Consider the following 144,179-nt stretch of genomic DNA (forward strand, 5'->3'; position numbering starts at 1 on the left):
GAAGGCCCAATATTGCTGTCACTGTCTTGACCCTGGGGTCATAGGATATACGAGGAGTCACTCCTGGGCATTAATGGGGGCTTCATGGTTGCAGTGATGGACTACATGTGGGTTAAGACCCTGTTGCCCCGAAGTGGCACGATGTACCCGGCCTGATATCATGAAAGTGTACCTGAGTGCTTGTGGGTGACACACTTACGGATCCTGTGACTCAAAGGTGTTCAAACATTGATCCAAGGAGGCATAAACATGCTGAGGGCCAGTAAAGGCCAGGATGTAAAATATGGTAGAGTGTGATTTTGACTGTTCACCTGATGCAAGGGGGACTCAACCACATGGTGGATTTGTCCCATGGCACAGGCTCACAGTCAAAACACACACAGGGATATGCATGGACTTGTTTTGCAAGGGGCGGCATGGCAGGCGTCCGACCTTGCAGGGTGGCACCCCAAAACTGGAACAGACCACGAAAGGTCGAGGGAATGGAATTTTTGAACCATTTCTTTTTGTTTCATACTTACTTTTATTTAAAGTAATTTATTTTCTATTCAGAAAATTTTATGAGAGGTTAATAGTATGAGAAAGTGCGTCACTTAGGTGCCAGAGTAAAATACTTTCTCTGGGGTGGGAGCTTAACCACGCCCCTCCAGCCAGTGAAGCGGCTCGCTCTGCGAAGAGCTCACTGTGCTGGAGACAACCGAACAGACCGCATCGCTGCAAAAGCTCTTTGTTCACTCAAGCCTCATTGAAGACCCACTAAGTCACATTTTTTGATCACAGTCAACTTGATAACACCTGATGAGATCCTTGATGATCGAAACGCGTCGTGTTACAGATTAAGTTGACGATTTTCTATGACCTAAGTTCCTTATTGGACGCGTTCAAGAAAGACACGCGGACCAAGATAAAGAGCATATTTTTCCTCTGGATTAGCAGAGGAAAAGCCCTTGTCAGGGCTAAGAAGACACACTGCGGCAACAAATAGCATTCAATGTTAGCGCTCCATGATGAACAGCTGGTTAACGCCAGCGTGCCATGTAGAACAGCTACTTTGGAAAAAACCAACTTGGGAAACATCTGATTCAATATTGGCGTGCCATGTTGAACAGCTGGTGTACGCCAGCGTTCCATGTAGAACAGCTATTTTGAAAAAACCAACTTGGCAAACATCTGCTTTATTAGAAGAGGGCAAGACGTCTTTATGAAGAGACGCCTGACTGTCTTAATAAAATAGCAGTCATTGGAACAGCATCAAACTGCCTGGGCAGGCATGTCTAAAATCAGAGACAGATCTATTAAACACCTGGGATCTGGGGTAGCTTCACACCCGCCCAGGGTATATACTAGAAGCCCAGATATATGCCCAGTGCCACATCCACTGCAGAAGGCCTCCCATGATAGCCAGGCACCCATTAGTGAGCCTTGGCAAGAATAACACTAGAAGCAACCACAGTACTAATGTGGATCTTAATGTGTGTAAATTTGGAATAAAATTGGAAGGTCCTGCGGGACCAATGAAGGGGTAACATGATGAATGAGGTGCCATTCTCCTATGATATAACTCCTGAAAGTCATCCATAAGAAATCATTTGTGAGAATTCTGGTTTTTTCCACATTAAGTAGCGTTGAATAAATAAGTCTACTGATCAATCTATGGAATTAACATATAGGGTAACAACTGCGGACAACATGGCACCCCACACATACATAGAACCAGCTGACCAAAAAGGATAGATAGTACAATAGCCACAGTGTCATTTGTCAGAGATGTAAGCCCTCTGGACATCTACATCGACCATGACACGCCCCTAGGAGATCAATAAACTGAGTCAACTGATCAGTTTGAATACAACAGCTCTGTAGCACATAGCCAGAGACTGGAAATATGTGGGAGAAACCAGACTCCCACAGACAGCAAGGCCCGGTAAAAGCCTGCTGCTCAATTAGTGTCTGTCAGTGATGAAACCCTCCTGGACATCCATACTGACCATGACACACCCTAGGAGGCCAACAAACTAGACCAGTCTGTCTAGTCAAAAGATTTACTCAGATGTGGCGTACTCATAGCCTAACTTAAATTAGAACAACATACACAATAAGGGTGTATTAGAGGCCTTAATTAAGAAACAGCCAAACAATTAGGCTATAAGAACCAAAATTTGTTTCTTAGAGGGCATGACTTATTTGGTGTACACCACAGTCACGAGCCGCAATATGCGCAGTCTTTCAAATGGTATTAAGGGAAGCCATTTTTCACTTCATCTCAGTAACAAGAGAGCCGTCCATGGGAGTTGCATAGCGAGCAGGGACCTGGTGATGGGACACTCAGGGCAGTGTTATCGAGAGCGTGCCATAGACCGAGGCCTTTGACACTCGGTCACAACTTTTCCCCCAAACCTAACCCTAACCCTACTAACCCTAACCCTAACCCTAACCCTAACCCTAACCCTAACCCTAACCCTAACCCTAACCCTAACCCTACATTGATCCAAGAAGGCATTACATGCTGAGGGCCAGTAAATGCCAGGATGTAGAATGTGGTTAAGTGTGATTTTGATTGTTCACCTGATGCAAGGGGGACTCAACCACATGGTGGATTTGTCCCATGGCACAGGCTCACAATCAAAACACACACAGGGATATGCATGGACTTGTATTGCGAGGGGCGGCATGGCAGGCGTCCGACCTTGCAGGGTGGCACCCCAAAACTGGAACAGACCACGAAAGGTCGAGGGAATGGAATTTTTTAACCATTTCTTTTTGTTTCATACTTACTTTTATTCAAAGTAATTTATTTTCTATTCAGAAAATTTTATGAGAGGTTAATAGTATGAGAAAGTGCGTCACTTAGGTGCCAGAGTAAAATACTTTCTCTGGGGTGGGAGCTTAACCACGCCCCTCCAGCCAGTGAAGCGGCTCGCTCTGCGATGAGCTCACTGTGCTGGAGACAACCGAACAGACCGCATCGCTGCAAAAGCTCTTTTTTCACTCAAGCCTCATTGAAGACCCACTAAGTCACATTTTTTGATCACAGTCAACTTGAAAACACCTGATGAGATCCTTGATGATCGAAACGCGTCGTGTTACAGATTGAGTTGACGATTTTCTACGACCTAAGTTCCTTATTGGACGCGTTCAAGAAAGACACGCGGACCAAAATCAAGAGCAAGCAGCAAAAAGGTCCTTATCAGGACCAGAAGAAATAGCCCTTCTAAGGGCTAAAAAAGCTCTTATCAGAGCTAAGAAGAAGCGGCAATTTAGCAGAGAAAGCTGGGTAGAGTAGCTGCAATTGTGCGACCACCTGTGACCCAGAGCTAGAACAAGCAGGGGCAGGGGAGACGCCATTTTGTGCTTCAAAAAAGAAGCAACTAGCAGCCAGGTAGGCCCGTGTCGGCAAACAAATCTGCACAGCGTCCACATTGAGACGCCTGACTGTCTGAATAAATAGCAGTCATTAAACAGCATCAAACAAAAAAAGCCTGGGCAGTTATGTCTAAAAAGAGGGGCAGATCACTCACACGCCTGGGGTCTAGGGTAGTTACACATCCGCCCAGGGTGTCTCATAGAAGCCCTAACATACGCCCAGAGCAAAATCCACTGCAACAGAGGCCTCCCAACAGCCAGGCGTCCAACATAGAGCCTAGGCAACAGCAACCCAGCCCATACAGGGCTTTAGAGTTTAGGGATGAGTCCGTATCAGGACCAGAATCCGAACAGAACCTGACAGTGAGAGGTAGAGCACCAGCGGCACCTAGGCTAGTGGCTGCATGTGATGGCACTGGTTGCTATTCAGATATATGCACCAAATGTAGGCCACCATATACGGGTGACATAGTTAAGGACGACCCCCAGTCACAAAATCCAGACTGGGGGGATGAGACATACTACCCATGGCAGCCCTCACAGCAAGATACTGTGGCCCTAGCCGACGATACTCAAAGACACCTTAGTGTGGAGGAGGGCCAATACACAGGCCCTTGGGACTGGCATACTACAGAGCCCTGTCGTCTCCCCACAGACCAGCACCAGGCGCCCGAGGGGCACGATAGGCCTGAGTGTGTAGGCAATAGTGGGAATTACATGGAGGAGGGGTCAGACCCTCAACATAGGGACAAAGCTAAGGTCATGCTAGCTATTATTAGGGCCTCTCACCATTTAGCATTTGTGACCCAGGACGCTCCTCCACCAGGGATCAGCAAAATTACTGGAACACTCATTGCCGCAGTCCGACCATTTGGTCCCACCCCAGAGTTAGACCAAATCTTAGAGGGACATGCGAGACAATGGGAAATGGCTACTTTAAGGAGCCTGCGGAGCCACTATATGGCCAGGATGCAGGCTGAGATTAACACCATGCCACATATGACAGATTCAGAGTGGCATGGGCCTTTTGAAACAGCAACAAGATGGGCACACAAAGCCATGGCCTCACTGCAGTCACATACTGTAAAAACAGCTGAGGCCATGATAGAGGCCAAGGTTAAAGGTGAAACAGCGGCGGTGTCATCTGTGGGTTACGCTACGCCCCCACAACAAGCAGCAGTTATACATAAGCCTGCAGCAGTATTAATGCTTAATGTCAGGGATGCTACTCGGAGAGACATCCATACTGACCGTGACACACCCTCGTCCGAATGTGACAGCTCTGCAACACAGAGTCAGAGACTGGAAGTAGGGCCTGGGTCTGTGACCTCACTCGTACATAGTGCAGAGGTCAAACACACCTGCTCAGTCAGGTGGCGCACCGCCCCACCTAAGAACCAGAAACCCACTAGGCATGCCTCCACACCAAACAAATATAGGGATTGGGTTCTAACCACTAACACACAGTGGTTGCTCCTAGGGGATTCGAACCTGAAAAACATACACAGGTTCAGATGCCCCCAACTGCAGATTGACAGTTACCCTGGTGCCCATTTTGGCCATGTTCCTGCTCTTATGACCCATACAACTGTCTGTGCAGAGGTCACAAAGGTCATCCTGGCAGTGGGGATTAATTGCCATGCTTGGATAGACAGATCTACCCTGCACAGACAGATGATTCAAGCGGTCACAGCCTTACAAGAGCGCTTCCCCCTGGCAAGAATATGGGTCCCGCTGGTGAATTATTCACAGCATCTGCCCTATCAATCGGCTGAGATGCTTGAATACTTGAACCACATCATAGGAGAGAGACTGAGAACAATACCCCTGTTGCCATCCCAGCAGTTTATGACACAGGGGGACAATATTCACTGGACAGCAGACACAGCTCAGCGAATGTTAGAACATTGGTTGAGACACACTCAATAAGAAGGACATACATCCTCTTACTAAAAGGATATACATCCACTAAAAAGCCAATGTTCTCTCATTCTATCTCTACCTCTCAGGCACAACACACACAGTCACGGTGGTGACAGGTAAAGTGTGTTGGAGTCACTCACAGGCCTCTATGAGAAACAGACCAACACTAGGCACAAGTCTAATTGTTTCTCAGAGGGCATACTTATTTGGTATACACCACAGTTACAAGCCGCGGTATGCGTAGTCTTTCAAATGGTATTTAGGGGAGCCATTTCTCACTTCATCTCAGTAACAAGAGAGCCGTCCATGGGAGTTACATAGGGAGCAGGGACCTGGTGATGGGACGCTCAGGGCAGTGTTATCGAGAGCGTGCCATAGACCGAGGCCTTTAGCCTCGGTCACAACTTTTCCCCCAAACCTAACCCGGCCAGATCCTGACATTGTGCCGAGTGGCCAGGCCCCTGTTTTCTATCACCCAGGACCCAATCTTGAATGCTATATGATGAAGATGCAGTGGATACAATTATAACACCAACCTGGTGTACAAAAAGTTGTTAAACTACTTAAAAGCAACAAAGACCCTCACTTAAAGGTCATAACAAGGCCTTTGATGCTGACTAACTGCATAGTACAGTCATGTCTGGCAAAGGTCATGGTATGACCTTGCTGTGGAGGCCAGAACCAGGTCTCCACAATTTGATGCTGATTTTTAAACTGCATAACATTGGACATGTCTGACATGCAGAAAAGCCCTGCCTGGCTCCCACTTACACACTTAAAAGCCATGTTAGGCCTTGTCTCAACCACTAGATGGAACTATAAACCTCTCCTACGATTTAAGTTGGTTTTGCCCCCTTATTTAATATCCCTGTTACAAGGCTTAACACCTAGTTTGAAAGGCCAGGAATGTAATCAGGAGTCTCAGTTTGAAGGCCCAGTATTGGTGTCACTGTCTTGACCCTGGGGTCGCGGGGTGCACGAGGAGTCCCTCCTGAGCATTGGAGGGGACTTCATGGTTTGGATACCATGAGAGTGTGCTTGAGTGCTTGGAGGTGGCACACTGGTGTATCCTGTGACTCAAAAGTGTCCAGGCATGGACCCAAGCAGGCATCTCATGAGAAACACTGTTCTTGTTGCTGAGCTTGTTTTAAAGCACATAATGTAAACAGAACAGCCACAGCAGTGCTTAAGCCTGGTAGAGCACTTTGAAGGCCATACTTTAGCCCAATATAACACTGCTTATATATGTCATAACAGATGCCTAGCCTAGTGTTTTGTGTGACAGTCATAGCAGTGACAAGCCAAATCGAGCAATTTGAAGGCCGTACTTTAGCCTAAATATAACACTGCTTATGCATGTAAACACATATGCCTAAACCTAACCTAGGCATTTTGTATAGACATAACCATCACCTATCCCTTAACCCATAACCTAACCACGCCCTTTAGTGCCTGAACTTAACCAATCACCTTATTGTGCAGTTAACTAACCCCATCCTATTATAAATACACACCTTAACCCCTCCAATTCACGTTTAATTAGATCTAGGCCCTAAACCGAACCAAGTTTACCCCTAAAGAAAATTGTCACCCTGGCCTAACCCTAAATTTAATTGGGACATTGAACATACAACATAGATCAATTAGAGTGGAGGAAATCAAATTGTAATAGCATGCCTTAATTTGAAGGCCCAATATTGCTGTCACTGTCTTGACCCTGGGGTCATGGGGTGTGTGAGAGGTCTCCCCTGAGCATTGATGGGGACTTCATGGTTTGGACACCATGAGGGTGTACCGGGGTGCTTGTGGGTGACATACTTACGCATCCTGTGATCCAGAGGTGTTCAAACATTGATCCAAGAAGGCATTACATGCTGAGGGCCAGTAAATGCCAGGATGTAGAATGTGGTTAAGTGTGATTTTGATTGTTCACCTGATGCAAGGGGGACTCAACCACATGGTGGATTTGTCCCATGGCACAGGCTCACAATCAAAACACACACAGGGATATGCATGGACTTGTATTGCGAGGGGCGGCATGGCAGGCGTCCGACCTTGCAGGGTGGCACCCCAAAACTGGAACAGACCACGAAAGGTCGAGGGAATGGAATTTTTTAACCATTTCTTTTTGTTTCATACTTACTTTTATTCAAAGTAATTTATTTTCTATTCAGAAAATTTTATGAGAGGTTAATAGTATGAGAAAGTGCGTCACTTAGGTGCCAGAGTAAAATACTTTCTCTGGGGTGGGAGCTTAACCACGCCCCTCCAGCCAGTGAAGCGGCTCGCTCTGCGATGAGCTCACTGTGCTGGAGACAACCGAACAGACCGCATCGCTGCAAAAGCTCTTTTTTCACTCAAGCCTCATTGAAGACCCACTAAGTCACATTTTTTGATCACAGTCAACTTGAAAACACCTGATGAGATCCTTGATGATCGAAACGCGTCGTGTTACAGATTGAGTTGACGATTTTCTACGACCTAAGTTCCTTATTGGACGCGTTCAAGAAAGACACGCGGACCAAAATCAAGAGCAAGCAGCAAAAAGGTCCTTATCAGGACCAGAAGAAATAGCCCTTCTAAGGGCTAAAAAAGCTCTTATCAGAGCTAAGAAGAAGCGGCAATTTAGCAGAGAAAGCTGGGTAGAGTAGCTGCAATTGTGCGACCACCTGTGACCCAGAGCTAGAACAAGCAGGGGCAGGGGAGACGCCATTTTGTGCTTCAAAAAAGAAGCAACTAGCAGCCAGGTAGGCCCGTGTCGGCAAACAAATCTGCACAGCGTCCACATTGAGACGCCTGACTGTCTGAATAAATAGCAGTCATTAAACAGCATCAAACAAAAAAAGCCTGGGCAGTTATGTCTAAAAAGAGGGGCAGATCACTCACACGCCTGGGGTCTAGGGTAGTTACACATCCGCCCAGGGTGTCTCATAGAAGCCCTAACATACGCCCAGAGCAAAATCCACTGCAACAGAGGCCTCCCAACAGCCAGGCGTCCAACATAGAGCCTAGGCAACAGCAACCCAGCCCATACAGGGCTTTAGAGTTTAGGGATGAGTCCGTATCAGGACCAGAATCCGAACAGAACCTGACAGTGAGAGGTAGAGCACCAGCGGCACCTAGGCTAGTGGCTGCATGTGATGGCACTGGTTGCTATTCAGATATATGCACCAAATGTAGGCCACCATATACGGGTGACATAGTTAAGGACGACCCCCAGTCACAAAATCCAGACTGGGGGGATGAGACATACTACCCATGGCAGCCCTCACAGCAAGATACTGTGGCCCTAGCCGACGATACTCAAAGACACCTTAGTGTGGAGGAGGGCCAATACACAGGCCCTTGGGACTGGCATACTACAGAGCCCTGTCGTCTCCCCACAGACCAGCACCAGGCGCCCGAGGGGCACGATAGGCCTGAGTGTGTAGGCAATAGTGGGAATTACATGGAGGAGGGGTCAGACCCTCAACATAGGGACAAAGCTAAGGTCATGCTAGCTATTATTAGGGCCTCTCACCATTTAGCATTTGTGACCCAGGACGCTCCTCCACCAGGGATCAGCAAAATTACTGGAACACTCATTGCCGCAGTCCGACCATTTGGTCCCACCCCAGAGTTAGACCAAATCTTAGAGGGACATGCGAGACAATGGGAAATGGCTACTTTAAGGAGCCTGCGGAGCCACTATATGGCCAGGATGCAGGCTGAGATTAACACCATGCCACATATGACAGATTCAGAGTGGCATGGGCCTTTTGAAACAGCAACAAGATGGGCACACAAAGCCATGGCCTCACTGCAGTCACATACTGTAAAAACAGCTGAGGCCATGATAGAGGCCAAGGTTAAAGGTGAAACAGCGGCGGTGTCATCTGTGGGTTACGCTACGCCCCCACAACAAGCAGCAGTTATACATAAGCCTGCAGCAGTATTAATGCTTAATGTCAGGGATGCTACTCGGAGAGACATCCATACTGACCGTGACACACCCTCGTCCGAATGTGACAGCTCTGCAACACAGAGTCAGAGACTGGAAGTAGGGCCTGGGTCTGTGACCTCACTCGTACATAGTGCAGAGGTCAAACACACCTGCTCAGTCAGGTGGCGCACCGCCCCACCTAAGAACCAGAAACCCACTAGGCATGCCTCCACACCAAACAAATATAGGGATTGGGTTCTAACCACTAACACACAGTGGTTGCTCCTAGGGGATTCGAACCTGAAAAACATACACAGGTTCAGATGCCCCCAACTGCAGATTGACAGTTACCCTGGTGCCCATTTTGGCCATGTTCCTGCTCTTATGACCCATACAACTGTCTGTGCAGAGGTCACAAAGGTCATCCTGGCAGTGGGGATTAATTGCCATGCTTGGATAGACAGATCTACCCTGCACAGACAGATGATTCAAGCGGTCACAGCCTTACAAGAGCGCTTCCCCCTGGCAAGAATATGGGTCCCGCTGGTGAATTATTCACAGCATCTGCCCTATCAATCGGCTGAGATGCTTGAATACTTGAACCACATCATAGGAGAGAGACTGAGAACAATACCCCTGTTGCCATCCCAGCAGTTTATGACACAGGGGGACAATATTCACTGGACAGCAGACACAGCTCAGCGAATGTTAGAACATTGGTTGAGACACACTCAATAAGAAGGACATACATCCTCTTACTAAAAGGATATACATCCACTAAAAAGCCAATGTTCTCTCATTCTATCTCTACCTCTCAGGCACAACACACACAGTCACGGTGGTGACAGGTAAAGTGTGTTGGAGTCACTCACAGGCCTCTATGAGAAACAGACCAACACTAGGCACAAGTCTAATTGTTTCTCAGAGGGCACACTTATTTGGTATACACCACAGTTACAAGCCGCGGTATGCGTAGTCTTTCAAATGGTATTTAGGGGAGCCATTTCTCACTTCATCTCAGTAACAAGAGAGCCGTCCATGGGAGTTACATAGGGAGCAGGGACCTGGTGATGGGACGCTCAGGGCAGTGTTATCGAGAGCGTGCCATAGACCGAGGCCTTTAGCCTCGGTCACAACTTTTCCCCCAAACCTAACCCGGCCAGATCCTGACATTGTGCCGAGTGGCCAGGCCCCTGTTTTCTATCACCCAGGACCCAATCTTGAATGCTATATGATGAAGATGCAGTGGATACAATTATAACACCAACCTGGTGTACAAAAAGTTGTTAAACTACTTAAAAGCAACAAAGACCCTCACTTAAAGGTCATAACAAGGCCTTTGATGCTGACTAACTGCATAGTACAGTCATGTCTGGCAAAGGTCATGGTATGACCTTGCTGTGGAGGCCAGAACCAGGTCTCCACAATTTGATGCTGATTTTTAAACTGCATAACATTGGACATGTCTGACATGCAGAAAAGCCCTGCCTGGCTCCCACTTACACACTTAAAAGCCATGTTAGGCCTTGTCTCAACCACTAGATGGAACTATAAACCTCTCCTACGATTTAAGTTGGTTTTGCCCCCTTATTTAATATCCCTGTTACAAGGCTTAACACCTAGTTTGAAAGGCCAGGAATGTAATCAGGAGTCTCAGTTTGAAGGCCCAGTATTGGTGTCACTGTCTTGACCCTGGGGTCGCGGGGTGCACGAGGAGTCCCTCCTGAGCATTGGAGGGGACTTCATGGTTTGGATACCATGAGAGTGTGCTTGAGTGCTTGGAGGTGGCACACTGGTGTATCCTGTGACTCAAAAGTGTCCAGGCATGGACCCAAGCAGGCATCTCATGAGAAACACTGTTCTTGTTGCTGAGCTTGTTTTAAAGCACATAATGTAAACAGAACAGCCACAGCAGTGCTTAAGCCTGGTAGAGCACTTTGAAGGCCATACTTTAGCCCAATATAACACTGCTTATATATGTCATAACAGATGCCTAGCCTAGTGTTTTGTGTGACAGTCATAGCAGTGACAAGCCAAATCGAGCAATTTGAAGGCCGTACTTTAGCCTAAATATAACACTGCTTATGCATGTAAACACATATGCCTAAACCTAACCTAGGCATTTTGTATAGACATAACCATCACCTATCCCTTAACCCATAACCTAACCACGCCCTTTAGTGCCTGAACTTAACCAATCACCTTATTGTGCAGTTAACTAACCCCATCCTATTATAAATACACACCTTAACCCCTCCAATTCACGTTTAATTAGATCTAGGCCCTAAACCGAACCAAGTTTACCCCTAAAGAAAATTGTCACCCTGGCCTAACCCTAAATTTAATTGGGACATTGAACATACAACATAGATCAATTAGAGTGGAGGAAATCAAATTGTAATAGCATGCCTTAATTTGAAGGCCCAATATTGCTGTCACTGTCTTGACCCTGGGGTCATGGGGTGTGTGAGAGGTCTCCCCTGAGCATTGATGGGGACTTCATGGTTTGGACACCATGAGGGTGTACCGGGGTGCTTGTGGGTGACATACTTACGCATCCTGTGATCCAGAGGTGTTCAAACATTGATCCAAGAAGGCATTACATGCTGAGGGCCAGTAAATGCCAGGATGTAGAATGTGGTTAAGTGTGATTTTGATTGTTCACCTGATGCAAGGGGGACTCAACCACATGGTGGATTTGTCCCATGGCACAGGCTCACAATCAAAACACACACAGGGATATGCATGGACTTGTATTGCGAGGGGCGGCATGGCAGGCGTCCGACCTTGCAGGGTGGCACCCCAAAACTGGAACAGACCACGAAAGGTCGAGGGAATGGAATTTTTTAACCATTTCTTTTTGTTTCATACTTACTTTTATTCAAAGTAATTTATTTTCTATTCAGAAAATTTTATGAGAGGTTAATAGTATGAGAAAGTGCGTCACTTAGGTGCCAGAGTAAAATACTTTCTCTGGGGTGGGAGCTTAACCACGCCCCTCCAGCCAGTGAAGCGGCTCGCTCTGCGATGAGCTCACTGTGCTGGAGACAACCGAACAGACCGCATCGCTGCAAAAGCTCTTTTTTCACTCAAGCCTCATTGAAGACCCACTAAGTCACATTTTTTGATCACAGTCAACTTGAAAACACCTGATGAGATCCTTGATGATCGAAACGCGTCGTGTTACAGATTGAGTTGACGATTTTCTACGACCTAAGTTCCTTATTGGACGCGTTCAAGAAAGACACGCGGACCAAAATCAAGAGCAAGCAGCAAAAAGGTCCTTATCAGGACCAGAAGAAATAGCCCTTCTAAGGGCTAAAAAAGCTCTTATCAGAGCTAAGAAGAAGCGGCAATTTAGCAGAGAAAGCTGGGTAGAGTAGCTGCAATTGTGCGACCACCTGTGACCCAGAGCTAGAACAAGCAGGGGCAGGGGAGACGCCATTTTGTGCTTCAAAAAAGAAGCAACTAGCAGCCAGGTAGGCCCGTGTCGGCAAACAAATCTGCACAGCGTCCACATTGAGACGCCTGACTGTCTGAATAAATAGCAGTCATTAAACAGCATCAAACAAAAAAAGCCTGGGCAGTTATGTCTAAAAAGAGGGGCAGATCACTCACACGCCTGGGGTCTAGGGTAGTTACACATCCGCCCAGGGTGTCTCATAGAAGCCCTAACATACGCCCAGAGCAAAATCCACTGCAACAGAGGCCTCCCAACAGCCAGGCGTCCAACATAGAGCCTAGGCAACAGCAACCCAGCCCATACAGGGCTTTAGAGTTTAGGGATGAGTCCGTATCAGGACCAGAATCCGAACAGAACCTGACAGTGAGAGGTAGAGCACCAGCGGCACCTAGGCTAGTGGCTGCATGTGATGGCACTGGTTGCTATTCAGATATATGCACCAAATGTAGGCCACCATATACGGGTGACATAGTTAAGGACGACCCCCAGTCACAAAATCCAGACTGGGGGGATGAGACATACTACCCATGGCAGCCCTCACAGCAAGATACTGTGGCCCTAGCCGACGATACTCAAAGACACCTTAGTGTGGAGGAGGGCCAATACACAGGCCCTTGGGACTGGCATACTACAGAGCCCTGTCGTCTCCCCACAGACCAGCACCAGGCGCCCGAGGGGCACGATAGGCCTGAGTGTGTAGGCAATAGTGGGAATTACATGGAGGAGGGGTCAGACCCTCAACATAGGGACAAAGCTAAGGTCATGCTAGCTATTATTAGGGCCTCTCACCATTTAGCATTTGTGACCCAGGACGCTCCTCCACCAGGGATCAGCAAAATTACTGGAACACTCATTGCCGCAGTCCGACCATTTGGTCCCACCCCAGAGTTAGACCAAATCTTAGAGGGACATGCGAGACAATGGGAAATGGCTACTTTAAGGAGCCTGCGGAGCCACTATATGGCCAGGATGCAGGCTGAGATTAACACCATGCCACATATGACAGATTCAGAGTGGCATGGGCCTTTTGAAACAGCAACAAGATGGGCACACAAAGCCATGGCCTCACTGCAGTCACATACTGTAAAAACAGCTGAGGCCATGATAGAGGCCAAGGTTAAAGGTGAAACAGCGGCGGTGTCATCTGTGGGTTACGCTACGCCCCCACAACAAGCAGCAGTTATACATAAGCCTGCAGCAGTATTAATGCTTAATGTCAGGGATGCTACTCGGAGAGACATCCATACTGACCGTGACACACCCTCGTCCGAATGTGACAGCTCTGCAACACAGAGTCAGAGACTGGAAGTAGGGCCTGGGTCTGTGACCTCACTCGTACATAGTGCAGAGGTCAAACACACCTGCTCAGTCAGGTGGCGCACCGCCCCACCTAAGAACCAGAAACCCACTAGGCATGCCTCCACACCAAACAAATATAGGGATTGGGTTCTAACCACTAACACACAGTGGTTGCTCCTAGGGGATTCGAACCTGAAAAACATACACAGGTTCAGATGCCCCCAACTGCAGATTGACAGTTACCCTGGTGCCCATTTTGGCCATGTTCCTGCTCTTATGACCCATACAACTGTCTGTGCAGAGGTCACAAAGGTCATCCTGGCAGTGGGGATTAATTGCCATGCTTGGATAGACAGATCTACCCTGCACAGACAGATGATTCAAGCGGTCACAGCCTTACAAGAGCGCTTCCCCCTGGCAAGAATATGGGTCCCGCTGGTGAATTATTCACAGCATCTGCCCTATCAATCGGCTGAGATGCTTGAATACTTGAACCACATCATAGGAGAGAGACTGAGAACAATACCCCTGTTGCCATCCCAGCAGTTTATGACACAGGGGGACAATATTCACTGGACAGCAGACACAGCTCAGCGAATGTTAGAACATTGGTTGAGACACACTCAATAAGAAGGACATACATCCTCTTACTAAAAGGATATACATCCACTAAAAAGCCAATGTTCTCTCATTCTATCTCTACCTCTCAGGCACAACACACACAGTCACGGTGGTGACAGGTAAAGTGTGTTGGAGTCACTCACAGGCCTCTATGAGAAACAGACCAACACTAGGCACAAGTCTAATTGTTTCTCAGAGGGCATACTTATTTGGTATACACCACAGTTACAAGCCGCGGTATGCGTAGTCTTTCAAATGGTATTTAGGGGAGCCATTTCTCACTTCATCTCAGTAACAAGAGAGCCGTCCATGGGAGTTACATAGGGAGCAGGGACCTGGTGATGGGACGCTCAGGGCAGTGTTATCGAGAGCGTGCCATAGACCGAGGCCTTTAGCCTCGGTCACAACTTTTCCCCCAAACCTAACCCGGCCAGATCCTGACATTGTGCCGAGTGGCCAGGCCCCTGTTTTCTATCACCCAGGACCCAATCTTGAATGCTATATGATGAAGATGCAGTGGATACAATTATAACACCAACCTGGTGTACAAAAAGTTGTTAAACTACTTAAAAGCAACAAAGACCCTCACTTAAAGGTCATAACAAGGCCTTTGATGCTGACTAACTGCATAGTACAGTCATGTCTGGCAAAGGTCATGGTATGACCTTGCTGTGGAGGCCAGAACCAGGTCTCCACAATTTGATGCTGATTTTTAAACTGCATAACATTGGACATGTCTGACATGCAGAAAAGCCCTGCCTGGCTCCCACTTACACACTTAAAAGCCATGTTAGGCCTTGTCTCAACCACTAGATGGAACTATAAACCTCTCCTACGATTTAAGTTGGTTTTGCCCCCTTATTTAATATCCCTGTTACAAGGCTTAACACCTAGTTTGAAAGGCCAGGAATGTAATCAGGAGTCTCAGTTTGAAGGCCCAGTATTGGTGTCACTGTCTTGACCCTGGGGTCGCGGGGTGCACGAGGAGTCCCTCCTGAGCATTGGAGGGGACTTCATGGTTTGGATACCATGAGAGTGTGCTTGAGTGCTTGGAGGTGGCACACTGGTGTATCCTGTGACTCAAAAGTGTCCAGGCATGGACCCAAGCAGGCATCTCATGAGAAACACTGTTCTTGTTGCTGAGCTTGTTTTAAAGCACATAATGTAAACAGAACAGCCACAGCAGTGCTTAAGCCTGGTAGAGCACTTTGAAGGCCATACTTTAGCCCAATATAACACTGCTTATATATGTCATAACAGATGCCTAGCCTAGTGTTTTGTGTGACAGTCATAGCAGTGACAAGCCAAATCGAGCAATTTGAAGGCCGTACTTTAGCCTAAATATAACACTGCTTATGCATGTAAACACATATGCCTAAACCTAACCTAGGCATTTTGTATAGACATAACCATCACCTATCCCTTAACCCATAACCTAACCACGCCCTTTAGTGCCTGAACTTAACCAATCACCTTATTGTGCAGTTAACTAACCCCATCCTATTATAAATACACACCTTAACCCCTCCAATTCACGTTTAATTAGATCTAGGCCCTAAACCGAACCAAGTTTACCCCTAAAGAAAATTGTCACCCTGGCCTAACCCTAAATTTAATTGGGACATTGAACATACAACATAGATCAATTAGAGTGGAGGAAATCAAATTGTAATAGCATGCCTTAATTTGAAGGCCCAATATTGCTGTCACTGTCTTGACCCTGGGGTCATGGGGTGTGTGAGAGGTCTCCCCTGAGCATTGATGGGGACTTCATGGTTTGGACACCATGAGGGTGTACCGGGGTGCTTGTGGGTGACATACTTACGCATCCTGTGATCCAGAGGTGTTCAAACATTGATCCAAGAAGGCATTACATGCTGAGGGCCAGTAAATGCCAGGATGTAGAATGTGGTTAAGTGTGATTTTGATTGTTCACCTGATGCAAGGGGGACTCAACCACATGGTGGATTTGTCCCATGGCACAGGCTCACAATCAAAACACACACAGGGATATGCATGGACTTGTATTGCGAGGGGCGGCATGGCAGGCGTCCGACCTTGCAGGGTGGCACCCCAAAACTGGAACAGACCACGAAAGGTCGAGGGAATGGAATTTTTTAACCATTTCTTTTTGTTTCATACTTACTTTTATTCAAAGTAATTTATTTTCTATTCAGAAAATTTTATGAGAGGTTAATAGTATGAGAAAGTGCGTCACTTAGGTGCCAGAGTAAAATACTTTCTCTGGGGTGGGAGCTTAACCACGCCCCTCCAGCCAGTGAAGCGGCTCGCTCTGCGATGAGCTCACTGTGCTGGAGACAACCGAACAGACCGCATCGCTGCAAAAGCTCTTTTTTCACTCAAGCCTCATTGAAGACCCACTAAGTCACATTTTTTGATCACAGTCAACTTGAAAACACCTGATGAGATCCTTGATGATCGAAACGCGTCGTGTTACAGATTGAGTTGACGATTTTCTACGACCTAAGTTCCTTATTGGACGCGTTCAAGAAAGACACGCGGACCAAAATCAAGAGCAAGCAGCAAAAAGGTCCTTATCAGGACCAGAAGAAATAGCCCTTCTAAGGGCTAAAAAAGCTCTTATCAGAGCTAAGAAGAAGCGGCAATTTAGCAGAGAAAGCTGGGTAGAGTAGCTGCAATTGTGCGACCACCTGTGACCCAGAGCTAGAACAAGCAGGGGCAGGGGAGACGCCATTTTGTGCTTCAAAAAAGAAGCAACTAGCAGCCAGGTAGGCCCGTGTCGGCAAACAAATCTGCACAGCGTCCACATTGAGACGCCTGACTGTCTGAATAAATAGCAGTCATTAAACAGCATCAAACAAAAAAAGCCTGGGCAGTTATGTCTAAAAAGAGGGGCAGATCACTCACACGCCTGGGGTCTAGGGTAGTTACACATCCGCCCAGGGTGTCTCATAGAAGCCCTAACATACGCCCAGAGCAAAATCCACTGCAACAGAGGCCTCCCAACAGCCAGGCGTCCAACATAGAGCCTAGGCAACAGCAACCCAGCCCATACAGGGCTTTAGAGTTTAGGGATGAGTCCGTATCAGGACCAGAATCCGAACAGAACCTGACAGTGAGAGGTAGAGCACCAGCGGCACCTAGGCTAGTGGCTGCATGTGATGGCACTGGTTGCTATTCAGATATATGCACCAAATGTAGGCCACCATATACGGGTGACATAGTTAAGGACGACCCCCAGTCACAAAATCCAGACTGGGGGGATGAGACATACTACCCATGGCAGCCCTCACAGCAAGATACTGTGGCCCTAGCCGACGATACTCAAAGACACCTTAGTGTGGAGGAGGGCCAATACACAGGCCCTTGGGACTGGCATACTACAGAGCCCTGTCGTCTCCCCACAGACCAGCACCAGGCGCCCGAGGGGCACGATAGGCCTGAGTGTGTAGGCAATAGTGGGAATTACATGGAGGAGGGGTCAGACCCTCAACATAGGGACAAAGCTAAGGTCATGCTAGCTATTATTAGGGCCTCTCACCATTTAGCATTTGTGACCCAGGACGCTCCTCCACCAGGGATCAGCAAAATTACTGGAACACTCATTGCCGCAGTCCGACCATTTGGTCCCACCCCAGAGTTAGACCAAATCTTAGAGGGACATGCGAGACAATGGGAAATGGCTACTTTAAGGAGCCTGCGGAGCCACTATATGGCCAGGATGCAGGCTGAGATTAACACCATGCCACATATGACAGATTCAGAGTGGCATGGGCCTTTTGAAACAGCAACAAGATGGGCACACAAAGCCATGGCCTCACTGCAGTCACATACTGTAAAAACAGCTGAGGCCATGATAGAGGCCAAGGTTAAAGGTGAAACAGCGGCGGTGTCATCTGTGGGTTACGCTACGCCCCCACAACAAGCAGCAGTTATACATAAGCCTGCAGCAGTATTAATGCTTAATGTCAGGGATGCTACTCGGAGAGACATCCATACTGACCGTGACACACCCTCGTCCGAATGTGACAGCTCTGCAACACAGAGTCAGAGACTGGAAGTAGGGCCTGGGTCTGTGACCTCACTCGTACATAGTGCAGAGGTCAAACACACCTGCTCAGTCAGGTGGCGCACCGCCCCACCTAAGAACCAGAAACCCACTAGGCATGCCTCCACACCAAACAAATATAGGGATTGGGTTCTAACCACTAACACACAGTGGTTGCTCCTAGGGGATTCGAACCTGAAAAACATACACAGGTTCAGATGCCCCCAACTGCAGATTGACAGTTACCCTGGTGCCCATTTTGGCCATGTTCCTGCTCTTATGACCCATACAACTGTCTGTGCAGAGGTCACAAAGGTCATCCTGGCAGTGGGGATTAATTGCCATGCTTGGATAGACAGATCTACCCTGCACAGACAGATGATTCAAGCGGTCACAGCCTTACAAGAGCGCTTCCCCCTGGCAAGAATATGGGTCCCGCTGGTGAATTATTCACAGCATCTGCCCTATCAATCGGCTGAGATGCTTGAATACTTGAACCACATCATAGGAGAGAGACTGAGAACAATACCCCTGTTGCCATCCCAGCAGTTTATGACACAGGGGGACAATATTCACTGGACAGCAGACACAGCTCAGCGAATGTTAGAACATTGGTTGAGACACACTCAATAAGAAGGACATACATCCTCTTACTAAAAGGATATACATCCACTAAAAAGCCAATGTTCTCTCATTCTATCTCTACCTCTCAGGCACAACACACACAGTCACGGTGGTGACAGGTAAAGTGTGTTGGAGTCACTCACAGGCCTCTATGAGAAACAGACCAACACTAGGCACAAGTCTAATTGTTTCTCAGAGGGCATACTTATTTGGTATACACCACAGTTACAAGCCGCGGTATGCGTAGTCTTTCAAATGGTATTTAGGGGAGCCATTTCTCACTTCATCTCAGTAACAAGAGAGCCGTCCATGGGAGTTACATAGGGAGCAGGGACCTGGTGATGGGACGCTCAGGGCAGTGTTATCGAGAGCGTGCCATAGACCGAGGCCTTTAGCCTCGGTCACAACTTTTCCCCCAAACCTAACCCGGCCAGATCCTGACATTGTGCCGAGTGGCCAGGCCCCTGTTTTCTATCACCCAGGACCCAATCTTGAATGCTATATGATGAAGATGCAGTGGATACAATTATAACACCAACCTGGTGTACAAAAAGTTGTTAAACTACTTAAAAGCAACAAAGACCCTCACTTAAAGGTCATAACAAGGCCTTTGATGCTGACTAACTGCATAGTACAGTCATGTCTGGCAAAGGTCATGGTATGACCTTGCTGTGGAGGCCAGAACCAGGTCTCCACAATTTGATGCTGATTTTTAAACTGCATAACATTGGACATGTCTGACATGCAGAAAAGCCCTGCCTGGCTCCCACTTACACACTTAAAAGCCATGTTAGGCCTTGTCTCAACCACTAGATGGAACTATAAACCTCTCCTACGATTTAAGTTGGTTTTGCCCCCTTATTTAATATCCCTGTTACAAGGCTTAACACCTAGTTTGAAAGGCCAGGAATGTAATCAGGAGTCTCAGTTTGAAGGCCCAGTATTGGTGTCACTGTCTTGACCCTGGGGTCGCGGGGTGCACGAGGAGTCCCTCCTGAGCATTGGAGGGGACTTCATGGTTTGGATACCATGAGAGTGTGCTTGAGTGCTTGGAGGTGGCACACTGGTGTATCCTGTGACTCAAAAGTGTCCAGGCATGGACCCAAGCAGGCATCTCATGAGAAACACTGTTCTTGTTGCTGAGCTTGTTTTAAAGCACATAATGTAAACAGAACAGCCACAGCAGTGCTTAAGCCTGGTAGAGCACTTTGAAGGCCATACTTTAGCCCAATATAACACTGCTTATATATGTCATAACAGATGCCTAGCCTAGTGTTTTGTGTGACAGTCATAGCAGTGACAAGCCAAATCGAGCAATTTGAAGGCCGTACTTTAGCCTAAATATAACACTGCTTATGCATGTAAACACATATGCCTAAACCTAACCTAGGCATTTTGTATAGACATAACCATCACCTATCCCTTAACCCATAACCTAACCACGCCCTTTAGTGCCTGAACTTAACCAATCACCTTATTGTGCAGTTAACTAACCCCATCCTATTATAAATACACACCTTAACCCCTCCAATTCACGTTTAATTAGATCTAGGCCCTAAACCGAACCAAGTTTACCCCTAAAGAAAATTGTCACCCTGGCCTAACCCTAAATTTAATTGGGACATTGAACATACAACATAGATCAATTAGAGTGGAGGAAATCAAATTGTAATAGCATGCCTTAATTTGAAGGCCCAATATTGCTGTCACTGTCTTGACCCTGGGGTCATGGGGTGTGTGAGAGGTCTCCCCTGAGCATTGATGGGGACTTCATGGTTTGGACACCATGAGGGTGTACCGGGGTGCTTGTGGGTGACATACTTACGCATCCTGTGATCCAGAGGTGTTCAAACATTGATCCAAGAAGGCATTACATGCTGAGGGCCAGTAAATGCCAGGATGTAGAATGTGGTTAAGTGTGATTTTGATTGTTCACCTGATGCAAGGGGGACTCAACCACATGGTGGATTTGTCCCATGGCACAGGCTCACAATCAAAACACACACAGGGATATGCATGGACTTGTATTGCGAGGGGCGGCATGGCAGGCGTCCGACCTTGCAGGGTGGCACCCCAAAACTGGAACAGACCACGAAAGGTCGAGGGAATGGAATTTTTTAACCATTTCTTTTTGTTTCATACTTACTTTTATTCAAAGTAATTTATTTTCTATTCAGAAAATTTTATGAGAGGTTAATAGTATGAGAAAGTGCGTCACTTAGGTGCCAGAGTAAAATACTTTCTCTGGGGTGGGAGCTTAACCACGCCCCTCCAGCCAGTGAAGCGGCTCGCTCTGCGATGAGCTCACTGTGCTGGAGACAACCGAACAGACCGCATCGCTGCAAAAGCTCTTTTTTCACTCAAGCCTCATTGAAGACCCACTAAGTCACATTTTTTGATCACAGTCAACTTGAAAACACCTGATGAGATCCTTGATGATCGAAACGCGTCGTGTTACAGATTGAGTTGACGATTTTCTACGACCTAAGTTCCTTATTGGACGCGTTCAAGAAAGACACGCGGACCAAAATCAAGAGCAAGCAGCAAAAAGGTCCTTATCAGGACCAGAAGAAATAGCCCTTCTAAGGGCTAAAAAAGCTCTTATCAGAGCTAAGAAGAAGCGGCAATTTAGCAGAGAAAGCTGGGTAGAGTAGCTGCAATTGTGCGACCACCTGTGACCCAGAGCTAGAACAAGCAGGGGCAGGGGAGACGCCATTTTGTGCTTCAAAAAAGAAGCAACTAGCAGCCAGGTAGGCCCGTGTCGGCAAACAAATCTGCACAGCGTCCACATTGAGACGCCTGACTGTCTGAATAAATAGCAGTCATTAAACAGCATCAAACAAAAAAAGCCTGGGCAGTTATGTCTAAAAAGAGGGGCAGATCACTCACACGCCTGGGGTCTAGGGTAGTTACACATCCGCCCAGGGTGTCTCATAGAAGCCCTAACATACGCCCAGAGCAAAATCCACTGCAACAGAGGCCTCCCAACAGCCAGGCGTCCAACATAGAGCCTAGGCAACAGCAACCCAGCCCATACAGGGCTTTAGAGTTTAGGGATGAGTCCGTATCAGGACCAGAATCCGAACAGAACCTGACAGTGAGAGGTAGAGCACCAGCGGCACCTAGGCTAGTGGCTGCATGTGATGGCACTGGTTGCTATTCAGATATATGCACCAAATGTAGGCCACCATATACGGGTGACATAGTTAAGGACGACCCCCAGTCACAAAATCCAGACTGGGGGGATGAGACATACTACCCATGGCAGCCCTCACAGCAAGATACTGTGGCCCTAGCCGACGATACTCAAAGACACCTTAGTGTGGAGGAGGGCCAATACACAGGCCCTTGGGACTGGCATACTACAGAGCCCTGTCGTCTCCCCACAGACCAGCACCAGGCGCCCGAGGGGCACGATAGGCCTGAGTGTGTAGGCAATAGTGGGAATTACATGGAGGAGGGGTCAGACCCTCAACATAGGGACAAAGCTAAGGTCATGCTAGCTATTATTAGGGCCTCTCACCATTTAGCATTTGTGACCCAGGACGCTCCTCCACCAGGGATCAGCAAAATTACTGGAACACTCATTGCCGCAGTCCGACCATTTGGTCCCACCCCAGAGTTAGACCAAATCTTAGAGGGACATGCGAGACAATGGGAAATGGCTACTTTAAGGAGCCTGCGGAGCCACTATATGGCCAGGATGCAGGCTGAGATTAACACCATGCCACATATGACAGATTCAGAGTGGCATGGGCCTTTTGAAACAGCAACAAGATGGGCACACAAAGCCATGGCCTCACTGCAGTCACATACTGTAAAAACAGCTGAGGCCATGATAGAGGCCAAGGTTAAAGGTGAAACAGCGGCGGTGTCATCTGTGGGTTACGCTACGCCCCCACAACAAGCAGCAGTTATACATAAGCCTGCAGCAGTATTAATGCTTAATGTCAGGGATGCTACTCGGAGAGACATCCATACTGACCGTGACACACCCTCGTCCGAATGTGACAGCTCTGCAACACAGAGTCAGAGACTGGAAGTAGGGCCTGGGTCTGTGACCTCACTCGTACATAGTGCAGAGGTCAAACACACCTGCTCAGTCAGGTGGCGCACCGCCCCACCTAAGAACCAGAAACCCACTAGGCATGCCTCCACACCAAACAAATATAGGGATTGGGTTCTAACCACTAACACACAGTGGTTGCTCCTAGGGGATTCGAACCTGAAAAACATACACAGGTTCAGATGCCCCCAACTGCAGATTGACAGTTACCCTGGTGCCCATTTTGGCCATGTTCCTGCTCTTATGACCCATACAACTGTCTGTGCAGAGGTCACAAAGGTCATCCTGGCAGTGGGGATTAATTGCCATGCTTGGATAGACAGATCTACCCTGCACAGACAGATGATTCAAGCGGTCACAGCCTTACAAGAGCGCTTCCCCCTGGCAAGAATATGGGTCCCGCTGGTGAATTATTCACAGCATCTGCCCTATCAATCGGCTGAGATGCTTGAATACTTGAACCACATCATAGGAGAGAGACTGAGAACAATACCCCTGTTGCCATCCCAGCAGTTTATGACACAGGGGGACAATATTCACTGGACAGCAGACACAGCTCAGCGAATGTTAGAACATTGGTTGAGACACACTCAATAAGAAGGACATACATCCTCTTACTAAAAGGATATACATCCACTAAAAAGCCAATGTTCTCTCATTCTATCTCTACCTCTCAGGCACAACACACACAGTCACGGTGGTGACAGGTAAAGTGTGTTGGAGTCACTCACAGGCCTCTATGAGAAACAGACCAACACTAGGCACAAGTCTAATTGTTTCTCAGAGGGCATACTTATTTGGTATACACCACAGTTACAAGCCGCGGTATGCGTAGTCTTTCAAATGGTATTTAGGGGAGCCATTTCTCACTTCATCTCAGTAACAAGAGAGCCGTCCATGGGAGTTACATAGGGAGCAGGGACCTGGTGATGGGACGCTCAGGGCAGTGTTATCGAGAGCGTGCCATAGACCGAGGCCTTTAGCCTCGGTCACAACTTTTCCCCCAAACCTAACCCGGCCAGATCCTGACATTGTGCCGAGTGGCCAGGCCCCTGTTTTCTATCACCCAGGACCCAATCTTGAATGCTATATGATGAAGATGCAGTGGATACAATTATAACACCAACCTGGTGTACAAAAAGTTGTTAAACTACTTAAAAGCAACAAAGACCCTCACTTAAAGGTCATAACAAGGCCTTTGATGCTGACTAACTGCATAGTACAGTCATGTCTGGCAAAGGTCATGGTATGACCTTGCTGTGGAGGCCAGAACCAGGTCTCCACAATTTGATGCTGATTTTTAAACTGCATAACATTGGACATGTCTGACATGCAGAAAAGCCCTGCCTGGCTCCCACTTACACACTTAAAAGCCATGTTAGGCCTTGTCTCAACCACTAGATGGAACTATAAACCTCTCCTACGATTTAAGTTGGTTTTGCCCCCTTATTTAATATCCCTGTTACAAGGCTTAACACCTAGTTTGAAAGGCCAGGAATGTAATCAGGAGTCTCAGTTTGAAGGCCCAGTATTGGTGTCACTGTCTTGACCCTGGGGTCGCGGGGTGCACGAGGAGTCCCTCCTGAGCATTGGAGGGGACTTCATGGTTTGGATACCATGAGAGTGTGCTTGAGTGCTTGGAGGTGGCACACTGGTGTATCCTGTGACTCAAAAGTGTCCAGGCATGGACCCAAGCAGGCATCTCATGAGAAACACTGTTCTTGTTGCTGAGCTTGTTTTAAAGCACATAATGTAAACAGAACAGCCACAGCAGTGCTTAAGCCTGGTAGAGCACTTTGAAGGCCATACTTTAGCCCAATATAACACTGCTTATATATGTCATAACAGATGCCTAGCCTAGTGTTTTGTGTGACAGTCATAGCAGTGACAAGCCAAATCGAGCAATTTGAAGGCCGTACTTTAGCCTAAATATAACACTGCTTATGCATGTAAACACATATGCCTAAACCTAACCTAGGCATTTTGTATAGACATAACCATCACCTATCCCTTAACCCATAACCTAACCACGCCCTTTAGTGCCTGAACTTAACCAATCACCTTATTGTGCAGTTAACTAACCCCATCCTATTATAAATACACACCTTAACCCCTCCAATTCACGTTTAATTAGATCTAGGCCCTAAACCGAACCAAGTTTACCCCTAAAGAAAATTGTCACCCTGGCCTAACCCTAAATTTAATTGGGACATTGAACATACAACATAGATCAATTAGAGTGGAGGAAATCAAATTGTAATAGCATGCCTTAATTTGAAGGCCCAATATTGCTGTCACTGTCTTGACCCTGGGGTCATGGGGTGTGTGAGAGGTCTCCCCTGAGCATTGATGGGGACTTCATGGTTTGGACACCATGAGGGTGTACCGGGGTGCTTGTGGGTGACATACTTACGCATCCTGTGATCCAGAGGTGTTCAAACATTGATCCAAGAAGGCATTACATGCTGAGGGCCAGTAAATGCCAGGATGTAGAATGTGGTTAAGTGTGATTTTGATTGTTCACCTGATGCAAGGGGGACTCAACCACATGGTGGATTTGTCCCATGGCACAGGCTCACAATCAAAACACACACAGGGATATGCATGGACTTGTATTGCGAGGGGCGGCATGGCAGGCGTCCGACCTTGCAGGGTGGCACCCCAAAACTGGAACAGACCACGAAAGGTCGAGGGAATGGAATTTTTTAACCATTTCTTTTTGTTTCATACTTACTTTTATTCAAAGTAATTTATTTTCTATTCAGAAAATTTTATGAGAGGTTAATAGTATGAGAAAGTGCGTCACTTAGGTGCCAGAGTAAAATACTTTCTCTGGGGTGGGAGCTTAACCACGCCCCTCCAGCCAGTGAAGCGGCTCGCTCTGCGATGAGCTCACTGTGCTGGAGACAACCGAACAGACCGCATCGCTGCAAAAGCTCTTTTTTCACTCAAGCCTCATTGAAGACCCACTAAGTCACATTTTTTGATCACAGTCAACTTGAAAACACCTGATGAGATCCTTGATGATCGAAACGCGTCGTGTTACAGATTGAGTTGACGATTTTCTACGACCTAAGTTCCTTATTGGACGCGTTCAAGAAAGACACGCGGACCAAAATCAAGAGCAAGCAGCAAAAAGGTCCTTATCAGGACCAGAAGAAATAGCCCTTCTAAGGGCTAAAAAAGCTCTTATCAGAGCTAAGAAGAAGCGGCAATTTAGCAGAGAAAGCTGGGTAGAGTAGCTGCAATTGTGCGACCACCTGTGACCCAGAGCTAGAACAAGCAGGGGCAGGGGAGACGCCATTTTGTGCTTCAAAAAAGAAGCAACTAGCAGCCAGGTAGGCCCGTGTCGGCAAACAAATCTGCACAGCGTCCACATTGAGACGCCTGACTGTCTGAATAAATAGCAGTCATTAAACAGCATCAAACAAAAAAAGCCTGGGCAGTTATGTCTAAAAAGAGGGGCAGATCACTCACACGCCTGGGGTCTAGGGTAGTTACACATCCGCCCAGGGTGTCTCATAGAAGCCCTAACATACGCCCAGAGCAAAATCCACTGCAACAGAGGCCTCCCAACAGCCAGGCGTCCAACATAGAGCCTAGGCAACAGCAACCCAGCCCATACAGGGCTTTAGAGTTTAGGGATGAGTCCGTATCAGGACCAGAATCCGAACAGAACCTGACAGTGAGAGGTAGAGCACCAGCGGCACCTAGGCTAGTGGCTGCATGTGATGGCACTGGTTGCTATTCAGATATATGCACCAAATGTAGGCCACCATATACGGGTGACATAGTTAAGGACGACCCCCAGTCACAAAATCCAGACTGGGGGGATGAGACATACTACCCATGGCAGCCCTCACAGCAAGATACTGTGGCCCTAGCCGACGATACTCAAAGACACCTTAGTGTGGAGGAGGGCCAATACACAGGCCCTTGGGACTGGCATACTACAGAGCCCTGTCGTCTCCCCACAGACCAGCACCAGGCGCCCGAGGGGCACGATAGGCCTGAGTGTGTAGGCAATAGTGGGAATTACATGGAGGAGGGGTCAGACCCTCAACATAGGGACAAAGCTAAGGTCATGCTAGCTATTATTAGGGCCTCTCACCATTTAGCATTTGTGACCCAGGACGCTCCTCCACCAGGGATCAGCAAAATTACTGGAACACTCATTGCCGCAGTCCGACCATTTGGTCCCACCCCAGAGTTAGACCAAATCTTAGAGGGACATGCGAGACAATGGGAAATGGCTACTTTAAGGAGCCTGCGGAGCCACTATATGGCCAGGATGCAGGCTGAGATTAACACCATGCCACATATGACAGATTCAGAGTGGCATGGGCCTTTTGAAACAGCAACAAGATGGGCACACAAAGCCATGGCCTCACTGCAGTCACATACTGTAAAAACAGCTGAGGCCATGATAGAGGCCAAGGTTAAAGGTGAAACAGCGGCGGTGTCATCTGTGGGTTACGCTACGCCCCCACAACAAGCAGCAGTTATACATAAGCCTGCAGCAGTATTAATGCTTAATGTCAGGGATGCTACTCGGAGAGACATCCATACTGACCGTGACACACCCTCGTCCGAATGTGACAGCTCTGCAACACAGAGTCAGAGACTGGAAGTAGGGCCTGGGTCTGTGACCTCACTCGTACATAGTGCAGAGGTCAAACACACCTGCTCAGTCAGGTGGCGCACCGCCCCACCTAAGAACCAGAAACCCACTAGGCATGCCTCCACACCAAACAAATATAGGGATTGGGTTCTAACCACTAACACACAGTGGTTGCTCCTAGGGGATTCGAACCTGAAAAACATACACAGGTTCAGATGCCCCCAACTGCAGATTGACAGTTACCCTGGTGCCCATTTTGGCCATGTTCCTGCTCTTATGACCCATACAACTGTCTGTGCAGAGGTCACAAAGGTCATCCTGGCAGTGGGGATTAATTGCCATGCTTGGATAGACAGATCTACCCTGCACAGACAGATGATTCAAGCGGTCACAGCCTTACAAGAGCGCTTCCCCCTGGCAAGAATATGGGTCCCGCTGGTGAATTATTCACAGCATCTGCCCTATCAATCGGCTGAGATGCTTGAATACTTGAACCACATCATAGGAGAGAGACTGAGAACAATACCCCTGTTGCCATCCCAGCAGTTTATGACACAGGGGGACAATATTCACTGGACAGCAGACACAGCTCAGCGAATGTTAGAACATTGGTTGAGACACACTCAATAAGAAGGACATACATCCTCTTACTAAAAGGATATACATCCACTAAAAAGCCAATGTTCTCTCATTCTATCTCTACCTCTCAGGCACAACACACACAGTCACGGTGGTGACAGGTAAAGTGTGTTGGAGTCACTCACAGGCCTCTATGAGAAACAGACCAACACTAGGCACAAGTCTAATTGTTTCTCAGAGGGCATACTTATTTGGTATACACCACAGTTACAAGCCGCGGTATGCGTAGTCTTTCAAATGGTATTTAGGGGAGCCATTTCTCACTTCATCTCAGTAACAAGAGAGCCGTCCATGGGAGTTACATAGGGAGCAGGGACCTGGTGATGGGACGCTCAGGGCAGTGTTATCGAGAGCGTGCCATAGACCGAGGCCTTTAGCCTCGGTCACAACTTTTCCCCCAAACCTAACCCGGCCAGATCCTGACATTGTGCCGAGTGGCCAGGCCCCTGTTTTCTATCACCCAGGACCCAATCTTGAATGCTATATGATGAAGATGCAGTGGATACAATTATAACACCAACCTGGTGTACAAAAAGTTGTTAAACTACTTAAAAGCAACAAAGACCCTCACTTAAAGGTCATAACAAGGCCTTTGATGCTGACTAACTGCATAGTACAGTCATGTCTGGCAAAGGTCATGGTATGACCTTGCTGTGGAGGCCAGAACCAGGTCTCCACAATTTGATGCTGATTTTTAAACTGCATAACATTGGACATGTCTGACATGCAGAAAAGCCCTGCCTGGCTCCCACTTACACACTTAAAAGCCATGTTAGGCCTTGTCTCAACCACTAGATGGAACTATAAACCTCTCCTACGATTTAAGTTGGTTTTGCCCCCTTATTTAATATCCCTGTTACAAGGCTTAACACCTAGTTTGAAAGGCCAGGAATGTAATCAGGAGTCTCAGTTTGAAGGCCCAGTATTGGTGTCACTGTCTTGACCCTGGGGTCGCGGGGTGCACGAGGAGTCCCTCCTGAGCATTGGAGGGGACTTCATGGTTTGGATACCATGAGAGTGTGCTTGAGTGCTTGGAGGTGGCACACTGGTGTATCCTGTGACTCAAAAGTGTCCAGGCATGGACCCAAGCAGGCATCTCATGAGAAACACTGTTCTTGTTGCTGAGCTTGTTTTAAAGCACATAATGTAAACAGAACAGCCACAGCAGTGCTTAAGCCTGGTAGAGCACTTTGAAGGCCATACTTTAGCCCAATATAACACTGCTTATATATGTCATAACAGATGCCTAGCCTAGTGTTTTGTGTGACAGTCATAGCAGTGACAAGCCAAATCGAGCAATTTGAAGGCCGTACTTTAGCCTAAATATAACACTGCTTATGCATGTAAACACATATGCCTAAACCTAACCTAGGCATTTTGTATAGACATAACCATCACCTATCCCTTAACCCATAACCTAACCACGCCCTTTAGTGCCTGAACTTAACCAATCACCTTATTGTGCAGTTAACTAACCCCATCCTATTATAAATACACACCTTAACCCCTCCAATTCACGTTTAATTAGATCTAGGCCCTAAACCGAACCAAGTTTACCCCTAAAGAAAATTGTCACCCTGGCCTAACCCTAAATTTAATTGGGACATTGAACATACAACATAGATCAATTAGAGTGGAGGAAATCAAATTGTAATAGCATGCCTTAATTTGAAGGCCCAATATTGCTGTCACTGTCTTGACCCTGGGGTCATGGGGTGTGTGAGAGGTCTCCCCTGAGCATTGATGGGGACTTCATGGTTTGGACACCATGAGGGTGTACCGGGGTGCTTGTGGGTGACATACTTACGCATCCTGTGATCCAGAGGTGTTCAAACATTGATCCAAGAAGGCATTACATGCTGAGGGCCAGTAAATGCCAGGATGTAGAATGTGGTTAAGTGTGATTTTGATTGTTCACCTGATGCAAGGGGGACTCAACCACATGGTGGATTTGTCCCATGGCACAGGCTCACAATCAAAACACACACAGGGATATGCATGGACTTGTATTGCGAGGGGCGGCATGGCAGGCGTCCGACCTTGCAGGGTGGCACCCCAAAACTGGAACAGACCACGAAAGGTCGAGGGAATGGAATTTTTTAACCATTTCTTTTTGTTTCATACTTACTTTTATTCAAAGTAATTTATTTTCTATTCAGAAAATTTTATGAGAGGTTAATAGTATGAGAAAGTGCGTCACTTAGGTGCCAGAGTAAAATACTTTCTCTGGGGTGGGAGCTTAACCACGCCCCTCCAGCCAGTGAAGCGGCTCGCTCTGCGATGAGCTCACTGTGCTGGAGACAACCGAACAGACCGCATCGCTGCAAAAGCTCTTTTTTCACTCAAGCCTCATTGAAGACCCACTAAGTCACATTTTTTGATCACAGTCAACTTGAAAACACCTGATGAGATCCTTGATGATCGAAACGCGTCGTGTTACAGATTGAGTTGACGATTTTCTACGACCTAAGTTCCTTATTGGACGCGTTCAAGAAAGACACGCGGACCAAAATCAAGAGCAAGCAGCAAAAAGGTCCTTATCAGGACCAGAAGAAATAGCCCTTCTAAGGGCTAAAAAAGCTCTTATCAGAGCTAAGAAGAAGCGGCAATTTAGCAGAGAAAGCTGGGTAGAGTAGCTGCAATTGTGCGACCACCTGTGACCCAGAGCTAGAACAAGCAGGGGCAGGGGAGACGCCATTTTGTGCTTCAAAAAAGAAGCAACTAGCAGCCAGGTAGGCCCGTGTCGGCAAACAAATCTGCACAGCGTCCACATTGAGACGCCTGACTGTCTGAATAAATAGCAGTCATTAAACAGCATCAAACAAAAAAAGCCTGGGCAGTTATGTCTAAAAAGAGGGGCAGATCACTCACACGCCTGGGGTCTAGGGTAGTTACACATCCGCCCAGGGTGTCTCATAGAAGCCCTAACATACGCCCAGAGCAAAATCCACTGCAACAGAGGCCTCCCAACAGCCAGGCGTCCAACATAGAGCCTAGGCAACAGCAACCCAGCCCATACAGGGCTTTAGAGTTTAGGGATGAGTCCGTATCAGGACCAGAATCCGAACAGAACCTGACAGTGAGAGGTAGAGCACCAGCGGCACCTAGGCTAGTGGCTGCATGTGATGGCACTGGTTGCTATTCAGATATATGCACCAAATGTAGGCCACCATATACGGGTGACATAGTTAAGGACGACCCCCAGTCACAAAATCCAGACTGGGGGGATGAGACATACTACCCATGGCAGCCCTCACAGCAAGATACTGTGGCCCTAGCCGACGATACTCAAAGACACCTTAGTGTGGAGGAGGGCCAATACACAGGCCCTTGGGACTGGCATACTACAGAGCCCTGTCGTCTCCCCACAGACCAGCACCAGGCGCCCGAGGGGCACGATAGGCCTGAGTGTGTAGGCAATAGTGGGAATTACATGGAGGAGGGGTCAGACCCTCAACATAGGGACAAAGCTAAGGTCATGCTAGCTATTATTAGGGCCTCTCACCATTTAGCATTTGTGACCCAGGACGCTCCTCCACCAGGGATCAGCAAAATTACTGGAACACTCATTGCCGCAGTCCGACCATTTGGTCCCACCCCAGAGTTAGACCAAATCTTAGAGGGACATGCGAGACAATGGGAAATGGCTACTTTAAGGAGCCTGCGGAGCCACTATATGGCCAGGATGCAGGCTGAGATTAACACCATGCCACATATGACAGATTCAGAGTGGCATGGGCCTTTTGAAACAGCAACAAGATGGGCACACAAAGCCATGGCCTCACTGCAGTCACATACTGTAAAAACAGCTGAGGCCATGATAGAGGCCAAGGTTAAAGGTGAAACAGCGGCGGTGTCATCTGTGGGTTACGCTACGCCCCCACAACAAGCAGCAGTTATACATAAGCCTGCAGCAGTATTAATGCTTAATGTCAGGGATGCTACTCGGAGAGACATCCATACTGACCGTGACACACCCTCGTCCGAATGTGACAGCTCTGCAACACAGAGTCAGAGACTGGAAGTAGGGCCTGGGTCTGTGACCTCACTCGTACATAGTGCAGAGGTCAAACACACCTGCTCAGTCAGGTGGCGCACCGCCCCACCTAAGAACCAGAAACCCACTAGGCATGCCTCCACACCAAACAAATATAGGGATTGGGTTCTAACCACTAACACACAGTGGTTGCTCCTAGGGGATTCGAACCTGAAAAACATACACAGGTTCAGATGCCCCCAACTGCAGATTGACAGTTACCCTGGTGCCCATTTTGGCCATGTTCCTGCTCTTATGACCCATACAACTGTCTGTGCAGAGGTCACAAAGGTCATCCTGGCAGTGGGGATTAATTGCCATGCTTGGATAGACAGATCTACCCTGCACAGACAGATGATTCAAGCGGTCACAGCCTTACAAGAGCGCTTCCCCCTGGCAAGAATATGGGTCCCGCTGGTGAATTATTCACAGCATCTGCCCTATCAATCGGCTGAGATGCTTGAATACTTGAACCACATCATAGGAGAGAGACTGAGAACAATACCCCTGTTGCCATCCCAGCAGTTTATGACACAGGGGGACAATATTCACTGGACAGCAGACACAGCTCAGCGAATGTTAGAACATTGGTTGAGACACACTCAATAAGAAGGACATACATCCTCTTACTAAAAGGATATACATCCACTAAAAAGCCAATGTTCTCTCATTCTATCTCTACCTCTCAGGCACAACACACACAGTCACGGTGGTGACAGGTAAAGTGTGTTGGAGTCACTCACAGGCCTCTATGAGAAACAGACCAACACTAGGCACAAGTCTAATTGTTTCTCAGAGGGCATACTTATTTGGTATACACCACAGTTACAAGCCGCGGTATGCGTAGTCTTTCAAATGGTATTTAGGGGAGCCATTTCTCACTTCATCTCAGTAACAAGAGAGCCGTCCATGGGAGTTACATAGGGAGCAGGGACCTGGTGATGGGACGCTCAGGGCAGTGTTATCGAGAGCGTGCCATAGACCGAGGCCTTTAGCCTCGGTCACAACTTTTCCCCCAAACCTAACCCGGCCAGATCCTGACATTGTGCCGAGTGGCCAGGCCCCTGTTTTCTATCACCCAGGACCCAATCTTGAATGCTATATGATGAAGATGCAGTGGATACAATTATAACACCAACCTGGTGTACAAAAAGTTGTTAAACTACTTAAAAGCAACAAAGACCCTCACTTAAAGGTCATAACAAGGCCTTTGATGCTGACTAACTGCATAGTACAGTCATGTCTGGCAAAGGTCATGGTATGACCTTGCTGTGGAGGCCAGAACCAGGTCTCCACAATTTGATGCTGATTTTTAAACTGCATAACATTGGACATGTCTGACATGCAGAAAAGCCCTGCCTGGCTCCCACTTACACACTTAAAAGCCATGTTAGGCCTTGTCTCAACCACTAGATGGAACTATAAACCTCTCCTACGATTTAAGTTGGTTTTGCCCCCTTATTTAATATCCCTGTTACAAGGCTTAACACCTAGTTTGAAAGGCCAGGAATGTAATCAGGAGTCTCAGTTTGAAGGCCCAGTATTGGTGTCACTGTCTTGACCCTGGGGTCGCGGGGTGCACGAGGAGTCCCTCCTGAGCATTGGAGGGGACTTCATGGTTTGGATACCATGAGAGTGTGCTTGAGTGCTTGGAGGTGGCACACTGGTGTATCCTGTGACTCAAAAGTGTCCAGGCATGGACCCAAGCAGGCATCTCATGAGAAACACTGTTCTTGTTGCTGAGCTTGTTTTAAAGCACATAATGTAAACAGAACAGCCACAGCAGTGCTTAAGCCTGGTAGAGCACTTTGAAGGCCATACTTTAGCCCAATATAACACTGCTTATATATGTCATAACAGATGCCTAGCCTAGTGTTTTGTGTGACAGTCATAGCAGTGACAAGCCAAATCGAGCAATTTGAAGGCCGTACTTTAGCCTAAATATAACACTGCTTATGCATGTAAACACATATGCCTAAACCTAACCTAGGCATTTTGTATAGACATAACCATCACCTATCCCTTAACCCATAACCTAACCACGCCCTTTAGTGCCTGAACTTAACCAATCACCTTATTGTGCAGTTAACTAACCCCATCCTATTATAAATACACACCTTAACCCCTCCAATTCACGTTTAATTAGATCTAGGCCCTAAACCGAACCAAGTTTACCCCTAAAGAAAATTGTCACCCTGGCCTAACCCTAAATTTAATTGGGACATTGAACATACAACATAGATCAATTAGAGTGGAGGAAATCAAATTGTAATAGCATGCCTTAATTTGAAGGCCCAATATTGCTGTCACTGTCTTGACCCTGGGGTCATGGGGTGTGTGAGAGGTCTCCCCTGAGCATTGATGGGGACTTCATGGTTTGGACACCATGAGGGTGTACCGGGGTGCTTGTGGGTGACATACTTACGCATCCTGTGATCCAGAGGTGTTCAAACATTGATCCAAGAAGGCATTACATGCTGAGGGCCAGTAAATGCCAGGATGTAGAATGTGGTTAAGTGTGATTTTGATTGTTCACCTGATGCAAGGGGGACTCAACCACATGGTGGATTTGTCCCATGGCACAGGCTCACAATCAAAACACACACAGGGATATGCATGGACTTGTATTGCGAGGGGCGGCATGGCAGGCGTCCGACCTTGCAGGGTGGCACCCCAAAACTGGAACAGACCACGAAAGGTCGAGGGAATGGAATTTTTTAACCATTTCTTTTTGTTTCATACTTACTTTTATTCAAAGTAATTTATTTTCTATTCAGAAAATTTTATGAGAGGTTAATAGTATGAGAAAGTGCGTCACTTAGGTGCCAGAGTAAAATACTTTCTCTGGGGTGGGAGCTTAACCACGCCCCTCCAGCCAGTGAAGCGGCTCGCTCTGCGATGAGCTCACTGTGCTGGAGACAACCGAACAGACCGCATCGCTGCAAAAGCTCTTTTTTCACTCAAGCCTCATTGAAGACCCACTAAGTCACATTTTTTGATCACAGTCAACTTGAAAACACCTGATGAGATCCTTGATGATCGAAACGCGTCGTGTTACAGATTGAGTTGACGATTTTCTACGACCTAAGTTCCTTATTGGACGCGTTCAAGAAAGACACGCGGACCAAAATCAAGAGCAAGCAGCAAAAAGGTCCTTATCAGGACCAGAAGAAATAGCCCTTCTAAGGGCTAAAAAAGCTCTTATCAGAGCTAAGAAGAAGCGGCAATTTAGCAGAGAAAGCTGGGTAGAGTAGCTGCAATTGTGCGACCACCTGTGACCCAGAGCTAGAACAAGCAGGGGCAGGGGAGACGCCATTTTGTGCTTCAAAAAAGAAGCAACTAGCAGCCAGGTAGGCCCGTGTCGGCAAACAAATCTGCACAGCGTCCACATTGAGACGCCTGACTGTCTGAATAAATAGCAGTCATTAAACAGCATCAAACAAAAAAAGCCTGGGCAGTTATGTCTAAAAAGAGGGGCAGATCACTCACACGCCTGGGGTCTAGGGTAGTTACACATCCGCCCAGGGTGTCTCATAGAAGCCCTAACATACGCCCAGAGCAAAATCCACTGCAACAGAGGCCTCCCAACAGCCAGGCGTCCAACATAGAGCCTAGGCAACAGCAACCCAGCCCATACAGGGCTTTAGAGTTTAGGGATGAGTCCGTATCAGGACCAGAATCCGAACAGAACCTGACAGTGAGAGGTAGAGCACCAGCGGCACCTAGGCTAGTGGCTGCATGTGATGGCACTGGTTGCTATTCAGATATATGCACCAAATGTAGGCCACCATATACGGGTGACATAGTTAAGGACGACCCCCAGTCACAAAATCCAGACTGGGGGGATGAGACATACTACCCATGGCAGCCCTCACAGCAAGATACTGTGGCCCTAGCCGACGATACTCAAAGACACCTTAGTGTGGAGGAGGGCCAATACACAGGCCCTTGGGACTGGCATACTACAGAGCCCTGTCGTCTCCCCACAGACCAGCACCAGGCGCCCGAGGGGCACGATAGGCCTGAGTGTGTAGGCAATAGTGGGAATTACATGGAGGAGGGGTCAGACCCTCAACATAGGGACAAAGCTAAGGTCATGCTAGCTATTATTAGGGCCTCTCACCATTTAGCATTTGTGACCCAGGACGCTCCTCCACCAGGGATCAGCAAAATTACTGGAACACTCATTGCCGCAGTCCGACCATTTGGTCCCACCCCAGAGTTAGACCAAATCTTAGAGGGACATGCGAGACAATGGGAAATGGCTACTTTAAGGAGCCTGCGGAGCCACTATATGGCCAGGATGCAGGCTGAGATTAACACCATGCCACATATGACAGATTCAGAGTGGCATGGGCCTTTTGAAACAGCAACAAGATGGGCACACAAAGCCATGGCCTCACTGCAGTCACATACTGTAAAAACAGCTGAGGCCATGATAGAGGCCAAGGTTAAAGGTGAAACAGCGGCGGTGTCATCTGTGGGTTACGCTACGCCCCCACAACAAGCAGCAGTTATACATAAGCCTGCAGCAGTATTAATGCTTAATGTCAGGGATGCTACTCGGAGAGACATCCATACTGACCGTGACACACCCTCGTCCGAATGTGACAGCTCTGCAACACAGAGTCAGAGACTGGAAGTAGGGCCTGGGTCTGTGACCTCACTCGTACATAGTGCAGAGGTCAAACACACCTGCTCAGTCAGGTGGCGCACCGCCCCACCTAAGAACCAGAAACCCACTAGGCATGCCTCCACACCAAACAAATATAGGGATTGGGTTCTAACCACTAACACGCAGTGGTTGCTCCTAGGGGATTCGAACCTGAAAAACATACACAGGTTCAGATGCCCCCAACTGCAGATTGACAGTTACCCTGGTGCCCATTTTGGCCATGTTCCTGCTCTTATGACCCATACAACTGTCTGTGCAGAGGTCACAAAGGTCATCCTGGCAGTGGGGATTAATTGCCATGCTTGGATAGACAGATCTACCCTGCACAGACAGATGATTCAAGCGGTCACAGCCTTACAAGAGCGCTTCCCCCTGGCAAGAATATGGGTCCCGCTGGTGAATTATTCACAGCATCTGCCCTATCAATCGGCTGAGATGCTTGAATACTTGAACCACATCATAGGAGAGAGACTGAGAACAATACCCCTGTTGCCATCCCAGCAGTTTATGACACAGGGGGACAATATTCACTGGACAGCAGACACAGCTCAGCGAATGTTAGAACATTGGTTGAGACACACTCAATAAGAAGGACATACATCCTCTTACTAAAAGGATATACATCCACTAAAAAGCCAATGTTCTCTCATTCTATCTCTACCTCTCAGGCACAACACACACAGTCACGGTGGTGACAGGTAAAGTGTGTTGGAGTCACTCACAGGCCTCTATGAGAAACAGACCAACACTAGGCACAAGTCTAATTGTTTCTCAGAGGGCACACTTATTTGGTATACACCACAGTTACAAGCCGCGGTATGCGTAGTCTTTCAAATGGTATTTAGGGGAGCCATTTCTCACTTCATCTCAGTAACAAGAGAGCCGTCCATGGGAGTTACATAGGGAGCAGGGACCTGGTGATGGGACGCTCAGGGCAGTGTTATCGAGAGCGTGCCATAGACCGAGGCCTTTAGCCTCGGTCACAACTTTTCCCCCAAACCTAACCCTAACCCTAACCCTAACCCTAACCCTAACCCTAACCCTAACCCTAACCCTAACCCTAACCCTAACCCTACCCTAACCCTAACCCTAACCCTAAACCCTTTTTTTCCCCCAAACCTAACCCGGCCAGATCCTGACATTGTGCCGAGTGGCCAGGCCCCTGTTTTCTATCACCCAGGACCCAATCTTGAATGCTATATGATGAAGATGCAGTGGATACAATTATAACACCAACCTGGTGTACAAAAAGTTGTTAAACTACTTAAAAGCAACAAAGACCCTCACTTAAAGGTCATAACAAGGCCTTTGATGCTGACTAACTGCATAGTACAGTCATGTCTGGCAAAGGTCATGGTATGACCTTGCTGTGGAGGCCAGAACCAGGTCTCCACAATTTGATGCTGATTTTTAAACTGCATAACATTGGACATGTCTGACATGCAGAAAAGCCCTGCCTGGCTCCCACTTACACACTTAAAAGCCATGTTAGGCCTTGTCTCAACCACTAGATGGAACTATAAACCTCTCCTACGATTTAAGTTGGTTTTGCCCCCTTATTTAATATCCCTGTTACAAGGCTTAACACCTAGTTTGAAAGGCCAGGAATGTAATCAGGAGTCTCAGTTTGAAGGCCCAGTATTGGTGTCACTGTCTTGACCCTGGGGTCGCGGGGTGCACGAGGAGTCCCTCCTGAGCATTGGAGGGGACTTCATGGTTTGGATACCATGAGAGTGTGCTTGAGTGCTTGGAGGTGGCACACTGGTGTATCCTGTGACTCAAAAGTGTCCAGGCATGGACCCAAGCAGGCATCTCATGAGAAACACTGTTCTTGTTGCTGAGCTTGTTTTAAAGCACATAATGTAAACAGAACAGCCACAGCAGTGCTTAAGCCTGGTAGAGCACTTTGAAGGCCATACTTTAGCCCAATATAACACTGCTTATATATGTCATAACAGATGCCTAGCCTAGTGTTTTGTGTGACAGTCATAGCAGTGACAAGCCAAATCGAGCAATTTGAAGGCCGTACTTTAGCCTAAATATAACACTGCTTATGCATGTAAACACATATGCCTAAACCTAACCTAGGCATTTTGTATAGACATAACCATCACCTATCCCTTAACCCATAACCTAACCACGCCCTTTAGTGCCTGAACTTAACCAATCACCTTATTGTGCAGTTAACTAACCCCATCCTATTATAAATACACACCTTAACCCCTCCAATTCACGTTTAATTAGATCTAGGCCCTAAACCGAACCAAGTTTACCCCTAAAGAAAATTGTCACCCTGGCCTAACCCTAAATTTAATTGGGACATTGAACATACAACATAGATCAATTAGAGTGGAGGAAATCAAATTGTAATAGCATGCCTTAATTTGAAGGCCCAATATTGCTGTCACTGTCTTGACCCTGGGGTCATGGGGTGTGTGAGAGGTCTCCCCTGAGCATTGATGGGGACTTCATGGTTTGGACACCATGAGGGTGTACCGGGGTGCTTGTGGGTGACATACTTACGCATCCTGTGATCCAGAGGTGTTCAAACATTGATCCAAGAAGGCATTACATGCTGAGGGCCAGTAAATGCCAGGATGTAGAATGTGGTTAAGTGTGATTTTGATTGTTCACCTGATGCAAGGGGGACTCAACCACATGGTGGATTTGTCCCATGGCACAGGCTCACAATCAAAACACACACAGGGATATGCATGGACTTGTATTGCGAGGGGCGGCATGGCAGGCGTCCGACCTTGCAGGGTGGCACCCCAAAACTGGAACAGACCACGAAAGGTCGAGGGAATGGAATTTTTTAACCATTTCTTTTTGTTTCATACTTACTTTTATTCAAAGTAATTTATTTTCTATTCAGAAAATTTTATGAGAGGTTAATAGTATGAGAAAGTGCGTCACTTAGGTGCCAGAGTAAAATACTTTCTCTGGGGTGGGAGCTTAACCACGCCCCTCCAGCCAGTGAAGCGGCTCGCTCTGCGATGAGCTCACTGTGCTGGAGACAACCGAACAGACCGCATCGCTGCAAAAGCTCTTTTTTCACTCAAGCCTCATTGAAGACCCACTAAGTCACATTTTTTGATCACAGTCAACTTGAAAACACCTGATGAGATCCTTGATGATCGAAACGCGTCGTGTTACAGATTGAGTTGACGATTTTCTACGACCTAAGTTCCTTATTGGACGCGTTCAAGAAAGACACGCGGACCAAAATCAAGAGCAAGCAGCAAAAAGGTCCTTATCAGGACCAGAAGAAATAGCCCTTCTAAGGGCTAAAAAAGCTCTTATCAGAGCTAAGAAGAAGCGGCAATTTAGCAGAGAAAGCTGGGTAGAGTAGCTGCAATTGTGCGACCACCTGTGACCCAGAGCTAGAACAAGCAGGGGCAGGGGAGACGCCATTTTGTGCTTCAAAAAAGAAGCAACTAGCAGCCAGGTAGGCCCGTGTCGGCAAACAAATCTGCACAGCGTCCACATTGAGACGCCTGACTGTCTGAATAAATAGCAGTCATTAAACAGCATCAAACAAAAAAAGCCTGGGCAGTTATGTCTAAAAAGAGGGGCAGATCACTCACACGCCTGGGGTCTAGGGTAGTTACACATCCGCCCAGGGTGTCTCATAGAAGCCCTAACATACGCCCAGAGCAAAATCCACTGCAACAGAGGCCTCCCAACAGCCAGGCGTCCAACATAGAGCCTAGGCAACAGCAACCCAGCCCATACAGGGCTTTAGAGTTTAGGGATGAGTCCGTATCAGGACCAGAATCCGAACAGAACCTGACAGTGAGAGGTAGAGCACCAGCGGCACCTAGGCTAGTGGCTGCATGTGATGGCACTGGTTGCTATTCAGATATATGCACCAAATGTAGGCCACCATATACGGGTGACATAGTTAAGGACGACCCCCAGTCACAAAATCCAGACTGGGGGGATGAGACATACTACCCATGGCAGCCCTCACAGCAAGATACTGTGGCCCTAGCCGACGATACTCAAAGACACCTTAGTGTGGAGGAGGGCCAATACACAGGCCCTTGGGACTGGCATACTACAGAGCCCTGTCGTCTCCCCACAGACCAGCACCAGGCGCCCGAGGGGCACGATAGGCCTGAGTGTGTAGGCAATAGTGGGAATTACATGGAGGAGGGGTCAGACCCTCAACATAGGGACAAAGCTAAGGTCATGCTAGCTATTATTAGGGCCTCTCACCATTTAGCATTTGTGACCCAGGACGCTCCTCCACCAGGGATCAGCAAAATTACTGGAACACTCATTGCCGCAGTCCGACCATTTGGTCCCACCCCAGAGTTAGACCAAATCTTAGAGGGACATGCGAGACAATGGGAAATGGCTACTTTAAGGAGCCTGCGGAGCCACTATATGGCCAGGATGCAGGCTGAGATTAACACCATGCCACATATGACAGATTCAGAGTGGCATGGGCCTTTTGAAACAGCAACAAGATGGGCACACAAAGCCATGGCCTCACTGCAGTCACATACTGTAAAAACAGCTGAGGCCATGATAGAGGCCAAGGTTAAAGGTGAAACAGCGGCGGTGTCATCTGTGGGTTACGCTACGCCCCCACAACAAGCAGCAGTTATACATAAGCCTGCAGCAGTATTAATGCTTAATGTCAGGGATGCTACTCGGAGAGACATCCATACTGACCGTGACACACCCTCGTCCGAATGTGACAGCTCTGCAACACAGAGTCAGAGACTGGAAGTAGGGCCTGGGTCTGTGACCTCACTCGTACATAGTGCAGAGGTCAAACACACCTGCTCAGTCAGGTGGCGCACCGCCCCACCTAAGAACCAGAAACCCACTAGGCATGCCTCCACACCAAACAAATATAGGGATTGGGTTCTAACCACTAACACACAGTGGTTGCTCCTAGGGGATTCGAACCTGAAAAACATACACAGGTTCAGATGCCCCCAACTGCAGATTGACAGTTACCCTGGTGCCCATTTTGGCCATGTTCCTGCTCTTATGACCCATACAACTGTCTGTGCAGAGGTCACAAAGGTCATCCTGGCAGTGGGGATTAATTGCCATGCTTGGATAGACAGATCTACCCTGCACAGACAGATGATTCAAGCGGTCACAGCCTTACAAGAGCGCTTCCCCCTGGCAAGAATATGGGTCCCGCTGGTGAATTATTCACAGCATCTGCCCTATCAATCGGCTGAGATGCTTGAATACTTGAACCACATCATAGGAGAGAGACTGAGAACAATACCCCTGTTGCCATCCCAGCAGTTTATGACACAGGGGGACAATATTCACTGGACAGCAGACACAGCTCAGCGAATGTTAGAACATTGGTTGAGACACACTCAATAAGAAGGACATACATCCTCTTACTAAAAGGATATACATCCACTAAAAAGCCAATGTTCTCTCATTCTATCTCTACCTCTCAGGCACAACACACACAGTCACGGTGGTGACAGGTAAAGTGTGTTGGAGTCACTCACAGGCCTCTATGAGAAACAGACCAACACTAGGCACAAGTCTAATTGTTTCTCAGAGGGCACACTTATTTGGTATACACCACAGTTACAAGCCGCGGTATGCGTAGTCTTTCAAATGGTATTTAGGGGAGCCATTTCTCACTTCATCTCAGTAACAAGAGAGCCGTCCATGGGAGTTACATAGGGAGCAGGGACCTGGTGATGGGACGCTCAGGGCAGTGTTATCGAGAGCGTGCCATAGACCGAGGCCTTTAGCCTCGGTCACAACTTTTCCCCCAAACCTAACCCGGCCAGATCCTGACATTGTGCCGAGTGGCCAGGCCCCTGTTTTCTATCACCCAGGACCCAATCTTGAATGCTATATGATGAAGATGCAGTGGATACAATTATAACACCAACCTGGTGTACAAAAAGTTGTTAAACTACTTAAAAGCAACAAAGACCCTCACTTAAAGGTCATAACAAGGCCTTTGATGCTGACTAACTGCATAGTACAGTCATGTCTGGCAAAGGTCATGGTATGACCTTGCTGTGGAGGCCAGAACCAGGTCTCCACAATTTGATGCTGATTTTTAAACTGCATAACATTGGACATGTCTGACATGCAGAAAAGCCCTGCCTGGCTCCCACTTACACACTTAAAAGCCATGTTAGGCCTTGTCTCAACCACTAGATGGAACTATAAACCTCTCCTACGATTTAAGTTGGTTTTGCCCCCTTATTTAATATCCCTGTTACAAGGCTTAACACCTAGTTTGAAAGGCCAGGAATGTAATCAGGAGTCTCAGTTTGAAGGCCCAGTATTGGTGTCACTGTCTTGACCCTGGGGTCGCGGGGTGCACGAGGAGTCCCTCCTGAGCATTGGAGGGGACTTCATGGTTTGGATACCATGAGAGTGTGCTTGAGTGCTTGGAGGTGGCACACTGGTGTATCCTGTGACTCAAAAGTGTCCAGGCATGGACCCAAGCAGGCATCTCATGAGAAACACTGTTCTTGTTGCTGAGCTTGTTTTAAAGCACATAATGTAAACAGAACAGCCACAGCAGTGCTTAAGCCTGGTAGAGCACTTTGAAGGCCATACTTTAGCCCAATATAACACTGCTTATATATGTCATAACAGATGCCTAGCCTAGTGTTTTGTGTGACAGTCATAGCAGTGACAAGCCAAATCGAGCAATTTGAAGGCCGTACTTTAGCCTAAATATAACACTGCTTATGCATGTAAACACATATGCCTAAACCTAACCTAGGCATTTTGTATAGACATAACCATCACCTATCCCTTAACCCATAACCTAACCACGCCCTTTAGTGCCTGAACTTAACCAATCACCTTATTGTGCAGTTAACTAACCCCATCCTATTATAAATACACACCTTAACCCCTCCAATTCACGTTTAATTAGATCTAGGCCCTAAACCGAACCAAGTTTACCCCTAAAGAAAATTGTCACCCTGGCCTAACCCTAAATTTAATTGGGACATTGAACATACAACATAGATCAATTAGAGTGGAGGAAATCAAATTGTAATAGCATGCCTTAATTTGAAGGCCCAATATTGCTGTCACTGTCTTGACCCTGGGGTCATGGGGTGTGTGAGAGGTCTCCCCTGAGCATTGATGGGGACTTCATGGTTTGGACACCATGAGGGTGTACCGGGGTGCTTGTGGGTGACATACTTACGCATCCTGTGATCCAGAGGTGTTCAAACATTGATCCAAGAAGGCATTACATGCTGAGGGCCAGTAAATGCCAGGATGTAGAATGTGGTTAAGTGTGATTTTGATTGTTCACCTGATGCAAGGGGGACTCAACCACATGGTGGATTTGTCCCATGGCACAGGCTCACAATCAAAACACACACAGGGATATGCATGGACTTGTATTGCGAGGGGCGGCATGGCAGGCGTCCGACCTTGCAGGGTGGCACCCCAAAACTGGAACAGACCACGAAAGGTCGAGGGAATGGAATTTTTTAACCATTTCTTTTTGTTTCATACTTACTTTTATTCAAAGTAATTTATTTTCTATTCAGAAAATTTTATGAGAGGTTAATAGTATGAGAAAGTGCGTCACTTAGGTGCCAGAGTAAAATACTTTCTCTGGGGTGGGAGCTTAACCACGCCCCTCCAGCCAGTGAAGCGGCTCGCTCTGCGATGAGCTCACTGTGCTGGAGACAACCGAACAGACCGCATCGCTGCAAAAGCTCTTTTTTCACTCAAGCCTCATTGAAGACCCACTAAGTCACATTTTTTGATCACAGTCAACTTGAAAACACCTGATGAGATCCTTGATGATCGAAACGCGTCGTGTTACAGATTGAGTTGACGATTTTCTACGACCTAAGTTCCTTATTGGACGCGTTCAAGAAAGACACGCGGACCAAAATCAAGAGCAAGCAGCAAAAAGGTCCTTATCAGGACCAGAAGAAATAGCCCTTCTAAGGGCTAAAAAAGCTCTTATCAGAGCTAAGAAGAAGCGGCAATTTAGCAGAGAAAGCTGGGTAGAGTAGCTGCAATTGTGCGACCACCTGTGACCCAGAGCTAGAACAAGCAGGGGCAGGGGAGACGCCATTTTGTGCTTCAAAAAAGAAGCAACTAGCAGCCAGGTAGGCCCGTGTCGGCAAACAAATCTGCACAGCGTCCACATTGAGACGCCTGACTGTCTGAATAAATAGCAGTCATTAAACAGCATCAAACAAAAAAAGCCTGGGCAGTTATGTCTAAAAAGAGGGGCAGATCACTCACACGCCTGGGGTCTAGGGTAGTTACACATCCGCCCAGGGTGTCTCATAGAAGCCCTAACATACGCCCAGAGCAAAATCCACTGCAACAGAGGCCTCCCAACAGCCAGGCGTCCAACATAGAGCCTAGGCAACAGCAACCCAGCCCATACAGGGCTTTAGAGTTTAGGGATGAGTCCGTATCAGGACCAGAATCCGAACAGAACCTGACAGTGAGAGGTAGAGCACCAGCGGCACCTAGGCTAGTGGCTGCATGTGATGGCACTGGTTGCTATTCAGATATATGCACCAAATGTAGGCCACCATATACGGGTGACATAGTTAAGGACGACCCCCAGTCACAAAATCCAGACTGGGGGGATGAGACATACTACCCATGGCAGCCCTCACAGCAAGATACTGTGGCCCTAGCCGACGATACTCAAAGACACCTTAGTGTGGAGGAGGGCCAATACACAGGCCCTTGGGACTGGCATACTACAGAGCCCTGTCGTCTCCCCACAGACCAGCACCAGGCGCCCGAGGGGCACGATAGGCCTGAGTGTGTAGGCAATAGTGGGAATTACATGGAGGAGGGGTCAGACCCTCAACATAGGGACAAAGCTAAGGTCATGCTAGCTATTATTAGGGCCTCTCACCATTTAGCATTTGTGACCCAGGACGCTCCTCCACCAGGGATCAGCAAAATTACTGGAACACTCATTGCCGCAGTCCGACCATTTGGTCCCACCCCAGAGTTAGACCAAATCTTAGAGGGACATGCGAGACAATGGGAAATGGCTACTTTAAGGAGCCTGCGGAGCCACTATATGGCCAGGATGCAGGCTGAGATTAACACCATGCCACATATGACAGATTCAGAGTGGCATGGGCCTTTTGAAACAGCAACAAGATGGGCACACAAAGCCATGGCCTCACTGCAGTCACATACTGTAAAAACAGCTGAGGCCATGATAGAGGCCAAGGTTAAAGGTGAAACAGCGGCGGTGTCATCTGTGGGTTACGCTACGCCCCCACAACAAGCAGCAGTTATACATAAGCCTGCAGCAGTATTAATGCTTAATGTCAGGGATGCTACTCGGAGAGACATCCATACTGACCGTGACACACCCTCGTCCGAATGTGACAGCTCTGCAACACAGAGTCAGAGACTGGAAGTAGGGCCTGGGTCTGTGACCTCACTCGTACATAGTGCAGAGGTCAAACACACCTGCTCAGTCAGGTGGCGCACCGCCCCACCTAAGAACCAGAAACCCACTAGGCATGCCTCCACACCAAACAAATATAGGGATTGGGTTCTAACCACTAACACACAGTGGTTGCTCCTAGGGGATTCGAACCTGAAAAACATACACAGGTTCAGATGCCCCCAACTGCAGATTGACAGTTACCCTGGTGCCCATTTTGGCCATGTTCCTGCTCTTATGACCCATACAACTGTCTGTGCAGAGGTCACAAAGGTCATCCTGGCAGTGGGGATTAATTGCCATGCTTGGATAGACAGATCTACCCTGCACAGACAGATGATTCAAGCGGTCACAGCCTTACAAGAGCGCTTCCCCCTGGCAAGAATATGGGTCCCGCTGGTGAATTATTCACAGCATCTGCCCTATCAATCGGCTGAGATGCTTGAATACTTGAACCACATCATAGGAGAGAGACTGAGAACAATACCCCTGTTGCCATCCCAGCAGTTTATGACACAGGGGGACAATATTCACTGGACAGCAGACACAGCTCAGCGAATGTTAGAACATTGGTTGAGACACACTCAATAAGAAGGACATACATCCTCTTACTAAAAGGATATACATCCACTAAAAAGCCAATGTTCTCTCATTCTATCTCTACCTCTCAGGCACAACACACACAGTCACGGTGGTGACAGGTAAAGTGTGTTGGAGTCACTCACAGGCCTCTATGAGAAACAGACCAACACTAGGCACAAGTCTAATTGTTTCTCAGAGGGCATACTTATTTGGTATACACCACAGTTACAAGCCGCGGTATGCGTAGTCTTTCAAATGGTATTTAGGGGAGCCATTTCTCACTTCATCTCAGTAACAAGAGAGCCGTCCATGGGAGTTACATAGGGAGCAGGGACCTGGTGATGGGACGCTCAGGGCAGTGTTATCGAGAGCGTGCCATAGACCGAGGCCTTTAGCCTCGGTCACAACTTTTCCCCCAAACCTAACCCGGCCAGATCCTGACATTGTGCCGAGTGGCCAGGCCCCTGTTTTCTATCACCCAGGACCCAATCTTGAATGCTATATGATGAAGATGCAGTGGATACAATTATAACACCAACCTGGTGTACAAAAAGTTGTTAAACTACTTAAAAGCAACAAAGACCCTCACTTAAAGGTCATAACAAGGCCTTTGATGCTGACTAACTGCATAGTACAGTCATGTCTGGCAAAGGTCATGGTATGACCTTGCTGTGGAGGCCAGAACCAGGTCTCCACAATTTGATGCTGATTTTTAAACTGCATAACATTGGACATGTCTGACATGCAGAAAAGCCCTGCCTGGCTCCCACTTACACACTTAAAAGCCATGTTAGGCCTTGTCTCAACCACTAGATGGAACTATAAACCTCTCCTACGATTTAAGTTGGTTTTGCCCCCTTATTTAATATCCCTGTTACAAGGCTTAACACCTAGTTTGAAAGGCCAGGAATGTAATCAGGAGTCTCAGTTTGAAGGCCCAGTATTGGTGTCACTGTCTTGACCCTGGGGTCGCGGGGTGCACGAGGAGTCCCTCCTGAGCATTGGAGGGGACTTCATGGTTTGGATACCATGAGAGTGTGCTTGAGTGCTTGGAGGTGGCACACTGGTGTATCCTGTGACTCAAAAGTGTCCAGGCATGGACCCAAGCAGGCATCTCATGAGAAACACTGTTCTTGTTGCTGAGCTTGTTTTAAAGCACATAATGTAAACAGAACAGCCACAGCAGTGCTTAAGCCTGGTAGAGCACTTTGAAGGCCATACTTTAGCCCAATATAACACTGCTTATATATGTCATAACAGATGCCTAGCCTAGTGTTTTGTGTGACAGTCATAGCAGTGACAAGCCAAATCGAGCAATTTGAAGGCCGTACTTTAGCCTAAATATAACACTGCTTATGCATGTAAACACATATGCCTAAACCTAACCTAGGCATTTTGTATAGACATAACCATCACCTATCCCTTAACCCATAACCTAACCACGCCCTTTAGTGCCTGAACTTAACCAATCACCTTATTGTGCAGTTAACTAACCCCATCCTATTATAAATACACACCTTAACCCCTCCAATTCACGTTTAATTAGATCTAGGCCCTAAACCGAACCAAGTTTACCCCTAAAGAAAATTGTCACCCTGGCCTAACCCTAAATTTAATTGGGACATTGAACATACAACATAGATCAATTAGAGTGGAGGAAATCAAATTGTAATAGCATGCCTTAATTTGAAGGCCCAATATTGCTGTCACTGTCTTGACCCTGGGGTCATGGGGTGTGTGAGAGGTCTCCCCTGAGCATTGATGGGGACTTCATGGTTTGGACACCATGAGGGTGTACCGGGGTGCTTGTGGGTGACATACTTACGCATCCTGTGATCCAGAGGTGTTCAAACATTGATCCAAGAAGGCATTACATGCTGAGGGCCAGTAAATGCCAGGATGTAGAATGTGGTTAAGTGTGATTTTGATTGTTCACCTGATGCAAGGGGGACTCAACCACATGGTGGATTTGTCCCATGGCACAGGCTCACAATCAAAACACACACAGGGATATGCATGGACTTGTATTGCGAGGGGCGGCATGGCAGGCGTCCGACCTTGCAGGGTGGCACCCCAAAACTGGAACAGACCACGAAAGGTCGAGGGAATGGAATTTTTTAACCATTTCTTTTTGTTTCATACTTACTTTTATTCAAAGTAATTTATTTTCTATTCAGAAAATTTTATGAGAGGTTAATAGTATGAGAAAGTGCGTCACTTAGGTGCCAGAGTAAAATACTTTCTCTGGGGTGGGAGCTTAACCACGCCCCTCCAGCCAGTGAAGCGGCTCGCTCTGCGATGAGCTCACTGTGCTGGAGACAACCGAACAGACCGCATCGCTGCAAAAGCTCTTTTTTCACTCAAGCCTCATTGAAGACCCACTAAGTCACATTTTTTGATCACAGTCAACTTGAAAACACCTGATGAGATCCTTGATGATCGAAACGCGTCGTGTTACAGATTGAGTTGACGATTTTCTACGACCTAAGTTCCTTATTGGACGCGTTCAAGAAAGACACGCGGACCAAAATCAAGAGCAAGCAGCAAAAAGGTCCTTATCAGGACCAGAAGAAATAGCCCTTCTAAGGGCTAAAAAAGCTCTTATCAGAGCTAAGAAGAAGCGGCAATTTAGCAGAGAAAGCTGGGTAGAGTAGCTGCAATTGTGCGACCACCTGTGACCCAGAGCTAGAACAAGCAGGGGCAGGGGAGACGCCATTTTGTGCTTCAAAAAAGAAGCAACTAGCAGCCAGGTAGGCCCGTGTCGGCAAACAAATCTGCACAGCGTCCACATTGAGACGCCTGACTGTCTGAATAAATAGCAGTCATTAAACAGCATCAAACAAAAAAAGCCTGGGCAGTTATGTCTAAAAAGAGGGGCAGATCACTCACACGCCTGGGGTCTAGGGTAGTTACACATCCGCCCAGGGTGTCTCATAGAAGCCCTAACATACGCCCAGAGCAAAATCCACTGCAACAGAGGCCTCCCAACAGCCAGGCGTCCAACATAGAGCCTAGGCAACAGCAACCCAGCCCATACAGGGCTTTAGAGTTTAGGGATGAGTCCGTATCAGGACCAGAATCCGAACAGAACCTGACAGTGAGAGGTAGAGCACCAGCGGCACCTAGGCTAGTGGCTGCATGTGATGGCACTGGTTGCTATTCAGATATATGCACCAAATGTAGGCCACCATATACGGGTGACATAGTTAAGGACGACCCCCAGTCACAAAATCCAGACTGGGGGGATGAGACATACTACCCATGGCAGCCCTCACAGCAAGATACTGTGGCCCTAGCCGACGATACTCAAAGACACCTTAGTGTGGAGGAGGGCCAATACACAGGCCCTTGGGACTGGCATACTACAGAGCCCTGTCGTCTCCCCACAGACCAGCACCAGGCGCCCGAGGGGCACGATAGGCCTGAGTGTGTAGGCAATAGTGGGAATTACATGGAGGAGGGGTCAGACCCTCAACATAGGGACAAAGCTAAGGTCATGCTAGCTATTATTAGGGCCTCTCACCATTTAGCATTTGTGACCCAGGACGCTCCTCCACCAGGGATCAGCAAAATTACTGGAACACTCATTGCCGCAGTCCGACCATTTGGTCCCACCCCAGAGTTAGACCAAATCTTAGAGGGACATGCGAGACAATGGGAAATGGCTACTTTAAGGAGCCTGCGGAGCCACTATATGGCCAGGATGCAGGCTGAGATTAACACCATGCCACATATGACAGATTCAGAGTGGCATGGGCCTTTTGAAACAGCAACAAGATGGGCACACAAAGCCATGGCCTCACTGCAGTCACATACTGTAAAAACAGCTGAGGCCATGATAGAGGCCAAGGTTAAAGGTGAAACAGCGGCGGTGTCATCTGTGGGTTACGCTACGCCCCCACAACAAGCAGCAGTTATACATAAGCCTGCAGCAGTATTAATGCTTAATGTCAGGGATGCTACTCGGAGAGACATCCATACTGACCGTGACACACCCTCGTCCGAATGTGACAGCTCTGCAACACAGAGTCAGAGACTGGAAGTAGGGCCTGGGTCTGTGACCTCACTCGTACATAGTGCAGAGGTCAAACACACCTGCTCAGTCAGGTGGCGCACCGCCCCACCTAAGAACCAGAAACCCACTAGGCATGCCTCCACACCAAACAAATATAGGGATTGGGTTCTAACCACTAACACGCAGTGGTTGCTCCTAGGGGATTCGAACCTGAAAAACATACACAGGTTCAGATGCCCCCAACTGCAGATTGACAGTTACCCTGGTGCCCATTTTGGCCATGTTCCTGCTCTTATGACCCATACAACTGTCTGTGCAGAGGTCACAAAGGTCATCCTGGCAGTGGGGATTAATTGCCATGCTTGGATAGACAGATCTACCCTGCACAGACAGATGATTCAAGCGGTCACAGCCTTACAAGAGCGCTTCCCCCTGGCAAGAATATGGGTCCCGCTGGTGAATTATTCACAGCATCTGCCCTATCAATCGGCTGAGATGCTTGAATACTTGAACCACATCATAGGAGAGAGACTGAGAACAATACCCCTGTTGCCATCCCAGCAGTTTATGACACAGGGGGACAATATTCACTGGACAGCAGACACAGCTCAGCGAATGTTAGAACATTGGTTGAGACACACTCAATAAGAAGGACATACATCCTCTTACTAAAAGGATATACATCCACTAAAAAGCCAATGTTCTCTCATTCTATCTCTACCTCTCAGGCACAACACACACAGTCACGGTGGTGACAGGTAAAGTGTGTTGGAGTCACTCACAGGCCTCTATGAGAAACAGACCAACACTAGGCACAAGTCTAATTGTTTCTCAGAGGGCACACTTATTTGGTATACACCACAGTTACAAGCCGCGGTATGCGTAGTCTTTCAAATGGTATTTAGGGGAGCCATTTCTCACTTCATCTCAGTAACAAGAGAGCCGTCCATGGGAGTTACATAGGGAGCAGGGACCTGGTGATGGGACGCTCAGGGCAGTGTTATCGAGAGCGTGCCATAGACCGAGGCCTTTAGCCTCGGTCACAACTTTTCCCCCAAACCTAACCCTAACCCTAACCCTAACCCTAACCCTAACCCTAACCCTAACCCTAACCCTAAACCCTTTTTTTCCCCCAAACCTAACCCGGCCAGATCCTGACATTGTGCCGAGTGGCCAGGCCCCTGTTTTCTATCACCCAGGACCCAATCTTGAATGCTATATGATGAAGATGCAGTGGATACAATTATAACACCAACCTGGTGTACAAAAAGTTGTTAAACTACTTAAAAGCAACAAAGACCCTCACTTAAAGGTCATAACAAGGCCTTTGATGCTGACTAACTGCATAGTACAGTCATGTCTGGCAAAGGTCATGGTATGACCTTGCTGTGGAGGCCAGAACCAGGTCTCCACAATTTGATGCTGATTTTTAAACTGCATAACATTGGACATGTCTGACATGCAGAAAAGCCCTGCCTGGCTCCCACTTACACACTTAAAAGCCATGTTAGGCCTTGTCTCAACCACTAGATGGAACTATAAACCTCTCCTACGATTTAAGTTGGTTTTGCCCCCTTATTTAATATCCCTGTTACAAGGCTTAACACCTAGTTTGAAAGGCCAGGAATGTAATCAGGAGTCTCAGTTTGAAGGCCCAGTATTGGTGTCACTGTCTTGACCCTGGGGTCGCGGGGTGCACGAGGAGTCCCTCCTGAGCATTGGAGGGGACTTCATGGTTTGGATACCATGAGAGTGTGCTTGAGTGCTTGGAGGTGGCACACTGGTGTATCCTGTGACTCAAAAGTGTCCAGGCATGGACCCAAGCAGGCATCTCATGAGAAACACTGTTCTTGTTGCTGAGCTTGTTTTAAAGCACATAATGTAAACAGAACAGCCACAGCAGTGCTTAAGCCTGGTAGAGCACTTTGAAGGCCATACTTTAGCCCAATATAACACTGCTTATATATGTCATAACAGATGCCTAGCCTAGTGTTTTGTGTGACAGTCATAGCAGTGACAAGCCAAATCGAGCAATTTGAAGGCCGTACTTTAGCCTAAATATAACACTGCTTATGCATGTAAACACATATGCCTAAACCTAACCTAGGCATTTTGTATAGACATAACCATCACCTATCCCTTAACCCATAACCTAACCACGCCCTTTAGTGCCTGAACTTAACCAATCACCTTATTGTGCAGTTAACTAACCCCATCCTATTATAAATACACACCTTAACCCCTCCAATTCACGTTTAATTAGATCTAGGCCCTAAACCGAACCAAGTTTACCCCTAAAGAAAATTGTCACCCTGGCCTAACCCTAAATTTAATTGGGACATTGAACATACAACATAGATCAATTAGAGTGGAGGAAATCAAATTGTAATAGCATGCCTTAATTTGAAGGCCCAATATTGCTGTCACTGTCTTGACCCTGGGGTCATGGGGTGTGTGAGAGGTCTCCCCTGAGCATTGATGGGGACTTCATGGTTTGGACACCATGAGGGTGTACCGGGGTGCTTGTGGGTGACATACTTACGCATCCTGTGATCCAGAGGTGTTCAAACATTGATCCAAGAAGGCATTACATGCTGAGGGCCAGTAAATGCCAGGATGTAGAATGTGGTTAAGTGTGATTTTGATTGTTCACCTGATGCAAGGGGGACTCAACCACATGGTGGATTTGTCCCATGGCACAGGCTCACAATCAAAACACACACAGGGATATGCATGGACTTGTATTGCGAGGGGCGGCATGGCAGGCGTCCGACCTTGCAGGGTGGCACCCCAAAACTGGAACAGACCACGAAAGGTCGAGGGAATGGAATTTTTTAACCATTTCTTTTTGTTTCATACTTACTTTTATTCAAAGTAATTTATTTTCTATTCAGAAAATTTTATGAGAGGTTAATAGTATGAGAAAGTGCGTCACTTAGGTGCCAGAGTAAAATACTTTCTCTGGGGTGGGAGCTTAACCACGCCCCTCCAGCCAGTGAAGCGGCTCGCTCTGCGATGAGCTCACTGTGCTGGAGACAACCGAACAGACCGCATCGCTGCAAAAGCTCTTTTTTCACTCAAGCCTCATTGAAGACCCACTAAGTCACATTTTTTGATCACAGTCAACTTGAAAACACCTGATGAGATCCTTGATGATCGAAACGCGTCGTGTTACAGATTGAGTTGACGATTTTCTACGACCTAAGTTCCTTATTGGACGCGTTCAAGAAAGACACGCGGACCAAAATCAAGAGCAAGCAGCAAAAAGGTCCTTATCAGGACCAGAAGAAATAGCCCTTCTAAGGGCTAAAAAAGCTCTTATCAGAGCTAAGAAGAAGCGGCAATTTAGCAGAGAAAGCTGGGTAGAGTAGCTGCAATTGTGCGACCACCTGTGACCCAGAGCTAGAACAAGCAGGGGCAGGGGAGACGCCATTTTGTGCTTCAAAAAAGAAGCAACTAGCAGCCAGGTAGGCCCGTGTCGGCAAACAAATCTGCACAGCGTCCACATTGAGACGCCTGACTGTCTGAATAAATAGCAGTCATTAAACAGCATCAAACAAAAAAAGCCTGGGCAGTTATGTCTAAAAAGAGGGGCAGATCACTCACACGCCTGGGGTCTAGGGTAGTTACACATCCGCCCAGGGTGTCTCATAGAAGCCCTAACATACGCCCAGAGCAAAATCCACTGCAACAGAGGCCTCCCAACAGCCAGGCGTCCAACATAGAGCCTAGGCAACAGCAACCCAGCCCATACAGGGCTTTAGAGTTTAGGGATGAGTCCGTATCAGGACCAGAATCCGAACAGAACCTGACAGTGAGAGGTAGAGCACCAGCGGCACCTAGGCTAGTGGCTGCATGTGATGGCACTGGTTGCTATTCAGATATATGCACCAAATGTAGGCCACCATATACGGGTGACATAGTTAAGGACGACCCCCAGTCACAAAATCCAGACTGGGGGGATGAGACATACTACCCATGGCAGCCCTCACAGCAAGATACTGTGGCCCTAGCCGACGATACTCAAAGACACCTTAGTGTGGAGGAGGGCCAATACACAGGCCCTTGGGACTGGCATACTACAGAGCCCTGTCGTCTCCCCACAGACCAGCACCAGGCGCCCGAGGGGCACGATAGGCCTGAGTGTGTAGGCAATAGTGGGAATTACATGGAGGAGGGGTCAGACCCTCAACATAGGGACAAAGCTAAGGTCATGCTAGCTATTATTAGGGCCTCTCACCATTTAGCATTTGTGACCCAGGACGCTCCTCCACCAGGGATCAGCAAAATTACTGGAACACTCATTGCCGCAGTCCGACCATTTGGTCCCACCCCAGAGTTAGACCAAATCTTAGAGGGACATGCGAGACAATGGGAAATGGCTACTTTAAGGAGCCTGCGGAGCCACTATATGGCCAGGATGCAGGCTGAGATTAACACCATGCCACATATGACAGATTCAGAGTGGCATGGGCCTTTTGAAACAGCAACAAGATGGGCACACAAAGCCATGGCCTCACTGCAGTCACATACTGTAAAAACAGCTGAGGCCATGATAGAGGCCAAGGTTAAAGGTGAAACAGCGGCGGTGTCATCTGTGGGTTACGCTACGCCCCCACAACAAGCAGCAGTTATACATAAGCCTGCAGCAGTATTAATGCTTAATGTCAGGGATGCTACTCGGAGAGACATCCATACTGACCGTGACACACCCTCGTCCGAATGTGACAGCTCTGCAACACAGAGTCAGAGACTGGAAGTAGGGCCTGGGTCTGTGACCTCACTCGTACATAGTGCAGAGGTCAAACACACCTGCTCAGTCAGGTGGCGCACCGCCCCACCTAAGAACCAGAAACCCACTAGGCATGCCTCCACACCAAACAAATATAGGGATTGGGTTCTAACCACTAACACACAGTGGTTGCTCCTAGGGGATTCGAACCTGAAAAACATACACAGGTTCAGATGCCCCCAACTGCAGATTGACAGTTACCCTGGTGCCCATTTTGGCCATGTTCCTGCTCTTATGACCCATACAACTGTCTGTGCAGAGGTCACAAAGGTCATCCTGGCAGTGGGGATTAATTGCCATGCTTGGATAGACAGATCTACCCTGCACAGACAGATGATTCAAGCGGTCACAGCCTTACAAGAGCGCTTCCCCCTGGCAAGAATATGGGTCCCGCTGGTGAATTATTCACAGCATCTGCCCTATCAATCGGCTGAGATGCTTGAATACTTGAACCACATCATAGGAGAGAGACTGAGAACAATACCCCTGTTGCCATCCCAGCAGTTTATGACACAGGGGGACAATATTCACTGGACAGCAGACACAGCTCAGCGAATGTTAGAACATTGGTTGAGACACACTCAATAAGAAGGACATACATCCTCTTACTAAAAGGATATACATCCACTAAAAAGCCAATGTTCTCTCATTCTATCTCTACCTCTCAGGCACAACACACACAGTCACGGTGGTGACAGGTAAAGTGTGTTGGAGTCACTCACAGGCCTCTATGAGAAACAGACCAACACTAGGCACAAGTCTAATTGTTTCTCAGAGGGCACACTTATTTGGTATACACCACAGTTACAAGCCGCGGTATGCGTAGTCTTTCAAATGGTATTTAGGGGAGCCATTTCTCACTTCATCTCAGTAACAAGAGAGCCGTCCATGGGAGTTACATAGGGAGCAGGGACCTGGTGATGGGACGCTCAGGGCAGTGTTATCGAGAGCGTGCCATAGACCGAGGCCTTTAGCCTCGGTCACAACTTTTCCCCCAAACCTAACCCGGCCAGATCCTGACATTGTGCCGAGTGGCCAGGCCCCTGTTTTCTATCACCCAGGACCCAATCTTGAATGCTATATGATGAAGATGCAGTGGATACAATTATAACACCAACCTGGTGTACAAAAAGTTGTTAAACTACTTAAAAGCAACAAAGACCCTCACTTAAAGGTCATAACAAGGCCTTTGATGCTGACTAACTGCATAGTACAGTCATGTCTGGCAAAGGTCATGGTATGACCTTGCTGTGGAGGCCAGAACCAGGTCTCCACAATTTGATGCTGATTTTTAAACTGCATAACATTGGACATGTCTGACATGCAGAAAAGCCCTGCCTGGCTCCCACTTACACACTTAAAAGCCATGTTAGGCCTTGTCTCAACCACTAGATGGAACTATAAACCTCTCCTACGATTTAAGTTGGTTTTGCCCCCTTATTTAATATCCCTGTTACAAGGCTTAACACCTAGTTTGAAAGGCCAGGAATGTAATCAGGAGTCTCAGTTTGAAGGCCCAGTATTGGTGTCACTGTCTTGACCCTGGGGTCGCGGGGTGCACGAGGAGTCCCTCCTGAGCATTGGAGGGGACTTCATGGTTTGGATACCATGAGAGTGTGCTTGAGTGCTTGGAGGTGGCACACTGGTGTATCCTGTGACTCAAAAGTGTCCAGGCATGGACCCAAGCAGGCATCTCATGAGAAACACTGTTCTTGTTGCTGAGCTTGTTTTAAAGCACATAATGTAAACAGAACAGCCACAGCAGTGCTTAAGCCTGGTAGAGCACTTTGAAGGCCATACTTTAGCCCAATATAACACTGCTTATATATGTCATAACAGATGCCTAGCCTAGTGCTTTGTGTAACAGTCATAGCAGTGACAAGCCAAATCGAGCAATTTGAAGGCCGTACTTTAGCCTAAATATAACACTGCTTATGCATGTAAACACATATGCCTAAACCTAACCTAGGCATTTTGTATAGACATAACCATCACCTATCCCTTAACCCATAACCTAACCACGCCCTTTAGTGCCTGAACTTAACCAATCACCTTATTGTGCAGTTAACTAACCCCATCCTATTATAAATACACACCTTAACCCCTCCAATTCACGTTTAATTAGATCTAGGCCCTAAACCGAACCAAGTTTACCCCTAAAGAAAATTGTCACCCTGGCCTAACCCTAAATTTAATTGGGACATTGAACATACAACATAGATCAATTAGAGTGGAGGAAATCAAATTGTAATAGCATGCCTTAATTTGAAGGCCCAATATTGCTGTCACTGTCTTGACCCTGGGGTCATGGGGTGTGTGAGAGGTCTCCCCTGAGCATTGATGGGGACTTCATGGTTTGGACACCATGAGGGTGTACCGGGGTGCTTGTGGGTGACATACTTACGCATCCTGTGATCCAGAGGTGTTCAAACATTGATCCAAGAAGGCATTACATGCTGAGGGCCAGTAAATGCCAGGATGTAGAATGTGGTTAAGTGTGATTTTGATTGTTCACCTGATGCAAGGGGGACTCAACCACATGGTGGATTTGTCCCATGGCACAGGCTCACAATCAAAACACACACAGGGATATGCATGGACTTGTATTGCGAGGGGCGGCATGGCAGGCGTCCGACCTTGCAGGGTGGCACCCCAAAACTGGAACAGACCACGAAAGGTCGAGGGAATGGAATTTTTTAACCATTTCTTTTTGTTTCATACTTACTTTTATTCAAAGTAATTTATTTTCTATTCAGAAAATTTTATGAGAGGTTAATAGTATGAGAAAGTGCGTCACTTAGGTGCCAGAGTAAAATACTTTCTCTGGGGTGGGAGCTTAACCACGCCCCTCCAGCCAGTGAAGCGGCTCGCTCTGCGATGAGCTCACTGTGCTGGAGACAACCGAACAGACCGCATCGCTGCAAAAGCTCTTTTTTCACTCAAGCCTCATTGAAGACCCACTAAGTCACATTTTTTGATCACAGTCAACTTGAAAACACCTGATGAGATCCTTGATGATCGAAACGCGTCGTGTTACAGATTGAGTTGACGATTTTCTACGACCTAAGTTCCTTATTGGACGCGTTCAAGAAAGACACGCGGACCAAAATCAAGAGCAAGCAGCAAAAAGGTCCTTATCAGGACCAGAAGAAATAGCCCTTCTAAGGGCTAAAAAAGCTCTTATCAGAGCTAAGAAGAAGCGGCAATTTAGCAGAGAAAGCTGGGTAGAGTAGCTGCAATTGTGCGACCACCTGTGACCCAGAGCTAGAACAAGCAGGGGCAGGGGAGACGCCATTTTGTGCTTCAAAAAAGAAGCAACTAGCAGCCAGGTAGGCCCGTGTCGGCAAACAAATCTGCACAGCGTCCACATTGAGACGCCTGACTGTCTGAATAAATAGCAGTCATTAAACAGCATCAAACAAAAAAAGCCTGGGCAGTTATGTCTAAAAAGAGGGGCAGATCACTCACACGCCTGGGGTCTAGGGTAGTTACACATCCGCCCAGGGTGTCTCATAGAAGCCCTAACATACGCCCAGAGCAAAATCCACTGCAACAGAGGCCTCCCAACAGCCAGGCGTCCAACATAGAGCCTAGGCAACAGCAACCCAGCCCATACAGGGCTTTAGAGTTTAGGGATGAGTCCGTATCAGGACCAGAATCCGAACAGAACCTGACAGTGAGAGGTAGAGCACCAGCGGCACCTAGGCTAGTGGCTGCATGTGATGGCACTGGTTGCTATTCAGATATATGCACCAAATGTAGGCCACCATATACGGGTGACATAGTTAAGGACGACCCCCAGTCACAAAATCCAGACTGGGGGGATGAGACATACTACCCATGGCAGCCCTCACAGCAAGATACTGTGGCCCTAGCCGACGATACTCAAAGACACCTTAGTGTGGAGGAGGGCCAATACACAGGCCCTTGGGACTGGCATACTACAGAGCCCTGTCGTCTCCCCACAGACCAGCACCAGGCGCCCGAGGGGCACGATAGGCCTGAGTGTGTAGGCAATAGTGGGAATTACATGGAGGAGGGGTCAGACCCTCAACATAGGGACAAAGCTAAGGTCATGCTAGCTATTATTAGGGCCTCTCACCATTTAGCATTTGTGACCCAGGACGCTCCTCCACCAGGGATCAGCAAAATTACTGGAACACTCATTGCCGCAGTCCGACCATTTGGTCCCACCCCAGAGTTAGACCAAATCTTAGAGGGACATGCGAGACAATGGGAAATGGCTACTTTAAGGAGCCTGCGGAGCCACTATATGGCCAGGATGCAGGCTGAGATTAACACCATGCCACATATGACAGATTCAGAGTGGCATGGGCCTTTTGAAACAGCAACAAGATGGGCACACAAAGCCATGGCCTCACTGCAGTCACATACTGTAAAAACAGCTGAGGCCATGATAGAGGCCAAGGTTAAAGGTGAAACAGCGGCGGTGTCATCTGTGGGTTACGCTACGCCCCCACAACAAGCAGCAGTTATACATAAGCCTGCAGCAGTATTAATGCTTAATGTCAGGGATGCTACTCGGAGAGACATCCATACTGACCGTGACACACCCTCGTCCGAATGTGACAGCTCTGCAACACAGAGTCAGAGACTGGAAGTAGGGCCTGGGTCTGTGACCTCACTCGTACATAGTGCAGAGGTCAAACACACCTGCTCAGTCAGGTGGCGCACCGCCCCACCTAAGAACCAGAAACCCACTAGGCATGCCTCCACACCAAACAAATATAGGGATTGGGTTCTAACCACTAACACACAGTGGTTGCTCCTAGGGGATTCGAACCTGAAAAACATACACAGGTTCAGATGCCCCCAACTGCAGATTGACAGTTACCCTGGTGCCCATTTTGGCCATGTTCCTGCTCTTATGACCCATACAACTGTCTGTGCAGAGGTCACAAAGGTCATCCTGGCAGTGGGGATTAATTGCCATGCTTGGATAGACAGATCTACCCTGCACAGACAGATGATTCAAGCGGTCACAGCCTTACAAGAGCGCTTCCCCCTGGCAAGAATATGGGTCCCGCTGGTGAATTATTCACAGCATCTGCCCTATCAATCGGCTGAGATGCTTGAATACTTGAACCACATCATAGGAGAGAGACTGAGAACAATACCCCTGTTGCCATCCCAGCAGTTTATGACACAGGGGGACAATATTCACTGGACAGCAGACACAGCTCAGCGAATGTTAGAACATTGGTTGAGACACACTCAATAAGAAGGACATACATCCTCTTACTAAAAGGATATACATCCACTAAAAAGCCAATGTTCTCTCATTCTATCTCTACCTCTCAGGCACAACACACACAGTCACGGTGGTGACAGGTAAAGTGTGTTGGAGTCACTCACAGGCCTCTATGAGAAACAGACCAACACTAGGCACAAGTCTAATTGTTTCTCAGAGGGCACACTTATTTGGTATACACCACAGTTACAAGCCGCGGTATGCGTAGTCTTTCAAATGGTATTTAGGGGAGCCATTTCTCACTTCATCTCAGTAACAAGAGAGCCGTCCATGGGAGTTACATAGGGAGCAGGGACCTGGTGATGGGACGCTCAGGGCAGTGTTATCGAGAGCGTGCCATAGACCGAGGCCTTTAGCCTCGGTCACAACTTTTCCCCCAAACCTAACCCGGCCAGATCCTGACATTGTGCCGAGTGGCCAGGCCCCTGTTTTCTATCACCCAGGACCCAATCTTGAATGCTATATGATGAAGATGCAGTGGATACAATTATAACACCAACCTGGTGTACAAAAAGTTGTTAAACTACTTAAAAGCAACAAAGACCCTCACTTAAAGGTCATAACAAGGCCTTTGATGCTGACTAACTGCATAGTACAGTCATGTCTGGCAAAGGTCATGGTATGACCTTGCTGTGGAGGCCAGAACCAGGTCTCCACAATTTGATGCTGATTTTTAAACTGCATAACATTGGACATGTCTGACATGCAGAAAAGCCCTGCCTGGCTCCCACTTACACACTTAAAAGCCATGTTAGGCCTTGTCTCAACCACTAGATGGAACTATAAACCTCTCCTACGATTTAAGTTGGTTTTGCCCCCTTATTTAATATCCCTGTTACAAGGCTTAACACCTAGTTTGAAAGGCCAGGAATGTAATCAGGAGTCTCAGTTTGAAGGCCCAGTATTGGTGTCACTGTCTTGACCCTGGGGTCGCGGGGTGCACGAGGAGTCCCTCCTGAGCATTGGAGGGGACTTCATGGTTTGGATACCATGAGAGTGTGCTTGAGTGCTTGGAGGTGGCACACTGGTGTATCCTGTGACTCAAAAGTGTCCAGGCATGGACCCAAGCAGGCATCTCATGAGAAACACTGTTCTTGTTGCTGAGCTTGTTTTAAAGCACATAATGTAAACAGAACAGCCACAGCAGTGCTTAAGCCTGGTAGAGCACTTTGAAGGCCATACTTTAGCCCAATATAACACTGCTTATATATGTCATAACAGATGCCTAGCCTAGTGTTTTGTGTGACAGTCATAGCAGTGACAAGCCAAATCGAGCAATTTGAAGGCCGTACTTTAGCCTAAATATAACACTGCTTATGCATGTAAACACATATGCCTAAACCTAACCTAGGCATTTTGTATAGACATAACCATCACCTATCCCTTAACCCATAACCTAACCACGCCCTTTAGTGCCTGAACTTAACCAATCACCTTATTGTGCAGTTAACTAACCCCATCCTATTATAAATACACACCTTAACCCCTCCAATTCACGTTTAATTAGATCTAGGCCCTAAACCGAACCAAGTTTACCCCTAAAGAAAATTGTCACCCTGGCCTAACCCTAAATTTAATTGGGACATTGAACATACAACATAGATCAATTAGAGTGGAGGAAATCAAATTGTAATAGCATGCCTTAATTTGAAGGCCCAATATTGCTGTCACTGTCTTGACCCTGGGGTCATGGGGTGTGTGAGAGGTCTCCCCTGAGCATTGATGGGGACTTCATGGTTTGGACACCATGAGGGTGTACCGGGGTGCTTGTGGGTGACATACTTACGCATCCTGTGATCCAGAGGTGTTCAAACATTGATCCAAGAAGGCATTACATGCTGAGGGCCAGTAAATGCCAGGATGTAGAATGTGGTTAAGTGTGATTTTGATTGTTCACCTGATGCAAGGGGGACTCAACCACATGGTGGATTTGTCCCATGGCACAGGCTCACAATCAAAACACACACAGGGATATGCATGGACTTGTATTGCGAGGGGCGGCATGGCAGGCGTCCGACCTTGCAGGGTGGCACCCCAAAACTGGAACAGACCACGAAAGGTCGAGGGAATGGAATTTTTTAACCATTTCTTTTTGTTTCATACTTACTTTTATTCAAAGTAATTTATTTTCTATTCAGAAAATTTTATGAGAGGTTAATAGTATGAGAAAGTGCGTCACTTAGGTGCCAGAGTAAAATACTTTCTCTGGGGTGGGAGCTTAACCACGCCCCTCCAGCCAGTGAAGCGGCTCGCTCTGCGATGAGCTCACTGTGCTGGAGACAACCGAACAGACCGCATCGCTGCAAAAGCTCTTTTTTCACTCAAGCCTCATTGAAGACCCACTAAGTCACATTTTTTGATCACAGTCAACTTGAAAACACCTGATGAGATCCTTGATGATCGAAACGCGTCGTGTTACAGATTGAGTTGACGATTTTCTACGACCTAAGTTCCTTATTGGACGCGTTCAAGAAAGACACGCGGACCAAAATCAAGAGCAAGCAGCAAAAAGGTCCTTATCAGGACCAGAAGAAATAGCCCTTCTAAGGGCTAAAAAAGCTCTTATCAGAGCTAAGAAGAAGCGGCAATTTAGCAGAGAAAGCTGGGTAGAGTAGCTGCAATTGTGCGACCACCTGTGACCCAGAGCTAGAACAAGCAGGGGCAGGGGAGACGCCATTTTGTGCTTCAAAAAAGAAGCAACTAGCAGCCAGGTAGGCCCGTGTCGGCAAACAAATCTGCACAGCGTCCACATTGAGACGCCTGACTGTCTGAATAAATAGCAGTCATTAAACAGCATCAAACAAAAAAAGCCTGGGCAGTTATGTCTAAAAAGAGGGGCAGATCACTCACACGCCTGGGGTCTAGGGTAGTTACACATCCGCCCAGGGTGTCTCATAGAAGCCCTAACATACGCCCAGAGCAAAATCCACTGCAACAGAGGCCTCCCAACAGCCAGGCGTCCAACATAGAGCCTAGGCAACAGCAACCCAGCCCATACAGGGCTTTAGAGTTTAGGGATGAGTCCGTATCAGGACCAGAATCCGAACAGAACCTGACAGTGAGAGGTAGAGCACCAGCGGCACCTAGGCTAGTGGCTGCATGTGATGGCACTGGTTGCTATTCAGATATATGCACCAAATGTAGGCCACCATATACGGGTGACATAGTTAAGGACGACCCCCAGTCACAAAATCCAGACTGGGGGGATGAGACATACTACCCATGGCAGCCCTCACAGCAAGATACTGTGGCCCTAGCCGACGATACTCAAAGACACCTTAGTGTGGAGGAGGGCCAATACACAGGCCCTTGGGACTGGCATACTACAGAGCCCTGTCGTCTCCCCACAGACCAGCACCAGGCGCCCGAGGGGCACGATAGGCCTGAGTGTGTAGGCAATAGTGGGAATTACATGGAGGAGGGGTCAGACCCTCAACATAGGGACAAAGCTAAGGTCATGCTAGCTATTATTAGGGCCTCTCACCATTTAGCATTTGTGACCCAGGACGCTCCTCCACCAGGGATCAGCAAAATTACTGGAACACTCATTGCCGCAGTCCGACCATTTGGTCCCACCCCAGAGTTAGACCAAATCTTAGAGGGACATGCGAGACAATGGGAAATGGCTACTTTAAGGAGCCTGCGGAGCCACTATATGGCCAGGATGCAGGCTGAGATTAACACCATGCCACATATGACAGATTCAGAGTGGCATGGGCCTTTTGAAACAGCAACAAGATGGGCACACAAAGCCATGGCCTCACTGCAGTCACATACTGTAAAAACAGCTGAGGCCATGATAGAGGCCAAGGTTAAAGGTGAAACAGCGGCGGTGTCATCTGTGGGTTACGCTACGCCCCCACAACAAGCAGCAGTTATACATAAGCCTGCAGCAGTATTAATGCTTAATGTCAGGGATGCTACTCGGAGAGACATCCATACTGACCGTGACACACCCTCGTCCGAATGTGACAGCTCTGCAACACAGAGTCAGAGACTGGAAGTAGGGCCTGGGTCTGTGACCTCACTCGTACATAGTGCAGAGGTCAAACACACCTGCTCAGTCAGGTGGCGCACCGCCCCACCTAAGAACCAGAAACCCACTAGGCATGCCTCCACACCAAACAAATATAGGGATTGGGTTCTAACCACTAACACACAGTGGTTGCTCCTAGGGGATTCGAACCTGAAAAACATACACAGGTTCAGATGCCCCCAACTGCAGATTGACAGTTACCCTGGTGCCCATTTTGGCCATGTTCCTGCTCTTATGACCCATACAACTGTCTGTGCAGAGGTCACAAAGGTCATCCTGGCAGTGGGGATTAATTGCCATGCTTGGATAGACAGATCTACCCTGCACAGACAGATGATTCAAGCGGTCACAGCCTTACAAGAGCGCTTCCCCCTGGCAAGAATATGGGTCCCGCTGGTGAATTATTCACAGCATCTGCCCTATCAATCGGCTGAGATGCTTGAATACTTGAACCACATCATAGGAGAGAGACTGAGAACAATACCCCTGTTGCCATCCCAGCAGTTTATGACACAGGGGGACAATATTCACTGGACAGCAGACACAGCTCAGCGAATGTTAGAACATTGGTTGAGACACACTCAATAAGAAGGACATACATCCTCTTACTAAAAGGATATACATCCACTAAAAAGCCAATGTTCTCTCATTCTATCTCTACCTCTCAGGCACAACACACACAGTCACGGTGGTGACAGGTAAAGTGTGTTGGAGTCACTCACAGGCCTCTATGAGAAACAGACCAACACTAGGCACAAGTCTAATTGTTTCTCAGAGGGCACACTTATTTGGTATACACCACAGTTACAAGCCGCGGTATGCGTAGTCTTTCAAATGGTATTTAGGGGAGCCATTTCTCACTTCATCTCAGTAACAAGAGAGCCGTCCATGGGAGTTACATAGGGAGCAGGGACCTGGTGATGGGACGCTCAGGGCAGTGTTATCGAGAGCGTGCCATAGACCGAGGCCTTTAGCCTCGGTCACAACTTTTCCCCCAAACCTAACCCGGCCAGATCCTGACATTGTGCCGAGTGGCCAGGCCCCTGTTTTCTATCACCCAGGACCCAATCTTGAATGCTATATGATGAAGATGCAGTGGATACAATTATAACACCAACCTGGTGTACAAAAAGTTGTTAAACTACTTAAAAGCAACAAAGACCCTCACTTAAAGGTCATAACAAGGCCTTTGATGCTGACTAACTGCATAGTACAGTCATGTCTGGCAAAGGTCATGGTATGACCTTGCTGTGGAGGCCAGAACCAGGTCTCCACAATTTGATGCTGATTTTTAAACTGCATAACATTGGACATGTCTGACATGCAGAAAAGCCCTGCCTGGCTCCCACTTACACACTTAAAAGCCATGTTAGGCCTTGTCTCAACCACTAGATGGAACTATAAACCTCTCCTACGATTTAAGTTGGTTTTGCCCCCTTATTTAATATCCCTGTTACAAGGCTTAACACCTAGTTTGAAAGGCCAGGAATGTAATCAGGAGTCTCAGTTTGAAGGCCCAGTATTGGTGTCACTGTCTTGACCCTGGGGTCGCGGGGTGCACGAGGAGTCCCTCCTGAGCATTGGAGGGGACTTCATGGTTTGGATACCATGAGAGTGTGCTTGAGTGCTTGGAGGTGGCACACTGGTGTATCCTGTGATTCAAAAGTGTCCAGGCATGGACCCAAGCAGGCATCTCATGAGAAACACTGTTCTTGTTGCTGAGCTTGTTTTAAAGCACATAATGTAAACAGAACAGCCACAGCAGTGCTTAAGCCTGGTAGAGCACTTTGAAGGCCATACTTTAGCCCAATATAACACTGCTTATATATGTCATAACAGATGCCTAGCCTAGTGTTTTGTGTGACAGTCATAGCAGTGACAAGCCAAATCGAGCAATTTGAAGGCCGTACTTTAGCCTAAATATAACACTGCTTATGCATGTAAACACATATGCCTAAACCTAACCTAGGCATTTTGTATAGACATAACCATCACCTATCCCTTAACCCATAACCTAACCACGCCCTTTAGTGCCTGAACTTAACCAATCACCTTATTGTGCAGTTAACTAACCCCATCCTATTATAAATACACACCTTAACCCCTCCAATTCACGTTTAATTAGATCTAGGCCCTAAACCGAACCAAGTTTACCCCTAAAGAAAATTGTCACCCTGGCCTAACCCTAAATTTAATTGGGACATTGAACATACAACATAGATCAATTAGAGTGGAGGAAATCAAATTGTAATAGCATGCCTTAATTTGAAGGCCCAATATTGCTGTCACTGTCTTGACCCTGGGGTCATGGGGTGTGTGAGAGGTCTCCCCTGAGCATTGATGGGGACTTCATGGTTTGGACACCATGAGGGTGTACCGGGGTGCTTGTGGGTGACATACTTACGCATCCTGTGATCCAGAGGTGTTCAAACATTGATCCAAGAAGGCATTACATGCTGAGGGCCAGTAAATGCCAGGATGTAGAATGTGGTTAAGTGTGATTTTGATTGTTCACCTGATGCAAGGGGGACTCAACCACATGGTGGATTTGTCCCATGGCACAGGCTCACAATCAAAACACACACAGGGATATGCATGGACTTGTATTGCGAGGGGCGGCATGGCAGGCGTCCGACCTTGCAGGGTGGCACCCCAAAACTGGAACAGACCACGAAAGGTCGAGGGAATGGAATTTTTTAACCATTTCTTTTTGTTTCATACTTACTTTTATTCAAAGTAATTTATTTTCTATTCAGAAAATTTTATGAGAGGTTAATAGTATGAGAAAGTGCGTCACTTAGGTGCCAGAGTAAAATACTTTCTCTGGGGTGGGAGCTTAACCACGCCCCTCCAGCCAGTGAAGCGGCTCGCTCTGCGATGAGCTCACTGTGCTGGAGACAACCGAACAGACCGCATCGCTGCAAAAGCTCTTTTTTCACTCAAGCCTCATTGAAGACCCACTAAGTCACATTTTTTGATCACAGTCAACTTGAAAACACCTGATGAGATCCTTGATGATCGAAACGCGTCGTGTTACAGATTGAGTTGACGATTTTCTACGACCTAAGTTCCTTATTGGACGCGTTCAAGAAAGACACGCGGACCAAAATCAAGAGCAAGCAGCAAAAAGGTCCTTATCAGGACCAGAAGAAATAGCCCTTCTAAGGGCTAAAAAAGCTCTTATCAGAGCTAAGAAGAAGCGGCAATTTAGCAGAGAAAGCTGGGTAGAGTAGCTGCAATTGTGCGACCACCTGTGACCCAGAGCTAGAACAAGCAGGGGCAGGGGAGACGCCATTTTGTGCTTCAAAAAAGAAGCAACTAGCAGCCAGGTAGGCCCGTGTCGGCAAACAAATCTGCACAGCGTCCACATTGAGACGCCTGACTGTCTGAATAAATAGCAGTCATTAAACAGCATCAAACAAAAAAAGCCTGGGCAGTTATGTCTAAAAAGAGGGGCAGATCACTCACACGCCTGGGGTCTAGGGTAGTTACACATCCGCCCAGGGTGTCTCATAGAAGCCCTAACATACGCCCAGAGCAAAATCCACTGCAACAGAGGCCTCCCAACAGCCAGGCGTCCAACATAGAGCCTAGGCAACAGCAACCCAGCCCATACAGGGCTTTAGAGTTTAGGGATGAGTCCGTATCAGGACCAGAATCCGAACAGAACCTGACAGTGAGAGGTAGAGCACCAGCGGCACCTAGGCTAGTGGCTGCATGTGATGGCACTGGTTGCTATTCAGATATATGCACCAAATGTAGGCCACCATATACGGGTGACATAGTTAAGGACGACCCCCAGTCACAAAATCCAGACTGGGGGGATGAGACATACTACCCATGGCAGCCCTCACAGCAAGATACTGTGGCCCTAGCCGACGATACTCAAAGACACCTTAGTGTGGAGGAGGGCCAATACACAGGCCCTTGGGACTGGCATACTACAGAGCCCTGTCGTCTCCCCACAGACCAGCACCAGGCGCCCGAGGGGCACGATAGGCCTGAGTGTGTAGGCAATAGTGGGAATTACATGGAGGAGGGGTCAGACCCTCAACATAGGGACAAAGCTAAGGTCATGCTAGCTATTATTAGGGCCTCTCACCATTTAGCATTTGTGACCCAGGACGCTCCTCCACCAGGGATCAGCAAAATTACTGGAACACTCATTGCCGCAGTCCGACCATTTGGTCCCACCCCAGAGTTAGACCAAATCTTAGAGGGACATGCGAGACAATGGGAAATGGCTACTTTAAGGAGCCTGCGGAGCCACTATATGGCCAGGATGCAGGCTGAGATTAACACCATGCCACATATGACAGATTCAGAGTGGCATGGGCCTTTTGAAACAGCAACAAGATGGGCACACAAAGCCATGGCCTCACTGCAGTCACATACTGTAAAAACAGCTGAGGCCATGATAGAGGCCAAGGTTAAAGGTGAAACAGCGGCGGTGTCATCTGTGGGTTACGCTACGCCCCCACAACAAGCAGCAGTTATACATAAGCCTGCAGCAGTATTAATGCTTAATGTCAGGGATGCTACTCGGAGAGACATCCATACTGACCGTGACACACCCTCGTCCGAATGTGACAGCTCTGCAACACAGAGTCAGAGACTGGAAGTAGGGCCTGGGTCTGTGACCTCACTCGTACATAGTGCAGAGGTCAAACACACCTGCTCAGTCAGGTGGCGCACCGCCCCACCTAAGAACCAGAAACCCACTAGGCATGCCTCCACACCAAACAAATATAGGGATTGGGTTCTAACCACTAACACACAGTGGTTGCTCCTAGGGGATTCGAACCTGAAAAACATACACAGGTTCAGATGCCCCCAACTGCAGATTGACAGTTACCCTGGTGCCCATTTTGGCCATGTTCCTGCTCTTATGACCCATACAACTGTCTGTGCAGAGGTCACAAAGGTCATCCTGGCAGTGGGGATTAATTGCCATGCTTGGATAGACAGATCTACCCTGCACAGACAGATGATTCAAGCGGTCACAGCCTTACAAGAGCGCTTCCCCCTGGCAAGAATATGGGTCCCGCTGGTGAATTATTCACAGCATCTGCCCTATCAATCGGCTGAGATGCTTGAATACTTGAACCACATCATAGGAGAGAGACTGAGAACAATACCCCTGTTGCCATCCCAGCAGTTTATGACACAGGGGGACAATATTCACTGGACAGCAGACACAGCTCAGCGAATGTTAGAACATTGGTTGAGACACACTCAATAAGAAGGACATACATCCTCTTACTAAAAGGATATACATCCACTAAAAAGCCAATGTTCTCTCATTCTATCTCTACCTCTCAGGCACAACACACACAGTCACGGTGGTGACAGGTAAAGTGTGTTGGAGTCACTCACAGGCCTCTATGAGAAACAGACCAACACTAGGCACAAGTCTAATTGTTTCTCAGAGGGCACACTTATTTGGTATACACCACAGTTACAAGCCGCGGTATGCGTAGTCTTTCAAATGGTATTTAGGGGAGCCATTTCTCACTTCATCTCAGTAACAAGAGAGCCGTCCATGGGAGTTACATAGGGAGCAGGGACCTGGTGATGGGACGCTCAGGGCAGTGTTATCGAGAGCGTGCCATAGACCGAGGCCTTTAGCCTCGGTCACAACTTTTCCCCCAAACCTAACCCGGCCAGATCCTGACATTGTGCCGAGTGGCCAGGCCCCTGTTTTCTATCACCCAGGACCCAATCTTGAATGCTATATGATGAAGATGCAGTGGATACAATTATAACACCAACCTGGTGTACAAAAAGTTGTTAAACTACTTAAAAGCAACAAAGACCCTCACTTAAAGGTCATAACAAGGCCTTTGATGCTGACTAACTGCATAGTACAGTCATGTCTGGCAAAGGTCATGGTATGACCTTGCTGTGGAGGCCAGAACCAGGTCTCCACAATTTGATGCTGATTTTTAAACTGCATAACATTGGACATGTCTGACATGCAGAAAAGCCCTGCCTGGCTCCCACTTACACACTTAAAAGCCATGTTAGGCCTTGTCTCAACCACTAGATGGAACTATAAACCTCTCCTACGATTTAAGTTGGTTTTGCCCCCTTATTTAATATCCCTGTTACAAGGCTTAACACCTAGTTTGAAAGGCCAGGAATGTAATCAGGAGTCTCAGTTTGAAGGCCCAGTATTGGTGTCACTGTCTTGACCCTGGGGTCGCGGGGTGCACGAGGAGTCCCTCCTGAGCATTGGAGGGGACTTCATGGTTTGGATACCATGAGAGTGTGCTTGAGTGCTTGGAGGTGGCACACTGGTGTATCCTGTGACTCAAAAGTGTCCAGGCATGGACCCAAGCAGGCATCTCATGAGAAACACTGTTCTTGTTGCTGAGCTTGTTTTAAAGCACATAATGTAAACAGAACAGCCACAGCAGTGCTTAAGCCTGGTAGAGCACTTTGAAGGCCATACTTTAGCCCAATATAACACTGCTTATATATGTCATAACAGATGCCTAGCCTAGTGTTTTGTGTGACAGTCATAGCAGTGACAAGCCAAATCGAGCAATTTGAAGGCCGTACTTTAGCCTAAATATAACACTGCTTATGCATGTAAACACATATGCCTAAACCTAACCTAGGCATTTTGTATAGACATAACCATCACCTATCCCTTAACCCATAACCTAACCACGCCCTTTAGTGCCTGAACTTAACCAATCACCTTATTGTGCAGTTAACTAACCCCATCCTATTATAAATACACACCTTAACCCCTCCAATTCACGTTTAATTAGATCTAGGCCCTAAACCGAACCAAGTTTACCCCTAAAGAAAATTGTCACCCTGGCCTAACCCTAAATTTAATTGGGACATTGAACATACAACATAGATCAATTAGAGTGGAGGAAATCAAATTGTAATAGCATGCCTTAATTTGAAGGCCCAATATTGCTGTCACTGTCTTGACCCTGGGGTCATGGGGTGTGTGAGAGGTCTCCCCTGAGCATTGATGGGGACTTCATGGTTTGGACACCATGAGGGTGTACCGGGGTGCTTGTGGGTGACATACTTACGCATCCTGTGATCCAGAGGTGTTCAAACATTGATCCAAGAAGGCATTACATGCTGAGGGCCAGTAAATGCCAGGATGTAGAATGTGGTTAAGTGTGATTTTGATTGTTCACCTGATGCAAGGGGGACTCAACCACATGGTGGATTTGTCCCATGGCACAGGCTCACAATCAAAACACACACAGGGATATGCATGGACTTGTATTGCGAGGGGCGGCATGGCAGGCGTCCGACCTTGCAGGGTGGCACCCCAAAACTGGAACAGACCACGAAAGGTCGAGGGAATGGAATTTTTTAACCATTTCTTTTTGTTTCATACTTACTTTTATTCAAAGTAATTTATTTTCTATTCAGAAAATTTTATGAGAGGTTAATAGTATGAGAAAGTGCGTCACTTAGGTGCCAGAGTAAAATACTTTCTCTGGGGTGGGAGCTTAACCACGCCCCTCCAGCCAGTGAAGCGGCTCGCTCTGCGATGAGCTCACTGTGCTGGAGACAACCGAACAGACCGCATCGCTGCAAAAGCTCTTTTTTCACTCAAGCCTCATTGAAGACCCACTAAGTCACATTTTTTGATCACAGTCAACTTGAAAACACCTGATGAGATCCTTGATGATCGAAACGCGTCGTGTTACAGATTGAGTTGACGATTTTCTACGACCTAAGTTCCTTATTGGACGCGTTCAAGAAAGACACGCGGACCAAAATCAAGAGCAAGCAGCAAAAAGGTCCTTATCAGGACCAGAAGAAATAGCCCTTCTAAGGGCTAAAAAAGCTCTTATCAGAGCTAAGAAGAAGCGGCAATTTAGCAGAGAAAGCTGGGTAGAGTAGCTGCAATTGTGCGACCACCTGTGACCCAGAGCTAGAACAAGCAGGGGCAGGGGAGACGCCATTTTGTGCTTCAAAAAAGAAGCAACTAGCAGCCAGGTAGGCCCGTGTCGGCAAACAAATCTGCACAGCGTCCACATTGAGACGCCTGACTGTCTGAATAAATAGCAGTCATTAAACAGCATCAAACAAAAAAAGCCTGGGCAGTTATGTCTAAAAAGAGGGGCAGATCACTCACACGCCTGGGGTCTAGGGTAGTTACACATCCGCCCAGGGTGTCTCATAGAAGCCCTAACATACGCCCAGAGCAAAATCCACTGCAACAGAGGCCTCCCAACAGCCAGGCGTCCAACATAGAGCCTAGGCAACAGCAACCCAGCCCATACAGGGCTTTAGAGTTTAGGGATGAGTCCGTATCAGGACCAGAATCCGAACAGAACCTGACAGTGAGAGGTAGAGCACCAGCGGCACCTAGGCTAGTGGCTGCATGTGATGGCACTGGTTGCTATTCAGATATATGCACCAAATGTAGGCCACCATATACGGGTGACATAGTTAAGGACGACCCCCAGTCACAAAATCCAGACTGGGGGGATGAGACATACTACCCATGGCAGCCCTCACAGCAAGATACTGTGGCCCTAGCCGACGATACTCAAAGACACCTTAGTGTGGAGGAGGGCCAATACACAGGCCCTTGGGACTGGCATACTACAGAGCCCTGTCGTCTCCCCACAGACCAGCACCAGGCGCCCGAGGGGCACGATAGGCCTGAGTGTGTAGGCAATAGTGGGAATTACATGGAGGAGGGGTCAGACCCTCAACATAGGGACAAAGCTAAGGTCATGCTAGCTATTATTAGGGCCTCTCACCATTTAGCATTTGTGACCCAGGACGCTCCTCCACCAGGGATCAGCAAAATTACTGGAACACTCATTGCCGCAGTCCGACCATTTGGTCCCACCCCAGAGTTAGACCAAATCTTAGAGGGACATGCGAGACAATGGGAAATGGCTACTTTAAGGAGCCTGCGGAGCCACTATATGGCCAGGATGCAGGCTGAGATTAACACCATGCCACATATGACAGATTCAGAGTGGCATGGGCCTTTTGAAACAGCAACAAGATGGGCACACAAAGCCATGGCCTCACTGCAGTCACATACTGTAAAAACAGCTGAGGCCATGATAGAGGCCAAGGTTAAAGGTGAAACAGCGGCGGTGTCATCTGTGGGTTACGCTACGCCCCCACAACAAGCAGCAGTTATACATAAGCCTGCAGCAGTATTAATGCTTAATGTCAGGGATGCTACTCGGAGAGACATCCATACTGACCGTGACACACCCTCGTCCGAATGTGACAGCTCTGCAACACAGAGTCAGAGACTGGAAGTAGGGCCTGGGTCTGTGACCTCACTCGTACATAGTGCAGAGGTCAAACACACCTGCTCAGTCAGGTGGCGCACCGCCCCACCTAAGAACCAGAAACCCACTAGGCATGCCTCCACACCAAACAAATATAGGGATTGGGTTCTAACCACTAACACACAGTGGTTGCTCCTAGGGGATTCGAACCTGAAAAACATACACAGGTTCAGATGCCCCCAACTGCAGATTGACAGTTACCCTGGTGCCCATTTTGGCCATGTTCCTGCTCTTATGACCCATACAACTGTCTGTGCAGAGGTCACAAAGGTCATCCTGGCAGTGGGGATTAATTGCCATGCTTGGATAGACAGATCTACCCTGCACAGACAGATGATTCAAGCGGTCACAGCCTTACAAGAGCGCTTCCCCCTGGCAAGAATATGGGTCCCGCTGGTGAATTATTCACAGCATCTGCCCTATCAATCGGCTGAGATGCTTGAATACTTGAACCACATCATAGGAGAGAGACTGAGAACAATACCCCTGTTGCCATCCCAGCAGTTTATGACACAGGGGGACAATATTCACTGGACAGCAGACACAGCTCAGCGAATGTTAGAACATTGGTTGAGACACACTCAATAAGAAGGACATACATCCTCTTACTAAAAGGATATACATCCACTAAAAAGCCAATGTTCTCTCATTCTATCTCTACCTCTCAGGCACAACACACACAGTCACGGTGGTGACAGGTAAAGTGTGTTGGAGTCACTCACAGGCCTCTATGAGAAACAGACCAACACTAGGCACAAGTCTAATTGTTTCTCAGAGGGCACACTTATTTGGTATACACCACAGTTACAAGCCGCGGTATGCGTAGTCTTTCAAATGGTATTTAGGGGAGCCATTTCTCACTTCATCTCAGTAACAAGAGAGCCGTCCATGGGAGTTACATAGGGAGCAGGGACCTGGTGATGGGACGCTCAGGGCAGTGTTATCGAGAGCGTGCCATAGACCGAGGCCTTTAGCCTCGGTCACAACTTTTCCCCCAAACCTAACCCGGCCAGATCCTGACATTGTGCCGAGTGGCCAGGCCCCTGTTTTCTATCACCCAGGACCCAATCTTGAATGCTATATGATGAAGATGCAGTGGATACAATTATAACACCAACCTGGTGTACAAAAAGTTGTTAAACTACTTAAAAGCAACAAAGACCCTCACTTAAAGGTCATAACAAGGCCTTTGATGCTGACTAACTGCATAGTACAGTCATGTCTGGCAAAGGTCATGGTATGACCTTGCTGTGGAGGCCAGAACCAGGTCTCCACAATTTGATGCTGATTTTTAAACTGCATAACATTGGACATGTCTGACATGCAGAAAAGCCCTGCCTGGCTCCCACTTACACACTTAAAAGCCATGTTAGGCCTTGTCTCAACCACTAGATGGAACTATAAACCTCTCCTACGATTTAAGTTGGTTTTGCCCCCTTATTTAATATCCCTGTTACAAGGCTTAACACCTAGTTTGAAAGGCCAGGAATGTAATCAGGAGTCTCAGTTTGAAGGCCCAGTATTGGTGTCACTGTCTTGACCCTGGGGTCGCGGGGTGCACGAGGAGTCCCTCCTGAGCATTGGAGGGGACTTCATGGTTTGGATACCATGAGAGTGTGCTTGAGTGCTTGGAGGTGGCACACTGGTGTATCCTGTGACTCAAAAGTGTCCAGGCATGGACCCAAGCAGGCATCTCATGAGAAACACTGTTCTTGTTGCTGAGCTTGTTTTAAAGCACATAATGTAAACAGAACAGCCACAGCAGTGCTTAAGCCTGGTAGAGCACTTTGAAGGCCATACTTTAGCCCAATATAACACTGCTTATATATGTCATAACAGATGCCTAGCCTAGTGTTTTGTGTGACAGTCATAGCAGTGACAAGCCAAATCGAGCAATTTGAAGGCCGTACTTTAGCCTAAATATAACACTGCTTATGCATGTAAACACATATGCCTAAACCTAACCTAGGCATTTTGTATAGACATAACCATCACCTATCCCTTAACCCATAACCTAACCACGCCCTTTAGTGCCTGAACTTAACCAATCACCTTATTGTGCAGTTAACTAACCCCATCCTATTATAAATACACACCTTAACCCCTCCAATTCACGTTTAATTAGATCTAGGCCCTAAACCGAACCAAGTTTACCCCTAAAGAAAATTGTCACCCTGGCCTAACCCTAAATTTAATTGGGACATTGAACATACAACATAGATCAATTAGAGTGGAGGAAATCAAATTGTAATAGCATGCCTTAATTTGAAGGCCCAATATTGCTGTCACTGTCTTGACCCTGGGGTCATGGGGTGTGTGAGAGGTCTCCCCTGAGCATTGATGGGGACTTCATGGTTTGGACACCATGAGGGTGTACCGGGGTGCTTGTGGGTGACATACTTACGCATCCTGTGATCCAGAGGTGTTCAAACATTGATCCAAGAAGGCATTACATGCTGAGGGCCAGTAAATGCCAGGATGTAGAATGTGGTTAAGTGTGATTTTGATTGTTCACCTGATGCAAGGGGGACTCAACCACATGGTGGATTTGTCCCATGGCACAGGCTCACAATCAAAACACACACAGGGATATGCATGGACTTGTATTGCGAGGGGCGGCATGGCAGGCGTCCGACCTTGCAGGGTGGCACCCCAAAACTGGAACAGACCACGAAAGGTCGAGGGAATGGAATTTTTTAACCATTTCTTTTTGTTTCATACTTACTTTTATTCAAAGTAATTTATTTTCTATTCAGAAAATTTTATGAGAGGTTAATAGTATGAGAAAGTGCGTCACTTAGGTGCCAGAGTAAAATACTTTCTCTGGGGTGGGAGCTTAACCACGCCCCTCCAGCCAGTGAAGCGGCTCGCTCTGCGATGAGCTCACTGTGCTGGAGACAACCGAACAGACCGCATCGCTGCAAAAGCTCTTTTTTCACTCAAGCCTCATTGAAGACCCACTAAGTCACATTTTTTGATCACAGTCAACTTGAAAACACCTGATGAGATCCTTGATGATCGAAACGCGTCGTGTTACAGATTGAGTTGACGATTTTCTACGACCTAAGTTCCTTATTGGACGCGTTCAAGAAAGACACGCGGACCAAAATCAAGAGCAAGCAGCAAAAAGGTCCTTATCAGGACCAGAAGAAATAGCCCTTCTAAGGGCTAAAAAAGCTCTTATCAGAGCTAAGAAGAAGCGGCAATTTAGCAGAGAAAGCTGGGTAGAGTAGCTGCAATTGTGCGACCACCTGTGACCCAGAGCTAGAACAAGCAGGGGCAGGGGAGACGCCATTTTGTGCTTCAAAAAAGAAGCAACTAGCAGCCAGGTAGGCCCGTGTCGGCAAACAAATCTGCACAGCGTCCACATTGAGACGCCTGACTGTCTGAATAAATAGCAGTCATTAAACAGCATCAAACAAAAAAAGCCTGGGCAGTTATGTCTAAAAAGAGGGGCAGATCACTCACACGCCTGGGGTCTAGGGTAGTTACACATCCGCCCAGGGTGTCTCATAGAAGCCCTAACATACGCCCAGAGCAAAATCCACTGCAACAGAGGCCTCCCAACAGCCAGGCGTCCAACATAGAGCCTAGGCAACAGCAACCCAGCCCATACAGGGCTTTAGAGTTTAGGGATGAGTCCGTATCAGGACCAGAATCCGAACAGAACCTGACAGTGAGAGGTAGAGCACCAGCGGCACCTAGGCTAGTGGCTGCATGTGATGGCACTGGTTGCTATTCAGATATATGCACCAAATGTAGGCCACCATATACGGGTGACATAGTTAAGGACGACCCCCAGTCACAAAATCCAGACTGGGGGGATGAGACATACTACCCATGGCAGCCCTCACAGCAAGATACTGTGGCCCTAGCCGACGATACTCAAAGACACCTTAGTGTGGAGGAGGGCCAATACACAGGCCCTTGGGACTGGCATACTACAGAGCCCTGTCGTCTCCCCACAGACCAGCACCAGGCGCCCGAGGGGCACGATAGGCCTGAGTGTGTAGGCAATAGTGGGAATTACATGGAGGAGGGGTCAGACCCTCAACATAGGGACAAAGCTAAGGTCATGCTAGCTATTATTAGGGCCTCTCACCATTTAGCATTTGTGACCCAGGACGCTCCTCCACCAGGGATCAGCAAAATTACTGGAACACTCATTGCCGCAGTCCGACCATTTGGTCCCACCCCAGAGTTAGACCAAATCTTAGAGGGACATGCGAGACAATGGGAAATGGCTACTTTAAGGAGCCTGCGGAGCCACTATATGGCCAGGATGCAGGCTGAGATTAACACCATGCCACATATGACAGATTCAGAGTGGCATGGGCCTTTTGAAACAGCAACAAGATGGGCACACAAAGCCATGGCCTCACTGCAGTCACATACTGTAAAAACAGCTGAGGCCATGATAGAGGCCAAGGTTAAAGGTGAAACAGCGGCGGTGTCATCTGTGGGTTACGCTACGCCCCCACAACAAGCAGCAGTTATACATAAGCCTGCAGCAGTATTAATGCTTAATGTCAGGGATGCTACTCGGAGAGACATCCATACTGACCGTGACACACCCTCGTCCGAATGTGACAGCTCTGCAACACAGAGTCAGAGACTGGAAGTAGGGCCTGGGTCTGTGACCTCACTCGTACATAGTGCAGAGGTCAAACACACCTGCTCAGTCAGGTGGCGCACCGCCCCACCTAAGAACCAGAAACCCACTAGGCATGCCTCCACACCAAACAAATATAGGGATTGGGTTCTAACCACTAACACACAGTGGTTGCTCCTAGGGGATTCGAACCTGAAAAACATACACAGGTTCAGATGCCCCCAACTGCAGATTGACAGTTACCCTGGTGCCCATTTTGGCCATGTTCCTGCTCTTATGACCCATACAACTGTCTGTGCAGAGGTCACAAAGGTCATCCTGGCAGTGGGGATTAATTGCCATGCTTGGATAGACAGATCTACCCTGCACAGACAGATGATTCAAGCGGTCACAGCCTTACAAGAGCGCTTCCCCCTGGCAAGAATATGGGTCCCGCTGGTGAATTATTCACAGCATCTGCCCTATCAATCGGCTGAGATGCTTGAATACTTGAACCACATCATAGGAGAGAGACTGAGAACAATACCCCTGTTGCCATCCCAGCAGTTTATGACACAGGGGGACAATATTCACTGGACAGCAGACACAGCTCAGCGAATGTTAGAACATTGGTTGAGACACACTCAATAAGAAGGACATACATCCTCTTACTAAAAGGATATACATCCACTAAAAAGCCAATGTTCTCTCATTCTATCTCTACCTCTCAGGCACAACACACACAGTCACGGTGGTGACAGGTAAAGTGTGTTGGAGTCACTCACAGGCCTCTATGAGAAACAGACCAACACTAGGCACAAGTCTAATTGTTTCTCAGAGGGCACACTTATTTGGTATACACCACAGTTACAAGCCGCGGTATGCGTAGTCTTTCAAATGGTATTTAGGGGAGCCATTTCTCACTTCATCTCAGTAACAAGAGAGCCGTCCATGGGAGTTACATAGGGAGCAGGGACCTGGTGATGGGACGCTCAGGGCAGTGTTATCGAGAGCGTGCCATAGACCGAGGCCTTTAGCCTCGGTCACAACTTTTCCCCCAAACCTAACCCGGCCAGATCCTGACATTGTGCCGAGTGGCCAGGCCCCTGTTTTCTATCACCCAGGACCCAATCTTGAATGCTATATGATGAAGATGCAGTGGATACAATTATAACACCAACCTGGTGTACAAAAAGTTGTTAAACTACTTAAAAGCAACAAAGACCCTCACTTAAAGGTCATAACAAGGCCTTTGATGCTGACTAACTGCATAGTACAGTCATGTCTGGCAAAGGTCATGGTATGACCTTGCTGTGGAGGCCAGAACCAGGTCTCCACAATTTGATGCTGATTTTTAAACTGCATAACATTGGACATGTCTGACATGCAGAAAAGCCCTGCCTGGCTCCCACTTACACACTTAAAAGCCATGTTAGGCCTTGTCTCAACCACTAGATGGAACTATAAACCTCTCCTACGATTTAAGTTGGTTTTGCCCCCTTATTTAATATCCCTGTTACAAGGCTTAACACCTAGTTTGAAAGGCCAGGAATGTAATCAGGAGTCTCAGTTTGAAGGCCCAGTATTGGTGTCACTGTCTTGACCCTGGGGTCGCGGGGTGCACGAGGAGTCCCTCCTGAGCATTGGAGGGGACTTCATGGTTTGGATACCATGAGAGTGTGCTTGAGTGCTTGGAGGTGGCACACTGGTGTATCCTGTGATTCAAAAGTGTCCAGGCATGGACCCAAGCAGGCATCTCATGAGAAACACTGTTCTTGTTGCTGAGCTTGTTTTAAAGCACATAATGTAAACAGAACAGCCACAGCAGTGCTTAAGCCTGGTAGAGCACTTTGAAGGCCATACTTTAGCCCAATATAACACTGCTTATATATGTCATAACAGATGCCTAGCCTAGTGTTTTGTGTGACAGTCATAGCAGTGACAAGCCAAATCGAGCAATTTGAAGGCCGTACTTTAGCCTAAATATAACACTGCTTATGCATGTAAACACATATGCCTAAACCTAACCTAGGCATTTTGTATAGACATAACCATCACCTATCCCTTAACCCATAACCTAACCACGCCCTTTAGTGCCTGAACTTAACCAATCACCTTATTGTGCAGTTAACTAACCCCATCCTATTATAAATACACACCTTAACCCCTCCAATTCACGTTTAATTAGATCTAGGCCCTAAACCGAACCAAGTTTACCCCTAAAGAAAATTGTCACCCTGGCCTAACCCTAAATTTAATTGGGACATTGAACATACAACATAGATCAATTAGAGTGGAGGAAATCAAATTGTAATAGCATGCCTTAATTTGAAGGCCCAATATTGCTGTCACTGTCTTGACCCTGGGGTCATGGGGTGTGTGAGAGGTCTCCCCTGAGCATTGATGGGGACTTCATGGTTTGGACACCATGAGGGTGTACCGGGGTGCTTGTGGGTGACATACTTACGCATCCTGTGATCCAGAGGTGTTCAAACATTGATCCAAGAAGGCATTACATGCTGAGGGCCAGTAAATGCCAGGATGTAGAATGTGGTTAAGTGTGATTTTGATTGTTCACCTGATGCAAGGGGGACTCAACCACATGGTGGATTTGTCCCATGGCACAGGCTCACAATCAAAACACACACAGGGATATGCATGGACTTGTATTGCGAGGGGCGGCATGGCAGGCGTCCGACCTTGCAGGGTGGCACCCCAAAACTGGAACAGACCACGAAAGGTCGAGGGAATGGAATTTTTTAACCATTTCTTTTTGTTTCATACTTACTTTTATTCAAAGTAATTTATTTTCTATTCAGAAAATTTTATGAGAGGTTAATAGTATGAGAAAGTGCGTCACTTAGGTGCCAGAGTAAAATACTTTCTCTGGGGTGGGAGCTTAACCACGCCCCTCCAGCCAGTGAAGCGGCTCGCTCTGCGATGAGCTCACTGTGCTGGAGACAACCGAACAGACCGCATCGCTGCAAAAGCTCTTTTTTCACTCAAGCCTCATTGAAGACCCACTAAGTCACATTTTTTGATCACAGTCAACTTGAAAACACCTGATGAGATCCTTGATGATCGAAACGCGTCGTGTTACAGATTGAGTTGACGATTTTCTACGACCTAAGTTCCTTATTGGACGCGTTCAAGAAAGACACGCGGACCAAAATCAAGAGCAAGCAGCAAAAAGGTCCTTATCAGGACCAGAAGAAATAGCCCTTCTAAGGGCTAAAAAAGCTCTTATCAGAGCTAAGAAGAAGCGGCAATTTAGCAGAGAAAGCTGGGTAGAGTAGCTGCAATTGTGCGACCACCTGTGACCCAGAGCTAGAACAAGCAGGGGCAGGGGAGACGCCATTTTGTGCTTCAAAAAAGAAGCAACTAGCAGCCAGGTAGGCCCGTGTCGGCAAACAAATCTGCACAGCGTCCACATTGAGACGCCTGACTGTCTGAATAAATAGCAGTCATTAAACAGCATCAAACAAAAAAAGCCTGGGCAGTTATGTCTAAAAAGAGGGGCAGATCACTCACACGCCTGGGGTCTAGGGTAGTTACACATCCGCCCAGGGTGTCTCATAGAAGCCCTAACATACGCCCAGAGCAAAATCCACTGCAACAGAGGCCTCCCAACAGCCAGGCGTCCAACATAGAGCCTAGGCAACAGCAACCCAGCCCATACAGGGCTTTAGAGTTTAGGGATGAGTCCGTATCAGGACCAGAATCCGAACAGAACCTGACAGTGAGAGGTAGAGCACCAGCGGCACCTAGGCTAGTGGCTGCATGTGATGGCACTGGTTGCTATTCAGATATATGCACCAAATGTAGGCCACCATATACGGGTGACATAGTTAAGGACGACCCCCAGTCACAAAATCCAGACTGGGGGGATGAGACATACTACCCATGGCAGCCCTCACAGCAAGATACTGTGGCCCTAGCCGACGATACTCAAAGACACCTTAGTGTGGAGGAGGGCCAATACACAGGCCCTTGGGACTGGCATACTACAGAGCCCTGTCGTCTCCCCACAGACCAGCACCAGGCGCCCGAGGGGCACGATAGGCCTGAGTGTGTAGGCAATAGTGGGAATTACATGGAGGAGGGGTCAGACCCTCAACATAGGGACAAAGCTAAGGTCATGCTAGCTATTATTAGGGCCTCTCACCATTTAGCATTTGTGACCCAGGACGCTCCTCCACCAGGGATCAGCAAAATTACTGGAACACTCATTGCCGCAGTCCGACCATTTGGTCCCACCCCAGAGTTAGACCAAATCTTAGAGGGACATGCGAGACAATGGGAAATGGCTACTTTAAGGAGCCTGCGGAGCCACTATATGGCCAGGATGCAGGCTGAGATTAACACCATGCCACATATGACAGATTCAGAGTGGCATGGGCCTTTTGAAACAGCAACAAGATGGGCACACAAAGCCATGGCCTCACTGCAGTCACATACTGTAAAAACAGCTGAGGCCATGATAGAGGCCAAGGTTAAAGGTGAAACAGCGGCGGTGTCATCTGTGGGTTACGCTACGCCCCCACAACAAGCAGCAGTTATACATAAGCCTGCAGCAGTATTAATGCTTAATGTCAGGGATGCTACTCGGAGAGACATCCATACTGACCGTGACACACCCTCGTCCGAATGTGACAGCTCTGCAACACAGAGTCAGAGACTGGAAGTAGGGCCTGGGTCTGTGACCTCACTCGTACATAGTGCAGAGGTCAAACACACCTGCTCAGTCAGGTGGCGCACCGCCCCACCTAAGAACCAGAAACCCACTAGGCATGCCTCCACACCAAACAAATATAGGGATTGGGTTCTAACCACTAACACACAGTGGTTGCTCCTAGGGGATTCGAACCTGAAAAACATACACAGGTTCAGATGCCCCCAACTGCAGATTGACAGTTACCCTGGTGCCCATTTTGGCCATGTTCCTGCTCTTATGACCCATACAACTGTCTGTGCAGAGGTCACAAAGGTCATCCTGGCAGTGGGGATTAATTGCCATGCTTGGATAGACAGATCTACCCTGCACAGACAGATGATTCAAGCGGTCACAGCCTTACAAGAGCGCTTCCCCCTGGCAAGAATATGGGTCCCGCTGGTGAATTATTCACAGCATCTGCCCTATCAATCGGCTGAGATGCTTGAATACTTGAACCACATCATAGGAGAGAGACTGAGAACAATACCCCTGTTGCCATCCCAGCAGTTTATGACACAGGGGGACAATATTCACTGGACAGCAGACACAGCTCAGCGAATGTTAGAACATTGGTTGAGACACACTCAATAAGAAGGACATACATCCTCTTACTAAAAGGATATACATCCACTAAAAAGCCAATGTTCTCTCATTCTATCTCTACCTCTCAGGCACAACACACACAGTCACGGTGGTGACAGGTAAAGTGTGTTGGAGTCACTCACAGGCCTCTATGAGAAACAGACCAACACTAGGCACAAGTCTAATTGTTTCTCAGAGGGCACACTTATTTGGTATACACCACAGTTACAAGCCGCGGTATGCGTAGTCTTTCAAATGGTATTTAGGGGAGCCATTTCTCACTTCATCTCAGTAACAAGAGAGCCGTCCATGGGAGTTACATAGGGAGCAGGGACCTGGTGATGGGACGCTCAGGGCAGTGTTATCGAGAGCGTGCCATAGACCGAGGCCTTTAGCCTCGGTCACAACTTTTCCCCCAAACCTAACCCGGCCAGATCCTGACATTGTGCCGAGTGGCCAGGCCCCTGTTTTCTATCACCCAGGACCCAATCTTGAATGCTATATGATGAAGATGCAGTGGATACAATTATAACACCAACCTGGTGTACAAAAAGTTGTTAAACTACTTAAAAGCAACAAAGACCCTCACTTAAAGGTCATAACAAGGCCTTTGATGCTGACTAACTGCATAGTACAGTCATGTCTGGCAAAGGTCATGGTATGACCTTGCTGTGGAGGCCAGAACCAGGTCTCCACAATTTGATGCTGATTTTTAAACTGCATAACATTGGACATGTCTGACATGCAGAAAAGCCCTGCCTGGCTCCCACTTACACACTTAAAAGCCATGTTAGGCCTTGTCTCAACCACTAGATGGAACTATAAACCTCTCCTACGATTTAAGTTGGTTTTGCCCCCTTATTTAATATCCCTGTTACAAGGCTTAACACCTAGTTTGAAAGGCCAGGAATGTAATCAGGAGTCTCAGTTTGAAGGCCCAGTATTGGTGTCACTGTCTTGACCCTGGGGTCGCGGGGTGCACGAGGAGTCCCTCCTGAGCATTGGAGGGGACTTCATGGTTTGGATACCATGAGAGTGTGCTTGAGTGCTTGGAGGTGGCACACTGGTGTATCCTGTGACTCAAAAGTGTCCAGGCATGGACCCAAGCAGGCATCTCATGAGAAACACTGTTCTTGTTGCTGAGCTTGTTTTAAAGCACATAATGTAAACAGAACAGCCACAGCAGTGCTTAAGCCTGGTAGAGCACTTTGAAGGCCATACTTTAGCCCAATATAACACTGCTTATATATGTCATAACAGATGCCTAGCCTAGTGTTTTGTGTGACAGTCATAGCAGTGACAAGCCAAATCGAGCAATTTGAAGGCCGTACTTTAGCCTAAATATAACACTGCTTATGCATGTAAACACATATGCCTAAACCTAACCTAGGCATTTTGTATAGACATAACCATCACCTATCCCTTAACCCATAACCTAACCACGCCCTTTAGTGCCTGAACTTAACCAATCACCTTATTGTGCAGTTAACTAACCCCATCCTATTATAAATACACACCTTAACCCCTCCAATTCACGTTTAATTAGATCTAGGCCCTAAACCGAACCAAGTTTACCCCTAAAGAAAATTGTCACCCTGGCCTAACCCTAAATTTAATTGGGACATTGAACATACAACATAGATCAATTAGAGTGGAGGAAATCAAATTGTAATAGCATGCCTTAATTTGAAGGCCCAATATTGCTGTCACTGTCTTGACCCTGGGGTCATGGGGTGTGTGAGAGGTCTCCCCTGAGCATTGATGGGGACTTCATGGTTTGGACACCATGAGGGTGTACCGGGGTGCTTGTGGGTGACATACTTACGCATCCTGTGATCCAGAGGTGTTCAAACATTGATCCAAGAAGGCATTACATGCTGAGGGCCAGTAAATGCCAGGATGTAGAATGTGGTTAAGTGTGATTTTGATTGTTCACCTGATGCAAGGGGGACTCAACCACATGGTGGATTTGTCCCATGGCACAGGCTCACAATCAAAACACACACAGGGATATGCATGGACTTGTATTGCGAGGGGCGGCATGGCAGGCGTCCGACCTTGCAGGGTGGCACCCCAAAACTGGAACAGACCACGAAAGGTCGAGGGAATGGAATTTTTTAACCATTTCTTTTTGTTTCATACTTACTTTTATTCAAAGTAATTTATTTTCTATTCAGAAAATTTTATGAGAGGTTAATAGTATGAGAAAGTGCGTCACTTAGGTGCCAGAGTAAAATACTTTCTCTGGGGTGGGAGCTTAACCACGCCCCTCCAGCCAGTGAAGCGGCTCGCTCTGCGATGAGCTCACTGTGCTGGAGACAACCGAACAGACCGCATCGCTGCAAAAGCTCTTTTTTCACTCAAGCCTCATTGAAGACCCACTAAGTCACATTTTTTGATCACAGTCAACTTGAAAACACCTGATGAGATCCTTGATGATCGAAACGCGTCGTGTTACAGATTGAGTTGACGATTTTCTACGACCTAAGTTCCTTATTGGACGCGTTCAAGAAAGACACGCGGACCAAAATCAAGAGCAAGCAGCAAAAAGGTCCTTATCAGGACCAGAAGAAATAGCCCTTCTAAGGGCTAAAAAAGCTCTTATCAGAGCTAAGAAGAAGCGGCAATTTAGCAGAGAAAGCTGGGTAGAGTAGCTGCAATTGTGCGACCACCTGTGACCCAGAGCTAGAACAAGCAGGGGCAGGGGAGACGCCATTTTGTGCTTCAAAAAAGAAGCAACTAGCAGCCAGGTAGGCCCGTGTCGGCAAACAAATCTGCACAGCGTCCACATTGAGACGCCTGACTGTCTGAATAAATAGCAGTCATTAAACAGCATCAAACAAAAAAAGCCTGGGCAGTTATGTCTAAAAAGAGGGGCAGATCACTCACACGCCTGGGGTCTAGGGTAGTTACACATCCGCCCAGGGTGTCTCATAGAAGCCCTAACATACGCCCAGAGCAAAATCCACTGCAACAGAGGCCTCCCAACAGCCAGGCGTCCAACATAGAGCCTAGGCAACAGCAACCCAGCCCATACAGGGCTTTAGAGTTTAGGGATGAGTCCGTATCAGGACCAGAATCCGAACAGAACCTGACAGTGAGAGGTAGAGCACCAGCGGCACCTAGGCTAGTGGCTGCATGTGATGGCACTGGTTGCTATTCAGATATATGCACCAAATGTAGGCCACCATATACGGGTGACATAGTTAAGGACGACCCCCAGTCACAAAATCCAGACTGGGGGGATGAGACATACTACCCATGGCAGCCCTCACAGCAAGATACTGTGGCCCTAGCCGACGATACTCAAAGACACCTTAGTGTGGAGGAGGGCCAATACACAGGCCCTTGGGACTGGCATACTACAGAGCCCTGTCGTCTCCCCACAGACCAGCACCAGGCGCCCGAGGGGCACGATAGGCCTGAGTGTGTAGGCAATAGTGGGAATTACATGGAGGAGGGGTCAGACCCTCAACATAGGGACAAAGCTAAGGTCATGCTAGCTATTATTAGGGCCTCTCACCATTTAGCATTTGTGACCCAGGACGCTCCTCCACCAGGGATCAGCAAAATTACTGGAACACTCATTGCCGCAGTCCGACCATTTGGTCCCACCCCAGAGTTAGACCAAATCTTAGAGGGACATGCGAGACAATGGGAAATGGCTACTTTAAGGAGCCTGCGGAGCCACTATATGGCCAGGATGCAGGCTGAGATTAACACCATGCCACATATGACAGATTCAGAGTGGCATGGGCCTTTTGAAACAGCAACAAGATGGGCACACAAAGCCATGGCCTCACTGCAGTCACATACTGTAAAAACAGCTGAGGCCATGATAGAGGCCAAGGTTAAAGGTGAAACAGCGGCGGTGTCATCTGTGGGTTACGCTACGCCCCCACAACAAGCAGCAGTTATACATAAGCCTGCAGCAGTATTAATGCTTAATGTCAGGGATGCTACTCGGAGAGACATCCATACTGACCGTGACACACCCTCGTCCGAATGTGACAGCTCTGCAACACAGAGTCAGAGACTGGAAGTAGGGCCTGGGTCTGTGACCTCACTCGTACATAGTGCAGAGGTCAAACACACCTGCTCAGTCAGGTGGCGCACCGCCCCACCTAAGAACCAGAAACCCACTAGGCATGCCTCCACACCAAACAAATATAGGGATTGGGTTCTAACCACTAACACACAGTGGTTGCTCCTAGGGGATTCGAACCTGAAAAACATACACAGGTTCAGATGCCCCCAACTGCAGATTGACAGTTACCCTGGTGCCCATTTTGGCCATGTTCCTGCTCTTATGACCCATACAACTGTCTGTGCAGAGGTCACAAAGGTCATCCTGGCAGTGGGGATTAATTGCCATGCTTGGATAGACAGATCTACCCTGCACAGACAGATGATTCAAGCGGTCACAGCCTTACAAGAGCGCTTCCCCCTGGCAAGAATATGGGTCCCGCTGGTGAATTATTCACAGCATCTGCCCTATCAATCGGCTGAGATGCTTGAATACTTGAACCACATCATAGGAGAGAGACTGAGAACAATACCCCTGTTGCCATCCCAGCAGTTTATGACACAGGGGGACAATATTCACTGGACAGCAGACACAGCTCAGCGAATGTTAGAACATTGGTTGAGACACACTCAATAAGAAGGACATACATCCTCTTACTAAAAGGATATACATCCACTAAAAAGCCAATGTTCTCTCATTCTATCTCTACCTCTCAGGCACAACACACACAGTCACGGTGGTGACAGGTAAAGTGTGTTGGAGTCACTCACAGGCCTCTATGAGAAACAGACCAACACTAGGCACAAGTCTAATTGTTTCTCAGAGGGCACACTTATTTGGTATACACCACAGTTACAAGCCGCGGTATGCGTAGTCTTTCAAATGGTATTTAGGGGAGCCATTTCTCACTTCATCTCAGTAACAAGAGAGCCGTCCATGGGAGTTACATAGGGAGCAGGGACCTGGTGATGGGACGCTCAGGGCAGTGTTATCGAGAGCGTGCCATAGACCGAGGCCTTTAGCCTCGGTCACAACTTTTCCCCCAAACCTAACCCGGCCAGATCCTGACATTGTGCCGAGTGGCCAGGCCCCTGTTTTCTATCACCCAGGACCCAATCTTGAATGCTATATGATGAAGATGCAGTGGATACAATTATAACACCAACCTGGTGTACAAAAAGTTGTTAAACTACTTAAAAGCAACAAAGACCCTCACTTAAAGGTCATAACAAGGCCTTTGATGCTGACTAACTGCATAGTACAGTCATGTCTGGCAAAGGTCATGGTATGACCTTGCTGTGGAGGCCAGAACCAGGTCTCCACAATTTGATGCTGATTTTTAAACTGCATAACATTGGACATGTCTGACATGCAGAAAAGCCCTGCCTGGCTCCCACTTACACACTTAAAAGCCATGTTAGGCCTTGTCTCAACCACTAGATGGAACTATAAACCTCTCCTACGATTTAAGTTGGTTTTGCCCCCTTATTTAATATCCCTGTTACAAGGCTTAACACCTAGTTTGAAAGGCCAGGAATGTAATCAGGAGTCTCAGTTTGAAGGCCCAGTATTGGTGTCACTGTCTTGACCCTGGGGTCGCGGGGTGCACGAGGAGTCCCTCCTGAGCATTGGAGGGGACTTCATGGTTTGGATACCATGAGAGTGTGCTTGAGTGCTTGGAGGTGGCACACTGGTGTATCCTGTGACTCAAAAGTGTCCAGGCATGGACCCAAGCAGGCATCTCATGAGAAACACTGTTCTTGTTGCTGAGCTTGTTTTAAAGCACATAATGTAAACAGAACAGCCACAGCAGTGCTTAAGCCTGGTAGAGCACTTTGAAGGCCATACTTTAGCCCAATATAACACTGCTTATATATGTCATAACAGATGCCTAGCCTAGTGTTTTGTGTGACAGTCATAGCAGTGACAAGCCAAATCGAGCAATTTGAAGGCCGTACTTTAGCCTAAATATAACACTGCTTATGCATGTAAACACATATGCCTAAACCTAACCTAGGCATTTTGTATAGACATAACCATCACCTATCCCTTAACCCATAACCTAACCACGCCCTTTAGTGCCTGAACTTAACCAATCACCTTATTGTGCAGTTAACTAACCCCATCCTATTATAAATACACACCTTAACCCCTCCAATTCACGTTTAATTAGATCTAGGCCCTAAACCGAACCAAGTTTACCCCTAAAGAAAATTGTCACCCTGGCCTAACCCTAAATTTAATTGGGACATTGAACATACAACATAGATCAATTAGAGTGGAGGAAATCAAATTGTAATAGCATGCCTTAATTTGAAGGCCCAATATTGCTGTCACTGTCTTGACCCTGGGGTCATGGGGTGTGTGAGAGGTCTCCCCTGAGCATTGATGGGGACTTCATGGTTTGGACACCATGAGGGTGTACCGGGGTGCTTGTGGGTGACATACTTACGCATCCTGTGATCCAGAGGTGTTCAAACATTGATCCAAGAAGGCATTACATGCTGAGGGCCAGTAAATGCCAGGATGTAGAATGTGGTTAAGTGTGATTTTGATTGTTCACCTGATGCAAGGGGGACTCAACCACATGGTGGATTTGTCCCATGGCACAGGCTCACAATCAAAACACACACAGGGATATGCATGGACTTGTATTGCGAGGGGCGGCATGGCAGGCGTCCGACCTTGCAGGGTGGCACCCCAAAACTGGAACAGACCACGAAAGGTCGAGGGAATGGAATTTTTTAACCATTTCTTTTTGTTTCATACTTACTTTTATTCAAAGTAATTTATTTTCTATTCAGAAAATTTTATGAGAGGTTAATAGTATGAGAAAGTGCGTCACTTAGGTGCCAGAGTAAAATACTTTCTCTGGGGTGGGAGCTTAACCACGCCCCTCCAGCCAGTGAAGCGGCTCGCTCTGCGATGAGCTCACTGTGCTGGAGACAACCGAACAGACCGCATCGCTGCAAAAGCTCTTTTTTCACTCAAGCCTCATTGAAGACCCACTAAGTCACATTTTTTGATCACAGTCAACTTGAAAACACCTGATGAGATCCTTGATGATCGAAACGCGTCGTGTTACAGATTGAGTTGACGATTTTCTACGACCTAAGTTCCTTATTGGACGCGTTCAAGAAAGACACGCGGACCAAAATCAAGAGCAAGCAGCAAAAAGGTCCTTATCAGGACCAGAAGAAATAGCCCTTCTAAGGGCTAAAAAAGCTCTTATCAGAGCTAAGAAGAAGCGGCAATTTAGCAGAGAAAGCTGGGTAGAGTAGCTGCAATTGTGCGACCACCTGTGACCCAGAGCTAGAACAAGCAGGGGCAGGGGAGACGCCATTTTGTGCTTCAAAAAAGAAGCAACTAGCAGCCAGGTAGGCCCGTGTCGGCAAACAAATCTGCACAGCGTCCACATTGAGACGCCTGACTGTCTGAATAAATAGCAGTCATTAAACAGCATCAAACAAAAAAAGCCTGGGCAGTTATGTCTAAAAAGAGGGGCAGATCACTCACACGCCTGGGGTCTAGGGTAGTTACACATCCGCCCAGGGTGTCTCATAGAAGCCCTAACATACGCCCAGAGCAAAATCCACTGCAACAGAGGCCTCCCAACAGCCAGGCGTCCAACATAGAGCCTAGGCAACAGCAACCCAGCCCATACAGGGCTTTAGAGTTTAGGGATGAGTCCGTATCAGGACCAGAATCCGAACAGAACCTGACAGTGAGAGGTAGAGCACCAGCGGCACCTAGGCTAGTGGCTGCATGTGATGGCACTGGTTGCTATTCAGATATATGCACCAAATGTAGGCCACCATATACGGGTGACATAGTTAAGGACGACCCCCAGTCACAAAATCCAGACTGGGGGGATGAGACATACTACCCATGGCAGCCCTCACAGCAAGATACTGTGGCCCTAGCCGACGATACTCAAAGACACCTTAGTGTGGAGGAGGGCCAATACACAGGCCCTTGGGACTGGCATACTACAGAGCCCTGTCGTCTCCCCACAGACCAGCACCAGGCGCCCGAGGGGCACGATAGGCCTGAGTGTGTAGGCAATAGTGGGAATTACATGGAGGAGGGGTCAGACCCTCAACATAGGGACAAAGCTAAGGTCATGCTAGCTATTATTAGGGCCTCTCACCATTTAGCATTTGTGACCCAGGACGCTCCTCCACCAGGGATCAGCAAAATTACTGGAACACTCATTGCCGCAGTCCGACCATTTGGTCCCACCCCAGAGTTAGACCAAATCTTAGAGGGACATGCGAGACAATGGGAAATGGCTACTTTAAGGAGCCTGCGGAGCCACTATATGGCCAGGATGCAGGCTGAGATTAACACCATGCCACATATGACAGATTCAGAGTGGCATGGGCCTTTTGAAACAGCAACAAGATGGGCACACAAAGCCATGGCCTCACTGCAGTCACATACTGTAAAAACAGCTGAGGCCATGATAGAGGCCAAGGTTAAAGGTGAAACAGCGGCGGTGTCATCTGTGGGTTACGCTACGCCCCCACAACAAGCAGCAGTTATACATAAGCCTGCAGCAGTATTAATGCTTAATGTCAGGGATGCTACTCGGAGAGACATCCATACTGACCGTGACACACCCTCGTCCGAATGTGACAGCTCTGCAACACAGAGTCAGAGACTGGAAGTAGGGCCTGGGTCTGTGACCTCACTCGTACATAGTGCAGAGGTCAAACACACCTGCTCAGTCAGGTGGCGCACCGCCCCACCTAAGAACCAGAAACCCACTAGGCATGCCTCCACACCAAACAAATATAGGGATTGGGTTCTAACCACTAACACACAGTGGTTGCTCCTAGGGGATTCGAACCTGAAAAACATACACAGGTTCAGATGCCCCCAACTGCAGATTGACAGTTACCCTGGTGCCCATTTTGGCCATGTTCCTGCTCTTATGACCCATACAACTGTCTGTGCAGAGGTCACAAAGGTCATCCTGGCAGTGGGGATTAATTGCCATGCTTGGATAGACAGATCTACCCTGCACAGACAGATGATTCAAGCGGTCACAGCCTTACAAGAGCGCTTCCCCCTGGCAAGAATATGGGTCCCGCTGGTGAATTATTCACAGCATCTGCCCTATCAATCGGCTGAGATGCTTGAATACTTGAACCACATCATAGGAGAGAGACTGAGAACAATACCCCTGTTGCCATCCCAGCAGTTTATGACACAGGGGGACAATATTCACTGGACAGCAGACACAGCTCAGCGAATGTTAGAACATTGGTTGAGACACACTCAATAAGAAGGACATACATCCTCTTACTAAAAGGATATACATCCACTAAAAAGCCAATGTTCTCTCATTCTATCTCTACCTCTCAGGCACAACACACACAGTCACGGTGGTGACAGGTAAAGTGTGTTGGAGTCACTCACAGGCCTCTATGAGAAACAGACCAACACTAGGCACAAGTCTAATTGTTTCTCAGAGGGCACACTTATTTGGTATACACCACAGTTACAAGCCGCGGTATGCGTAGTCTTTCAAATGGTATTTAGGGGAGCCATTTCTCACTTCATCTCAGTAACAAGAGAGCCGTCCATGGGAGTTACATAGGGAGCAGGGACCTGGTGATGGGACGCTCAGGGCAGTGTTATCGAGAGCGTGCCATAGACCGAGGCCTTTAGCCTCGGTCACAACTTTTCCCCCAAACCTAACCCTAACCCTAACCCTAACCCTAACCCTAGGACCAGAGCACTCGGCCTCGCTCGAACACAGAGCAGAGGTCAAGCACACCTGCTCGGTCAGGTGGCGCACGGCACCAAGCAACAGCCAAAAGCCCACTAGGCATGCCTCTACAGCCAACAAGTACAGGGATTGGGTGCTAACCACTAATACACAGTGGTTACTCCTAGGGGATTCGAACCTCAAGAACATTCACAGGTTCAGATGCCCCCAGCTGCAGATAGACAGTTACCCTGGTGCCCATTTTGGTCATGTCCCAGCACTTATGACCCACACAACTGTCTCTGCAGAGGTCACAAAGGTCATCCTGGCTATGGGGATCAATTGCCATGCCTGGATAGACAGATCCACCCTGCACAGACAGATTGTGGAAGCGGTCAAAGCTATACAAGTGCGCTTCCCCTTGGCAAAAATATGGGTCCCGTTGGTGAATTATTCACAGCATCTGCCATATCAATCGGCTGAGATGCTGGAATATTTGAACCACATTATCAGTGAGAGACTAAGAGCCATACCCCTGTTGCCATTTCAGCAATTTTTGACACAGGAGGATAACATTCATTGGACAAAAGACACGGCTCATAGAATGTTAGAGCATTGGCTTAGGCATATCCAATAAGAAGGACATACATCCACTTATCAAAAGGACAGACATCCACAGCCAATGTTCTCATTCTATCTCTACCTCTCTGGCACAACACACAAAATCAAGGTGTTGGAGTCACTCACAGGCCTCTAATTAAGAAACAGCCCAACACTAGGCAGAAGTACTATTGTTTCTTAGAGGGCAGGACTTAAAACCACAGTCACAAGCCGCAGTTTGCGAGAAATGGTTTAATAAAAAGAGGGGGTGCCATTTATTCATTTCGTCTCAGTAACAAGTCACCGTACTGGGATGTATAGGGAGCAGGGACCTGGTTTATGGGACACTCAGGACAGTGTTGTGGAGCGTGCACTGGCAGCCGAGGCCTTTAGCTTCGGTTGCAAAAACCTTCCCCCCAAACCTAACCTAGCCAGGGCCTAGCATTGAGCCGGAGTGGCCAGGCCCCTGCTTCATATCTCCCATGGCCGTTTTCTTAACCTCTGAGTGAAGCAATTTGCAGTGGATGTAATTATAAGGCCAAACATGGCACAAAATAAACCTGAAACATTAAAGACCCTCACCTATAGGTCATAATAGGACCTTTGATGCCAACTTACTGCATTGCACAGTCATGTCTGGCAAAGGTCACACTATGACCTTGCTGTGGAGGTCAAAACCAGGACCCCACAGTTTGATGCCTATTTATTAACTGCATAACATTAGGACATGTCTGGCATGCAAAATATAAGCCCTGCCTGGATCCCAATACACCCGAAAGCCATGTTAGGCCTTTTCTCAACCACTAGATGGAACTATAACCTCTTCTATGACCTAAGTTACTTTTGCACCTCCAATTATACTTTATTTCAATACCCTGTTACAAGGCCTAACACCTAGTTTAGAGTCCAGAAATGTAACCAGGATGTACTCTTGTTTACTGAGCACAGGTGTAAACAGAGTAATTACAGCAGTGTTCTAACCCAATACCCTGTTACAAGACCTAACATCAAGTTTAGAGTCTACAAATGTAACCAGGATGAACCTTGACTCTGATTTACTAAGCACAGTTGTAAACAGAGCAGCCACAATAGTGCACAAGTCCAACCAAGCACTTTGAAGGCCATACCTAAACCTAAATTTAACACTGCTTAGGCATGTCAGACAGGTACCTAGGCCTAGTCTGGCACCTGGTACTGACATAAACTCTGATTTACTAAGCACAGTCGTAAACAGAGCAGCCACAATAGTGCCTAAGCCTAACCAAAGCACTTTGTAGGCCATGCCTAAACCTGTCTATCCCTTTACCCACAACCTAACCAAGCCCATTAGATGCCTAAACCTAACCAAGCCAACTTAGTGCTAAATTAACCCCATCCAATTATAAACACACACCCTAACCCCTCCAATTCACGTTTAAATTCGATCTGGGCCCTAAACTTAACCAAGTTTACCCCTAAAGGAAAGGGTCTTCCTGGCCCAACCACAATTAATTGGTATGAACATATAATATAGATCAATTTGGACTGGAGGTGAGATAAATTGTGATAGCATGCCTCAATTTAAAGGCCCAAATTAGCCATCAATGTGTTGACCCTGCGAATGCAGGATGGGCGAGGGGTTCCTCTTGAGTGATATTGGGGGCTCCATGACTGTGGTGATGTACTACATCCTGTATCATGGTAGTGTACCTGAGTGCTTGTGGGGAACACACTTGCGAATCCTGTGATTCAAAGGTGTTCAAACATTGATCCAAGGAGACATCACATGCTGAAGGCCAATAAATGCCAGGATGTGAAAAACATGTGGAAGTGTGATTTGTACTACTTACCTGATGCAGGGGAATTGACCCACACAGTGAATTTGTCCTGTGGCACAGGCCTACAGTCAAAACACACAGGGATATGCAACTTGTATATTTGGAAGAGGCGGTTTTGCAGGCTACCGACCTTGCAAAAAGACACCCCTATTTTGAAACAGCCACCAAAGGTGAAAGGAATGGAATTTTCGAACCAATCCTTTTTGTTTCCTACTTACTTTTATTCAAAGTAATTTAATTTCTAATCTGAAATTTTTATGAGAGGTTAATAGTAGGAGAAAGTGCTATGCACAGGTGTAAAATAAAATACTTTCTCTGGAGTGGGAGCGTAGCCACGCCCCTCCTGCCAGTGAAGCGGCTCGCTCTGCGATGAGCTCATTGTGCTGGAGAAAGTCAATCAGACCGCATCGCTGCCAAAGCTCTTTTTTCACCAAAGCTTCATTGAAGACCCATTGAAACACTGTTTTTGACCACAAAGTCAACTGGAGAACACCTGATGAGATCTGAATGATCGAAACGCGTCGTGTTAAATTATAGTTGACGACTTCTACGACCTAAGTTCTTTTTCACGCGTTGAGCAAAGACACGCGGACCAAGACCAAGAGCAGAGCAGAAGAAAAGCCTTTATCAAGGCTAGAAGAAGCAAAAGTCCTTATCAGGACTAAAGAAAGCCCTTCTCAGGGCTAAGAAGAAACACTGCGGCAGACAAAACTCGGTAGAGTAGCTGCATTCACATATGCGCTCATCCTGTGGCCCACAGCTTAACTTAGCGGGACAGGTGAGACGCCATTTTGTGTGCTTCAGCGTCTACATCCAGGACGCCTGACTGTCTGAAAAATCAAATAGCAGTCATTTTTCACGGCATCAAATAGCCTGGGCAGGCATGTCTAAGAGAAGAGCTAGATCCGTTGCACGCCTGGGGTCTAGGGTAGCCATACACCCGCCCAGGGTGCACCATAGAAGCCCAAATATACGCCCAGAGCAAAATCCACTGCAGCAGAGGCCTCCCAGCCAGGCTCCAAACGTGGAGACCTGGCAACAACAAACTAGTGCCTACCAGGCAATAGAATATAGGGACGAGTCCCTGTCAGGTCGAGAATCTGAACAGAACCTGACATTGAGAGGTAGAGGCCCAACGGCACCCAGGCTGAAAGCGGCTTGCGATGGTACTGGCTGTAATTCAGAAATATGCACTGTATGCAGGCCACCATACACGGGTGACATTGTCGTAGAAGACTCACAGTCACATAACCCAGATTGGGGGGACGAAACTTACTACCCGTGGGAGCCCCCACAGCAAGACACTGTGGCTTCAGCCGATGACACTCAAAGACACCTTAGTGTGGAGGAGGGAACCTATAGAGGCCCTTGGGACTGGCAAAAAACAGATCCCTGTCATCCCCCCACAGACCAGCACCAGGCAGATACACCTGGGAGCGTAGGCAACAGTGGGGAGAAAATAGAGGAGTGGTCAGACCCCTTACATGGGGATAGAGCTAAGGTCATGCTTAGTATTATTAAGGCCTCTCACCATCTAGCCTATGTAAACCAAGACGCTCCTCCACCAGGGATTAGCAAAATCACGAGGACACTCATTGCCTCAGTTCGACCGTTTGGTCCCACACCAGAACTAGACCAGGTCTTAAAAGAACATGCTAGGCAATGGGAAATGGCCACTGTAAGGAGCTTGCGGAGTCATTACATGACCAGGATGCAAGCTGAAATTAACACCATGCCTTATATGACAGATTCAGAGTGGCATGGGCCTTTTGAAACAGCAACAAAGTGGGCAAACAAATCTATGGCCTCGCTGCAGTCACATACTGTCAAAACAGCAGAGGCCATGATTGAGGCCAAGGTCAAAGGTGCATCAGCTTTAGTGTCATCTGTGGATAACGCCATGCGGCCACAACAAGCAGCAGTAATAAGCAGTGAACGTAAGCCTGCAGCAATATCTTTGCTTAATGTCAGGGATGCTACTCCAGGAGACATCCAGACTGACTATGACACACCCTCGTCCGATTATGACAGCTCTGCAACACAAAATAGGCAGAGACTTGTATTAGGACCAGAGCACTCGGCCTCGCTCGAACACAGAGCAGAGGTCAAGCACACCTGCTCGGTCAGGTGGCGCACGGCACCAAGCAACAGCCAAAAGCCCACTAGGCATGCCTCTACAGCCAACAAGTACAGGGATTGGGTGCTAACCACTAATACACAGTGGTTACTCCTAGGGGATTCGAACCTCAAGAACATTCACAGGTTCAGATGCCCCCAGCTGCAGATAGACAGTTACCCTGGTGCCCATTTTGGTCATGTCCCAGCACTTATGACCCACACAACTGTCTCTGCAGAGGTCACAAAGGTCATCCTGGCTATGGGGATCAATTGCCATGCCTGGATAGACAGATCCACCCTGCACAGACAGATTGTGGAAGCGGTCAAAGCTATACAAGTGCGCTTCCCCTTGGCAAAAATATGGGTCCCGTTGGTGAATTATTCACAGCATCTGCCATATCAATCGGCTGAGATGCTGGAATATTTGAACCACATTATCAGTGAGAGACTAAGAGCCATACCCCTGTTGCCATTTCAGCAATTTTTGACACAGGAGGATAACATTCATTGGACAAAAGACACGGCTCATAGAATGTTAGAGCATTGGCTTAGGCATATCCAATAAGAAGGACATACATCCACTTATCAAAAGGACAGACATCCACAGCCAATGTTCTCATTCTATCTCTACCTCTCTGGCACAACACACAAAATCAAGGTGTTGGAGTCACTCACAGGCCTCTAATTAAGAAACAGCCCAACACTAGGCAGAAGTACTATTGTTTCTTAGAGGGCAGGACTTAAAACCACAGTCACAAGCCGCAGTTTGCGAGAAATGGTTTAATAAAAAGAGGGGGTGCCATTTATTCATTTCGTCTCAGTAACAAGTCACCGTACTGGGATGTATAGGGAGCAGGGACCTGGTTTATGGGACACTCAGGACAGTGTTGTGGAGCGTGCACTGGCAGCCGAGGCCTTTAGCTTCGGTTGCAAAAACCTTCCCCCCAAACCTAACCTAGCCAGGGCCTAGCATTGAGCCGGAGTGGCCAGGCCCCTGCTTCATATCTCCCATGGCCGTTTTCTTAACCTCTGAGTGAAGCAATTTGCAGTGGATGTAATTATAAGGCCAAACATGGCACAAAATAAACCTGAAACATTAAAGACCCTCACCTATAGGTCATAATAGGACCTTTGATGCCAACTTACTGCATTGCACAGTCATGTCTGGCAAAGGTCACACTATGACCTTGCTGTGGAGGTCAAAACCAGGACCCCACAGTTTGATGCCTATTTATTAACTGCATAACATTAGGACATGTCTGGCATGCAAAATATAAGCCCTGCCTGGATCCCAATACACCCGAAAGCCATGTTAGGCCTTTTCTCAACCACTAGATGGAACTATAACCTCTTCTATGACCTAAGTTACTTTTGCACCTCCAATTATACTTTATTTCAATACCCTGTTACAAGGCCTAACACCTAGTTTAGAGTCCAGAAATGTAACCAGGATGTACTCTTGTTTACTGAGCACAGGTGTAAACAGAGTAATTACAGCAGTGTTCTAACCCAATACCCTGTTACAAGACCTAACATCAAGTTTAGAGTCTACAAATGTAACCAGGATGAACCTTGACTCTGATTTACTAAGCACAGTTGTAAACAGAGCAGCCACAATAGTGCACAAGTCCAACCAAGCACTTTGAAGGCCATACCTAAACCTAAATTTAACACTGCTTAGGCATGTCAGACAGGTACCTAGGCCTAGTCTGGCACCTGGTACTGACATAAACTCTGATTTACTAAGCACAGTCGTAAACAGAGCAGCCACAATAGTGCCTAAGCCTAACCAAAGCACTTTGTAGGCCATGCCTAAACCTGTCTATCCCTTTACCCACAACCTAACCAAGCCCATTAGATGCCTAAACCTAACCAAGCCAACTTAGTGCTAAATTAACCCCATCCAATTATAAACACACACCCTAACCCCTCCAATTCACGTTTAAATTCGATCTGGGCCCTAAACTTAACCAAGTTTACCCCTAAAGGAAAGGGTCTTCCTGGCCCAACCACAATTAATTGGTATGAACATATAATATAGATCAATTTGGACTGGAGGTGAGATAAATTGTGATAGCATGCCTCAATTTAAAGGCCCAAATTAGCCATCAATGTGTTGACCCTGCGAATGCAGGATGGGCGAGGGGTTCCTCTTGAGTGATATTGGGGGCTCCATGACTGTGGTGATGTACTACATCCTGTATCATGGTAGTGTACCTGAGTGCTTGTGGGGAACACACTTGCGAATCCTGTGATTCAAAGGTGTTCAAACATTGATCCAAGGAGACATCACATGCTGAAGGCCAATAAATGCCAGGATGTGAAAAACATGTGGAAGTGTGATTTGTACTACTTACCTGATGCAGGGGAATTGACCCACACAGTGAATTTGTCCTGTGGCACAGGCCTACAGTCAAAACACACAGGGATATGCAACTTGTATATTTGGAAGAGGCGGTTTTGCAGGCTACCGACCTTGCAAAAAGACACCCCTATTTTGAAACAGCCACCAAAGGTGAAAGGAATGGAATTTTCGAACCAATCCTTTTTGTTTCCTACTTACTTTTATTCAAAGTAATTTAATTTCTAATCTGAAATTTTTATGAGAGGTTAATAGTAGGAGAAAGTGCTATGCACAGGTGTAAAATAAAATACTTTCTCTGGAGTGGGAGCGTAGCCACGCCCCTCCTGCCAGTGAAGCGGCTCGCTCTGCGATGAGCTCATTGTGCTGGAGAAAGTCAATCAGACCGCATCGCTGCCAAAGCTCTTTTTTCACCAAAGCTTCATTGAAGACCCATTGAAACACTGTTTTTGACCACAAAGTCAACTGGAGAACACCTGATGAGATCTGAATGATCGAAACGCGTCGTGTTAAATTATAGTTGACGACTTCTACGACCTAAGTTCTTTTTCACGCGTTGAGCAAAGACACGCGGACCAAGACCAAGAGCAGAGCAGAAGAAAAGCCTTTATCAAGGCTAGAAGAAGCAAAAGTCCTTATCAGGACTAAAGAAAGCCCTTCTCAGGGCTAAGAAGAAACACTGCGGCAGACAAAACTCGGTAGAGTAGCTGCATTCACATATGCGCTCATCCTGTGGCCCACAGCTTAACTTAGCGGGACAGGTGAGACGCCATTTTGTGTGCTTCAGCGTCTACATCCAGGACGCCTGACTGTCTGAAAAATCAAATAGCAGTCATTTTTCACGGCATCAAATAGCCTGGGCAGGCATGTCTAAGAGAAGAGCTAGATCCGTTGCACGCCTGGGGTCTAGGGTAGCCATACACCCGCCCAGGGTGCACCATAGAAGCCCAAATATACGCCCAGAGCAAAATCCACTGCAGCAGAGGCCTCCCAGCCAGGCTCCAAACGTGGAGACCTGGCAACAACAAACTAGTGCCTACCAGGCAATAGAATATAGGGACGAGTCCCTGTCAGGTCGAGAATCTGAACAGAACCTGACATTGAGAGGTAGAGGCCCAACGGCACCCAGGCTGAAAGCGGCTTGCGATGGTACTGGCTGTAATTCAGAAATATGCACTGTATGCAGGCCACCATACACGGGTGACATTGTCGTAGAAGACTCACAGTCACATAACCCAGATTGGGGGGACGAAACTTACTACCCGTGGGAGCCCCCACAGCAAGACACTGTGGCTTCAGCCGATGACACTCAAAGACACCTTAGTGTGGAGGAGGGAACCTATAGAGGCCCTTGGGACTGGCAAAAAACAGATCCCTGTCATCCCCCCACAGACCAGCACCAGGCAGATACACCTGGGAGCGTAGGCAACAGTGGGGAGAAAATAGAGGAGTGGTCAGACCCCTTACATGGGGATAGAGCTAAGGTCATGCTTAGTATTATTAAGGCCTCTCACCATCTAGCCTATGTAAACCAAGACGCTCCTCCACCAGGGATTAGCAAAATCACGAGGACACTCATTGCCTCAGTTCGACCGTTTGGTCCCACACCAGAACTAGACCAGGTCTTAAAAGAACATGCTAGGCAATGGGAAATGGCCACTGTAAGGAGCTTGCGGAGTCATTACATGACCAGGATGCAAGCTGAAATTAACACCATGCCTTATATGACAGATTCAGAGTGGCATGGGCCTTTTGAAACAGCAACAAAGTGGGCAAACAAATCTATGGCCTCGCTGCAGTCACATACTGTCAAAACAGCAGAGGCCATGATTGAGGCCAAGGTCAAAGGTGCATCAGCTTTAGTGTCATCTGTGGATAACGCCATGCGGCCACAACAAGCAGCAGTAATAAGCAGTGAACGTAAGCCTGCAGCAATATCTTTGCTTAATGTCAGGGATGCTACTCCAGGAGACATCCAGACTGACTATGACACACCCTCGTCCGATTATGACAGCTCTGCAACACAAAATAGGCAGAGACTTGTATTAGGACCAGAGCACTCGGCCTCGCTCGAACACAGAGCAGAGGTCAAGCACACCTGCTCGGTCAGGTGGCGCACGGCACCAAGCAACAGCCAAAAGCCCACTAGGCATGCCTCTACAGCCAACAAGTACAGGGATTGGGTGCTAACCACTAATACACAGTGGTTACTCCTAGGGGATTCGAACCTCAAGAACATTCACAGGTTCAGATGCCCCCAGCTGCAGATAGACAGTTACCCTGGTGCCCATTTTGGTCATGTCCCAGCACTTATGACCCACACAACTGTCTCTGCAGAGGTCACAAAGGTCATCCTGGCTATGGGGATCAATTGCCATGCCTGGATAGACAGATCCACCCTGCACAGACAGATTGTGGAAGCGGTCAAAGCTATACAAGTGCGCTTCCCCTTGGCAAAAATATGGGTCCCGTTGGTGAATTATTCACAGCATCTGCCATATCAATCGGCTGAGATGCTGGAATATTTGAACCACATTATCAGTGAGAGACTAAGAGCCATACCCCTGTTGCCATTTCAGCAATTTTTGACACAGGAGGATAACATTCATTGGACAAAAGACACGGCTCATAGAATGTTAGAGCATTGGCTTAGGCATATCCAATAAGAAGGACATACATCCACTTATCAAAAGGACAGACATCCACAGCCAATGTTCTCATTCTATCTCTACCTCTCTGGCACAACACACAAAATCAAGGTGTTGGAGTCACTCACAGGCCTCTAATTAAGAAACAGCCCAACACTAGGCAGAAGTACTATTGTTTCTTAGAGGGCAGGACTTAAAACCACAGTCACAAGCCGCAGTTTGCGAGAAATGGTTTAATAAAAAGAGGGGGTGCCATTTATTCATTTCGTCTCAGTAACAAGTCACCGTACTGGGATGTATAGGGAGCAGGGACCTGGTTTATGGGACACTCAGGACAGTGTTGTGGAGCGTGCACTGGCAGCCGAGGCCTTTAGCTTCGGTTGCAAAAACCTTCCCCCCAAACCTAACCTAGCCAGGGCCTAGCATTGAGCCGGAGTGGCCAGGCCCCTGCTTCATATCTCCCATGGCCGTTTTCTTAACCTCTGAGTGAAGCAATTTGCAGTGGATGTAATTATAAGGCCAAACATGGCACAAAATAAACCTGAAACATTAAAGACCCTCACCTATAGGTCATAATAGGACCTTTGATGCCAACTTACTGCATTGCACAGTCATGTCTGGCAAAGGTCACACTATGACCTTGCTGTGGAGGTCAAAACCAGGACCCCACAGTTTGATGCCTATTTATTAACTGCATAACATTAGGACATGTCTGGCATGCAAAATATAAGCCCTGCCTGGATCCCAATACACCCGAAAGCCATGTTAGGCCTTTTCTCAACCACTAGATGGAACTATAACCTCTTCTATGACCTAAGTTACTTTTGCACCTCCAATTATACTTTATTTCAATACCCTGTTACAAGGCCTAACACCTAGTTTAGAGTCCAGAAATGTAACCAGGATGTACTCTTGTTTACTGAGCACAGGTGTAAACAGAGTAATTACAGCAGTGTTCTAACCCAATACCCTGTTACAAGACCTAACATCAAGTTTAGAGTCTACAAATGTAACCAGGATGAACCTTGACTCTGATTTACTAAGCACAGTTGTAAACAGAGCAGCCACAATAGTGCACAAGTCCAACCAAGCACTTTGAAGGCCATACCTAAACCTAAATTTAACACTGCTTAGGCATGTCAGACAGGTACCTAGGCCTAGTCTGGCACCTGGTACTGACATAAACTCTGATTTACTAAGCACAGTCGTAAACAGAGCAGCCACAATAGTGCCTAAGCCTAACCAAAGCACTTTGTAGGCCATGCCTAAACCTGTCTATCCCTTTACCCACAACCTAACCAAGCCCATTAGATGCCTAAACCTAACCAAGCCAACTTAGTGCTAAATTAACCCCATCCAATTATAAACACACACCCTAACCCCTCCAATTCACGTTTAAATTCGATCTGGGCCCTAAACTTAACCAAGTTTACCCCTAAAGGAAAGGGTCTTCCTGGCCCAACCACAATTAATTGGTATGAACATATAATATAGATCAATTTGGACTGGAGGTGAGATAAATTGTGATAGCATGCCTCAATTTAAAGGCCCAAATTAGCCATCAATGTGTTGACCCTGCGAATGCAGGATGGGCGAGGGGTTCCTCTTGAGTGATATTGGGGGCTCCATGACTGTGGTGATGTACTACATCCTGTATCATGGTGGTGTACCTGAGTGCTTGTGGGGAACACACTTGCGAATCCTGTGATTCAGAGGTGTTCAAACATTGATCCAAGGAGACATCACATGCTGAAGGCCAATAAATGCCAGGATGTGAAAAACATGTGGAAGTGTGATTTGTACTACTTACCTGATGCAGGGGAATTGACCCACACAGTGAATTTGTCCTGTGGCACAGGCCTACAGTCAAAACACACAGGGATATGCAACTTGTATATTTGGAAGAGGCGGTTTTGCAGGCTACCGACCTTGCAAAAAGACACCCCTATTTTGAAACAGCCACCAAAGGTGAAAGGAATGGAATTTTCGAACCAATCCTTTTTGTTTCCTACTTACTTTTATTCAAAGTAATTTAATTTCTAATCTGAAATTTTTATGAGAGGTTAATAGTAGGAGAAAGTGCTATGCACAGGTGTAAAATAAAATACTTTCTCTGGAGTGGGAGCGTAGCCACGCCCCTCCTGCCAGTGAAGCGGCTCGCTCTGCGATGAGCTCATTGTGCTGGAGAAAGTCAATCAGACCGCATCGCTGCCAAAGCTCTTTTTTCACCAAAGCTTCATTGAAGACCCATTGAAACACTGTTTTTGACCACAAAGTCAACTGGAGAACACCTGATGAGATCTGAATGATCGAAACGCGTCGTGTTAAATTATAGTTGACGACTTCTACGACCTAAGTTCTTTTTCACGCGTTGAGCAAAGACACGCGGACCAAGACCAAGAGCAGAGCAGAAGAAAAGCCTTTATCAAGGCTAGAAGAAGCAAAAGTCCTTATCAGGACTAAAGAAAGCCCTTCTCAGGGCTAAGAAGAAACACTGCGGCAGACAAAACTCGGTAGAGTAGCTGCATTCACATATGCGCTCATCCTGTGGCCCACAGCTTAACTTAGCGGGACAGGTGAGACGCCATTTTGTGTGCTTCAGCGTCTACATCCAGGACGCCTGACTGTCTGAAAAATCAAATAGCAGTCATTTTTCACGGCATCAAATAGCCTGGGCAGGCATGTCTAAGAGAAGAGCTAGATCCGTTGCACGCCTGGGGTCTAGGGTAGCCATACACCCGCCCAGGGTGCACCATAGAAGCCCAAATATACGCCCAGAGCAAAATCCACTGCAGCAGAGGCCTCCCAGCCAGGCTCCAAACGTGGAGACCTGGCAACAACAAACTAGTGCCTACCAGGCAATAGAATATAGGGACGAGTCCCTGTCAGGTCGAGAATCTGAACAGAACCTGACATTGAGAGGTAGAGGCCCAACGGCACCCAGGCTGAAAGCGGCTTGCGATGGTACTGGCTGTAATTCAGAAATATGCACTGTATGCAGGCCACCATACACGGGTGACATTGTCGTAGAAGACTCACAGTCACATAACCCAGATTGGGGGGACGAAACTTACTACCCGTGGGAGCCCCCACAGCAAGACACTGTGGCTTCAGCCGATGACACTCAAAGACACCTTAGTGTGGAGGAGGGAACCTATAGAGGCCCTTGGGACTGGCAAAAAACAGATCCCTGTCATCCCCCCACAGACCAGCACCAGGCAGATACACCTGGGAGCGTAGGCAACAGTGGGGAGAAAATAGAGGAGTGGTCAGACCCCTTACATGGGGATAGAGCTAAGGTCATGCTTAGTATTATTAAGGCCTCTCACCATCTAGCCTATGTAAACCAAGACGCTCCTCCACCAGGGATTAGCAAAATCACGAGGACACTCATTGCCTCAGTTCGACCGTTTGGTCCCACACCAGAACTAGACCAGGTCTTAAAAGAACATGCTAGGCAATGGGAAATGGCCACTGTAAGGAGCTTGCGGAGTCATTACATGACCAGGATGCAAGCTGAAATTAACACCATGCCTTATATGACAGATTCAGAGTGGCATGGGCCTTTTGAAACAGCAACAAAGTGGGCAAACAAATCTATGGCCTCGCTGCAGTCACATACTGTCAAAACAGCAGAGGCCATGATTGAGGCCAAGGTCAAAGGTGCATCAGCTTTAGTGTCATCTGTGGATAACGCCATGCGGCCACAACAAGCAGCAGTAATAAGCAGTGAACGTAAGCCTGCAGCAATATCTTTGCTTAATGTCAGGGATGCTACTCCAGGAGACATCCAGACTGACTATGACACACCCTCGTCCGATTATGACAGCTCTGCAACACAAAATAGGCAGAGACTTGTATTAGGACCAGAGCACTCGGCCTCGCTCGAACACAGAGCAGAGGTCAAGCACACCTGCTCGGTCAGGTGGCGCACGGCACCAAGCAACAGCCAAAAGCCCACTAGGCATGCCTCTACAGCCAACAAGTACAGGGATTGGGTGCTAACCACTAATACACAGTGGTTACTCCTAGGGGATTCGAACCTCAAGAACATTCACAGGTTCAGATGCCCCCAGCTGCAGATAGACAGTTACCCTGGTGCCCATTTTGGTCATGTCCCAGCACTTATGACCCACACAACTGTCTCTGCAGAGGTCACAAAGGTCATCCTGGCTATGGGGATCAATTGCCATGCCTGGATAGACAGATCCACCCTGCACAGACAGATTGTGGAAGCGGTCAAAGCTATACAAGTGCGCTTCCCCTTGGCAAAAATATGGGTCCCGTTGGTGAATTATTCACAGCATCTGCCATATCAATCGGCTGAGATGCTGGAATATTTGAACCACATTATCAGTGAGAGACTAAGAGCCATACCCCTGTTGCCATTTCAGCAATTTTTGACACAGGAGGATAACATTCATTGGACAAAAGACACGGCTCATAGAATGTTAGAGCATTGGCTTAGGCATATCCAATAAGAAGGACATACATCCACTTATCAAAAGGACAGACATCCACAGCCAATGTTCTCATTCTATCTCTACCTCTCTGGCACAACACACAAAATCAAGGTGTTGGAGTCACTCACAGGCCTCTAATTAAGAAACAGCCCAACACTAGGCAGAAGTACTATTGTTTCTTAGAGGGCAGGACTTAAAACCACAGTCACAAGCCGCAGTTTGCGAGAAATGGTTTAATAAAAAGAGGGGGTGCCATTTATTCATTTCGTCTCAGTAACAAGTCACCGTACTGGGATGTATAGGGAGCAGGGACCTGGTTTATGGGACACTCAGGACAGTGTTGTGGAGCGTGCACTGGCAGCCGAGGCCTTTAGCTTCGGTTGCAAAAACCTTCCCCCCAAACCTAACCCTAACCCTAACCCTAACCCTAACCCTAACCCTAACCCTAACCCTAACCCTAACCCTAGGCCTAGTCTGGCACCTGGTACTGACATAAACTCTGATTTACTAAGCACAGTCGTAAACAGAGCAGCCACAATAGTGCCTAAGCCTAACCAAAGCACTTTGTAGGCCATGCCTAAACCTGTCTATCCCTTTACCCACAACCTAACTAAGCCCATTAGATGCCTAAACCTAACCAAGCCAACTTAGTGCTAAATTAACCCCATCCAATTATAAACACACACCCTAACCCCTCCAATTCACGTTTAAATTCGATCTGGGCCCTAAACTTAACCAAGTTTACCCCTAAAGGAAAGGGTCTTCCTGGCCCAACCACAATTAATTGGTATGAACATATAATATAGATCAATTTGGACTGGAGGTGAGATAAATTGTGATAGCATGCCTCAATTTAAAGGCCCAAATTAGCCATCAATGTGTTGACCCTGCGAATGCAGGATGGGCGAGGGGTTCCTCTTGAGTGATATTGGGGGCTCCATGACTGTGGTGATGTACTACATCCTGTATCATGGTAGTGTACCTGAGTGCTTGTGGGGAACACACTTGCGAATCCTGTGATTCAAAGGTGTTCAAACATTGATCCAAGGAGACATCACATGCTGAAGGCCAATAAATGCCAGGATGTGAAAAACATGTGGAAGTGTGATTTGTACTACTTACCTGATGCAGGGGAATTGACCCACACAGTGAATTTGTCCTGTGGCACAGGCCTACAGTCAAAACACACAGGGATATGCAACTTGTATATTTGGAAGAGGCGGTTTTGCAGGCTACCGACCTTGCAAAAAGACACCCCTATTTTGAAACAGCCACCAAAGGTGAAAGGAATGGAATTTTCGAACCAATCCTTTTTGTTTCCTACTTACTTTTATTCAAAGTAATTTAATTTCTAATCTGAAATTTTTATGAGAGGTTAATAGTAGGAGAAAGTGCTATGCACAGGTGTAAAATAAAATACTTTCTCTGGAGTGGGAGCGTAGCCACGCCCCTCCTGCCAGTGAAGCGGCTCGCTCTGCGATGAGCTCATTGTGCTGGAGAAAGTCAATCAGACCGCATCGCTGCCAAAGCTCTTTTTTCACCAAAGCTTCATTGAAGACCCATTGAAACACTGTTTTTGACCACAAAGTCAACTGGAGAACACCTGATGAGATCTGAATGATCGAAACGCGTCGTGTTAAATTATAGTTGACGACTTCTACGACCTAAGTTCTTTTTCACGCGTTGAGCAAAGACACGCGGACCAAGACCAAGAGCAGAGCAGAAGAAAAGCCTTTATCAAGGCTAGAAGAAGCAAAAGTCCTTATCAGGACTAAAGAAAGCCCTTCTCAGGGCTAAGAAGAAACACTGCGGCAGACAAAACTCGGTAGAGTAGCTGCATTCACATATGCGCTCATCCTGTGGCCCACAGCTTAACTTAGCGGGACAGGTGAGACGCCATTTTGTGTGCTTCAGCGTCTACATCCAGGACGCCTGACTGTCTGAAAAATCAAATAGCAGTCATTTTTCACGGCATCAAATAGCCTGGGCAGGCATGTCTAAGAGAAGAGCTAGATCCGTTGCACGCCTGGGGTCTAGGGTAGCCATACACCCGCCCAGGGTGCACCATAGAAGCCCAAATATACGCCCAGAGCAAAATCCACTGCAGCAGAGGCCTCCCAGCCAGGCTCCAAACGTGGAGACCTGGCAACAACAAACTAGTGCCTACCAGGCAATAGAATATAGGGACGAGTCCCTGTCAGGTCGAGAATCTGAACAGAACCTGACATTGAGAGGTAGAGGCCCAACGGCACCCAGGCTGAAAGCGGCTTGCGATGGTACTGGCTGTAATTCAGAAATATGCACTGTATGCAGGCCACCATACACGGGTGACATTGTCGTAGAAGACTCACAGTCACATAACCCAGATTGGGGGGACGAAACTTACTACCCGTGGGAGCCCCCACAGCAAGACACTGTGGCTTCAGCCGATGACACTCAAAGACACCTTAGTGTGGAGGAGGGAACCTATAGAGGCCCTTGGGACTGGCAAAAAACAGATCCCTGTCATCCCCCCACAGACCAGCACCAGGCAGATACACCTGGGAGCGTAGGCAACAGTGGAGAGAAAATAGAGGAGTGGTCAGACCCCTTACATGGGGATAGAGCTAAGGTCATGCTTAGTATTATTAAGGCCTCTCACCATCTAGCCTATGTAAACCAAGACGCTCCTCCACCAGGGATTAGCAAAATCACGAGGACACTCATTGCCTCAGTTCGACCGTTTGGTCCCACACCAGAACTAGACCAGGTCTTAAAAGAACATGCTAGGCAATGGGAAATGGCCACTGTAAGGAGCTTGCGGAGTCATTACATGACCAGGATGCAAGCTGAAATTAACACCATGCCTTATATGACAGATTCAGAGTGGCATGGGCCTTTTGAAACAGCAACAAAGTGGGCAAACAAATCTATGGCCTCGCTGCAGTCACATACTGTCAAAACAGCAGAGGCCATGATTGAGGCCAAGGTCAAAGGTGCATCAGCTTTAGTGTCATCTGTGGATAACGCCATGCGGCCACAACAAGCAGCAGTAATAAGCAGTGAACGTAAGCCTGCAGCAATATCTTTGCTTAATGTCAGGGATGCTACTCCAGGAGACATCCAGACTGACTATGACACACCCTCGTCCGATTATGACAGCTCTGCAACACAAAATAGGCAGAGACTTGTATTAGGACCAGAGCACTCGGCCTCGCTCGAACACAGAGCAGAGGTCAAGCACACCTGCTCGGTCAGGTGGCGCACGGCACCAAGCAACAGCCAAAAGCCCACTAGGCATGCCTCTACAGCCAACAAGTACAGGGATTGGGTGCTAACCACTAATACACAGTGGTTACTCCTAGGGGATTCGAACCTCAAGAACATTCACAGGTTCAGATGCCCCCAGCTGCAGATAGACAGTTACCCTGGTGCCCACTTTGGTCATGTCCCAGCACTTATGACCCACACAACTGTCTCTGCAGAGGTCACAAAGGTCATCCTGGCTATGGGGATCAATTGCCATGCCTGGATAGACAGATCCACCCTGCACAGACAGATTGTGGAAGCGGTCAAAGCTATACAAGTGCGCTTCCCCTTGGCAAAAATATGGGTCCCGTTGGTGAATTATTCACAGCATCTGCCATATCAATCGGCTGAGATGCTGGAATATTTGAACCACATTATCAGTGAGAGACTAAGAGCCATACCCCTGTTGCCATTTCAGCAATTTTTGACACAGGAGGATAACATTCATTGGACAAAAGACACGGCTCATAGAATGTTAGAGCATTGGCTTAGGCATATCCAATAAGAAGGACATACATCCACTTATCAAAAGGACAGACATCCACAGCCAATGTTCTCATTCTATCTCTACCTCTCTGGCACAACACACAAAATCAAGGTGTTGGAGTCACTCACAGGCCTCTAATTAAGAAACAGCCCAACACTAGGCAGAAGTACTATTGTTTCTTAGAGGGCAGGACTTAAAACCACAGTCACAAGCCGCAGTTTGCGAGAAATGGTTTAATAAAAAGAGGGGGTGCCATTTATTCATTTCGTCTCAGTAACAAGTCACCGTACTGGGATGTATAGGGAGCAGGGACCTGGTTTATGGGACACTCAGGACAGTGTTGTGGAGCGTGCACTGGCAGCCGAGGCCTTTAGCTTCGGTTGCAAAAACCTTCCCCCCAAACCTAACCTAGCCAGGGCCTAGCATTGAGCCGGAGTGGCCAGGCCCCTGCTTCATATCTCCCATGACCGTTTTCTTAACCTCTGAGTGAAGCAATTTGCAGTGGATGTAATTATAAGGCCAAACATGGCACAAAATAAACCTGAAACATTAAAGACCCTCACCTATAGGTCATAATAGGACCTTTGATGCCAACTTACTGCATTGCACAGTCATGTCTGGCAAAGGTCACACTATGACCTTGCTGTGGAGGTCAAAACCAGGACCCCACAGTTTGATGCCTATTTATTAACTGCATAACATTAGGACATGTCTGGCATGCAAAATATAAGCCCTGCCTGGATCCCAATACACCCGAAAGCCATGTTAGGCCTTTTCTCAACCACTAGATGGAACTATAACCTCTTCTATGACCTAAGTTACTTTTGCACCTCCAATTATACTTTATTTCAATACCCTGTTACAAGGCCTAACACCTAGTTTAGAGTCCAGAAATGTAACCAGGATGTACTCTTGTTTACTGAGCACAGGTGTAAACAGAGTAATTACAGCAGTGTTCTAACCCAATACCCTGTTACAAGACCTAACATCAAGTTTAGAGTCTACAAATGTAACCAGGATGAACCTTGACTCTGATTTACTAAGCACAGTTGTAAACAGAGCAGCCACAATAGTGCACAAGTCCAACCAAGCACTTTGAAGGCCATACCTAAACCTAAATTTAACACTGCTTAGGCATGTCAGACAGGTACCTAGGCCTAGTCTGGCACCTGGTACTGACATAAACTCTGATTTACTAAGCACAGTCGTAAACAGAGCAGCCACAATAGTGCCTAAGCCTAACCAAAGCACTTTGTAGGCCATGCCTAAACCTGTCTATCCCTTTACCCACAACCTAACTAAGCCCATTAGATGCCTAAACCTAACCAAGCCAACTTAGTGCTAAATTAACCCCATCCAATTATAAACACACACCCTAACCCCTCCAATTCACGTTTAAATTCGATCTGGGCCCTAAACTTAACCAAGTTTACCCCTAAAGGAAAGGGTCTTCCTGGCCCAACCACAATTAATTGGTATGAACATATAATATAGATCAATTTGGACTGGAGGTGAGATAAATTGTGATAGCATGCCTCAATTTAAAGGCCCAAATTAGCCATCAATGTGTTGACCCTGCGAATGCAGGATGGGCGAGGGGTTCCTCTTGAGTGATATTGGGGGCTCCATGACTGTGGTGATGTACTACATCCTGTATCATGGTAGTGTACCTGAGTGCTTGTGGGGAACACACTTGCGAATCCTGTGATTCAAAGGTGTTCAAACATTGATCCAAGGAGACATCACATGCTGAAGGCCAATAAATGCCAGGATGTGAAAAACATGTGGAAGTGTGATTTGTACTACTTACCTGATGCAGGGGAATTGACCCACACAGTGAATTTGTCCTGTGGCACAGGCCTACAGTCAAAACACACAGGGATATGCAACTTGTATATTTGGAAGAGGCGGTTTTGCAGGCTACCGACCTTGCAAAAAGACACCCCTATTTTGAAACAGCCACCAAAGGTGAAAGGAATGGAATTTTCGAACCAATCCTTTTTGTTTCCTACTTACTTTTATTCAAAGTAATTTAATTTCTAATCTGAAATTTTTATGAGAGGTTAATAGTAGGAGAAAGTGCTATGCACAGGTGTAAAATAAAATACTTTCTCTGGAGTGGGAGCGTAGCCACGCCCCTCCTGCCAGTGAAGCGGCTCGCTCTGCGATGAGCTCATTGTGCTGGAGAAAGTCAATCAGACCGCATCGCTGCCAAAGCTCTTTTTTCACCAAAGCTTCATTGAAGACCCATTGAAACACTGTTTTTGACCACAAAGTCAACTGGAGAACACCTGATGAGATCTGAATGATCGAAACGCGTCGTGTTAAATTATAGTTGACGACTTCTACGACCTAAGTTCTTTTTCACGCGTTGAGCAAAGACACGCGGACCAAGACCAAGAGCAGAGCAGAAGAAAAGCCTTTATCAAGGCTAGAAGAAGCAAAAGTCCTTATCAGGACTAAAGAAAGCCCTTCTCAGGGCTAAGAAGAAACACTGCGGCAGACAAAACTCGGTAGAGTAGCTGCATTCACATATGCGCTCATCCTGTGGCCCACAGCTTAACTTAGCGGGACAGGTGAGACGCCATTTTGTGTGCTTCAGCGTCTACATCCAGGACGCCTGACTGTCTGAAAAATCAAATAGCAGTCATTTTTCACGGCATCAAATAGCCTGGGCAGGCATGTCTAAGAGAAGAGCTAGATCCGTTGCACGCCTGGGGTCTAGGGTAGCCATACACCCGCCCAGGGTGCACCATAGAAGCCCAAATATACGCCCAGAGCAAAATCCACTGCAGCAGAGGCCTCCCAGCCAGGCTCCAAACGTGGAGACCTGGCAACAACAAACTAGTGCCTACCAGGCAATAGAATATAGGGACGAGTCCCTGTCAGGTCGAGAATCTGAACAGAACCTGACATTGAGAGGTAGAGGCCCAACGGCACCCAGGCTGAAAGCGGCTTGCGATGGTACTGGCTGTAATTCAGAAATATGCACTGTATGCAGGCCACCATACACGGGTGACATTGTCGTAGAAGACTCACAGTCACATAACCCAGATTGGGGGGACGAAACTTACTACCCGTGGGAGCCCCCACAGCAAGACACTGTGGCTTCAGCCGATGACACTCAAAGACACCTTAGTGTGGAGGAGGGAACCTATAGAGGCCCTTGGGACTGGCAAAAAACAGATCCCTGTCATCCCCCCACAGACCAGCACCAGGCAGATACACCTGGGAGCGTAGGCAACAGTGGAGAGAAAATAGAGGAGTGGTCAGACCCCTTACATGGGGATAGAGCTAAGGTCATGCTTAGTATTATTAAGGCCTCTCACCATCTAGCCTATGTAAACCAAGACGCTCCTCCACCAGGGATTAGCAAAATCACGAGGACACTCATTGCCTCAGTTCGACCGTTTGGTCCCACACCAGAACTAGACCAGGTCTTAAAAGAACATGCTAGGCAATGGGAAATGGCCACTGTAAGGAGCTTGCGGAGTCATTACATGACCAGGATGCAAGCTGAAATTAACACCATGCCTTATATGACAGATTCAGAGTGGCATGGGCCTTTTGAAACAGCAACAAAGTGGGCAAACAAATCTATGGCCTCGCTGCAGTCACATACTGTCAAAACAGCAGAGGCCATGATTGAGGCCAAGGTCAAAGGTGCATCAGCTTTAGTGTCATCTGTGGATAACGCCATGCGGCCACAACAAGCAGCAGTAATAAGCAGTGAACGTAAGCCTGCAGCAATATCTTTGCTTAATGTCAGGGATGCTACTCCAGGAGACATCCAGACTGACTATGACACACCCTCGTCCGATTATGACAGCTCTGCAACACAAAATAGGCAGAGACTTGTATTAGGACCAGAGCACTCGGCCTCGCTCGAACACAGAGCAGAGGTCAAGCACACCTGCTCGGTCAGGTGGCGCACGGCACCAAGCAACAGCCAAAAGCCCACTAGGCATGCCTCTACAGCCAACAAGTACAGGGATTGGGTGCTAACCACTAATACACAGTGGTTACTCCTAGGGGATTCGAACCTCAAGAACATTCACAGGTTCAGATGCCCCCAGCTGCAGATAGACAGTTACCCTGGTGCCCACTTTGGTCATGTCCCAGCACTTATGACCCACACAACTGTCTCTGCAGAGGTCACAAAGGTCATCCTGGCTATGGGGATCAATTGCCATGCCTGGATAGACAGATCCACCCTGCACAGACAGATTGTGGAAGCGGTCAAAGCTATACAAGTGCGCTTCCCCTTGGCAAAAATATGGGTCCCGTTGGTGAATTATTCACAGCATCTGCCATATCAATCGGCTGAGATGCTGGAATATTTGAACCACATTATCAGTGAGAGACTAAGAGCCATACCCCTGTTGCCATTTCAGCAATTTTTGACACAGGAGGATAACATTCATTGGACAAAAGACACGGCTCATAGAATGTTAGAGCATTGGCTTAGGCATATCCAATAAGAAGGACATACATCCACTTATCAAAAGGACAGACATCCACAGCCAATGTTCTCATTCTATCTCTACCTCTCTGGCACAACACACAAAATCAAGGTGTTGGAGTCACTCACAGGCCTCTAATTAAGAAACAGCCCAACACTAGGCAGAAGTACTATTGTTTCTTAGAGGGCAGGACTTAAAACCACAGTCACAAGCCGCAGTTTGCGAGAAATGGTTTAATAAAAAGAGGGGGTGCCATTTATTCATTTCGTCTCAGTAACAAGTCACCGTACTGGGATGTATAGGGAGCAGGGACCTGGTTTATGGGACACTCAGGACAGTGTTGTGGAGCGTGCACTGGCAGCCGAGGCCTTTAGCTTCGGTTGCAAAAACCTTCCCCCCAAACCTAACCTAGCCAGGGCCTAGCATTGAGCCGGAGTGGCCAGGCCCCTGCTTCATATCTCCCATGACCGTTTTCTTAACCTCTGAGTGAAGCAATTTGCAGTGGATGTAATTATAAGGCCAAACATGGCACAAAATAAACCTGAAACATTAAAGACCCTCACCTATAGGTCATAATAGGACCTTTGATGCCAACTTACTGCATTGCACAGTCATGTCTGGCAAAGGTCACACTATGACCTTGCTGTGGAGGTCAAAACCAGGACCCCACAGTTTGATGCCTATTTATTAACTGCATAACATTAGGACATGTCTGGCATGCAAAATATAAGCCCTGCCTGGATCCCAATACACCCGAAAGCCATGTTAGGCCTTTTCTCAACCACTAGATGGAACTATAACCTCTTCTATGACCTAAGTTACTTTTGCACCTCCAATTATACTTTATTTCAATACCCTGTTACAAGGCCTAACACCTAGTTTAGAGTCCAGAAATGTAACCAGGATGTACTCTTGTTTACTGAGCACAGGTGTAAACAGAGTAATTACAGCAGTGTTCTAACCCAATACCCTGTTACAAGACCTAACATCAAGTTTAGAGTCTACAAATGTAACCAGGATGAACCTTGACTCTGATTTACTAAGCACAGTTGTAAACAGAGCAGCCACAATAGTGCACAAGTCCAACCAAGCACTTTGAAGGCCATACCTAAACCTAAATTTAACACTGCTTAGGCATGTCAGACAGGTACCTAGGCCTAGTCTGGCACCTGGTACTGACATAAACTCTGATTTACTAAGCACAGTCGTAAACAGAGCAGCCACAATAGTGCCTAAGCCTAACCAAAGCACTTTGTAGGCCATGCCTAAACCTGTCTATCCCTTTACCCACAACCTAACTAAGCCCATTAGATGCCTAAACCTAACCAAGCCAACTTAGTGCTAAATTAACCCCATCCAATTATAAACACACACCCTAACCCCTCCAATTCACGTTTAAATTCGATCTGGGCCCTAAACTTAACCAAGTTTACCCCTAAAGGAAAGGGTCTTCCTGGCCCAACCACAATTAATTGGTATGAACATATAATATAGATCAATTTGGACTGGAGGTGAGATAAATTGTGATAGCATGCCTCAATTTAAAGGCCCAAATTAGCCATCAATGTGTTGACCCTGCGAATGCAGGATGGGCGAGGGGTTCCTCTTGAGTGATATTGGGGGCTCCATGACTGTGGTGATGTACTACATCCTGTATCATGGTAGTGTACCTGAGTGCTTGTGGGGAACACACTTGCGAATCCTGTGATTCAAAGGTGTTCAAACATTGATCCAAGGAGACATCACATGCTGAAGGCCAATAAATGCCAGGATGTGAAAAACATGTGGAAGTGTGATTTGTACTACTTACCTGATGCAGGGGAATTGACCCACACAGTGAATTTGTCCTGTGGCACAGGCCTACAGTCAAAACACACAGGGATATGCAACTTGTATATTTGGAAGAGGCGGTTTTGCAGGCTACCGACCTTGCAAAAAGACACCCCTATTTTGAAACAGCCACCAAAGGTGAAAGGAATGGAATTTTCGAACCAATCCTTTTTGTTTCCTACTTACTTTTATTCAAAGTAATTTAATTTCTAATCTGAAATTTTTATGAGAGGTTAATAGTAGGAGAAAGTGCTATGCACAGGTGTAAAATAAAATACTTTCTCTGGAGTGGGAGCGTAGCCACGCCCCTCCTGCCAGTGAAGCGGCTCGCTCTGCGATGAGCTCATTGTGCTGGAGAAAGTCAATCAGACCGCATCGCTGCCAAAGCTCTTTTTTCACCAAAGCTTCATTGAAGACCCATTGAAACACTGTTTTTGACCACAAAGTCAACTGGAGAACACCTGATGAGATCTGAATGATCGAAACGCGTCGTGTTAAATTATAGTTGACGACTTCTACGACCTAAGTTCTTTTTCACGCGTTGAGCAAAGACACGCGGACCAAGACCAAGAGCAGAGCAGAAGAAAAGCCTTTATCAAGGCTAGAAGAAGCAAAAGTCCTTATCAGGACTAAAGAAAGCCCTTCTCAGGGCTAAGAAGAAACACTGCGGCAGACAAAACTCGGTAGAGTAGCTGCATTCACATATGCGCTCATCCTGTGGCCCACAGCTTAACTTAGCGGGACAGGTGAGACGCCATTTTGTGTGCTTCAGCGTCTACATCCAGGACGCCTGACTGTCTGAAAAATCAAATAGCAGTCATTTTTCACGGCATCAAATAGCCTGGGCAGGCATGTCTAAGAGAAGAGCTAGATCCGTTGCACGCCTGGGGTCTAGGGTAGCCATACACCCGCCCAGGGTGCACCATAGAAGCCCAAATATACGCCCAGAGCAAAATCCACTGCAGCAGAGGCCTCCCAGCCAGGCTCCAAACGTGGAGACCTGGCAACAACAAACTAGTGCCTACCAGGCAATAGAATATAGGGACGAGTCCCTGTCAGGTCGAGAATCTGAACAGAACCTGACATTGAGAGGTAGAGGCCCAACGGCACCCAGGCTGAAAGCGGCTTGCGATGGTACTGGCTGTAATTCAGAAATATGCACTGTATGCAGGCCACCATACACGGGTGACATTGTCGTAGAAGACTCACAGTCACATAACCCAGATTGGGGGGACGAAACTTACTACCCGTGGGAGCCCCCACAGCAAGACACTGTGGCTTCAGCCGATGACACTCAAAGACACCTTAGTGTGGAGGAGGGAACCTATAGAGGCCCTTGGGACTGGCAAAAAACAGATCCCTGTCATCCCCCCACAGACCAGCACCAGGCAGATACACCTGGGAGCGTAGGCAACAGTGGGGAGAAAATAGAGGAGTGGTCAGACCCCTTACATGGGGATAGAGCTAAGGTCATGCTTAGTATTATTAAGGCCTCTCACCATCTAGCCTATGTAAACCAAGACGCTCCTCCACCAGGGATTAGCAAAATCACGAGGACACTCATTGCCTCAGTTCGACCGTTTGGTCCCACACCAGAACTAGACCAGGTCTTAAAAGAACATGCTAGGCAATGGGAAATGGCCACTGTAAGGAGCTTGCGGAGTCATTACATGACCAGGATGCAAGCTGAAATTAACACCATGCCTTATATGACAGATTCAGAGTGGCATGGGCCTTTTGAAACAGCAACAAAGTGGGCAAACAAATCTATGGCCTCGCTGCAGTCACATACTGTCAAAACAGCAGAGGCCATGATTGAGGCCAAGGTCAAAGGTGCATCAGCTTTAGTGTCATCTGTGGATAACGCCATGCGGCCACAACAAGCAGCAGTAATAAGCAGTGAACGTAAGCCTGCAGCAATATCTTTGCTTAATGTCAGGGATGCTACTCCAGGAGACATCCAGACTGACTATGACACACCCTCGTCCGATTATGACAGCTCTGCAACACAAAATAGGCAGAGACTTGTATTAGGACCAGAGCACTCGGCCTCGCTCGAACACAGAGCAGAGGTCAAGCACACCTGCTCGGTCAGGTGGCGCACGGCACCAAGCAACAGCCAAAAGCCCACTAGGCATGCCTCTACAGCCAACAAGTACAGGGATTGGGTGCTGGCCACTAATACACAGTGGTTACTCCTAGGGGATTCGAACCTCAAGAACATTCACAGGTTCAGATGCCCCCAGCTGCAGATAGACAGTTACCCTGGTGCCCACTTTGGTCATGTCCCAGCACTTATGACCCACACAACTGTCTCTGCAGAGGTCACAAAGGTCATCCTGGCTATGGGGATCAATTGCCATGCCTGGATAGACAGATCCACCCTGCACAGACAGATTGTGGAAGCGGTCAAAGCTATACAAGTGCGCTTCCCCTTGGCAAAAATATGGGTCCCGTTGGTGAATTATTCACAGCATCTGCCATATCAATCGGCTGAGATGCTGGAATATTTGAACCACATTATCAGTGAGAGACTAAGAGCCATACCCCTGTTGCCATTTCAGCAATTTTTGACACAGGAGGATAACATTCATTGGACAAAAGACACGGCTCATAGAATGTTAGAGCATTGGCTTAGGCATATCCAATAAGAAGGACATACATCCACTTATCAAAAGGACAGACATCCACAGCCAATGTTCTCATTCTATCTCTACCTCTCTGGCACAACACACAAAATCAAGGTGTTGGAGTCACTCACAGGCCTCTAATTAAGAAACAGCCCAACACTAGGCAGAAGTACTATTGTTTCTTAGAGGGCAGGACTTAAAACCACAGTCACAAGCCGCAGTTTGCGAGAAATGGTTTAATAAAAAGAGGGGGTGCCATTTATTCATTTCGTCTCAGTAACAAGTCACCGTACTGGGATGTATAGGGAGCAGGGACCTGGTTTATGGGACACTCAGGACAGTGTTGTGGAGCGTGCACTGGCAGCCGAGGCCTTTAGCTTCGGTTGCAAAAACCTTCCCCCCAAACCTAACCTAGCCAGGGCCTAGCATTGAGCCGGAGTGGCCAGGCCCCTGCTTCATATCTCCCATGACCGTTTTCTTAACCTCTGAGTGAAGCAATTTGCAGTGGATGTAATTATAAGGCCAAACATGGCACAAAATAAACCTGAAACATTAAAGACCCTCACCTATAGGTCATAATAGGACCTTTGATGCCAACTTACTGCATTGCACAGTCATGTCTGGCAAAGGTCACACTATGACCTTGCTGTGGAGGTCAAAACCAGGACCCCACAGTTTGATGCCTATTTATTAACTGCATAACATTAGGACATGTCTGGCATGCAAAATATAAGCCCTGCCTGGATCCCAATACACCCGAAAGCCATGTTAGGCCTTTTCTCAACCACTAGATGGAACTATAACCTCTTCTATGACCTAAGTTACTTTTGCACCTCCAATTATACTTTATTTCAATACCCTGTTACAAGGCCTAACACCTAGTTTAGAGTCCAGAAATGTAACCAGGATGTACTCTTGTTTACTGAGCACAGGTGTAAACAGAGTAATTACAGCAGTGTTCTAACCCAATACCCTGTTACAAGACCTAACATCAAGTTTAGAGTCTACAAATGTAACCAGGATGAACCTTGACTCTGATTTACTAAGCACAGTTGTAAACAGAGCAGCCACAATAGTGCACAAGTCCAACCAAGCACTTTGAAGGCCATACCTAAACCTAAATTTAACACTGCTTAGGCATGTCAGACAGGTACCTAGGCCTAGTCTGGCACCTGGTACTGACATAAACTCTGATTTACTAAGCACAGTCGTAAACAGAGCAGCCACAATAGTGCCTAAGCCTAACCAAAGCACTTTGTAGGCCATGCCTAAACCTGTCTATCCCTTTACCCACAACCTAACCAAGCCCATTAGATGCCTAAACCTAACCAAGCCAACTTAGTGCTAAATTAACCCCATCCAATTATAAACACACACCCTAACCCCTCCAATTCACGTTTAAATTCGATCTGGGCCCTAAACTTAACCAAGTTTACCCCTAAAGGAAAGGGTCTTCCTGGCCCAACCACAATTAATTGGTATGAACATATAATATAGATCAATTTGGACTGGAGGTGAGATAAATTGTGATAGCATGCCTCAATTTAAAGGCCCAAATTAGCCATCAATGTGTTGACCCTGCGAATGCAGGATGGGCGAGGGGTTCCTCTTGAGTGATATTGGGGGCTCCATGACTGTGGTGATGTACTACATCCTGTATCATGGTAGTGTACCTGAGTGCTTGTGGGGAACACACTTGCGAATCCTGTGATTCAAAGGTGTTCAAACATTGATCCAAGGAGACATCACATGCTGAAGGCCAATAAATGCCAGGATGTGAAAAACATGTGGAAGTGTGATTTGTACTACTTACCTGATGCAGGGGAATTGACCCACACAGTGAATTTGTCCTGTGGCACAGGCCTACAGTCAAAACACACAGGGATATGCAACTTGTATATTTGGAAGAGGCGGTTTTGCAGGCTACCGACCTTGCAAAAAGACACCCCTATTTTGAAACAGCCACCAAAGGTGAAAGGAATGGAATTTTCGAACCAATCCTTTTTGTTTCCTACTTACTTTTATTCAAAGTAATTTAATTTCTAATCTGAAATTTTTATGAGAGGTTAATAGTAGGAGAAAGTGCTATGCACAGGTGTAAAATAAAATACTTTCTCTGGAGTGGGAGCGTAGCCACGCCCCTCCTGCCAGTGAAGCGGCTCGCTCTGCGATGAGCTCATTGTGCTGGAGAAAGTCAATCAGACCGCATCGCTGCCAAAGCTCTTTTTTCACCAAAGCTTCATTGAAGACCCATTGAAACACTGTTTTTGACCACAAAGTCAACTGGAGAACACCTGATGAGATCTGAATGATCGAAACGCGTCGTGTTAAATTATAGTTGACGACTTCTACGACCTAAGTTCTTTTTCACGCGTTGAGCAAAGACACGCGGACCAAGACCAAGAGCAGAGCAGAAGAAAAGCCTTTATCAAGGCTAGAAGAAGCAAAAGTCCTTATCAGGACTAAAGAAAGCCCTTCTCAGGGCTAAGAAGAAACACTGCGGCAGACAAAACTCGGTAGAGTAGCTGCATTCACATATGCGCTCATCCTGTGGCCCACAGCTTAACTTAGCGGGACAGGTGAGACGCCATTTTGTGTGCTTCAGCGTCTACATCCAGGACGCCTGACTGTCTGAAAAATCAAATAGCAGTCATTTTTCACGGCATCAAATAGCCTGGGCAGGCATGTCTAAGAGAAGAGCTAGATCCGTTGCACGCCTGGGGTCTAGGGTAGCCATACACCCGCCCAGGGTGCACCATAGAAGCCCAAATATACGCCCAGAGCAAAATCCACTGCAGCAGAGGCCTCCCAGCCAGGCTCCAAACGTGGAGACCTGGCAACAACAAACTAGTGCCTACCAGGCAATAGAATATAGGGACGAGTCCCTGTCAGGTCGAGAATCTGAACAGAACCTGACATTGAGAGGTAGAGGCCCAACGGCACCCAGGCTGAAAGCGGCTTGCGATGGTACTGGCTGTAATTCAGAAATATGCACTGTATGCAGGCCACCATACACGGGTGACATTGTCGTAGAAGACTCACAGTCACATAACCCAGATTGGGGGGACGAAACTTACTACCCGTGGGAGCCCCCACAGCAAGACACTGTGGCTTCAGCCGATGACACTCAAAGACACCTTAGTGTGGAGGAGGGAACCTATAGAGGCCCTTGGGACTGGCAAAAAACAGATCCCTGTCATCCCCCCACAGACCAGCACCAGGCAGATACACCTGGGAGCGTAGGCAACAGTGGGGAGAAAATAGAGGAGTGGTCAGACCCCTTACATGGGGATAGAGCTAAGGTCATGCTTAGTATTATTAAGGCCTCTCACCATCTAGCCTATGTAAACCAAGACGCTCCTCCACCAGGGATTAGCAAAATCACGAGGACACTCATTGCCTCAGTTCGACCGTTTGGTCCCACACCAGAACTAGACCAGGTCTTAAAAGAACATGCTAGGCAATGGGAAATGGCCACTGTAAGGAGCTTGCGGAGTCATTACATGACCAGGATGCAAGCTGAAATTAACACCATGCCTTATATGACAGATTCAGAGTGGCATGGGCCTTTTGAAACAGCAACAAAGTGGGCAAACAAATCTATGGCCTCGCTGCAGTCACATACTGTCAAAACAGCAGAGGCCATGATTGAGGCCAAGGTCAAAGGTGCATCAGCTTTAGTGTCATCTGTGGATAACGCCATGCGGCCACAACAAGCAGCAGTAATAAGCAGTGAACGTAAGCCTGCAGCAATATCTTTGCTTAATGTCAGGGATGCTACTCCAGGAGACATCCAGACTGACTATGACACACCCTCGTCCGATTATGACAGCTCTGCAACACAAAATAGGCAGAGACTTGTATTAGGACCAGAGCACTCGGCCTCGCTCGAACACAGAGCAGAGGTCAAGCACACCTGCTCGGTCAGGTGGCGCACGGCACCAAGCAACAGCCAAAAGCCCACTAGGCATGCCTCTACAGCCAACAAGTACAGGGATTGGGTGCTAACCACTAATACACAGTGGTTACTCCTAGGGGATTCGAACCTCAAGAACATTCACAGGTTCAGATGCCCCCAGCTGCAGATAGACAGTTACCCTGGTGCCCATTTTGGTCATGTCCCAGCACTTATGACCCACACAACTGTCTCTGCAGAGGTCACAAAGGTCATCCTGGCTATGGGGATCAATTGCCATGCCTGGATAGACAGATCCACCCTGCACAGACAGATTGTGGAAGCGGTCAAAGCTATACAAGTGCGCTTCCCCTTGGCAAAAATATGGGTCCCGTTGGTGAATTATTCACAGCATCTGCCATATCAATCGGCTGAGATGCTGGAATATTTGAACCACATTATCAGTGAGAGACTAAGAGCCATACCCCTGTTGCCATTTCAGCAATTTTTGACACAGGAGGATAACATTCATTGGACAAAAGACACGGCTCATAGAATGTTAGAGCATTGGCTTAGGCATATCCAATAAGAAGGACATACATCCACTTATCAAAAGGACAGACATCCACAGCCAATGTTCTCATTCTATCTCTACCTCTCTGGCACAACACACAAAATCAAGGTGTTGGAGTCACTCACAGGCCTCTAATTAAGAAACAGCCCAACACTAGGCAGAAGTACTATTGTTTCTTAGAGGGCAGGACTTAAAACCACAGTCACAAGCCGCAGTTTGCGAGAAATGGTTTAATAAAAAGAGGGGGTGCCATTTATTCATTTCGTCTCAGTAACAAGTCACCGTACTGGGATGTATAGGGAGCAGGGACCTGGTTTATGGGACACTCAGGACAGTGTTGTGGAGCGTGCACTGGCAGCCGAGGCCTTTAGCTTCGGTTGCAAAAACCTTCCCCCCAAACCTAACCTAGCCAGGGCCTAGCATTGAGCCGGAGTGGCCAGGCCCCTGCTTCATATCTCCCATGACCGTTTTCTTAACCTCTGAGTGAAGCAATTTGCAGTGGATGTAATTATAAGGCCAAACATGGCACAAAATAAACCTGAAACATTAAAGACCCTCACCTATAGGTCATAATAGGACCTTTGATGCCAACTTACTGCATTGCACAGTCATGTCTGGCAAAGGTCACACTATGACCTTGCTGTGGAGGTCAAAACCAGGACCCCACAGTTTGATGCCTATTTATTAACTGCATAACATTAGGACATGTCTGGCATGCAAAATATAAGCCCTGCCTGGATCCCAATACACCCGAAAGCCATGTTAGGCCTTTTCTCAACCACTAGATGGAACTATAACCTCTTCTATGACCTAAGTTACTTTTGCACCTCCAATTATACTTTATTTCAATACCCTGTTACAAGGCCTAACACCTAGTTTAGAGTCCAGAAATGTAACCAGGATGTACTCTTGTTTACTGAGCACAGGTGTAAACAGAGTAATTACAGCAGTGTTCTAACCCAATACCCTGTTACAAGACCTAACATCAAGTTTAGAGTCTACAAATGTAACCAGGATGAACCTTGACTCTGATTTACTAAGCACAGTTGTAAACAGAGCAGCCACAATAGTGCACAAGTCCAACCAAGCACTTTGAAGGCCATACCTAAACCTAAATTTAACACTGCTTAGGCATGTCAGACAGGTACCTAGGCCTAGTCTGGCACCTGGTACTGACATAAACTCTGATTTACTAAGCACAGTCGTAAACAGAGCAGCCACAATAGTGCCTAAGCCTAACCAAAGCACTTTGTAGGCCATGCCTAAACCTGTCTATCCCTTTACCCACAACCTAACCAAGCCCATTAGATGCCTAAACCTAACCAAGCCAACTTAGTGCTAAATTAACCCCATCCAATTATAAACACACACCCTAACCCCTCCAATTCACGTTTAAATTCGATCTGGGCCCTAAACTTAACCAAGTTTACCCCTAAAGGAAAGGGTCTTCCTGGCCCAACCACAATTAATTGGTATGAACATATAATATAGATCAATTTGGACTGGAGGTGAGATAAATTGTGATAGCATGCCTCAATTTAAAGGCCCAAATTAGCCATCAATGTGTTGACCCTGCGAATGCAGGATGGGCGAGGGGTTCCTCTTGAGTGATATTGGGGGCTCCATGACTGTGGTGATGTACTACATCCTGTATCATGGTAGTGTACCTGAGTGCTTGTGGGGAACACACTTGCGAATCCTGTGATTCAAAGGTGTTCAAACATTGATCCAAGGAGACATCACATGCTGAAGGCCAATAAATGCCAGGATGTGAAAAACATGTGGAAGTGTGATTTGTACTACTTACCTGATGCAGGGGAATTGACCCACACAGTGAATTTGTCCTGTGGCACAGGCCTACAGTCAAAACACACAGGGATATGCAACTTGTATATTTGGAAGAGGCGGTTTTGCAGGCTACCGACCTTGCAAAAAGACACCCCTATTTTGAAACAGCCACCAAAGGTGAAAGGAATGGAATTTTCGAACCAATCCTTTTTGTTTCCTACTTACTTTTATTCAAAGTAATTTAATTTCTAATCTGAAATTTTTATGAGAGGTTAATAGTAGGAGAAAGTGCTATGCACAGGTGTAAAATAAAATACTTTCTCTGGAGTGGGAGCGTAGCCACGCCCCTCCTGCCAGTGAAGCGGCTCGCTCTGCGATGAGCTCATTGTGCTGGAGAAAGTCAATCAGACCGCATCGCTGCCAAAGCTCTTTTTTCACCAAAGCTTCATTGAAGACCCATTGAAACACTGTTTTTGACCACAAAGTCAACTGGAGAACACCTGATGAGATCTGAATGATCGAAACGCGTCGTGTTAAATTATAGTTGACGACTTCTACGACCTAAGTTCTTTTTCACGCGTTGAGCAAAGACACGCGGACCAAGACCAAGAGCAGAGCAGAAGAAAAGCCTTTATCAAGGCTAGAAGAAGCAAAAGTCCTTATCAGGACTAAAGAAAGCCCTTCTCAGGGCTAAGAAGAAACACTGCGGCAGACAAAACTCGGTAGAGTAGCTGCATTCACATATGCGCTCATCCTGTGGCCCACAGCTTAACTTAGCGGGACAGGTGAGACGCCATTTTGTGTGCTTCAGCGTCTACATCCAGGACGCCTGACTGTCTGAAAAATCAAATAGCAGTCATTTTTCACGGCATCAAATAGCCTGGGCAGGCATGTCTAAGAGAAGAGCTAGATCCGTTGCACGCCTGGGGTCTAGGGTAGCCATACACCCGCCCAGGGTGCACCATAGAAGCCCAAATATACGCCCAGAGCAAAATCCACTGCAGCAGAGGCCTCCCAGCCAGGCTCCAAACGTGGAGACCTGGCAACAACAAACTAGTGCCTACCAGGCAATAGAATATAGGGACGAGTCCCTGTCAGGTCGAGAATCTGAACAGAACCTGACATTGAGAGGTAGAGGCCCAACGGCACCCAGGCTGAAAGCGGCTTGCGATGGTACTGGCTGTAATTCAGAAATATGCACTGTATGCAGGCCACCATACACGGGTGACATTGTCGTAGAAGACTCACAGTCACATAACCCAGATTGGGGGGACGAAACTTACTACCCGTGGGAGCCCCCACAGCAAGACACTGTGGCTTCAGCCGATGACACTCAAAGACACCTTAGTGTGGAGGAGGGAACCTATAGAGGCCCTTGGGACTGGCAAAAAACAGATCCCTGTCATCCCCCCACAGACCAGCACCAGGCAGATACACCTGGGAGCGTAGGCAACAGTGGGGAGAAAATAGAGGAGTGGTCAGACCCCTTACATGGGGATAGAGCTAAGGTCATGCTTAGTATTATTAAGGCCTCTCACCATCTAGCCTATGTAAACCAAGACGCTCCTCCACCAGGGATTAGCAAAATCACGAGGACACTCATTGCCTCAGTTCGACCGTTTGGTCCCACACCAGAACTAGACCAGGTCTTAAAAGAACATGCTAGGCAATGGGAAATGGCCACTGTAAGGAGCTTGCGGAGTCATTACATGACCAGGATGCAAGCTGAAATTAACACCATGCCTTATATGACAGATTCAGAGTGGCATGGGCCTTTTGAAACAGCAACAAAGTGGGCAAACAAATCTATGGCCTCGCTGCAGTCACATACTGTCAAAACAGCAGAGGCCATGATTGAGGCCAAGGTCAAAGGTGCATCAGCTTTAGTGTCATCTGTGGATAACGCCATGCGGCCACAACAAGCAGCAGTAATAAGCAGTGAACGTAAGCCTGCAGCAATATCTTTGCTTAATGTCAGGGATGCTACTCCAGGAGACATCCAGACTGACTATGACACACCCTCGTCCGATTATGACAGCTCTGCAACACAAAATAGGCAGAGACTTGTATTAGGACCAGAGCACTCGGCCTCGCTCGAACACAGAGCAGAGGTCAAGCACACCTGCTCGGTCAGGTGGCGCACGGCACCAAGCAACAGCCAAAAGCCCACTAGGCATGCCTCTACAGCCAACAAGTACAGGGATTGGGTGCTAACCACTAATACACAGTGGTTACTCCTAGGGGATTCGAACCTCAAGAACATTCACAGGTTCAGATGCCCCCAGCTGCAGATAGACAGTTACCCTGGTGCCCATTTTGGTCATGTCCCAGCACTTATGACCCACACAACTGTCTCTGCAGAGGTCACAAAGGTCATCCTGGCTATGGGGATCAATTGCCATGCCTGGATAGACAGATCCACCCTGCACAGACAGATTGTGGAAGCGGTCAAAGCTATACAAGTGCGCTTCCCCTTGGCAAAAATATGGGTCCCGTTGGTGAATTATTCACAGCATCTGCCATATCAATCGGCTGAGATGCTGGAATATTTGAACCACATTATCAGTGAGAGACTAAGAGCCATACCCCTGTTGCCATTTCAGCAATTTTTGACACAGGAGGATAACATTCATTGGACAAAAGACACGGCTCATAGAATGTTAGAGCATTGGCTTAGGCATATCCAATAAGAAGGACATACATCCACTTATCAAAAGGACAGACATCCACAGCCAATGTTCTCATTCTATCTCTACCTCTCTGGCACAACACACAAAATCAAGGTGTTGGAGTCACTCACAGGCCTCTAATTAAGAAACAGCCCAACACTAGGCAGAAGTACTATTGTTTCTTAGAGGGCAGGACTTAAAACCACAGTCACAAGCCGCAGTTTGCGAGAAATGGTTTAATAAAAAGAGGGGGTGCCATTTATTCATTTCGTCTCAGTAACAAGTCACCGTACTGGGATGTATAGGGAGCAGGGACCTGGTTTATGGGACACTCAGGACAGTGTTGTGGAGCGTGCACTGGCAGCCGAGGCCTTTAGCTTCGGTTGCAAAAACCTTCCCCCCAAACCTAACCCTAACCCTAACCCTAACCCTAACCCTAACCCTAACCCTAACCCTAACCCTAACCCTAAACCCTAACCCTAACCCTAACCCTAGTCACATACTGTCAAAACAGCAGAGGCCATGATTGAGGCCAAGGTCAAAGGTGCATCAGCTTTAGTGTCATCTGTGGATAACGCCATGCGGCCACAACAAGCAGCAGTAATAAGCAGTGAACGTAAGCCTGCAGCAATATCTTTGCTTAATGTCAGGGATGCTACTCCAGGAGACATCCAGACTGACTATGACACACCCTCGTCCGATTATGACAGCTCTGCAACACAAAATAGGCAGAGACTTGTATTAGGACCAGAGCACTCGGCCTCGCTCGAACACAGAGCAGAGGTCAAGCACACCTGCTCGGTCAGGTGGCGCACGGCACCAAGCAACAGCCAAAAGCCCACTAGGCATGCCTCTACAGCCAACAAGTACAGGGATTGGGTGCTAACCACTAATACACAGTGGTTACTCCTAGGGGATTCGAACCTCAAGAACATTCACAGGTTCAGATGCCCCCAGCTGCAGATAGACAGTTACCCTGGTGCCCACTTTGGTCATGTCCCAGCACTTATGACCCACACAACTGTCTCTGCAGAGGTCACAAAGGTCATCCTGGCTATGGGGATCAATTGCCATGCCTGGATAGACAGATCCACCCTGCACAGACAGATTGTGGAAGCGGTCAAAGCTATACAAGTGCGCTTCCCCTTGGCAAAAATATGGGTCCCGTTGGTGAATTATTCACAGCATCTGCCATATCAATCGGCTGAGATGCTGGAATATTTGAACCACATTATCAGTGAGAGACTAAGAGCCATACCCCTGTTGCCATTTCAGCAATTTTTGACACAGGAGGATAACATTCATTGGACAAAAGACACGGCTCATAGAATGTTAGAGCATTGGCTTAGGCATATCCAATAAGAAGGACATACATCCACTTATCAAAAGGACAGACATCCACAGCCAATGTTCTCATTCTATCTCTACCTCTCTGGCACAACACACAAAATCAAGGTGTTGGAGTCACTCACAGGCCTCTAATTAAGAAACAGCCCAACACTAGGCAGAAGTACTATTGTTTCTTAGAGGGCAGGACTTAAAACCACAGTCACAAGCCGCAGTTTGCGAGAAATGGTTTAATAAAAAGAGGGGGTGCCATTTATTCATTTCGTCTCAGTAACAAGTCACCGTACTGGGATGTATAGGGAGCAGGGACCTGGTTTATGGGACACTCAGGACAGTGTTGTGGAGCGTGCACTGGCAGCCGAGGCCTTTAGCTTCGGTTGCAAAAACCTTCCCCCCAAACCTAACCTAGCCAGGGCCTAGCATTGAGCCGGAGTGGCCAGGCCCCTGCTTCATATCTCCCATGACCGTTTTCTTAACCTCTGAGTGAAGCAATTTGCAGTGGATGTAATTATAAGGCCAAACATGGCACAAAATAAACCTGAAACATTAAAGACCCTCACCTATAGGTCATAATAGGACCTTTGATGCCAACTTACTGCATTGCACAGTCATGTCTGGCAAAGGTCACACTATGACCTTGCTGTGGAGGTCAAAACCAGGACCCCACAGTTTGATGCCTATTTATTAACTGCATAACATTAGGACATGTCTGGCATGCAAAATATAAGCCCTGCCTGGATCCCAATACACCCGAAAGCCATGTTAGGCCTTTTCTCAACCACTAGATGGAACTATAACCTCTTCTATGACCTAAGTTACTTTTGCACCTCCAATTATACTTTATTTCAATACCCTGTTACAAGGCCTAACACCTAGTTTAGAGTCCAGAAATGTAACCAGGATGTACTCTTGTTTACTGAGCACAGGTGTAAACAGAGTAATTACAGCAGTGTTCTAACCCAATACCCTGTTACAAGACCTAACATCAAGTTTAGAGTCTACAAATGTAACCAGGATGAACCTTGACTCTGATTTACTAAGCACAGTTGTAAACAGAGCAGCCACAATAGTGCACAAGTCCAACCAAGCACTTTGAAGGCCATACCTAAACCTAAATTTAACACTGCTTAGGCATGTCAGACAGGTACCTAGGCCTAGTCTGGCACCTGGTACTGACATAAACTCTGATTTACTAAGCACAGTCGTAAACAGAGCAGCCACAATAGTGCCTAAGCCTAACCAAAGCACTTTGTAGGCCATGCCTAAACCTGTCTATCCCTTTACCCACAACCTAACCAAGCCCATTAGATGCCTAAACCTAACCAAGCCAACTTAGTGCTAAATTAACCCCATCCAATTATAAACACACACCCTAACCCCTCCAATTCACGTTTAAATTCGATCTGGGCCCTAAACTTAACCAAGTTTACCCCTAAAGGAAAGGGTCTTCCTGGCCCAACCACAATTAATTGGTATGAACATATAATATAGATCAATTTGGACTGGAGGTGAGATAAATTGTGATAGCATGCCTCAATTTAAAGGCCCAAATTAGCCATCAATGTGTTGACCCTGCGAATGCAGGATGGGCGAGGGGTTCCTCTTGAGTGATATTGGGGGCTCCATGACTGTGGTGATGTACTACATCCTGTATCATGGTAGTGTACCTGAGTGCTTGTGGGGAACACACTTGCGAATCCTGTGATTCAAAGGTGTTCAAACATTGATCCAAGGAGACATCACATGCTGAAGGCCAATAAATGCCAGGATGTGAAAAACATGTGGAAGTGTGATTTGTACTACTTACCTGATGCAGGGGAATTGACCCACACAGTGAATTTGTCCTGTGGCACAGGCCTACAGTCAAAACACACAGGGATATGCAACTTGTATATTTGGAAGAGGCGGTTTTGCAGGCTACCGACCTTGCAAAAAGACACCCCTATTTTGAAACAGCCACCAAAGGTGAAAGGAATGGAATTTTCGAACCAATCCTTTTTGTTTCCTACTTACTTTTATTCAAAGTAATTTAATTTCTAATCTGAAATTTTTATGAGAGGTTAATAGTAGGAGAAAGTGCTATGCACAGGTGTAAAATAAAATACTTTCTCTGGAGTGGGAGCGTAGCCACGCCCCTCCTGCCAGTGAAGCGGCTCGCTCTGCGATGAGCTCATTGTGCTGGAGAAAGTCAATCAGACCGCATCGCTGCCAAAGCTCTTTTTTCACCAAAGCTTCATTGAAGACCCATTGAAACACTGTTTTTGACCACAAAGTCAACTGGAGAACACCTGATGAGATCTGAATGATCGAAACGCGTCGTGTTAAATTATAGTTGACGACTTCTACGACCTAAGTTCTTTTTCACGCGTTGAGCAAAGACACGCGGACCAAGACCAAGAGCAGAGCAGAAGAAAAGCCTTTATCAAGGCTAGAAGAAGCAAAAGTCCTTATCAGGACTAAAGAAAGCCCTTCTCAGGGCTAAGAAGAAACACTGCGGCAGACAAAACTCGGTAGAGTAGCTGCATTCACATATGCGCTCATCCTGTGGCCCACAGCTTAACTTAGCGGGACAGGTGAGACGCCATTTTGTGTGCTTCAGCGTCTACATCCAGGACGCCTGACTGTCTGAAAAATCAAATAGCAGTCATTTTTCACGGCATCAAATAGCCTGGGCAGGCATGTCTAAGAGAAGAGCTAGATCCGTTGCACGCCTGGGGTCTAGGGTAGCCATACACCCGCCCAGGGTGCACCATAGAAGCCCAAATATACGCCCAGAGCAAAATCCACTGCAGCAGAGGCCTCCCAGCCAGGCTCCAAACGTGGAGACCTGGCAACAACAAACTAGTGCCTACCAGGCAAGAGAATATAGGGACGAGTCCCTGTCAGGTCGAGAATCTGAACAGAACCTGACATTGAGAGGTAGAGGCCCAACGGCACCCAGGCTGAAAGCGGCTTGCGATGGTACTGGCTGTAATTCAGAAATATGCACTGTATGCAGGCCACCATACACGGGTGACATTGTCGTAGAAGACTCACAGTCACATAACCCAGATTGGGGGGACGAAACTTACTACCCGTGGGAGCCCCCACAGCAAGACACTGTGGCTTCAGCCGATGACACTCAAAGACACCTTAGTGTGGAGGAGGGAACCTATAGAGGCCCTTGGGACTGGCAAAAAACAGATCCCTGTCATCCCCCCACAGACCAGCACCAGGCAGATACACCTGGGAGCGTAGGCAACAGTGGGGAGAAAATAGAGGAGTGGTCAGACCCCTTACATGGGGATAGAGCTAAGGTCATGCTTAGTATTATTAAGGCCTCTCACCATCTAGCCTATGTAAACCAAGACGCTCCTCCACCAGGGATTAGCAAAATCATGAGGACACTCATTGCCTCAGTTCGACCGTTTGGTCCCACACCAGAACTAGACCAGGTCTTAAAAGAACATGCTAGGCAATGGGAAATGGCCACTGTAAGGAGCTTGCGGAGTCATTACATGACCAGGATGCAAGCTGAAATTAACACCATGCCTTATATGACAGATTCAGAGTGGCATGGGCCTTTTGAAACAGCAACAAAGTGGGCAAACAAATCTATGGCCTCGCTGCAGTCACATACTGTCAAAACAGCAGAGGCCATGATTGAGGCCAAGGTCAAAGGTGCATCAGCTTTAGTGTCATCTGTGGATAACGCCATGCGGCCACAACAAGCAGCAGTAATAAGCAGTGAACGTAAGCCTGCAGCAATATCTTTGCTTAATGTCAGGGATGCTACTCCAGGAGACATCCAGACTGACTATGACACACCCTCGTCCGATTATGACAGCTCTGCAACACAAAATAGGCAGAGACTTGTATTAGGACCAGAGCACTCGGCCTCGCTCGAACACAGAGCAGAGGTCAAGCACACCTGCTCGGTCAGGTGGCGCACGGCACCAAGCAACAGCCAAAAGCCCACTAGGCATGCCTCTACAGCCAACAAGTACAGGGATTGGGTGCTAACCACTAATACACAGTGGTTACTCCTAGGGGATTCGAACCTCAAGAACATTCACAGGTTCAGATGCCCCCAGCTGCAGATAGACAGTTACCCTGGTGCCCACTTTGGTCATGTCCCAGCACTTATGACCCACACAACTGTCTCTGCAGAGGTCACAAAGGTCATCCTGGCTATGGGGATCAATTGCCATGCCTGGATAGACAGATCCACCCTGCACAGACAGATTGTGGAAGCGGTCAAAGCTATACAAGTGCGCTTCCCCTTGGCAAAAATATGGGTCCCGTTGGTGAATTATTCACAGCATCTGCCATATCAATCGGCTGAGATGCTGGAATATTTGAACCACATTATCAGTGAGAGACTAAGAGCCATACCCCTGTTGCCATTTCAGCAATTTTTGACACAGGAGGATAACATTCATTGGACAAAAGACACGGCTCATAGAATGTTAGAGCATTGGCTTAGGCATATCCAATAAGAAGGACATACATCCACTTATCAAAAGGACAGACATCCACAGCCAATGTTCTCATTCTATCTCTACCTCTCTGGCACAACACACAAAATCAAGGTGTTGGAGTCACTCACAGGCCTCTAATTAAGAAACAGCCCAACACTAGGCAGAAGTACTATTGTTTCTTAGAGGGCAGGACTTAAAACCACAGTCACAAGCCGCAGTTTGCGAGAAATGGTTTAATAAAAAGAGGGGGTGCCATTTATTCATTTCGTCTCAGTAACAAGTCACCGTACTGGGATGTATAGGGAGCAGGGACCTGGTTTATGGGACACTCAGGACAGTGTTGTGGAGCGTGCACTGGCAGCCGAGGCCTTTAGCTTCGGTTGCAAAAACCTTCCCCCCAAACCTAACCTAGCCAGGGCCTAGCATTGAGCCGGAGTGGCCAGGCCCCTGCTTCATATCTCCCATGACCGTTTTCTTAACCTCTGAGTGAAGCAATTTGCAGTGGATGTAATTATAAGGCCAAACATGGCACAAAATAAACCTGAAACATTAAAGACCCTCACCTATAGGTCATAATAGGACCTTTGATGCCAACTTACTGCATTGCACAGTCATGTCTGGCAAAGGTCACACTATGACCTTGCTGTGGAGGTCAAAACCAGGACCCCACAGTTTGATGCCTATTTATTAACTGCATAACATTAGGACATGTCTGGCATGCAAAATATAAGCCCTGCCTGGATCCCAATACACCCGAAAGCCATGTTAGGCCTTTTCTCAACCACTAGATGGAACTATAACCTCTTCTATGACCTAAGTTACTTTTGCACCTCCAATTATACTTTATTTCAATACCCTGTTACAAGGCCTAACACCTAGTTTAGAGTCCAGAAATGTAACCAGGATGTACTCTTGTTTACTGAGCACAGGTGTAAACAGAGTAATTACAGCAGTGTTCTAACCCAATACCCTGTTACAAGACCTAACATCAAGTTTAGAGTCTACAAATGTAACCAGGATGAACCTTGACTCTGATTTACTAAGCACAGTTGTAAACAGAGCAGCCACAATAGTGCACAAGTCCAACCAAGCACTTTGAAGGCCATACCTAAACCTAAATTTAACACTGCTTAGGCATGTCAGACAGGTACCTAGGCCTAGTCTGGCACCTGGTACTGACATAAACTCTGATTTACTAAGCACAGTCGTAAACAGAGCAGCCACAATAGTGCCTAAGCCTAACCAAAGCACTTTGTAGGCCATGCCTAAACCTGTCTATCCCTTTACCCACAACCTAACCAAGCCCATTAGATGCCTAAACCTAACCAAGCCAACTTAGTGCTAAATTAACCCCATCCAATTATAAACACACACCCTAACCCCTCCAATTCACGTTTAAATTCGATCTGGGCCCTAAACTTAACCAAGTTTACCCCTAAAGGAAAGGGTCTTCCTGGCCCAACCACAATTAATTGGTATGAACATATAATATAGATCAATTTGGACTGGAGGTGAGATAAATTGTGATAGCATGCCTCAATTTAAAGGCCCAAATTAGCCATCAATGTGTTGACCCTGCGAATGCAGGATGGGCGAGGGGTTCCTCTTGAGTGATATTGGGGGCTCCATGACTGTGGTGATGTACTACATCCTGTATCATGGTAGTGTACCTGAGTGCTTGTGGGGAACACACTTGCGAATCCTGTGATTCAAAGGTGTTCAAACATTGATCCAAGGAGACATCACATGCTGAAGGCCAATAAATGCCAGGATGTGAAAAACATGTGGAAGTGTGATTTGTACTACTTACCTGATGCAGGGGAATTGACCCACACAGTGAATTTGTCCTGTGGCACAGGCCTACAGTCAAAACACACAGGGATATGCAACTTGTATATTTGGAAGAGGCGGTTTTGCAGGCTACCGACCTTGCAAAAAGACACCCCTATTTTGAAACAGCCACCAAAGGTGAAAGGAATGGAATTTTCGAACCAATCCTTTTTGTTTCCTACTTACTTTTATTCAAAGTAATTTAATTTCTAATCTGAAATTTTTATGAGAGGTTAATAGTAGGAGAAAGTGCTATGCACAGGTGTAAAATAAAATACTTTCTCTGGAGTGGGAGCGTAGCCACGCCCCTCCTGCCAGTGAAGCGGCTCGCTCTGCGATGAGCTCATTGTGCTGGAGAAAGTCAATCAGACCGCATCGCTGCCAAAGCTCTTTTTTCACCAAAGCTTCATTGAAGACCCATTGAAACACTGTTTTTGACCACAAAGTCAACTGGAGAACACCTGATGAGATCTGAATGATCGAAACGCGTCGTGTTAAATTATAGTTGACGACTTCTACGACCTAAGTTCTTTTTCACGCGTTGAGCAAAGACACGCGGACCAAGACCAAGAGCAGAGCAGAAGAAAAGCCTTTATCAAGGCTAGAAGAAGCAAAAGTCCTTATCAGGACTAAAGAAAGCCCTTCTCAGGGCTAAGAAGAAACACTGCGGCAGACAAAACTCGGTAGAGTAGCTGCATTCACATATGCGCTCATCCTGTGGCCCACAGCTTAACTTAGCGGGACAGGTGAGACGCCATTTTGTGTGCTTCAGCGTCTACATCCAGGACGCCTGACTGTCTGAAAAATCAAATAGCAGTCATTTTTCACGGCATCAAATAGCCTGGGCAGGCATGTCTAAGAGAAGAGCTAGATCCGTTGCACGCCTGGGGTCTAGGGTAGCCATACACCCGCCCAGGGTGCACCATAGAAGCCCAAATATACGCCCAGAGCAAAATCCACTGCAGCAGAGGCCTCCCAGCCAGGCTCCAAACGTGGAGACCTGGCAACAACAAACTAGTGCCTACCAGGCAAGAGAATATAGGGACGAGTCCCTGTCAGGTCGAGAATCTGAACAGAACCTGACATTGAGAGGTAGAGGCCCAACGGCACCCAGGCTGAAAGCGGCTTGCGATGGTACTGGCTGTAATTCAGAAATATGCACTGTATGCAGGCCACCATACACGGGTGACATTGTCGTAGAAGACTCACAGTCACATAACCCAGATTGGGGGGACGAAACTTACTACCCGTGGGAGCCCCCACAGCAAGACACTGTGGCTTCAGCCGATGACACTCAAAGACACCTTAGTGTGGAGGAGGGAACCTATAGAGGCCCTTGGGACTGGCAAAAAACAGATCCCTGTCATCCCCCCACAGACCAGCACCAGGCAGATACACCTGGGAGCGTAGGCAACAGTGGGGAGAAAATAGAGGAGTGGTCAGACCCCTTACATGGGGATAGAGCTAAGGTCATGCTTAGTATTATTAAGGCCTCTCACCATCTAGCCTATGTAAACCAAGACGCTCCTCCACCAGGGATTAGCAAAATCATGAGGACACTCATTGCCTCAGTTCGACCGTTTGGTCCCACACCAGAACTAGACCAGGTCTTAAAAGAACATGCTAGGCAATGGGAAATGGCCACTGTAAGGAGCTTGCGGAGTCATTACATGACCAGGATGCAAGCTGAAATTAACACCATGCCTTATATGACAGATTCAGAGTGGCATGGGCCTTTTGAAACAGCAACAAAGTGGGCAAACAAATCTATGGCCTCGCTGCAGTCACATACTGTCAAAACAGCAGAGGCCATGATTGAGGCCAAGGTCAAAGGTGCATCAGCTTTAGTGTCATCTGTGGATAACGCCATGCGGCCACAACAAGCAGCAGTAATAAGCAGTGAACGTAAGCCTGCAGCAATATCTTTGCTTAATGTCAGGGATGCTACTCCAGGAGACATCCAGACTGACTATGACACACCCTCGTCCGATTATGACAGCTCTGCAACACAAAATAGGCAGAGACTTGTATTAGGACCAGAGCACTCGGCCTCGCTCGAACACAGAGCAGAGGTCAAGCACACCTGCTCGGTCAGGTGGCGCACGGCACCAAGCAACAGCCAAAAGCCCACTAGGCATGCCTCTACAGCCAACAAGTACAGGGATTGGGTGCTAACCACTAATACACAGTGGTTACTCCTAGGGGATTCGAACCTCAAGAACATTCACAGGTTCAGATGCCCCCAGCTGCAGATAGACAGTTACCCTGGTGCCCACTTTGGTCATGTCCCAGCACTTATGACCCACACAACTGTCTCTGCAGAGGTCACAAAGGTCATCCTGGCTATGGGGATCAATTGCCATGCCTGGATAGACAGATCCACCCTGCACAGACAGATTGTGGAAGCGGTCAAAGCTATACAAGTGCGCTTCCCCTTGGCAAAAATATGGGTCCCGTTGGTGAATTATTCACAGCATCTGCCATATCAATCGGCTGAGATGCTGGAATATTTGAACCACATTATCAGTGAGAGACTAAGAGCCATACCCCTGTTGCCATTTCAGCAATTTTTGACACAGGAGGATAACATTCATTGGACAAAAGACACGGCTCATAGAATGTTAGAGCATTGGCTTAGGCATATCCAATAAGAAGGACATACATCCACTTATCAAAAGGACAGACATCCACAGCCAATGTTCTCATTCTATCTCTACCTCTCTGGCACAACACACAAAATCAAGGTGTTGGAGTCACTCACAGGCCTCTAATTAAGAAACAGCCCAACACTAGGCAGAAGTACTATTGTTTCTTAGAGGGCAGGACTTAAAACCACAGTCACAAGCCGCAGTTTGCGAGAAATGGTTTAATAAAAAGAGGGGGTGCCATTTATTCATTTCGTCTCAGTAACAAGTCACCGTACTGGGATGTATAGGGAGCAGGGACCTGGTTTATGGGACACTCAGGACAGTGTTGTGGAGCGTGCACTGGCAGCCGAGGCCTTTAGCTTCGGTTGCAAAAACCTTCCCCCCAAACCTAACCTAGCCAGGGCCTAGCATTGAGCCGGAGTGGCCAGGCCCCTGCTTCATATCTCCCATGACCGTTTTCTTAACCTCTGAGTGAAGCAATTTGCAGTGGATGTAATTATAAGGCCAAACATGGCACAAAATAAACCTGAAACATTAAAGACCCTCACCTATAGGTCATAATAGGACCTTTGATGCCAACTTACTGCATTGCACAGTCATGTCTGGCAAAGGTCACACTATGACCTTGCTGTGGAGGTCAAAACCAGGACCCCACAGTTTGATGCCTATTTATTAACTGCATAACATTAGGACATGTCTGGCATGCAAAATATAAGCCCTGCCTGGATCCCAATACACCCGAAAGCCATGTTAGGCCTTTTCTCAACCACTAGATGGAACTATAACCTCTTCTATGACCTAAGTTACTTTTGCACCTCCAATTATACTTTATTTCAATACCCTGTTACAAGGCCTAACACCTAGTTTAGAGTCCAGAAATGTAACCAGGATGTACTCTTGTTTACTGAGCACAGGTGTAAACAGAGTAATTACAGCAGTGTTCTAACCCAATACCCTGTTACAAGACCTAACATCAAGTTTAGAGTCTACAAATGTAACCAGGATGAACCTTGACTCTGATTTACTAAGCACAGTTGTAAACAGAGCAGCCACAATAGTGCACAAGTCCAACCAAGCACTTTGAAGGCCATACCTAAACCTAAATTTAACACTGCTTAGGCATGTCAGACAGGTACCTAGGCCTAGTCTGGCACCTGGTACTGACATAAACTCTGATTTACTAAGCACAGTCGTAAACAGAGCAGCCACAATAGTGCCTAAGCCTAACCAAAGCACTTTGTAGGCCATGCCTAAACCTGTCTATCCCTTTACCCACAACCTAACCAAGCCCATTAGATGCCTAAACCTAACCAAGCCAACTTAGTGCTAAATTAACCCCATCCAATTATAAACACACACCCTAACCCCTCCAATTCACGTTTAAATTCGATCTGGGCCCTAAACTTAACCAAGTTTACCCCTAAAGGAAAGGGTCTTCCTGGCCCAACCACAATTAATTGGTATGAACATATAATATAGATCAATTTGGACTGGAGGTGAGATAAATTGTGATAGCATGCCTCAATTTAAAGGCCCAAATTAGCCATCAATGTGTTGACCCTGCGAATGCAGGATGGGCGAGGGGTTCCTCTTGAGTGATATTGGGGGCTCCATGACTGTGGTGATGTACTACATCCTGTATCATGGTAGTGTACCTGAGTGCTTGTGGGGAACACACTTGCGAATCCTGTGATTCAAAGGTGTTCAAACATTGATCCAAGGAGACATCACATGCTGAAGGCCAATAAATGCCAGGATGTGAAAAACATGTGGAAGTGTGATTTGTACTACTTACCTGATGCAGGGGAATTGACCCACACAGTGAATTTGTCCTGTGGCACAGGCCTACAGTCAAAACACACAGGGATATGCAACTTGTATATTTGGAAGAGGCGGTTTTGCAGGCTACCGACCTTGCAAAAAGACACCCCTATTTTGAAACAGCCACCAAAGGTGAAAGGAATGGAATTTTCGAACCAATCCTTTTTGTTTCCTACTTACTTTTATTCAAAGTAATTTAATTTCTAATCTGAAATTTTTATGAGAGGTTAATAGTAGGAGAAAGTGCTATGCACAGGTGTAAAATAAAATACTTTCTCTGGAGTGGGAGCGTAGCCACGCCCCTCCTGCCAGTGAAGCGGCTCGCTCTGCGATGAGCTCATTGTGCTGGAGAAAGTCAATCAGACCGCATCGCTGCCAAAGCTCTTTTTTCACCAAAGCTTCATTGAAGACCCATTGAAACACTGTTTTTGACCACAAAGTCAACTGGAGAACACCTGATGAGATCTGAATGATCGAAACGCGTCGTGTTAAATTATAGTTGACGACTTCTACGACCTAAGTTCTTTTTCACGCGTTGAGCAAAGACACGCGGACCAAGACCAAGAGCAGAGCAGAAGAAAAGCCTTTATCAAGGCTAGAAGAAGCAAAAGTCCTTATCAGGACTAAAGAAAGCCCTTCTCAGGGCTAAGAAGAAACACTGCGGCAGACAAAACTCGGTAGAGTAGCTGCATTCACATATGCGCTCATCCTGTGGCCCACAGCTTAACTTAGCGGGACAGGTGAGACGCCATTTTGTGTGCTTCAGCGTCTACATCCAGGACGCCTGACTGTCTGAAAAATCAAATAGCAGTCATTTTTCACGGCATCAAATAGCCTGGGCAGGCATGTCTAAGAGAAGAGCTAGATCCGTTGCACGCCTGGGGTCTAGGGTAGCCATACACCCGCCCAGGGTGCACCATAGAAGCCCAAATATACGCCCAGAGCAAAATCCACTGCAGCAGAGGCCTCCCAGCCAGGCTCCAAACGTGGAGACCTGGCAACAACAAACTAGTGCCTACCAGGCAAGAGAATATAGGGACGAGTCCCTGTCAGGTCGAGAATCTGAACAGAACCTGACATTGAGAGGTAGAGGCCCAACGGCACCCAGGCTGAAAGCGGCTTGCGATGGTACTGGCTGTAATTCAGAAATATGCACTGTATGCAGGCCACCATACACGGGTGACATTGTCGTAGAAGACTCACAGTCACATAACCCAGATTGGGGGGACGAAACTTACTACCCGTGGGAGCCCCCACAGCAAGACACTGTGGCTTCAGCCGATGACACTCAAAGACACCTTAGTGTGGAGGAGGGAACCTATAGAGGCCCTTGGGACTGGCAAAAAACAGATCCCTGTCATCCCCCCACAGACCAGCACCAGGCAGATACACCTGGGAGCGTAGGCAACAGTGGGGAGAAAATAGAGGAGTGGTCAGACCCCTTACATGGGGATAGAGCTAAGGTCATGCTTAGTATTATTAAGGCCTCTCACCATCTAGCCTATGTAAACCAAGACGCTCCTCCACCAGGGATTAGCAAAATCATGAGGACACTCATTGCCTCAGTTCGACCGTTTGGTCCCACACCAGAACTAGACCAGGTCTTAAAAGAACATGCTAGGCAATGGGAAATGGCCACTGTAAGGAGCTTGCGGAGTCATTACATGACCAGGATGCAAGCTGAAATTAACACCATGCCTTATATGACAGATTCAGAGTGGCATGGGCCTTTTGAAACAGCAACAAAGTGGGCAAACAAATCTATGGCCTCGCTGCAGTCACATACTGTCAAAACAGCAGAGGCCATGATTGAGGCCAAGGTCAAAGGTGCATCAGCTTTAGTGTCATCTGTGGATAACGCCATGCGGCCACAACAAGCAGCAGTAATAAGCAGTGAACGTAAGCCTGCAGCAATATCTTTGCTTAATGTCAGGGATGCTACTCCAGGAGACATCCAGACTGACTATGACACACCCTCGTCCGATTATGACAGCTCTGCAACACAAAATAGGCAGAGACTTGTATTAGGACCAGAGCACTCGGCCTCGCTCGAACACAGAGCAGAGGTCAAGCACACCTGCTCGGTCAGGTGGCGCACGG

Source organism: Poromitra crassiceps (genome assembly GCF_964638095.1).
Source record: "Poromitra crassiceps genome assembly, contig: HAP1_SCAFFOLD_153, whole genome shotgun sequence".
NCBI lineage: Eukaryota > Metazoa > Chordata > Actinopteri > Beryciformes > Melamphaidae > Poromitra > Poromitra crassiceps.